We start from the raw sequence: 144,179 nt of genomic DNA on the forward strand, positions 1-144,179 counted from the left end.
AACAAGTATGGTAAGAAAGAGCAATGGGAACAAAAACACTCTTTAAAGTTTTTCATGTTAATAAGAAAAATGATTGCAAATAAGTCATTGATAGTGAAAATGGAAGTCTTAACATAGAGGAATGATTTTGAATCTGTTCCACCACTAGCTGAAGAGAGAAACATCCGTTTGTGGCCCAGATGGTTTATCTGGGTTCTCCGTCTTCACTGTTTAACTTCAGAAACCCACAGTCTGCAGAGTGAGCTCTCCCCCAGTTCATTATTCATCCCGGAACTTCTCCTGACTGTTGTTGTAAGTGAAGTCTTGATTCTAGCAAACTGCTCTTATTACCTCCCCTGATGCAGATCACCAACAAATGACCAGGGTGCCTGGAATCTTCCACCAGCAGCACATCATAAGAGGAAAAGAACAAGTAAGTAGTTTGGGTAGTCATTTAAATGTTTCTGTATAGAAAGCAGATCTAGAAATTTCAGGACTTGGTTTTAATGAGCTAAGAAATATCTCGAAATTGCAGGGGGTGGGGGCAGTGGTCATAAGGGTAAGGTCCTGAGAGAAAGGAAAAGTGATCATCCAACATCTCTCTTCCTTGTGAATTTATTCCTATGCATTTAAATATGTGTAGGGTAAGTCTGAGAAGTAATGGAAAAGGGATGGCATCTTGTGTGTATGAAACATCTTTGTTTACATTTTGGAAGGGGACATGGCATTGGCACTTTGATGACCTAGTCCATGTCAGGGAATCTGTTAGGTCTTTATACAGGCAAAATAGATCTTCTCATTCTCATATTTGCAACTGACAAGCCAACTTCATTGTTAAGTATTTGTCCCATTATTAGCCAGCTAATAACCTATTCCCAAAAGTCACACTGCCTTGGCAGTTTTGTCCATTTAAACCATGGAACTGATAAATTATTTTAAGTTTTCATTACTTTAAAATAATTTCAAACTTTGATCTTGTCTGCTTAGACTTGAGGACCACCAAAACTTTGAAACCAAGTCAGTAGTGTCATATTTGTTGTTCATAAGTCATATAAAACTATTTTGTTTCACACAAAAAGTATGTAAGCCCTACGTATTTTATATATATGTACTTTGCTAAAATGCATATTTCAGCACATTAATATTTAAATTATTATGCAAATTATGATTTTTAAAAATTACAATAAAATCTTATTTGAGAGTTGTAAATATGACTGTTTCAATAAAATTTTTTGTAAACAAAAATTCAGTTATTCTAAGAAGATTCCATAGTAGCAGAAGAAAAATTCTAAGCTATTGAGGCATTCATTATGGAGTAACTTCTCCCTCCGATGCAAACACTCAAACTCTGCTTCTGGCCACATGGGCAGGAGATACATGAAGAAAATGAAGACGGACCCTTCCAGAGAGGAAAGTCTGATCTGTTGATGCCTGGGTCTCATACTGTCTAATCAAAGGACATTTTTAAAAATTGTCAGATATGCATTAAGTACTTATTAACGCAGCAACGATTTTATGTAACATAACTGTATCTGCCCCTATGTAGAGTAAGGAGAAAGAGGTAAATATTGGCTTTTTGTTCTGGTTGTTTGACCTTAAGAATCTTAGCTTTATGTGGCTTTTTATCCTCCAGTTATAAAGCTGTCTGAAGCACACTGACTCACTTAAGTTTCCAGTAATGCAGGCAGTGTGACCTTCCGCATTTCACAGCTAGAGCTCGATGAGGCCAGGCGACACATGTGCACTCTCTCAGCGACTAAATCAAAGAGTGGCACTTAGACGCAGGAAGGTACTTTGCCAGGGCTGTCTTTCCGCTACAGAATCACTGCCATGTATATACCTGTACCTGAAAAACCTCAATGAGAACTAAACAGATACCCACCCTCAAACCGCAATTCTTCACCAAAGTGCAACACATCAGGCCAGGAAAATATTTAGATTATGGAAGAAGGAAAGAGTGCAGGTAATAGTACATTATATATTAATTCTTGCCCCAAAGCTGTTGACAGAGAATATTTTTTAATGTCTGATACACGTTCTTACGATAATTAACATGTAATTTACATTGTCTTTCTCTAGAGTATCTCAAATTGGATTTCTTTTTTTTAACTTTTTTTATTGACTTATAATCATTTTACAATGTTGTGTCAAATTCCAGAGTAGAGCACAATTTTTCAGTTATACATGAACATATATATATTCATTGTCATATTTTTTTCTCTGTGAGCTACCACAAGATCTTGTATATATTTCCCTGTGCTATAAAGTATAATCTTGTTTATCTATTCTACAATTTTGAAATCCCAGTCTATCTCTTCCCACCCCCACCCCCTTGGCAACCACCAGTTTATATTCTATGTCTGTGAGTCTATTTCTGTTTTGTATTTATGCTTTGTTTGCTTTTTTTTTTTAGATTCCACATATGAGCGCTCTCATATGGTATTTTTCTTTCTTTTTCTGGCTTACTTCACTTAGAATGACATTCTCCAGGAGCATCCATGTTACTTCAAATGGCGTTATGTTGTTGGTTTTTATGGCTGAGTAGTATTCCATTGTATAAATATACCACTTCTTCTTTATCCAGTCATCTGTTAATGGACATTTAGGATCTTTCCATGTCTTGGCTATTGTAAATAGTGCTGCTATGAACACTGGGGTGCAGGTGTCATTCTGAAGTAGGGTTCCTTCTGGATATATGCCCAGGAGTGGGATTCCTGGGTCATATGGTAAGTCTATTCCTAGTCTTTTGAGGAATCTCCACACTGTTTTCCATAGTGGCTGCATCAAACTGCATTCCTACCAGTAGTGTAGGAGGGTTCCCCTTTCTCCACAGCCTCTCCAGCATTTGTCATTTGTGGATTTTTGAATGATGGCCATTCTGACTGGTGTGAGGTGATATCTCATTGTAGTTTTGATTTGCATTTCTCTGATAATTAGTGATACTGAGCATTTTTTCATGTGTCTATTGATCATTTGTATGTCTTCCTTGGAGAATTGCTTGTTTAGGTCTTCTGCCCATTTTTGGATTGGGTTGTTTATTTTTTTCTTATTGAGTTGTATGAGCTACTTATATATTCTGGAGATCAAGCCTTTGTCGGTTTCATTTGCAAAAATTTTTTCCCATTCCGTATGTTGTCTTTTTGTTTTACTTACGGTTTCCTTTGCTGTGCAGAAGCTTGTATGTTTCCTTAGGTCCCATTTGTTTATTCTTGCTTTTATTTCTTCTAGGAGAAAATTTTTGAGATGTATGTCAGATAATGTTTTGCCTATATTTTCCTCTAGGAGGTTTATTGTATCTTGTCTTATGTTTAAGTCTTTGATCCATTTTGAGTTTATTTTTGTGTATGGTGTAAGGGAGTGTTCTAGCTTCATTGCTTTAAATGCTGCTGTGCAGTTTTCCCAACACCATTTGCTGAAGAGACTGTCTTTATTTCATTGTATATTCTTGCCTCCTTTGTCGAAGATGAGTTGACAAAAAGTTTGTGGGTTCATTTCTGGGCTCTCTATTCTGTTCCATTGGTCTATATGTCTTGTTTTTGTACCAATACCATGCTGTATTGATGACTGTAGCTCTGTAGAATTGTCTGAAGTCTGGGAGAGTTATTCCTTCAGCCTCTTTCTTTCTCTTCAGTAATGTTTTGGCAATTCTAGGTCTTTGATGGTTCCATATAAATTTTATTATGATTTGTTCTAGTTCTGTGAAATATGTTCTGAGTAATTTGATAGGGATTGCATTAAATCTGTAGATTGCCTTGGGTAGTGTGACCATTTTAACAATATTGATTCTTCCAATCCAAGAGCATGGGATATCTTTCCATTTTTTAAAGTCTTCTTTAATTTCCTTCATCAATGGTTTATAGTTTTCTGTGTATAATTCTTTCACCTCCTTGGTTAGATTTATTCTGAGGTATTTTATTATTTTGGGTGCTATTTTAAAGGGGATTGTTTCTTTATTTTCTTTTTCTGTTGATTCATCATTAGTGTAAAGAAATGCAACTGATTTTTGAATGTTAATCTTGTAACCTGCTACCTTGCTGAATTCTTCGATCAGCTCTAGTAGTTTCTGTGTGGACCTTTTAGGGTTTTCTATATATAGTAACATGTCATTGGCATATAGTGACACTTTTACCTCTTCTTTTCCAATTTGGATCCCTTTTATTTCTCTCTCTTGCCTGATTGCTGTGGCTAGGACTTCCAAGACTATGTTGAATAGGAGTGGTGATAGTGGGCATCCTTGTCTTGTCCCAGATTTTAGTGCGAAGATTTTGAGTTTTTCACCATTGAGTACTATGCTGGCTGTAGGTTTGTCATATATGGCTTTTATTATGTTGAGATATGTTCCCTCTATACCCACTTTGGTGAGTGTTTTTTATCATAAATGGGTGTTGAATTTTATCAAATGCTTTTTCTGCATCTATTGAGATGATCATGTGGTTTTTGTCCTTTCTCTTGTTGATGTGATGTATTACATTGATTGATTTGTATATGTTGAACCACCCTTGTGTCCCTAGGATTAACCCCACTTGGTCATGATGTATAATCTTTTTTATGTGTTGTTGGATTCTATTTGCTAATATTTTGGTGAGGATTTTGGCGTCTATGTTCATCAGTGATATTGGCCTATAATTCTCTTTTTTGGTAGTGTCTTTGCCTGGTTTTGGTATCAGGGTGATGGTGGCTTCATAGAATGAGTTTGGGAGTACTCCCTCCTTTTCAATCTTCTGGAAGAGTTTGAGAAGGACTGGTATGAGTTCTTCTTTGTATGTTTGGTAGAATTTCCCCAGTGAAGCCGTCCAGTCCTGGACTTTTATTTGTCGGGAGGTTTCAAATTGGACTTCTTGACAGTAGGAGGGACGATTTTTAACAGATCTGATGTGAACGTGTGTTCTGGGTGTATCCTGATCCTGCCTTTATTTAAAATGTATTTTTCAGGGGGCAGGGTACAGCTCAGTGGTAGAGTGTGTGCTAAGCATGCAGGAGGTCCTGGGATCAATTCCAAGTACCGCCATTAAAAATAAATAAATAAATAAAATTAATTTTGTTCATCATGAATTTTTGCATTAATTTTGATTAAAAGCATTGCATTAAAATATTTTTAATTTTGATTACTGAGTTTTTAGCCCTTCCTTAAATTTTATGCCAGAGGCTAACATGCCTTATGCTAAGTGCCACCCTGGTAAGTGAGTTTAGACATACGTGTTAATGGAATGAATGCTTGAATGCACAGTTACAACTTGTATATTCAGACAATATTACGTTTGTGATTTCGTTTCACTCATCTCAGTCTCTTCAATATGTTTGGGTCATGAAATGGAGTCTGGCAATATTTATTGCGGACTCGGTTTTAGGCTTGTAAATAATTGGCTGGGATGGGGAAACTCAATACGATTAATGTGCAGTTGCTGAACAGTTTCAATATACTCATTGTAATTTTGTAAAACTTTTGATTTAGGGGTTTTGGGTCCTTTAAGCATCTTGCGGTAAAACATGGAGTCGATGAATACAACCACCCTATCCAACGCTTCGAATAGAGACCCAGGCCACTGTGATGCGCACTGCCGGACAATTCTGATAACCGTCTATGGCGTGGTTTTGCTGGGAGGCACCGCTGGAGCTGTTACAATGTCATGTATGATGTTCAAAAGGAATAGCCAATCCGTGGTTGCCATGATCGTTCTCAACATCCTAGTGCTGCACTCGATCCTCCTGGTCAGCCTGCCCTTCCGCCTCAGCTATTACGTCTTAGTCGTCTGGGAGTTTGGAACCTTTACCTGCCGATTGGTTAGCAGCATAATATATGGTCATATGTACCTCACGTTTGTTTTCTATGTGGCCATCATCATACTCCGATTGCTCATCTATTTTAAAAAACTCCAAATGCAGCAGTTCCAAAAGCACCACGCGGTGGTTTTAAGCATTATTATTTGGATGGTGGGTAGCGTCATTTTTTTGCTCATTTTTTTTTTACAGTATGGCATCGACCCAAGTTACTCAGAACAGCAACGATGCTTTGAGTTCTACAAAGACCTCAATCGCAGGGAATTCATTACCTTGAACTACTCCATGATTGTCATTCTGATGACAACGGTTGTGACCCTCTTTCTGATACAGACGGGTGTCATCCTTCAGCTGGCAAAGGCTCTTTGGCCTGACCTGTGGGCCCACCAAGAGTACAGAGCTCAAATCAAGAGCTTCTTCTTCCTCCTAGTAATAGTTGTCTGTTTTGTACCCCACCATGCCTTCCGGGTACACTTCATTCAAAATTATTCACAGAGAGAAAAGTCTGAGTTAATTCTCTACAATGAAATTTTTGTTGCTTTAACTACTGTCTGTTGCCTGGATATGCTGTGTTTTGTAGGTGGAATTATCCATTAAATATTCCCATGCCACTTGCTTTGTGGTCAGTTTCCCACCGTTGTGATAAAAAAGTTTCAACTGAATGGGTGCTTCCATGACGTCAACATTTGAAAAATCCTCTGCTCTTACTCACCACCAGAATTGCTACCAGGAAAAGGTCGTGAAGAATGATTTTTCCTCCCTTCTCAGAAAACTGTTGTCAGTTCTTCATTAGCATAGAATATGCTCTATCATCCTAGCTCTGCACAAGCTGACCCCAACCATCCAGACTCAACTCCTACCTCTTTCTTCATGAGATGTTTTCTCCGCTAAGCATAGCTACTGGCTTTCCCCGTGCACTCTCCAGCCTGCCCTCTTCTCTGCATTTACTCTCACTGAGCATCCTAGGATGATCTTTCTCTCTACTTCTAAAGTATCTATTCTTCAAGGTCCAGAGAACCTGACGATAAGGACTCTACAGAAGCCTTAGCTTATTCAACTTATGCTCAACTTGAGACAGCTGCATCTTGAACAGCACTGATAGCCAGTAGAGCTACGGCTGCGGTATTTGGAGGAAAGGATTAGCTCAGATGGTCAAGAGACTTAGAGGAAGACCTTTCAGGATTGAAAGGGCATTGATGTGGTTTGATTCTGAATAAGACATACTAGTTCCTCAGGAAGCCGAGGTTACCTCCTAGACCTACCTCCCCAGACATGGATCCAAGAAGCAGGAAAAGAAATAGGAAAAGGTTGAAGCCAGCTGGACTTAGTCTAAGTGTGCTGACAGACAGACTGTATTAGAGCCCATGGCTTTGAGCTTGTTCAAGACACCCTATTGACCAAGTAGTGTTATTACATAATTAAATCAACACTGGTATCAGCTAAAGTCAATAAAAACACCAACATAACCAACTCCGATTCCACTTATCAGATATAGAAACTGACATGCCCTTATGCTTTGCTTATAATAATGCTATACCTTCGAGACTGAATTTAATGAATCAAATAACCCAATAATGCCCTTACTGGGTAAGAAGGCAACAGTTTATGCAAAGGAGTTTTTGAGTCATCTGGAGAACTGGATCCAAAAATGCTTAGTAATTATGGAATCTTGGGTGAGGTATTTATCATGTCTGAGCCATGGTTTCCTGTGTCACAGGGTTTGGTAAAGCTGAAACAAGATAACTGCATGTGTAAAACAGTGGCATCACGCCTGGCATGTGGTATTTAGGAAAATATTACTTCTTTCCCTAATTCAGTGACACCTTTTTGCAAGAAAATTTAAATGCAGGTCCAAAATGTTAATCCATATGGAATTATAGACCATATATTTTATATCTATATATTTTAGAGGCTTGACTGTTATTGATCAATATTAATCTCATGCTTAATGTCATTATTAAATCTATAACCAAATGGATAATTATTCCTCTTTTTGCCTGTAAGAACTTGCCATTATTATTGTTATGGTAATTATTAATTATACTCCAAAATACTACAGTAGAAACACTAAATCCTGCTGTCATAGAACAAGATAACTAGCAGTGTACCTAAATTACATGTAATCACTTTTTAGCGGGGTTTGGTATGTCTTAAGTAATAGTCACCTCAAGATGAATTATGATTCATTATAATCAGGATACAGTCAGTACTCAACTTACTAATGCATTGGGTTCTATGAGTTTGCTCACCATAAGCTGGAGACTGTACTAAGCATTTTATCTATTTTAAATCATTGAATCCACACAGAAGTCATTAAATAGACTCTGTTGTTGGCTCCAGTAACAACTACAGAGAGCTTAGGAAACTTGCCTAAGGTCAGAAAGACTACCCCTATCTAATATCGCTTCATGGGGATTTCATAGAAAATGTGTGTCTGTTGGGCAAGGGTTGGGGGGGGAAGAGAAGAGATTAGCTAGAAAAAGCCTTAATGTAATAATTTTATTTATTCACAAATTACTGACCACACAGAGCAAGGTCGATCCTACATGCCATTTCTCAAACCCAACACTACTGTGCACAAGGGCTTTTGCCCGATGATGTTTTTCCTGGGGATTCACCAATTCTGTGCATCATAAACTCCTAATTTAATTGTTAATAGTGGTAATGAGTCTTCTCTTATTTATTTAAAAAAAATTTTTGGCGAGGAAGGTAATTAGGTTTACTTATTTGTTTTATTTTTAGAGGAGGTACTGGGGATTGAACCTAGGACCTTGTATATGCTAAGCCTGCACTCTACCACTTGAGCTATAACATCCCCCATAAGTCTTCTCTTTCCTTCTTGCCACCCTAAAATCCCTGAGCTCATGATCTTCCCTCCAGGTCTGAACCTCCTTTCACACCCCACATTCATGTGAAAAGCATCATTCACTCACCCAAACTCCAAACTTGAATTTTCTTTAATTTTTCCCACTTGCTCCCCCTACAAAGAGTTACTCCCTGAGTCCCATTGATACAAACCCCCAAATATCACGAGAGTCTGTCTCTTTCGCTGTGTACCTCTGGTCTCTGCCTTCATTTAGGTCTTCAGCCCAGCTCTTCTGTGTTGCTGCAATAGATCTCAATTTGTTATCTCCTGTTTCACCTCCCCAACCACATGTGCTTCAATTGCCAGACTGATGGTCGCAGTGGTTTTCCTAGAACTGAAACATTTTTATGTCAACCATCTATTGTAAATCCTTCCACTTTAAACTTTGAGAAGCTTCACACTGTTTTCACATAGAGCCCACATAGAGCTTGTGGGACTTCCTGTGCTCCAGTCACAGTTGACCTTTCCAGACAACGCAACTCTACACAGATCTTTCATTTCAGACAGAGCATCACGTTCATAGTTCCCTCTCTATGTTAGACTCTTTCGTCCCCTACGGCTTGGCACATCCTGTTTTCTCCACCTTGAAGTCACCTTTCTCCCTTGTCCTCCCTTCATTCCCAACTGCCTCACTCTGCCCCCTGCTTAGCTCTACTTTACCTTTGGCTCTTGCCTCCAATCCTTTACAGAGAGTGGTGGGAGTAATTGATTACTCTTATTTGTCTTTTGCAAATGCTCACGTGCCAGATCTCATGGTGCCCCTTCCCTGTCTGCAGACTGAGTTAAGACCCTCCTCTTTAACCAGATCCCCTGTAATCCTATGTATAGCTCTATTCCAGCACCTAGCACGCTAAGACACAGTGCTAGAGTGAGAGAGAGCACATATAAGATACTAAAGGATATTTCTGTCTCTTCAGGGGTTAAAATATTACATGTTTTCATTATCCTCAAAGCCTTAATTTTGTATTAATTTTGTATTAAGAGAGTCTTAATATAAAATATAAAAGAGAGTCTTATTATTTGGATGATATTTAACTTGGAATTCAGAATCTGGAATTTTTGACCTAAAGGAGATAGGGAAAATGAACAAAAATTTGCATAAATTTCTCCTAGATCAACTAGTTTGTTTCTATCTCTCGCTAAAGTGATGAACTTAAAGTAAATCCCAAAACTATTTATTTTCTTCTGACTTACCTGGACCAGATTGAATTTAAAAATAGGAGATTTGTGTATCCTCATTAAGGAGTCTATAATTGTGTCAAGAATATCTGCTATTTCCGAATGCACTAATTTGCCAATAAATTTTTGAGCGTTTATGTGTAAGTGGTGATGCTAGGTGCCAGGGAGAACCACGAGAGGAAGTGAGTAAAGTGAAAATAATTAGTCAGGTCGGCAACCTAGTTTCTCCCCTCTGGGTTTTCACATATATTTAGAGATTCAGAGAACCTACTGGTGAAACAGTGAGGTGCTGATAAACCTATGACTCAAGGAAGAAATTGAGTATTATAGATAGCACTGCCTGAGGGCAAAAAAAAAAAAAAAAGAAAAAAAAAGGCAGGTCAGTGTAGGAATGAGCACCTTCCAAGAAACTTGAAAGATAATGTCAAGTATATGCAAGAAGCAAACCAAACCACCAGGATGTTCAGGAGTAACACCTCTCACAGGCTATTTGGCATTTATAACTTATGCTCTCGTATACTCACGTATAATACATTTTCTCTTAAATAACATTTGCAGAGTACACTTGTCCTTGAAGTCAGCACTGGGAGGACCCAGATCAAAACCTTCTTGAGTTGACATTTGAAAGCCTCAACAGTCAAACTTTTTGCCATGAGTAGGAATAACGCTTAAAAACCCACTTTCATCCATGTGTCTTGAACACTGGTAAATGTCTGTGCTCCTTTGAGAACAGATTGAAACTTCTTTTTGTAGCAGTGATGTTTTCCCTTAAATAGGAAAAGCATCATGTGAAGACTCTGTCCGACATACGTGCATGAACATTTGTGGCTAAATGCTTCCTGTAGGTGCTGCACAATAACTTCTTTTTGGGTTGACAAGAAAAGTGTCATTAAAAAGAGATTTCCAGCTGTTGCACATGGGTTGCGGCCCAGGAAGCAACTCTAGGGTTAAGGGATACAATGGACCTTCGTAGACAGGATTCTCTTTCCCACAGTGGACCAAATGGATGAACAGAATTACCTACAGGAGGATTTCTGAATAGGACCTTACTCTATATCAAGGATGCATATATAAAGGGCATGTATTGTCCCTGCACTTCACCATCGGGTGCTTTAGAAGGAGTATTATATATTTTCCATAACTATTTTGTATTATGTGTATTCCATATCTATTTCACCAGGGTTAGTTTGTCAGTAAATTGACTCTTGGGGTCAACCCAATAGGTGGCCTAGAGGAAGAGGCTCTTAAAGTGGAGAGCTGTGTCCCTGTGCTGTTGCCAACATGAGCCCAAATGAATACTTACATTCCCCAGAGATTTACCAGATGGCTTTCTTGGGGAACCTATGAGAAAAATGGGAATTGAAACACTAACACTTGTGAAATGGACTCCAGGTGACTAACTGTTAGCCTAAAATCAAGGAATAGTTTTGCATGTTGGAAAAAACAAACTGAATGGGGTGGTGCATGGTGGGAAGTGTGTTCCCAGGCTGCTCAGAATCGGAACGAACACCAGCAGGGAATGTCAGCAGTTATAGTTGTACTTGTCTTTCTTGCGCAAATCAGAGAAATAAGAAGTTTGTGAGAAAGACGCCACCTCAGAAGAACAGAGTGACCCATGTGAAACTCGCTAAAAGCTGGGAATTAAACTGGAAGTTATGCACACAAATTGGACCCCATGTATAGATCTTACTAGAGAATCCACCCCAATAAAAGTGCGCACAAAATAATTCCCAGGGCAAGCCAGCCACTGACTCTATCTACCAGGACAGAACAGGTCTCACACTGAGAAGGGGTGAGGAGGAAGAAGTCAACCTGGGGCAATGAAGAAAGTAAGTTAGACCACCAGAGACGTAGTAGCCAGGAAGACTCAGAAGCACCATCTCTTGAAAATTCTCTACTACAGGAAATTAAAGAAAACTTGAGGGAAGTTTGGTTTTTAAGAAAAGTTAAGAATCATAAAGTCATGGGGGGGGCAATAATCACAGGGGAGATGGCTGTGATGACAAGTCAGCAGGTTAATATCCAGCCAACATGGTTGAACGAGCTGGTGCCAGAAAGATGCCCAGCCTAGGTCTAACATGTGAAAATACTGAATAAAATAACTCAAATATTTAAAAAAAATTTTATACAATTTTTAATTTAGCTGGAAACTAAGAGAACGAAATATCTAGGACAGAGAAGCCGAAGAGGAAATTGAGGTTGTTGGGGTGAGCTGACTGAACCAGAAAGAATTCACTAGGGTGTTAGGATGGAGAACAAGCCTTAACAGATGGGGCTGGAATTCTGACATCTACTTCTGCATATGTTCACATACTAAAGAGCTGAGAGTCCAGAATTCATCATTAGCTGCAATTACTTGTACACTGCTAGAAATCAAGATGGGCTGTCCTTCTCCCCCCCCCCTTTTCCCTTTGGTAACCAGAAGTTTGTTTTCTATGTCTGTGGGTCTCTTTCTGTGTTGTAAATAAGTTCATTTGTGTCATTTTTTTTAGATTCCACATACAAGTGATATCATGTATTTGTCTTTATCTAACTCACTTCACTTAGTATGATTATCTCTAATTTCATCCATGTTGCTGCAAATGGCATTATTTCATTCTTTTTAATGGCAGAGTAGTATTCCATTCCATTCGACATCTTCTTTTTCATTCATCTGTCAATGGACAGTTAGGTTGTTTCCATGTCTTCGCTATTGTAAGTAGTGCTGCTATGAACATTGAGGTGCGTGTATCTTTTCAAATTGGAGTTTTCTCCAGATATATGCCCAGGAGTAGGATTGCTGGATCATATGGTAAATCTAGTATTAGTTTTTTAAGGACTTCCCATATTGTTTTCCATAATGGCTGCACCAAACTACATCAATGCAGTGCAGGAGGGTTCCCTTTTCTTCATACCCTCTCCAGTATTTTTTTTTTGATGGACTTTTTAATGATGGCCATTCTGATGGGTGTAAGTTTTGATTTGCATCTCTCTGATACTTAGTGATGTTGAGCATCTTTTCATGTGCCTGTTGGCCATCTGGGTGTCTTCGTTGGAGAGATGCCTTATTGAGGTCTTCTGCCCATTTTGATTGGGTTTTGTTGTTGTTATTGAGTTGTATGAGCTGTTTGTATATTCTGGAAGTCAAGCCCTTGTTAGTTGCTTCATTTGCTAATATTTCTCTGAGGGCTGTCCTGTTTCTGAAATGGGACTATAAACATTTCCCTCCAACTAGTTTAGTAATAGGAGCAAGGATGCTTGCCAGCCATGGGAATTCTATGTGGATAAAAAGTCACTGATGAGAAATTCAGGTCCCAAAATTGTGCTAGTCGTAGATAAGGATGTGGATTTTCAGCTAAGGGAAGTAGGAAATCTAAGCTGAGAAGTTACAACTCGTCTGGTACTCTAAACACTGATGGGGGCAGGCAAAGGCACATGGGGCATCATTGTGTCAGCATGTTTCCGTTGTCGGGTCAAAGGGGTTCATACCAAAAGCAATTCCTGCTAGAAATTAGTTCACAGAAAAAGTCACAAACACCCAAAACAAACAAAACACTACTCCCAAAATAAAACCCCCAAACACCATGAAAGATAGTCACCTGACCCAATACATCAGGTAGACTTGTATCCTAAGAAGAAGAGAAAACAGAGCAAGCTGAAAAAGATGTTAAATGTAAAAGAATTCATTTGGCACGAAAAGGAGAGTTTGTTTTTTAAAGTTACTCTAAAAATTCCGATATAAATTCTACAAATGACATAACGAAATAAATACACACACAGACACACATCAAGATTTTACAAGACGAAGAAAGATGGTCCAGAGCAACGGCCCCAGATCGGAGAAGAGCAAGGAGAGGACAGCGAAACGAACGCAGTGGTGAGACTCAGGATTGAATCCTGGATCGGAAGAAGGACATTCTTGAAAAAGGATGAAAGATTTGTGTGAGGCCTATAGTGTAGTTAACGCTGTACCAACATTAGCTTCCCGGTTTCGGTAAGTGTACTACGGCTAGGAGAATTGGGAGAGACTGACTGGAGCTGGACTTCTGAGAGTCCTCCGCTCCCACCCGAGGCGCGTGCGATTCGTACCGCGAATCATGACCAGCCCGCGGGAGGCGGCAGGCGGCAGGCGCAGCCGCCGACGGCACCTGCGCTGCGCAGGCGCACCTTGGAGGCGGAGGGGAGCTGCTGGGGGCACCCGGCGGCGAGGCGGCGGCAAGAGGCGGACGAACTTCGGGGCCGACTGCTCTCCTAACCGCTGCCCAGGTCTGCGCGCTGGGGTTGTGGCCCTCGAGCTGGGAGGACGGGGCTCGCGGGGAGCCAAACGGCTGGCAGGAAACGTTGGCTTCCTGGTCCTACAGCCGGACCAGCGCAGGCAGAGGCACAGCGGGAACCTGGCCACCCGCCCCAGACCTGCTCGGCGCCCCGGGTACTTGGGCTTGGCTGAACTCTTCCCGCAAAAACACACGCCTCTCGGTAAGGAAGCAGATTTAGATCCTGGGGGGTTGTCAGTTCTTTAAATGTCCCAATGTAGCAACTAGAGGGGGGTCCGTGATGTGTAAGGCATGTCAGAGAATCTCACACCCTTTGCTGGATGTAGTCTTGCTGTTTGTGGTCACTCCTTTGTTTCGCACTGGTGTCCGCGGTCACCCACACAGTCAGACCCACGTCTAAACGTGCCTGACACCAGCGAATAGGGCGTTTGGGCCTCGCTGATTTAACATCTGCGGAAAGTTTACGTTGTGCTCCAGAACGCACTGGTGGCCTCGTTTTAAAAATTAAATCTTGGAGAGGGACCCAAGGAAGATCCACGAACATGCTGTAGACGGTGAACATGTGTGCACATGGAAACAGAGTGAACAAACACTCTGTACTACTTCAGGAAAGCAAAATATTTTTGAGGAACTGTGACTCCTAACTTTCTTTCCTTTTTATTTTTTTGAAGAAGCTAATGCTTTACTGGGGGTTCAGTCACAGGAAATCTAAGGTGAAGGACAGTGGGTGCCTTGCAGAGCTGGCCATAGCTTTGCAAAATATACAACTACTTGCTGTCTTGCAGAACATTTAAAATTTTTTCATACAGTTTTTCAAGGTTACTTGCCATTTAGTTATTTCAAAATGTTGGCGATTGGCTACATTCTCCATGTTGTACATCATTGAGCCTGTCTTACACTCAGTAGTTTGTACCCCTCACTCCCCCACCCCCGAACCACCAGTTTGTTCTCCATACCTGTGAGTTTGCTTATTTCATGTCTTACTTTGCTTCCGAATTACTGGGAGAGTGAGATAGTGTGGCTACTGCAAGCATTGCAAGAGAGGGACATTATTTAAGTTTCCTTTTAAATGTATTCTATTTTTCTTCCCTTTTGTCACGTGATAGTGGCTGAATGGCAAGCAAAAAGCGAGAAATCCAGCTGCAGGTGGGCACGACACACCGACAGGTCTTGACTTGGTGCGTTGGCCCTGAAGGCCTTTGACAGAGCCCTCCTTTTTGCAGGCGGTCATCAATAATCAGAGCCTGTGGGATGAGATGTTGCAGAACAAAGGCCTAACAGGTACAGGAGCTCCCCAGTTGTTTGCTGTCTGGAGCTGAGCCCGGGGCACCTTGTGGCACCCCAACACCGAGCACTGCTCCCCACTTCCCAGAGTCAAAACCTGCTCCGTCTTTGCCCTGCTCCTGCCACAAGGCTGGGATAAGCTGCTATCATTCTAGGCTCTATGACTGTGTTCTTTCATAAATATTCTCATTTTCTAGTGATTGATGTTTACCAAGCCTGGTGTGGACCTTGCAAAGCAATGCAGACTTTATTCAGAAAATTGAAAAATGAAGTGAACGAAGATGAAATTCTGCATTTTGCCGTAGTAAGAATTTCATTTCCAGTAGACTATTGCTTTCTTGTTACTTTCAGGGTTGAAGTATTCTCTTTAAGGACTGTCTTAATTTAAGCGACCTGTCAACTCATCAAAATGGACAGTATTTACTCAGCAATTTTACTATATATTTAATTCTTCTGGCTCTGAGAATGAATGTGATTTTTATCCTATTCCTATAATGCTGCGGTTGTTTACCATGGTTGTGAACATTAGAAAAACATAAAGATGGGTATCTGTCTATTGCCATGTTTCTTTTCACCTGATCGTATGGTGTGTGCTCAGAATAAGGGCTGCAAATCCCATTTACTGGGTAGCATTGGATAAGACTCTGGGCCTTTATCCAGTTAACAATTTTAAATCGGTAGCGATTTCCCCCTCCCTTATCTGCCTCCCACATGTGACAGTGAATTAAAATATAACAGCCAAACTCATCAATTTATCTACATCAAATTATTAACTGCTTAGAGCTAATATCAACTGCTTCTTGTCTCATATGGTAGCCACTGGGCATAAGTGGCTTTTGAGCACTTGAAATACAGCTAGTGTCATTGAGGAGTTGAATTTTTAATTTTAATTAATTTAAATTTATATTTAAAAAGCTACTCAATTCAGTTATTGTAAAACTTAACTGAACTGAGCAACTTAGGTATGTGAATCTACCTTTTTGACTGTAAATTTTATTAAATCTAGTTAAAGGTCAGTTATTTATGATTAAAATTTAGCCCACAAATTGAGATGTACCCTAAGTATAAAACACACACTAGATTTTGAAGACTTACTGTGAAAAAGAGAATGTGAAATAGCTCATTAATAATTTTTGCATTGATTACATGTTAAAATGATCATTTGGGGATGTACTGGATTAAGTAAAATATATTATTAGATTATATTCACTTTTTTTGTAGTTTAAAAATGTGACTGTTAGGGAATTTAAAAGTATATATGTGATCACATTCTATCTATTGGACAGAAACACATCCAGACCAGCTGGACCTAAGATGCAGAAGCAGATAACTCATGTGTTACTTACTCACAATCCCTGATGCAAACATGAAACCTCAAGCCGCTGTATGTTATGTGCACAGGCCTCCATGACCCCTTTCAACCCAGACCTGGGTTGAAAGATGAATTTGCTTACTGACCTTAACCTGTGTTAGACTGTCCATTCCCTTTTGCAGACACATTGTCCATCAAGGTTACAAATAAGCAGTCTAAAGCTTAGAAATTTACCTATTACAATTTTGTCTCTTAAAGAGGGTAGGTTGCAAAGAAAAAAAACTAAGGAACCAACAAAGAGAAAAGGAAAAATAAAAAGACAAAGGGTAGGTGGTCATACACAATCATTAAATCATTTTGTCTATAGGTTGACTTTGTCTTCTGAAATAGGGCCCTGTGATTTTTTAAATAACTTGCTTAACTTTGAATCATCAGAACCGCCTGAGTAGAGCTGGACTGTGAGTCTAGATTTGGTGCTTGGTCTAACAGGGATTGCCACGTGCAACAGACAATGGGTTGGTATAAGAAGTTACAAGAAAATATCAGAATGATCTAACAGCTGGTGTATGGATTATGGAGAAACAAGGATAAGAAAATTCTCGTGAATCCTGGCAGTGGTAGCAGTACACATTCACGAGCAAGGGGTTGTGGGGAAACTCAAGGGTCTAAGAGGAAATTGGGTCAATGGGGAGAGACCGATAAGGCAGATCCCCTGCTACCAGTCAGGCTACCTGGAGGGGGACTAGGACATAGAAATGCAAGGCCAGAAGAAAGCGCACCCTGACGTTGTGTTCCCTGGTGGTCCAGAGTCCTTGAATCTCTCCTTGTTTATAGAGTCGGAGTAGGAACAAACCTGGAGTATGTGTGTGGGCTGGGCACCATGGTGCAGGCTGAGGAGTAGGTGCGGAAGGATCAGCCCACACGGTTTGCTGGGCTCCATTTCAGCACAGCTCAGAGCTGTGTGAGGATACAGGTCTTAACAGTGCCTCCTCCCACCCAGAGGCTTCAGACTGTGTCCTCCCTGCAAGAACCCAGCCAGACAGGATTCTTCAGCCTACCTCGCAAGGAGTCAGTTCCACCAACATGTCTGTCCCACTGGGAAGTGCTAATGCAGTCTTTCCAAAATATGTCCTATTCATAATGCCAGCATCTGTTGAATTTAACAGAAAAAAAGTGCACTGTCTCTGGTTTCTCTGTTATGTTTGAGTACATCTGACAACAGTACATTGACATAGATTGATGCTATTTTTCTGCGACGACCTGCTCATAGATGGTGAAAAAAAGGTCTCCAAACTTCCTTTGGAATCAATGGAGGGGCGCCCTCTGCTGGACATTTTGTTTCCTGCAGTTAACCAAGGAATGGGACCCTATCTGAACTTGTAAATTTAAGTCCAAAATGAAAACTTACAAGGTTGATTACCAGTTGAAATCATCCCAAGCTGAATGGTCAGTATAAAAATTTCTTCTATTATGTGCCCTTTTAAAAGACTTGAAGACTTGTACGAACATTGTGCCTATGCATATAAAAATTCAGTAAATATTACCAGTTTTTAAGCAATATTGTAATCAAATACTTTAATTGTGATATAAAATTGTGATACTTATGATATAAAAATGGCAATGATGATACCTAGACTACTTTTAAATATAATCTTTGACTACTGTCCTTTAATATTATAGATTAGTTCCTTTCAACCGCCCCGCCTCCCTTTTTTTTTTTTTAAAGCAGTAGGACCTAATTTTTTGACGAGGAAGAAAGAAAATGATGTAGAATCCAACATACTAAAAAACAATTACGACACAGCACTTCTGACTGACACAGGGCTGAGGGACCCTGGCTTGACTAGAAATCCCAGTTTGAAAACAAGTGCCTTTGGTTGAAAAAACAATTCTTACAGAAAATCCTACCAAACGATCCCATCCTGACAGCTGGCCCAAGGAGCGTTATGTTAATAGGCAGGAACGCACAGTTATTAATATATACTTATTTATATAATCAGTTTACGATAACTTGAAATTTGTGGGAAAATTTAAAATCCAAGACTGAAATTTGACGACCAATTTATTCAAGAAGCACTTAGTAAGCGTCTCTTTCTGTATGGCCCTGTGAGTGATGAGGGAGAGGGGTGACACGCGAGGGTGAACGTGAGACATCACCCCTCTCGTCTCCCAGAGGAGACGAGAGAGGTCTGTATAACGGTACTACAGTGTTGAAAGGGGCTACCGGTGCCCGAGAGAAGGGCAGTAAGATGCTGCATGGAGGGGAGATGGTTTGTAGTGGGAGAAAGCAGGGCAGACTTCTTGGAGGAAGGACACTTGAGCTGTGTTGGGAAAGGAAGTTCAGGAACAGGTAACAAGGGAGAAGAACGCAGGTGGTGTACATCAGACCACAGGAGATGAGTTTAGCTGCAGGTTGGGTACCATAAAAGTGAACGGTGAGAAAGACAGTTGAGACCAAATGATGCAAGGCTTGAATTACCAGTGGCTGCAGTTTGAGTCTAAGAACAACTATAACGTACTCAGAAAATGTTGTAGTAAACATAGAAAATTGTATATATCTGCATTTTTTGAATATAGTGTATCAAATGACTTGGGGATAGTATCCTTTATTATTATATGGAATATTTTTTTAAGGCAGAAGCTGACAGCATTGTGACTTTGCAGCCATTTAGAGATAAATGTGAACCTGTCTTTCTCTTCAGTATTGTAAGTATATTTATCATCTTAAATGTATTATCAGATTCCAATTTATAGCTAACAAGCAAGTAACACTGTAAAATTACTGGAACTGGTTTCTGCTGATGGTAATTGTAGACTTTTTTTTTGCCTTAAATTTTCTTTTTTATGAACATATTTTATAATTTGACCTGTAGGAGCTCATAATGGATTGAGATTAGACTAGCATACACTGAGTTGATCAGGGAAAAGAAAAATAAAATGGCATGTACCTCTCCTAAGGAAATAATCAGAGACCTGTATGATGAATTATGGTTTACAGGAGTGAAAAATTGGAAATTTATTAGGGACCCAGTAGAAGAGAATTGTTTATAAATATTCACATATACCAAGGCAAGGAGATATTTGTAAAATCATTATTTTGTTATAAAGACTGCTTTTATCTTTGTATTTACAAATGCATAGAAAGAAGTCAGGCAGTGTATTCACCAAAATGTTAACAGCTGTTTTTCCATGTATGGGGGAAGGATGCATAATGTAAATTTTCTTCTTATACTTTTCTATATTTTCCAAATTTTCCATGATAAACAACTTTAATGATCTGAAAAACATAATAAGTGCTCTTTTCTGAAAGCAGAGGTCTTCATCATTCTGTCCCTCTCAAATGTATCGAATATGGAGACCACGACCTCCTTTTTGGAACGTTTGCTTCTTTTTGGCTTTTGTGACTTGGTTTTCCTTTCGCTTCTTAGATCCTACTCCCCTCCTTCTCCTTTGAAGGTTCACCTTTCTTCATTCAGCCGCTCCATGTTGACTTCATCATGTTATAAACTCTCCTTAGAAAACTTCTTCCACACACAGTTTCAGTCGTCACCTCTTACATATCAGTAATTCAAGTGTCTATCTTCGCCTGAATCCTATACTTTGAGCTCCAGACTTGTGTATCCGACTGGTGCCTTTATCTCTCCTCTTGGTGTCTCAAGGGCATCTCACCATGAATTGGTCCAACATCACACCCCTCCCACACCAACCCTCATCGGAAACGGGACTGGCCGATAGCGTCTTAACTCACCCAGTTTCTCAAGCCAGAACCAGAAAGGTCGTCATAGTGACCTCTCTTTACCTCGCACCCCATCCACACCGATCTTGGTCCTGTCAGTTTCAGCATCACGCCTTTCTCACACTCATCTGCTGCTTCCCCCTCTTTCAATCCCTGGAGGCACTGCCGTAGACCGAGCAACCAGTTCTCCCCTCTTCGCCTCTAGAATAGCTTCTGATTGGTATACAGACATCTCCTGCTCCACCTCTAACCATTTCTCCATATGGTAGGTAAAATTATCTTTACCAATAGCAGTTCCAGTCATGATCCCTGCCTCTGTTTAAACGTTCCAGAGGCTTCCCACTGCACTCAGGATAAAGGCTGCACCCTCCCGTGACCCACAAAGCTCTGCACGGACAGCCTGGCTCCTCCACGCTGCTGGCTTCATCTCACACCAGGCAGCCCCTCACTCACTCGACTGGCTCCTCCTTCGCCAGATTCCCTTGGCTGTAGGGCTACTGCATCTCTATTCCTTTTATCTACAATGCTCTTTCTTCCCCTTTTTATTTCTCACCTATCCTTCACACTTCAAACCAAGAGTCACTTCCTGATATTGATAAGAACTTTCACTGACCTCCTTAATCAGAACCAGTTCTTACAGATGCTCCCAGCTCTCTGTACCAATCTAGGTGGTACCTATCATGGTTGTTATTTCACATGTGTTTGCGGGGTTTTTTGTTCTTTTGTTTTCTGTTTTGTAATTTAATTAGATTAGGGACCAGGACTATTATTCCATACCATCACCCCTGGTACAATCTAGTAAACAGGTGTTTTGTAAATATGTGTTGAAAGACAAACAAGAGGGACATAACATCAAAATTAGGGAAAGTAATGTTGGGAGGCGGGACAGAACCATTAAAATTTAATGCAGGGAGATAGACAAATTGGAGGTAGAACTCAGAGCTTGGTTTACTAAATGGAGACAAAGTTCGTTACCACTAATACTTATTTTGAAATGGCTGATTACAATAGCTAAAAGGGATTGGTGGGGGTGTGGGTCAGGGTGGGGTGACTTAGTCCAGTTGAAGAGTTAATTCTTGACTTATCCTGAAAGTGAAAGCTTTCCTTCATGCTTTTGTCTCCCCTTGTAGAATGGCAAAATTGTTGCAAAAATCAAGGGTGCAAATGCGCCACTTGTTAATCAAAAAATTATTACCTTGATCAATGAGGAGAGGAAAATTGCAGCAGGTGAAATGGTTCGCCCTCAGGTAATACTTTGGATTACTGACAATTTTATTTTTAAAAATTTATTTTAAAAAGACACATTATGTCTTTTTTGTTGTTGTTGTTTTCTTATAGCATTTTCCCTAATTTTATAATTACCTAGGTGTCTAAATAGTGCAGCCTTTCTGGGAAGTATTTTAGCAGTATGAATCAAAGGCCTTAAAAAAAATATGTATCCTTTGAGCAATTACACTCCAATAATTTTCCTTAAGAAGATAATGAGGCAAATGCAGCAAAGGATATTTATTTCAGTATTGTCTGTGTTATTACAAATCTGGGCTCAATGACTGTCTAGCCATAGTGACTAGATGACATAAAATGCCTGTAATTTGTGTCATAAATTGTATAAATTCATACAGTGTAATACTGTTTAGTGTGTTCTAGCTCTGTGTTTATTTTTTATAGTTGTTCATAATATTCCATGATCATTTTACTTACTTATTGAAAAAATGTTTGCTTATTTATTTTTTGAAGTATAGTCAACTGACAGTGTTGTGTTAATTTCTGGTGTACAGCATAGTGATTCAGTTATATATATATATTCACTTATATATGTATATATATATATCTTTTCATGTTCTTTTTCATTATAGGCCATTACAAGCTATTGAATATAGCTTCCTGTGCTCTACATTAGGACTTGGTTTATCTGTTTTATGTATAGTAGTTAGTGTCTACAAATCCTGAACTCCCCATTTATCCTCCCCACCCCCTTTCCCTACAGCTCTGTAGTTACCATGCTGTATGTCACACCCCGAGAACTTACTCAGCTTATAACTGGAAGTTGGTACCTTTAGACCTTCTTCACCCAATTCCCTACTCAGCCCCTCTGCCTCTGGCAACCACCATTGTGCCCTCTGTGTCTGTGAGTTCAGTTTTTCCAGATTCCACATATAAGAGCTATCATACAGTATTTGTCTTTCTCTGTCTGACTTATTTCACTTAGCGTAATGCCCTGGAGGTCCATCCATGTTATCACAAGTGGCAAGATTTCCTTCTTTTTAAAAGTTTTTGTTGGATACGTCTGTTATTTGGTTTTCTTATCTAATTACCTTGTCTAGTGCAATAATAGTCATAAAATATAAGCCACAATGTGAACCACGTACATAATTTAAAATATTCTACTAGTCACATTAAAAATAATTAAAGGGAGGAGGGTTGGGTATAGCTCAAGTGGTAGAGCACATGCTTAGCATGCATGAGGTCCTGGGTTCAATCCTCAGTACCTCCTCTAAAACAAACAAACCTAATTACCTCCCTCTCCTCCCCCCAAAATAATAAAATAAATTTTAAAAATAAATTAAAAATAATTTAAAAAGAAACAAGTGAAACTGATTTTTAAAACATCTTTTGTTACATCCAGTGTATTCAAAAGACTCCCATTTGAAGATGTACTCAATAAAAAAACAATAAAGTATTCCACATTTTTTTCAAATTAGGTCTTTGGAATGCACTGTGTATTTTTTACTCATAGCACATCTTCATTTAGGCAAACCTTATTTTAAGTGCTCAAATATGGCCTTATGTGGTTAGTGGCTGCCCTGTTGGCCAGCACAGGTCCAGCAAATACAAGTCGGGTCACTTTGAAGTCATAGCTGGCATAATTCTTATTCCTGATTATAATAGGAGTGAATGCCCTCAGTGTAGTTATTTCCAAACAATTTTGGGTCTGTATTCCATTGAGAATCTGAAATTATGCATTCTCTTGCCAAAAAAAGTATATATATAAATATATAAACCTTTCAGGTAATTCACAGAAACTCTTTCAGTGCTGCTCCAGAAATTAAGAATCTCCCTTCCTTCCTAGTGTTTTATTCTATCATAGGAAATTGGCTATTGTTTTGAGAAAGGCATTTTTAATAAGTTAAGGAGATATCTTTCTATTCCTGATTTACTAAGTGCAAAGGTCAGGAACGCATCTTGAAGCTTACAAATGCCCTTTCGATCTTTAACATAATAATTACGTGCTAATTGCGTTCTTACTTGTTAAGCTCTGCTTCTTTCTTATTTTATGCCTTGTGCTCGTCTGAAATTTTAAAGTTTTTTTGTTTTTAACTATTTTCCATACACCATATATGCATTATTTCTGAGTCACCCTGCCCCAAACTTTCAAATATTCCTTACTTTATTTCTGTAGAAAACTTAGGAAAAGTAGTGTTAGATAAATGCAGGCACATTTCCACCTTACTTTCTCTCCCTTGGACTATGCATCTTTCTTAGAAACAAAATTTCCGAAAACTCTTTCACTATCATATTAAAATAAAACTGTTTCATTAGCATTTCTTTCCCACAGTATCATGAAGTTGCATTTGCGGACTCAGACGCAGAAGATGCTGGGGAAGCAGCCTATGAAAGTGTTGGTAAGTAAATTTACCGGATGTTCATTACAGCATCACTTGCAGCAGAAAGCTGGAAACGACATCAACATTAATTCAGATGGGACTGGTGGGATCAATGATGATTTGTGTGATGCTAGACTCAGCTATGAAAAAGCAACCTCTTTTATTAAGAGGTACAAGCTATCAGGTATAACATAAGCTGCAAGGATGTACAACATGGGGAATAGAGCTAATATTTTATAATAACTATAAATGGAGTATACAAATTGTGAATGACTATTTGTATACCTGTAACATATATATTGTACATCAACTATACTTCAATTTAAAAATATGATATTATAAAATAGATACATAAATAAATTTAAAAAAAGAGCAAGTGGAAGTGGATCTGAGGCTTGTCTCCCACTCCCTTGCTCAGCTCCCTGAAATAAACCCTTAGTTTATTGCAAAATAAATAAATAAATAAATAAATAAATAAATAAATAAATAAATAAAATAAAGCAACCTCTTCACTTGCCTTCCCTTTGGTCTAAAGTACCTGCAGCAGCCTTTCAGAGGTTACCCTCGACCGGGGGATCCTGTCCCCTGTGAATGATCTGGACAGCAGTTTCCTCTTATTTCATCCTTTATCATCTGCCAAAAACTTGTAAGAAGAATTTCTTCCTTGCTGACCCACACTCCTGGTGTACTTAAGAGTTAACAGTTTCCTTCACTGGACTGTCTAAGTGGGTGTGTGAGTGTGTGTTCATACTCTGGAGGGAACAGAGGCAAAGAGTGAGCTCGGTGAGCTATTCTGCACTAAAAGCTCGGTGTAAGACTGTGTAGCCAAATGCAGATAAATTCATAGATGGTAAAGCATCAGTTTGTAATGTTTGCTTGCATTGAAATTCCAGTCACCAGTGATACTGAGTGGATGGATCATGGGTGTGACTCTCATGCGTGTGAATTCTATTAAAATAACTAGTGCCCACCTACTCTTTTTTTTTTTTGCCTATTGATTGCAAACTCTTGTGAATGTTTCTCCTGCTTGCAAATCCTGGAACTGTGCTTTGATTCTAAGTAAAAACTCTTTGATAGTTGCAAGGCCATAATAAGACCAAAGCTGTGGACCCAAATTCACCGAACATTAGTGGTTTGCATTTCTAATTGCCAAATCATTCATTATCTAGGCTTTGTGCCAAGAACGTGAAATTCTTCTATGTTTTCTTTCCTAGAACAAGTATATAGTATTGTCATTATCAAACCCGATGCTGTGGTTGCTAGCAAAGTTCTAGAAATTAAAGACAAAGTAAGTAATATTTCCCAACAATATTTTCACTACAAAATTAATGTAAAAATTAATTGCAAAATAATCCCTTAATTTTCAATTTGGAGATAAGCTTATCATTTAGAGTAAAATAGAACATAATGAACTTCTGGTGTGAAGTATCTCTAAAAGCTTTGACCGTTTTGTCTTATAATGGCTAGACCCATAGAACATCCTTATTTAAATAACTCTGCTCTACCAGCATCCAGTATAAATGATAAAAGCATAGCTCTTATATTAGATTTTAATGGATTTCTTTGCATTTCGTTATTAGCAATGCAAACTTGTTATAAGCTCACATTATCTTGCTCTATTGTCACAAATGCATGGTCTTTTTCAGATACATGATAACTTAAGGATGCATTTAAGTTTTTGCTTTAGAGCCAAAATAAAAAATTTTAGAGGAAAGTTGCATTCTAATCTAAAGGCCAGCAGATTTTGCCTATAAGCAGCCAGAGAGTAACTATTTTCAGGCTTGTGGGGGCATATGATCTCTGTGAGAACAGTTTAACTCTGCCACCATATGGAGAAAGCAACAATGAACAGCAAATAAGAAATGGACTGGCTGTGTTCCAATAAGCTTGATTTCCAAAAATGAGTGGTGGGCTAGATTTTGACTTCAGGCTATGGTTTGCTGATCACTAAACAATGATTTTGTGTTGAAACAACAACATTATATTGCAATTTGAAAGACTGGCATGTGCAGTAGAGGGGGGGTCACATAGGGAGCTATTGCAGGAGGGGTTGGATGTCTTTTGATGAACTTCCCATCATGCACTCCTTCTTTAGACAAAGCAGTGTTATCATTGATTAAACTCCAGTCAAGTAGATGGTCCATTGTACGCATGATATACTTGAGTGACATGCACACTGAATTTGTCATTAAATTAAAAAATTTCAAGACAAGTATAGCATGGCTAAATCTTAAATGATATCTTTTTCCCTAGAATTTGGATATTTTTATGGCTATATGAGTAAGATAGACTAGATTATGAGTTATAGCCTTTCCAAAGGAAAGTCGTAAAAAAAGAAAATTAAAACAATTTTGAGAATAAATGTTTAAGAAGTACTTGTCAATGTATGTCTTCTTGGATGATTCAGAAAGCTATGGTATCTTTTCTTGGAATTCAGTTAGTTTTTTTTTTTTTTCATTTTGAGACAATTCACTTAAATAATAGAAATACTGTGGAGTCTCTAGTTCAAGCCTTGAAAACGTAAACAGTAAGGGGAATGAAAAGGATCTTCTTTGCATATTTTTGAGCCGCCTCCAGCCTAGCACCCTGTGGCTTGTGCTGAGGCAGAAGAATGAAATGCATTCAAATCTGGATGGTTCGTTAAGCCTAGGAAACAAATGTGCTTGGCTTGTTTTACCTGTCGTCCCTCAACACGTCTGGAACTGACCTTACTCTCTAATTGAAGATTATCAATGCACAATTTGTCATCGAAGCAGAGGATAAGAGACTGCTCACTGAAGAACAAGTCAAGTACTTCTATAGTCAATTAGCAGACCAGGTAAGAAAGCTTAAAAAGAAAAAAAAAAAAAGAAGCTATTGTGTTGTCAAATACAGTGGATTCCTGTAAATTTAAGTTCCTCATTATGGAAAAGTAAATGAATAACTCTGGCCAACCAGATAAGCTCCAGGTGTCCCTGAGGGTGTCCATATCATGGTTAACCCAAAGATGGCGACCCTGGAGAAATCCCCAGTAGACACAGTGGCAGCCTAGCAAAAGTGGATGGTCTGACCGTGTTTTGTGGGAGCAAAGGTCTCTCTACGATACGTTCTCTGAGACTCCTTGCATCAGCCCTTAGGAAGTGAATATCTAAGCCTTTCCTATAGATTCTTATCCCAGGCTGAAGGCTCCTTGTCATAAACTTCACAGGAAAGCTTTAATCTTTTCTTTACCTAAAAGCCTTTCTGTCAAGCTATTTTAAAAAATTCTTTTGCCTGGGGGTGGGGGCGGTTATAATAAAGGCAGTGCTGTGTGTTGGAAAGCGCCCTGGCTTGAGGGTGTTGGTCAGGAGACAGATCTTCTAGAAATGTAGTGTTCAGTAAGGCAGCCATTAGATACGTGTGGCTGTTGGAATTTAAATTCATTAAAATGAAATAAAATGAGAAAGTCAGGGTCTCAGTTGCACCGGCCACACTCCAAGGGCTCGGCAGCCTGTGCTGGAGAGCACAGAACGTGTCTGTTATCACAGAAAGTTCTACCGGATAGCACCTTGTAAACTAGCTGTGCCACCCACACCATCTCTCTTGGCCCCGGGAAAGGGTTGGACCGGCTACATCAGCATCCCCTGGGAACTTTTGAGAAAATCCAATTCCTGGGCCCCACCCCAAACCTACTGATCATAAACTCTGGGACCGGACTCCAGAAATCTGTGTTTTAACAAGCCTTCCAGATGATTTGGAAGCATGGTGCAGTTTGAGAATAGTTATTAGACTGTGTTTGAGATCAGCCCCTGCTAGCTGTGAACTTCTGTCCCTCACAAATGTGCTTGATAACGAGAGGCTTATAAGTAACTCTTGCCCAGTGATCATGATGGGGAGGAGGTCTTGACTTGGGTAGGGGCCACCATTGTAGTTGATGGATCTGTTTCAGGAGCCTGAGATAAACACATTATCATTTTATTTTGTAGCCTGACTTTGAAGATTTTGTTTCTTTTATGACAAGTGGCTTAAGCTATATTCTAGTTATATCTCAAGGAAAGGAACAACAGCCTCCCTGGGATAAAAGTGACCCTAATTCTGAGGCAGAACCTAAAGAACCATGGGACGACCAGCAGGAGACGGCCAGGGCCACGGGGATGAAGCAGAAGCTGGAAAGGTAGCCCCGACCAGGACACATGTCCAGTACAATGTGTTAAGCACAATTTAAGCACTTGGCAGGATGGGGGTAGAGTGAGATGTGTTAACGTTATTTTGCAAGGTCTGCAGTATTTTCCTCTTAAACTGAGAGATTCCATTTTCCTTTGGCTTGTGTTTATTCAGAGCACTGGCCACAAGCAGGCAGGATGAAGTGGTGAGGAGCCTGTTTTCCTGGGAATCTGTTTTCAGAGCTCTTGTTCTGCAGACAGGACCTAGCAGGTTCTGTGCACTTTCATTTGCCATTGAAAAAAAATTTATTTGTACTTGTACTTAAGTTTTTCTTTAAGATTTTTAAATTGAAATACGCATTGATTTACAATGTTGTGTTAGTTTCCGACATGCAGCATGGTGATTCAGTTTCCATGTTTTTAAGTAGATCCAGAATCTAAAGAAAGTATCAAGGACACAAACTCTCACGAGTAATTTACACATTTGTCCAGTTTTGTTCTTTATTGCCACTCCTCCCCTGCTCAAGGTGGCCTCACCTTCCTCTCTGGGTGGTGGAGGACAGGGCTGAGGAAGAAGGGATATTAAAAGTAGAGCAGTTGGACTGGGGGTGATAGGTGGCCGCTTTTGTGAACAGGAGCTCCATGTGGGGTAGTAGTCTTTGTCAGGTTGGTTATCCTTGCAGAGAGAAACACTCACAGTTTCTGAACCCACATAATGTGGGAAAACATTCTGCATGCCAGTGATGGCCCACCTGATGCTATGGCTGGCTGGGAGAAGGGGGGTGAACCAGAAAAACAGGACACAGGCCCCCATGCTTTCCATCCAGACTCCAGATTCCTTCTTGATGGTCTTTAATCACATTATTTATATTATCTATTTACATGTCTGTCTTCTTAATCAGCCTGTGTGTTGAGAACTCAAAAGACAATGACCTTGGGAGGAAACTATAGCTCAGCGGTAACAGTATATGCTTAATATGCACAAGGTCCTGGGTTCAATCGCTGGTACCTCTGCTAAAAATAATAAATCTAATTACCTCCCACCAAAAATCAATAAATCAATAAATCACATAAAATAATAATAATAATAATAATAATAATAATATAATAATAATAATAATAGAACAACAGACAATGACCTTTCTCTTTGTTCTCTAGTCATTCTATAGAAGAGGAAGGTGTTCCGTTAGCTACATTCCATACGGGGTCATATATATAAGTAGTTCCCGGTAGTCTTCACTCATTTGTTCGTTCGTTCATTCATTCTGTTATGCATCCTTTCATTCACCTAGTGTTTATTAAAACCCTTACTATACGCCAAGTCCTGGGGATACAAAGGTGGGGAAAAATCAGAGGATCTCTAAGGTCCTTTTCAGCCTTAAACCCTGTGACTGAGTGAAGAAGAGTGCCACCTCCTGGAACATGCTGTATTTCTCTGTCCATAGCAAGTGTCTGTTCTAGTCTTGGTAACCTGTTTATCCCTGTATGTGGCATAGCTATAGACCGCTACTGTTTTCTTTTATGAAATTCTCATTTAAATTAAAGGTAATAGGTACAATCCTAAAGGATTCTTTAAAGGTGTTTCTGGGATCAGAACAGTCTGAATTCTACACCTTTACTCTCTGTGCCCATCTCCAGACCTTTCTTGCTTCTCCAGAATCAAAGGGAACCTTCCTAACAAGCAGCTGGCCACAGGTGAGGCCGAGGCTCTGTTTGTGTCCCCAGCAGGAGAGAAGGGGAAGGTAGTGTGATGCTTTCTCCACCGAGAGCGTTGAGAGTGCCTGAGCTCAGATTCAGAAAGCAGAACCTGGAGACAACATCAGACCTTGCAAAGAACAAGCAGAGACCTGTGATTCCCAAGGGCAAGGCAGATATTGGCCTTCACTGGGCCTTCCTGACTCCTGGAAGTCCAAAATGCAGCTGAGCAGCGTTACTAAATTCCCTGCCCTTGAAGCCCATCTCTCTGAGGGATCTTTCCAAATGTTCCTACAGGGAAGGATGGCCTGCTGGCTTCTACAGCATGGACTTGTAGCTTAGAGACTGCCTTGCTTTCCAGCTACAAGGCTTCCAACATTTAACACACCAAAATCCAGACATAAACCCCAATGAGCCAGCAAAGAAAAATGATTCCACACCTAAGGGATCCTAGCAGCCAGAGAAGGGAAGATCTCAAATATCAAAAAACAAGCCCAGTGAAAAAGGACTGCTAGGGACAGGACAACCCTTCAATAAAATAACAGGACTGACATAACAAAAGTGCCTGAGCTCCAAGTGCTACATACACATAGACAAAAGCCTTTCCAATTTGAATTATAAAAAAATCATAATTTGACCTATACTCAATGGAGAATTACAGGGTGTGATAGTCACTCGAGATGCCAATGAATGACTTGGAAAATCAGATGCAAGAAATAGCTCAAAGTACAAGAAAAAAGAAAGAAAGAAAGAAAGAAACAGGCATCCTCAGAGCAGACATAAGGAATCTGGAGAATAAACTGCGGAGATCAACACACTGAGAAGAGAAATTCCATGCAGAGAAGCAAGAACAGATGGGGAAGGTGTAATCCAACACAGAATAGGGAAAAATAATTCCCTGGAATGAAGAAACACATGTGTCTGCCAATTGAAAGGGCTTACAGTGGTCCAAACTGGACTGATGTGAAAAACCACGAATATGGAAACATCCTGGGAAAAAACACTGTACGCCGTCTCCAGGGAGAGAGAACAGGCAGTGGTGTGCTTAGTATGTCCAACACCTGCAGCAGGTCAGTTTCGTAATGCCCTCTCCTCTATATGACAAAATTATTTTAAGAACTCATTATTGAATGACCCAAACAATAATGACCAAAAAGAGAAACATAAACAGTGAAAATTATCTTGTATAAATTTGGTGCCTGTATGAATATATAAGCAAAAGATAAAAATAAATATGACAATATCAAAAATGAAACAACAGGTTAATACTGTATAACTATATTAATGCATTATTTAAAAAAGGAAAAACATGTATATTCATTAGTCTATCACAGAAATGAAGTACTGTTTTCATTTGTAAGCCTTAACTTTGGAAGATTTGTCAATGACCTTCTCAGAACTGGTCTTTGCTATACACTCCTGTTTTATACACAGAGATACATAAAACTCCTGTTTCACAGTGAGTTCCAGAAATTGCAACATTGCCAATAGCTCCGTTATTTTAGGATAGATTCCTCCATGCAGAGTACAGTGTACACTGTTTATTAAAGATAAATAATAAAAATGTGCTAACTTGAAGCTTACATATATATTATTGAAATTCAAACACTAACCACAGGAGCTATTTAGAAGGTTGATGAACGAAAGACTGGTTTTGAGGAGTATTTTATCACTAACATTGTTTAGAACTGCTCCTACGTGTGTTGCTGAAAAGCTGCCTTACTTGGTTTTATTATTGGTTCAAATGTCTCTACAGACAATGTGCCCCTAGTGACTTGACTTCAGGAGGATCCCTTCCACCAACTTTACATTTGCAGCAACCGAGGACAAGTTACTCATAAAGGAAAAAAGTCTCTGACTGGCAGAGGACTTGTCATCAGACTGAGAGAGAAATACTGCAACCCCTGCATTCTTAATGAGGCCAAGGTATCATTTACCTGGTGAAGCAAAGGAAGATGTCAAGGACGTGCTTAGGAATATGTCACCTATGTACCCCTTCTATGGAAAATTTTTGGAAGAAGACAGAACCAAATAAAAAAATGAAAGACACCTCAATATAGGGGGGAAAAGAGAAGAGAAACAGTTATCAGTGAACCTTGGAATTTGTGAGTACACATACACACATTTATATAGTTCTGGGTTATAACAGCTGATGGAAGACTCTTGAAATAGAAGATAATTCTGATAGATTCTAAATTATCTCAACAAAACCTAGGAGTTACTGAGTCTGTACGGCAAAATGGTTCAAAAGTTTCAAAGAGGAAAGATGAGTGCAGAAGGCAACTAAAATTATTTTAAGATTCTTATTTGAGTTTTCAGAAGAGGCGGGAATGGATGGAGGGTTAAAATTGGGAAACAGCATGCCAGAATGCAGGAAATATTTGGAACATACGTGTTTGATTACAGAAGCAGGTGAAAGATGGTAAACATCAGTGCAGTGGATAAGTATAACAGAACTTCCACAGTAACAGGGGGAAAGCCAGAATGAATAGCAACATGCTCAGACCAGCCAAATAAGGGAAAGAAAAAAGAAGAAAATACAGTGTAAAATAGTATACATAAAGTGAGGTGGAAGGAATATAGTCAGGTGTATGGCTATTAAACTAAATATAAAAAGGTTAACTATCCCATTAAATACAGAGATTACCAAATTAAGATTTTAAAAAGCCAATCTACATACACCAGAAATTGACACAACATTGTAAACTGACTATACTTCAATAAAAATATTTTTAAAATAAAAATAAAAAAAGCCAAACTAAATTAAAAACCATGTAATAATAATTGATGCAGCAAGAATCAGCAATGGGTGGTAAGTCCATTGCATGAATAATATGCACATTTCCAAATAGTGTCCTCATAGACTGCTTATTACTCACAAAGTGGAAATGGTAGCTTTTCAGTGGAGAAGGCTGGGGGATACCACTTTGACCACATCAGTATCATCAGTAATGGGAAAAACTGACATTATGTACCTCCTATTGTGATGGCCAAGATGTTCAGAGAACTCAAGAGGAATATAGATGCACAGAGTGAAGTTTTTAGCAAAGAGTTGGAAAATATAAAGAATACCCAAACAGAGTTGAAGAATAAAATCAGTGAAATGAGTAACACACTAGAAGGAATCAAGGATAGACTAAATTAGGCAGAAGAATGGATCAGTGAACTAGAAGACAGATTAGTGGAAATCACTACCACAGAACAGAAAAAAGAAAAAACAGTGAAAAGAAATGAGGATAGTTTAAGAGAACTCTGAGAAAACAAGAAATACACTAACATTCATATTATAGGGGTCTCAGAAAGAGAAGAGAGAGAAAGGACCTGAGAAAATATTCGAAGAGATAATAGCTGAAAATTTCCCTAACTTGGGAAAGGAAACAGTCACTCAAGTTCAGGAAGCACAGAGAGTTCCACACAGGATCAACCCAAAGAGGAACACACTGAGGCACATAACAATCAAACTGACAAAAATTAAGGATAAGGAGAAAATATTGAAATTAGCAAGAGAAAAGCAACAAATAACATAAAAGGAAACTACCATAAGGTGATTAGCTGAGTTTTCAGCAGAAGCTCTATAGGTTAGAGGGGAATGGAATGATATATTTAAAGTGATGAAAGGGGAAAACTTACAATCAAGAATACTCTACCTAGCACTCTTGTTTAGATTTGATGGAGAAATCAAAAGCTTCACAGATAAACCTTAATTCGAAAAGATACACACACCCCAATGTTCATAGCAGCACTATTTACAATAGCCAAGACATGGAAGCAACCAACCTAAATGTCCATTGACAGATGACTGGATGAAGAGGCTGTCATATATTTGTGCAGTGGAATGCTACTCAGCCTTAAAAAATGATAAAATAATGCCATTTGTTGCAACATGGATGGCCCTGGAGAATGTTATTCTAAGTGAAGTAAGCCAGAAAAAAAGAAAAATACCATATGATATCACTCTTATGTAGAATATATATATAAAAAAAAGACAAATGAACTTACGTAAAACAGAAACAGACTCACAGACATAGAATACAGACTTGTGGTAGCCAGAGGGTAGGGAGGTGGGAAAGGATAAACTGGGAGTTCAAGATATGCAGATATTGACTGGTATATATAAAATAGATAAACAAGTTTATACTGTATAGCACAGGGATATACATTCAAAATCTTGTAGTAGCTTACAGTGAAAAATATGAAAATGAATATATGTATATTCGTGTATGACTAAAGCATTGTGCTATATACCAGAAATTGACACAACATTGTAAACTGACTATATATACCTCAATTAAAAAAAATTGTAATGTCAATAGAAAAAAAAAGCTTCACAGATAAACAAAAGCTAAAAGAATTCAGCACCACCAAACCAACTTTACAACAATGTTAAAGGAACTTCTCTAGTCATCAAATCACAAGAAAAGAGAACAAAAAAAAAAAGAAAGAAAAAAATATTATGAGTCTTTCCATTAAAAAATTTTGCACATATCAATCCATTTGTTTTTGATGCAATTGGATATTCAATTGTAAAGAAAAGTTAGATGTTAACCTCATACTATACTCAAAAATAAATTTCAGATGGAAGAGAGAGGTAAATATAAAAGTGAAGTAATATGAGTTTATATTTCTTACTAGAATATTTCTTAGGTATCTTATTTTTGTTCTATTGTCTGTGGACAATATTTTCTATATTATTTTATTATATAAACTTTTCTATTTTATAGTTGATCATTGCTGGTTTATTAGAGATCTATTATTAGTGTTTGTATTTTGATCTTTTCTTGGCCCCTTACAGAACTCTTATAAGTGCTAGTTATTTCTCAGTTGATCTTCTGAGAATCAATGATTTCCTCCATAAATAATGATGTTTCTTTAAAAAAAACTCATTAAGTCAAATGTATACGATTTCATGAAATCAATTTTTGGATTGGTTCAATGAAAGTTGAATTAAATACATAGCCTTTGATGTGAGAGAGTGATACACCTTGTCTTTATGCGAAATTCAATTTGTATTTGTTTTACTAAACTCTAAATCTTTCAGCATGATTGTTAAACGTCAGTTTCTAATTATATTTTGGATTTCAACAGTTTACAAGAATATCTGGAAAGACAAAATATATCTCAGTTTTGTGATGTTGAAGAGAATATAACTAATACTAAGTTCATTGACGTCTTCTTCCCTGATCTTAAAAGAATGAAAAGCATAAAAGTAGAAAAGATACTGGCATTACTTCGACCAGCCCTCTTTCATGAAAGGAAAGGTAAGAGAGAAAGTATAAATTATTTAGCTATTTTGCACATGGGATTTGAATAAACCCTAGTATAATTATATTAAAAGATACTACTTTAAAAGTTAAATATTTAGGGAAAAAGCACTTGATTCAAGACATTTAGTTAATATTAATTTACTAATTTCTCAATAAAAAGAATGAAACTCTTTTGTAGTTAAAGAGTTGAGAAAGTGTCTAACCTATATTCTTGTGATACATTTTTTATAATTAATGAGCCAACATAAATGCATTGTTATTAACTAAAGTCCATAGTTTACATTAAGGTTTGCTCTTTGTCTTGCACATTCATTGGGTTTTGAAAAATTGTATCTTTTTTACAGCATCATATATGGTAGAATCACTGCCCTAGAAATCCCTTGTGCTGCTCCTGTTCATCCCCCTTTCCTCCCTTCCAGCCCCTGGCGATCTCTGATCTTACTGGTGTCTCTGTAGTTTCACGTTTTCCTGACTACCCTGTAGTTGGAATCATGCAGTATGCAGCCTTTTCAGGTGGATTTCTTTCACTTAATAATATACGCTTAAGGTTCCTTCCTGTCTTCCTATGGCTTAATAGCTCATTTCTTTTCATAGCTGAATAACATAATATACCAAAGTTTGTCCAGTTACCCGTTAAAGGCCGTCTTAGTTGCTTCCAGTTTGGGCCATTATAAATAAAGCTGCAATAGGCAGCTCTGTTGTGAACAGGTAACATTGCTGATAAGTATCTCTCTGATGTGTTAAGCCACTCGTGTTTTGGGTTTAATTTTCTACACAGCATAATCTATCCTGACTAGTACAACAATCTGCTGCAAAATACATCTAAGTAATCGGTAATAACAGCTGGGTGTAGAAAGCAGTATTGTAAGAGATGGCTCACGGGGTAAGCAAACAGGTGGGATGTGCAGCCCATATTTGAGTGGAAGGATAATGATGGAGACACCAAGCGGGGACAGTTACGTAAAGCTTCCTGGAGGAAGCACTGTTTGTGCAAAGACTAAAAAAGTCAAGTTCAAGTTAGCCAGGAGGGGAATCTTGAGTAGTTTCAGTGGAGTGCTTGCAAAATTGGGGTGAGAGATTATATACAGTGAACTCAGAACAACCCAGAATTGAAGTAATTTTTGAAAAGAATTTAGATGTTTTTTTATTTGAGGTTGGAAAAATCTGATTGTAGATAAATACTCAAGGGAAGGAACCAACCAGTAGAAAAGGGACAGTTGAAGATACAAGAAAGGGAGTGAAGATTAGGACAGGCCAAGGTCATTGAGAGTCGGGAGGAAGTAATTTCTGTAGCAGGTGTGGAGAACTGGGCTTAGAAGAGATTTGTCTTTTAAAGAGCAAGAGGGAAAGAGGGCTGGATAGACACAGATCCAGTTCCGGGGTGGTGGCAGGAGGTTGCAGGATGTGCCTTCCGCTGCCTGGTTTCTCCGTAAATAAGAAGCAGCATTATTGGCTGAGAGGAGGGGAGGCAACCCTGTAGTGTACATGATCCATCAGAGGCCAGGCCCTTTTCTTGGTCCGCGTGTGCCATTTCTACCTGCTCCCCCAAGGACTTCACATTTGCAAATGCCCCTTCTTTTCTTATACTTTCTCTCATGCCACTTGCTTTTTCCTATTAGCAGAGAAACATACTCCAACATAGTAATAAACATAATTTAATGAAATAAGAACAAAACCAAAACAGCTTCACTGGATCTCATACTCCCTTCTCTGATACCTTGTTTCTCCGCTCCTTTGCAGCGGGCAACTTCTCAAGGAGTTATCTATGCTCAGTGAGTTGGCTCCTTGACCTTCACTCACTCCGGAACCCTCTCTAACTTAGCTTCTGCCAGAACTATTCTAGTCAAGTTCACCACCGACCTCCAAATTGCCAAAATCCAACTTTTGAACAGCTTATCCTCCATTCACAGCTCTTGGCAGTGTTTAGCCCAGTTGCTGCTTCCATATTGGTCACCTTGATGTGGATTGCTGCTGAAACCCTGACTCCTGTCCCTGGTAGACAAATATATTTGTTCAGTTTTTCTAAGCCAGGCAAATCCACCCTCACCCAAGTTGCAAAGATCTCACCTTCTACTGCTAACAATTTGTTGAAATAATTTTTCCCAAACACAGTATTCTCCTCTGAAGAATTTTGGTGATAGCTGTTAGCGTAATACCATATTACTGTGATAGACAACCTGTATTGATACTTGAGGATGCCATAAAAGTGTTAATTAAAAAGGGGGAAAACAAACTTTGAAGTTGGTTATTCTGTGTCTCCCTCCCACTGATCTACTGTTCGACTCTAGCTTTAGTTTTTTTTTTATCATTTCAGGTTTACTATGTTTGCCATTTGGTAGTAAGTGGTAACACATCACTCATCTTTTTCAATAAATGTTGACTATTATTGACATTTAACTCTTCTGGATCACTTCAGAAAATCCCAAAGTCTATGTAGATAGTTTAACTTGAGGAAAAGTGACATCTTCATTATAGTCTCATTTATTTTCAAGGAATACACTGTACTTCTGTTCAACTCATCTACTCCATCTTTTATTCAAATATAATAAATTTTATTCATTATAGCCGTTACCTTATTTTTCAATTAAATGTGGTAATACATGTTCCCAAATAAAAATTGTCACTTGCCATCTGCCTCTACAAGGATTAGGTCACTAGGCACGGCAGTAGCTGACCTCAGCTCACCCTGAAAGGAGTTCAGGGCCATGATCAGGAATGAGGCACACCATGCTTTGGGAAAAACTGGCAGTACAGGCCTTCAGATGGTTAGATATTTTCAGGAGAAGATTTTATGAGCCCTAGTTCTTGCGTCTTCTCATATCTGAAAAAGCACTAAAATCATTAATGGAGACATCTGCTCCTCGTGACTAGCAGCAACCTTATGCCAAAATGTGTGCTTGACTGCACATATCCCCCCAAATCATATATATATATGATTATATATATATATATACACACACATATACATACATATACATATATATATATATATATATGTACTGACATTCCCCTCTGCTGCTTCAGAGCAGTTCCCCAGGGCTGTCTGAAAGGCTGCCTCCCAGGCTATAGTCCTCATTTTGCCTCAAAGGAAAGTTAACTCACAACTGTCATGTAGTGCATTTGTTTTTTCAGTTGACAATGTAAAGTTCTTTGCTTCAAACTATTCATTTAATAAAGGTCAGCTGTTTATAGTTGTTGCTGTTTCAGTGCCAGATACGTCTTTTTAGGATCATTCTTAGCTTTCTCCCCCATAGTGAGTGACATCTTTTCCCCTCTAAATTTATTTTCTATATAAGATAGTGGCTTTTGTATATTTTTCCCTGCTGACCATCTTACTGAATTATGTTATCTAATAATAAATATTTACCTTTTAAAATAGACTCTTGAATTTTCCAAACAGCTTATACTCAATGTTTTCCATTTTGTTCAAATATCTTGTCTTTATGGATTGCTTAGTACTTCTAGAGAAATGTTAAGTAATTAAAGGCAGTTATGGTAAGAGGCTGCCTTTGTTTTACCCTCGACTGCTCTTAATGCCTCCAGTGTTTTCAATTATGATGTTGACTTTGGATTTTAGGCAAAATCCTTCTATTCCAAAGTATTTCTATTTGCTATGCGATACAAAAAGACTTTGGATGTAATGCAATGCTTTTTTGTTATTTACTGAGATGAACATAAAATATTCTTTCCCCTTCGACCTGCTGGGCTATCGATGTAATTAGAATACATTTTCAAATGTTCAGCCTTCCTTGGGTTCCTCAGATAAACTTTCATAGCTCATAATGTACACCATCCTATTGGATTTTCTTTGGTAATATTTATTTTAGTTCAAATGTTCTTCTTTAATCTTTCCCAAGTATTGTCAGGATTATTCTGACTTTTCTTTGTTAAGCACACTGGGGGAGTTTTAAAAGCCCAATAACCTAAAATTTATTAATAAAGCTACCAAAGATGATCCTTCATTTTGGAGGAAAAAGTAGGCTTTTAGACAACTTTCAAAATTTCTTCCATAGTTCCTTATCTGTTCCACTTTTTAAAGATTCTTTGGGTCATTGTGTGGCAATTTATACTTCCTTTGAGATTCATTTCTTTACTTTCAAATGTACTGGCATTGGGCATCCTACCAAAATAGTTTTAATATCATGGAGAATAGCTGCACTTATTTCTCATTCATAATGTACTTTGTGTGTTTTCAGTTTTTGCTTGATTAGGTTTATTATAAGGTCACTTTCTTAAAAAAATAGCATTACAATTTCTTTCAAAAAGCAGCTCAATAGTTTTTCTTAACTTATCTGTAACAATTCATTTGCATTCATTTTGATGTCTTAGGTGTCTATTTTTGCTCCTTTTCTAACTCCAGATTTGAATTTTCTTCTTTTTATTATAATTCTTTAGTGCTTGGTAATTAAAACATTCCTGCTTTAGCTTTGTTTCCTAATTTTTAGTATTCACTGTTCTGAATTTGGAAATGGTTTGGCCGTAATCAGAGACTATTAGTAGAGGATTTTAATTCATACAAATTTTATAATTGTGACTGTTTATTATTTCTGTTTTCTGTGCTTCCTTGCTATCATTTTTGGTTTTTGTATTTTGCTATAAGCACCTTTTGCGATTACTTTTTCTAGGATTTTGGAAGATAAGTAATTTTTAAAAATTATAATTATGTTGTTTTTACCCTTTTGAAGTATGTTTAAACTCGCACTTGATTACTTTGCAAAATCAAGAGGGAATAATTGTTTTGAGTCTAGTAAAGCTTTATTCCTCTCCCTGTTCTCAACCCACCCACTTCCAGGTTCTGTGTTCCTAGCTTTTGTTAATATTGTTTGAGGTTTTAGTACATAGATGGTGGTTATTTTTATATACATGTCTTGCCTTTTGATGGTATTTTGCAATTTACTTTTTGTTTATAATCAGGTTTATAACAGATTTATTTAAACTTTTCTTATATAAACTAGTTTTCAAACATCCCACAGTCTTTAGGTATATTAATTTCCCATTTTTTTTAATTTCCCATTTTTAATCACTTAATTATATTTCATCTCTCAGTTATCTAGAGCCTATAGGTAAACACACTGAAAAAAGATTAAATAATATTTTTTAAAAAATTTAAAGATACAAAGTTATTTTCTTTCCTGAGCCCTAGCATATCTGAGAATGTCATTAAATTAACTTTATATACGAAATAAAATTAACCTGATTATATAATTTTTTGGTGTAAATTCCTTATCCTCAAACCTATAGATTTTGGTCCACTGAAAAATTGGAAATGGCATCATAATTATGTTAAGAATATTGTTCATCTTAAATTAAAATTCAATAAGCTATTTTTGTAAACTTAAATTTCATATGAGAATGAAATGCATTCTATGTCCTCATGACAATACATTCTGTATTGTGTATATAACCAATAACCCAGCAGTTTGAAACTGATTGTGTGGGCTTTCTATTTAGAGGCCGTTTTGAACATCATTGAAGATGAAGGCTTTAAAATACTGATGCAAAGACAAATAGTATTATCAAGAGAAGAAGCAGAAACACTGTGCAAGGAACATGAAAATAAAGATTATTTTGAAAGTCTTATAGAAAACATGACCAGGTAAAACAGATTTCAGGTTTAGAAAGCACAGTCTGATTTATTTTAGAATCATTTAAACCTTCTCTTAACCCTGCTTTGTGTTCAAGTCACCAGACCTCTCAATTCTGTAAACTTGGGCTGAGCCTACTTCTCTGCCAGTCTCCCCTCCATCTCGAATCTCTGCTCAACTGTCTGTCTTCTCTAGCCCTCCTGGAATGTTATTAGAGCAATGCAAAGGTCCCAGGTGAAGTTTCTGGGGCCCAGCTGAGTTGAATGCCAGGATCCAGGGTGTGTGGCACCATCAAGTCCAAGTAGAGAACCGTGATGGACTCTCAAGGGCTTTGGTAATCCTAAAGATCACTAGTCCTAGGAGAGGAAAGGGATGCTAGAAATCTATTAGGTTTCTAGAAAAGTAAGTGAAATGGCAGCAGGGGCAGAAGGCCAGAAAGGGTACATAAATCAGCAGCAGCATGGGGACCATGTAGGAAACATTCTGTCAGAACCAAAGCCCTTCTCTTCCCTTCCTTTCTCTGCTCCCATCCTTTTATGAATATGCTCTTGAGGGTACACCAACAGAAGTTAATTTCAGATGCTTGATGGAAGGGTTATTTTACTTTTTTAGTCTATTTAACAAATACACTTGTATTACCTGTTTGTAATTAGCTATGAGCCATACTTTTATTAACTTCATTTTTTTTTCTTTTCTAATAGTGGTCCGTCTCTAGCCCTTGTTTTATTAAGGGAAAATGGTTTAAGACACTGGAGACAGTTAATTGGACCAAGCACTGTCAAAGAAGCTGAAGAATATTTTCCACAGAGGTATGATTTGTGTCAGGGGTTCCCCACTTTTTTCATGGAGCCGTTTTGGTTTCTTTTTGGATATGGGGCACAGGAACCACAGCTCCAGTCCAAGGGACGATCTCAGGAAAGCTACTTTTGCTGGATAAGGAGTGGACTGCTTATGATTGGAAGCCTAGCCTAGTGGCAACCTGATATGGCCATGGCTTTGCAAGAGAAGGATGTGGGCTGCTTGGTTTGGGGTGGAAAGTAAGTGGTAGATACCCTGCTGAAAGGCCGTATCTTGGCAGAAGTATCTGCCCCATGCACTGCTTAGGAGAAATTGTTTTAAGAAGAGTGTGATAGTAGCTGCAGGTTCTTTAGTTGATCATACGAGTTTCAAGACAGTGGTGACTGACTCAATATGTAGTCTCCAATTTGGTGGGAACATTTACTAAGTGAGTTTCCCAATGAGTTGTCAAAGGCAGCTAATCTTTGTAATCAGCCCAACACCTGGCCTGTCCCTGGCGCAGAGTAGGGCACTATTTAAATATTTTTTGATCTTAACTGCCAGGCTTGGTACCAGCTGGAGGCTGGGGATAGTATCTCATGCATCTCCTTTCTTGGCATGTAGCTGATGGCAACAAACTGAGCTGCAATTTGCTCGAATTCTTTGTGCCAATTTCAGAGTAGGATTGGATTCAGGGGAAGAAAGGCCCTTCCTTCAAGTGAGCAACAACCAAGATGCTCTGTCAGGCACAGCAAACTTGACATACATGTGGACACAGTAAATAACTGTACTCATGAAACATCACTCATGCAGAAGTTGAAGTGTTTTCTTTTGGGTCGGAGATCTTGAATCTGAGTTGTCCTGAATGGATGTATTTTACCCCAACTCTTAGCCTTACTCACTTATGTCATTGCTCCTGTGCCAGACAGTTACTATAAAGGATAACATGTGTTGGGCATTCTTTACGTGGTATGAGCAGGACGCCGTAGAAGCTCTTAATGAAATTTGCATAGAATGTAATACATGGCATCAGAGAGAGGAATTCCTATTGACACAAGACCTATCCCTGTGTGCACATCTGTCTAGAAATTGTGGTCCCCAGTGTGGAGGCTGTGTACCAGCACAGCAATATTTTCTCCAGGTGAAGGTACCCAGCGACTGCCCCTCTCCACCCTATGATTACACTGAGAATTCCCATCCCAAGCCCTTATGATCCCTAACATTGCCACAAGTTCATAATTACTCTTAGGCATTATTTTTGATTGGTTCTCACCTTTCTAGTTTCCTTGGCTCCTCCTAACTCTTTCAGGTTGCTTTAGAAATAGCTCTTCCAGCAGAGTTCTGCCCTTTCCTGCACTTGGGTATCAGATTCCACACTCTCCATTTCTTAATCTGAAATATGGTCACTTGCATACAGGAGAAACATAGCAACCCCTCTATCCCATCCTTACACACACACATGCAGAGCCTTTTCCCAATAACAGCATAACAGAGGGGCTGATTGTAGTTCTCTGCAGTGAATGGAGTAGGTGCCGGTGATGGCTTAGCCTGTTTTTATTATTCATTGTGCAAATCCCTCATCCCTGGCAATCACAGGCTCCAAGGCTCTTAGTCTCCAAGTATCTTCAAATCAGAGGTGTGAGAACAGCCAAAGGCTGAGTAGAAAGGTCAAGTTGGATAAGGAAAAAAGGAAATCTGAAATGGTCACTGAAGCCAGAGAGAGAAGAAGAGGATCTTAAAGCTGAGGACAGAAAGCCAAGTTTCCAGTGACGTCAGTCTATTAACTGGAAGGGACATTATTCACCATGGCTGGATTTTGCGGGTTGCTTGCTTAGGACTGTGTATAAAGGGCAGAAAAATGTAATGAGCAGTGAGTATCTTCTCTACTGAAATAGATAGAAAGACAGAAAAGGGGGCAACCAAAAAGCATCAAGGAACAACTGATTTTGGAGACACGTACTCATCTCTCATACAGAAACAGAACCCGACACAACTGTCCTTTACCATCAATGTCACTCCTGCCTCTTTACACAAAGCCATCCTGTATGCTCCTCTTTTCTTGCTGCATTTGCTCACCTGGAGGGTTCTACTGTGGCATCTCCTGGATTCAGTGTTTATAATTTGGTATCTTTGCTACAGGGTCAAATGCCAGCTCGCCTGCTTGATAATATTTAGTGATGAAAGGGGAAGGAATTGATGGCTTAATATGTACCATATATTTCAAATCCATCATCTGATTATATCCTCAAAATCTCCTTCCCAAACAGGGTTTGTTATCATTTTTATACTTGAGACAACTAAAGCACAGAAAAGTAACTGGCCAGTATCACACAGCTAGCAAGTCATGACACCAGGATTCTACAGTCTGCGTTTTCACTGCACCTGGGTGTTCACACCTCCTTTCACAGTTGTCAGCATCCATTATCATGACGACTGAAATGTTCATGTCTTCTCTTCCTAATGACTGTTACCTCCTTGGAAGGAGGCAGCATACCCCAAGCCATCCCGCGATTACTTTCTTTTGCACAATGCAAATATGAATAGTTTTACGCTGTGTTATGTTAAATTATATGTTACAACCGTTTTTAACTTGACTTCTTTTTCAAAGTTTATGCGTGCAATTTGCAATGGAAGGTTTGCCTGTCAACCAGCTGCACGGAAGTGATTCATTAGAAGCTGCTAGAAGAGAAATAAAGTATTTCTTTCCTCCACAAAACACGATAGCACTGATTAAACCTCATGTAACACAAGAACAAAGAGGTAAATATGTAAAAATGAGGCCAATGTGTACGTTTTCCTTCAAATTCTGTGAAATTTTTCAAACTCCAGGAAAGTTAAAAGAATAAAGCAATGAGCACCTTCATTGCCAGGAGGAGCTCTCGCAAGTTTAGGCTGTTGGGGAGATTTTCACAAGATTGACTTTATTTGGTTCCCTTAATGGTGCCCAGCTAGTTCTGGGGGAAGAGTTCAGTTGGTTCTCCCCTTGAATCCATTTCTAGCAAGAAGCTCCTTGGCATTTCATCCTTGGAGATGAAAACACGTCTTCACTTTTAGCACAGGAGCAGACCTCTTCCTCTCCCCCTTTTATTAAGTTCACTGGATGTTTCAGGTGGCTTCTGGAAAGATGGATCTCAGAAGTTGAACATCTATATTAACATATTAAAATTCCTCTGAATGTCCATCTGGTGCTTCTCAAGTTCAATTTAGTTCAGCATGGTTTTGGTTTTTTAAACCATTGTATGCAAGTAACACTATTACTTTCCTTGGTTATTTCAATCTCCTTGAATATGGAGCAAAAGTGGAGGCAATCTGCAGGATTACCAAATGTTTGTTTTCCCTAGAGGATATCCTGAAGCTTATCAAGGAGGCTGGATTTGATATATCACAGATGAAAGAGATGCTTCTAACTGAAGAGCAAGCAGAAAAAGTTTATTTTAAAATAAAAGGAAAAGACTTTTATAAAGATGTATTGGAAATTTTATCTGAGTAAGTTTCTGATATGTAGTTCTTTGCATTATAAAACTAGTCATTGTTTATTGTAGAAACTTCAAAAAATACAAAAGTTCATTAAAACGTTCCATCTAATCTACTTCATGGAAAGACAGCCTGGTACTATTTGGAGGGTTCTTTTTTTCCCCTCTAATTCCTCCTCTCCTGGTCTTTTACTGTCTTCTTCATTCCTTTCTCTGTTTCTTTTGCTTTTAATTAATTTTTTTTAATGGAGGTACTGGGGATTGAACCTAGGACCTTGTGCATGCTAAGCATGCGCTCTACCACTGAGGGACACCCTCCCCCCAAGGTCTTCACCTTAGACAGAAACGATCTGCTTTTACATCCCTGCTTTGTCAGCCTACTTGATCTTTGCCTTAGTTTCCTTATCCATAAAATGGGGATAGTCATAGTACCTATCTTATAGGTACTCTTCTGAGGGTTACATAACTGATACATTGAACATACTTGGAATAGTGCCTGGCATGTATCCCTAGAATTAAAATACAGCACTCTTCTAGTACCAAAACCTGTTGGAAGAAGGAGACTTTTTTTTTTTAAGAAGAAAAAGAAAGCACACTATCACACTGATAAGGACAAAGAATAAACACGAGTTCTCTGGATGATGCTGTGGCATCATCTTTAGCTGTGTCTGCCATCCCTACAGCTGTCGATAGCCCAGGTCTTCTGAAAGCATTGTTGTTTGCAGGGGTCCATCTCTGATCATGATTCTGACCAAGTGGAATGCTGTTTCAGACTGGAGACGATTGATGGGTCCCATAGACCCAGAGGAAGCGAAACTACTGTCCCCAGACTCTATCCGAGCCCGATTTGGAAGAAGTATTTTGAAAAATGCTGTCCACGGAGCATCTAATGTCCAAGAGGCAATGGACACAATTAATAGAATGTTTGAGGAGTTTGTTGCTGAGAACACTGAGGAAAACTAGAGTAAAGTACCTCTTTAATTATTATTTTATCTTCTTTGCTCATTACAGTGGCTGGGCCGAGGACAAGGCTATTCCGCAAAGACCAGAACTTCCCCCACATTCCTGAATCAAATTTGTTTCCTGCCAGACACACTAGGCTCCCCCATACCAGCCTGGAAGCCCCAAAGCCAAGCTCTGTAGATGCCAAGGACCTGGGAGACAGTGGGACCAGTGAGACACCCGTGGGTTTGCAAGTCTTGGTCTCAAGCTGGTTGTGCCCTTCTGCCACGACTCAGTCTCATGTAGTCTCTCCCCTTAATTCCCTCCCACTTCTTCACTCTGAATGGCTGAAATCTCAGTCAGCAGCCTCAACTTGATTCTGTAAGCTTCTGGGGACTTGGAACCTATTAATGACCTGTGGGTGCTATGTGATAATGTAATAGGATGGTAGCAATCATAGAGTAAAAGGCAGTCATTTCTTTTCCTTGCCACTTTTCCTTGCCAAAGAGGTGCTTACTGGGGAGAGGTAGCGACGTGGTACATCTGTGGATTGAGTCTGCCTGGTTTACTGATGGAAAACTTAAAAACTTTTCTATCCTGGACAGTGTGAGAGATAAGAGTATGAGTAGATGACTTTTCCCATCAAACCCACTTTCCTTCTTTGTTTTCAGGGAGCAGGCTCACAGAGGTACACCGGCTTGGCTCTGGCTGCTGACCTGAACTTGACCACACAGCTTCTTCATACGTGGATGTTGTCCCAGCTGGATGAGCCAGACCGAGACTCAGCCTCCAGAGCATAAGGAGGATGCGATGTGAAAAGAAGAAACCCCTCCACAACCACCGTAGTTCCTCACGAAAAGAAGAGTACGTTGTTCCCTAATCTTATCATTTAGGCTATGATTTCTCCAGGTATAAGAACATTGTACCAAAATGTTAGATGCATAAAATAAAAGTACATTCTGGTATACTGCTGTGCATTCCAATAGTCTGACTCAGTTACAGACCAAGGCATGATGACACAACCATTAAATGTCTATGTAGGGGAAATACATATTGTGTGTCTGCTTGAACTGCGGGTTCTTGGTTAATACAAAACTATGGGTTCTTGGTTAATACATGATAATGAAGATCGTTACCTTTGGGGAAATTCAAATTAAATGGCGAGACAAAATTCACAGAAATAATACCTAATTATAACCACCATCAGACAGGACCTTATTAAGCATGTTGGTGATGAGCAACGGGGTGGGGGTGGTGAGTGGAACTGCATTCTGTTTATAAAATCTATTACAAATATGGTGGAGCTCTCTCCTAACACCTACACATCCCTCCCTTTTGTGATGAGGGGAACATTATGAATAATATTGGGGATTTTGAATTAGTGTATATTTCAGTGCTGAACTGACGGGTATATGTTTGATGGAGCTGAAGAAGGTAGGGGATGAAGTAGATCTTGAAAAATGGGTAGGATTTTCAAAATCAGAGGTAAGGGAGCAAGAAAGAGAATTCAGTTTTAAAAGTTATATATATTCACATTGTGCTGGTTTCTGTCTTGTGCCACTATCCTCTGTCATAACACTCTGAGGGGACTATTGTTATAGGTATGTTTCAGACATTCAAGAATCATTTGTTCAGCTCTTGCTGGACACTGTTGCAGGCCTGAATATACACAATCCTTGTCCTAAAGGAGCTTAAGATTCTAGCGGCTGGACATAGAATATTAACATGTGTTCTAGGGCTCTTAGAGGTAAGCACAAAGTGCTTTGAGCAGATGCATATAGGAAATGGAGAGGGAAAATGAGATGTAAGCTATCTAGACAGGAGACATTGCAAAGTGAAAAATGACAGCAACTGAAAATAATGTAGAAATGTGAGTCAGTGATAAATGGAATGATCAGGGAATACTTAGAAGGCTGCATTGTGTCTTCAGGACTTGATAATTGACTACCATTCTACTAAATAGGTGGGAAAAGATACAACTGGTGTACTATACACAAAAAATCAACCAAATACAAAAAGAGGCAGTAATGGAGGAGTTGAGGAACAGAAGCATGTAGGACACAGAAAACAAATAGGTAAATGGCAGATAAGTCCTTCCTAAGCAGTAACTGCTTTAAATATACATGGAGTAAATTCTCCAATTTAAAGGTGGAGATTGGTAGAATGGATTAAGACATGTGATCCATCTATATGGTGTCTATAAGAGATTCACTTTAGATCCAAAGACACAAAAAGCTTGAAAGTAAAAGGATGAAAGAGTATATTTCATGCAAATAGTAACTAAAAGAAAGCTACAGGGGCTATATTATTATCAGAAAAATATATTTTGCATCAAAGAAGTTTGTATGAGAGATAAAAATGAACATTATATATTGAAAAAGTTGCAATTTGTCAAGATATAACAATTATAAACACATACACACATAACAGAACCCCAAAATATATGAAGCAAACTTTAACAGAATTGAAGGAAGAAATAGTTCCACAATAATAGTTGGAAACTTCAACGGCTCTCTTTCAATAACAGATAGAACAAGACAGAAAATCAATAAGGAAATGGAGGACTTCAGCAATACTACAGTCCAATTAGACATAAATTATATATACAGAACGTTCTACCAGTCAACAGTAGAATACACATTCTTCTCAAGTGCACATGGCACACTGTCTAAGTAAACCACATGTTAGTCCACCAAAAAGTCTTAATAAATTTTTAAAATATTGAAATCATATGAGGTATATTTTCTGCCTATAATGGAATGATACTATAAATAACAGAAGGAAAAGTAGAAAGCTTATAAATATGTAGAAATTAGACAACACACCTTTAGAACCAATGGATCATAGAAGAAATCACAAGAGAAATTAGAAGATATCTTAAGATGAATAAAAATGAGAACACAACATACCAAAACTTATGGAATGCAGCAGAAACAGAGGAAAATCTGAGCTAAAATTAATACATTAATAAGAAGACTCTCAAATCAATAAATGTATGTTAAATGTACACTGTAAGAAACTAGAAAAAGAAGGGCATATTCAAACCCAAATTTAGCAGAAGAAAGGAAATATTAAGGATTTGAGTGTAAGTTAATGAAATTGGGAATATAAAATCAATAGAAAAAACCAATGGAACCAAAAGGTTGTTCTCTGAAAAGGTTAAAAAAAACCTCAACAAACCTTGAGCTAGGTTGATAGGAGAGACAGAGAGAGAGAGACAGAGAGAGAAGATGCAAACTACTAAAATCAAAAGTGAAAGAAGGGAAATCAATACTCCATTTACAAAAAAAGAAAAAAAAGGGTTACAACAGAATACTATGAAGAGCTGTATGCAAACAAATCGGATAAACTAAATGAAATGCACAAATTTCTAGGAAGACACAAACTACCAAACCTGACTCAAGAAGAAATAGAAAATATGAATAGATCTATAAAAGGAGATTAAGTCAGTGATTAAGAACTTTCCAACAAAGAAAAGCCCAAACTAGAAAGGAAAAAAATAAAGCTATCTCAATGAGCAGATAACATGCTCTTATATATAGTAAACCCTGAAGAATCTCACAAACACACACTGTTGTTAGAGCTAATTCAGCAAAGGTATGGGATACAAAATCAACACACAAAATCATGTATGTCTTTTCACTAGCAATGAAAAATCCAAAAAAAGGAAATTAAGTAAACAATTTACTACAGCATCAAAAGAGTAAAATTCTTAGGAATAAACTTAGTCAGTGTACAAGTGCAAGACTTTTACATGAAAAATATAAAACAATGCTGAAAGAAACTAAAGAAGAAACAAGTAAGTAGAAAGACATACTGTGTTCATGGATTGGAAAACTTAATATTGTTAAATTGACAATGCTAAGTAATACACAGATTCAATGCAATCCCTAAAAAATCCCAATGGCTTTTTTTTTCAGAAATGGATAAACCCATATGAAAATTCATATCAAATTCCAATGGATTCAGAATAGCTAAGGCGATCTTGAAAAAGAACAAAGTGGATTACACCCACTCCTTGCTTTCAAAACTCATTACAAAGTGACACTAGTCAAAACAGTGTGGTAGTGGCATCGGACAGACATATAGACAAATGGAATAGAACTGAGAACCTATAAATTTTCATATCCATGGTCAGTTGGTGTTTGATAAGAGTGCCAAGATCAGTCAGGGAGAAGGGAACAGTCTCTTCAATAAATAGTACTAGGAAAACTGATTAGCCTTTAAAATAATGAAGTTGGACCATTAACTTTACACTATATTCAAAAAATTAATTCAGAACGAATCAAAGACTGAAAATGTAACAGCTAAAACTAAAACTCTTAGTAGAAAAAATAGGGGAAATTCTGCAAGACCTTGGATTAGGCAATAGTTTCTTAAATATGACCCCAAGAGCATAGACAATAAGAGAAAAAAATAAATTGGTCTTCATAAAAATGAAAAGCTTCATGGAAATAGGCTCCTTTGTTTTGGAATGAGCTGTACGGCTGCTACCAGGGAGCCATATCTTGGCAGAGTGGTGTGACCCCCAGGTACCCACGTCTGTTACTCAGTCTCTGCCTATACAGCCCAGACACAAGGATGGGGACCTGGGCCCCTTGGATGCTGAGAGCTGCATTGTGTGTGCGGTGCAGTTTGCAACCCTGTGCCTGGCCTCAGGCATCCATGCCCTCCTGGCAAGGGCCTACCCCCACCCACCTAGGCAACTGCCTTGATGAGCAGGTCCCCACACTTTGCCCCTTATGTGGAGGCTGGATACATTGTTTGAGCAAGACCCCATATAGCCTTGCTGCCCATGTGGGATGCACAGCCTTTCTCCAAATCTTTGCTTTTTCATCTGCTCTCTCTGCACTGGGCAAAAGAGGGAGCTGTGATGTCTGACATCCTAAGTGGCCACCTCTGTTCTCTGCAGGCTGTTAGACTGTGGTGGGTCCATCCAGTTCCAAGATTGATGAGACAGAGCTTAATCCTCTAGGATCCCTGTCAAGAAAGCTGGGGCACTGGGCATGTGAACCTTTGCTCCCCTGGGAGAAGCCAAGAGTTAGGGGGTCTCTTGCTGATTGTATGGTGCTGTCCTTGGGGCAGAGACTCCAGCCAGATGGGATCCCAAATTCTCCCTACCAGATCCAGTGAGTCTGGTTTCACATTCACCTAGAGTACAGGGGTTTTTCACTTAGTTTCTGGATTTCTCACAAGGGAATCTGTCCACGAATTGCTGCTGAGCTGGTGAGTTTACGCGGGGAAGGATGGTCCAGGGCTTCCTACTCTGTCATCTCGCTGACCCCACCTCTTGACCATTTGGTGTTAGTAATAAGTTATTCACCTCCAAACTCTAGTGTTCCAGAACTGTTTGAGAAGCACACCTGTGAACATTCATCTGTATTGTTATTTTATGCAAAATATAGTTACATATGAATTATCAATAATATATTTCTTGATGGCTTCAAGGGGACTTCTACCAAACGCCTATCCTTCTAAAACTTTTCCAAAAAACTGCAGAGGAAGGAACATTTCTGAACTCATTCTATGAGGCCACCATCACCCTAATTCCAAATCAGACAAAGATATCACAAAAAAAGAAAATTACAGGCCAAAATCTCTTATAAATACAGATGCAGAAATCTTCAACAAAATACTAGGAAATTGATTCCAACAACGCATTAAAAGGATCATATACCATGATCTTATCCCAAGGATGCACGGGTTTTTCAATATCTGCAAATTAATCAATGCAACACACCACATTAACAAACTGAAGAATAAAAACTATATGATCATCTCAATAGATGCAGAAAAAGCTTTTGATAAAACTCAACATCTATTTATGATGAAAACCCTCCAGAAAGTGGGCATAGAGGGAACATATCTCAACATAATAAAGGCCATATATGACAAACCCACAGCTAACATCATACTCAATGGTAAAAAGCTGAAAGCATTTCCTCTAAGATCAGGAGCAAGACAAGGATGCACACTCTCACCACTTTTATTCAACATAGTTTTGGAAGTCCTAGCTGCAGTAATTAGAGAAGAAAAAAGAAATAAAAAGAATTCATATTGGAAAAGAAGAAGTAAAACTGTCATTCTTTGCAGATGACATGATACTTTATATAGAAAATCCAAATGATGCTACAAGAAAATTACTAGAGTTCATTAATTAATTAGGTAAAGATGCAGGATACAAAGTTAATATACAGAAATCAGTATACACATGAAAAGATGCCCAATATCACTAATTATTAGAGAAATGCAAATCAAAACTACAATGAGGCATCACCTTACACAAGTCAGAATGGCCATCATTAAAATGTCTACAAATAATAAATACTGGAGAGAGTTTGGAGAAAAAGGAACCCTCCTACACTATTGGTGGGAATGTAAATTGGTGCAGCCATTATGGAGAACAGTATAGAGTTTCCCTAAAAGACTAAAAATAGACTTACCATATGATCCAACAATCATCTTCCTGGGCAGACATCTGGAGAAAACCATAATTTGAAAAGACACATGCACCCCAATGTCCACAGCAGCACTATTTACAGTAGCCAAGAATGGAAACTTAATGTCCACCGACAGATGAATGGATAAAGAAGATGTGTGTATGTGTGTACACACAAACACAATGGAATATTATTCAGCCATAAAAATAATGAAATAATACCATTTGCAGCAACATGGATGGACCTGGAGATTATCATATTAAGTGAAGTAAGTCAGAGAAAGATAAATATCATATGATATCACTTATATGTGGAATCTAAAAAAAAAATGAGACAAATGAACGTACTTACAAACCAGAAATAGATTCACACAGAAAACAAACTATGGTTACCAAAGGGAAAAGGGGGAGGGAGGGATAAATTAGGAGTTTGGGATTAACAGATACACACTACTATATATAAAATAGATAAACAACAAGGACTTACTGTATAGCACATGGAATTATTACAATTTCTTGTAATAAGCTATAACGGAGAAGAATCTGAAAAAAAAGTATATGCAAGTATATGTATAACTGAACTGCTTTGATGTACACCTGAAACTAACATTGCAATTCAACTACACTTCAATAAAAAAAAAGAATATTTCTCAATTTGTTTTTAGAATACATTTAAGAAAAAAAACTAGGGTAAATTAATTATTGGCTTTCTTTGGATTGTGCAGAGAAATTAGTAAAAATCTTCACCTTCTTCACTTCTTCAAACTGAATATTATCTGATGCTTTACATACTTGATTGTATTCTATTATTCTATCATGCCTGGGCGTTTGTAATATGATCCTGTTATGTGGCAGGTTGTTATTGCCTCAGGAGTGGTCCAGGACTTCAAAGGCATTAAAATATTCAACTCTCTTAGTAACCAGCAGATGGCAGGCTTCACTCACTTGTCTATGAGTGCACAGCTGAACCAAGATTTTAAAAGCAAGATACAGAGAAAGGCTATTTCTTTCCATTTGTAGACTTGACTTTGAGGTAAGTAGTCAGAAATCTAATAATCAGTGTTCCAAGAGATATATTCAATTAAACTCTAGTTTGTTGGTGTTGGTCTCAAAAGGATTGAACTTAGTGGGTGGGGCAAAGCCGCCTGAGGCAGGCAATTGGGGGCTGGGGTTGGTAGTAGCTGGGAATATCTTCTTGCCCCTGAGAAAGAAAGTTTAGGAAAGGTTGGAAGGTTGTCAGGGCTTTCAACTGGGGTGACCTTGAACCTTAGCTGAGGTTTAGGCAGAAGACACATGTCCTGGGCCAGTGTGACAGAGGCAATTGAGGGCTGCAAAATCAGCGGGCGTACCTTGGAGCACTGGGCTGAGATTAGTAAACATGATAAGTGATGGAGTGTGGGTCCAATACAGGGCCTGGCTTCAAAGTTTGGAGATGGTGTGCCTGAGAAGGCAGGAAACACCTCTATCCCAACAGCCAAACAGAGCTGGGGACAATGGGGTCTGTGTCTTCCTGAATTCCACCATACAGAACAGTCCCCACCCTTGAACACTGGCTCAGTCATGCACCTTGACCCTGAGCCAGAGTTTCTTTGATTGCTCTACTTAGCCCTGCTAGCCCACTTCCAAGACTGGAGACCTGGCATCCTTTTTTTTTTTTTATAATTGAAGTATAGTTGATTTACAATATTGTGTTTATTTCGGGTGTACAGCAGAGTGATTCAGTTATGCACTCCAGTGTTCACAGCAGCACTATTTACAATAGCCAAGACATGGAAGCAACCTTAATGTCCACTGATAGATGACTGGATAAACAAGATGTGGTGTATATATACAATGGAATATTACTCAGCCATAAAAAGAACAAAATAATTCCATTTGCAGCAACATGGATGAACCTACAGATTATCATACTAAGTGAAAAAGTCAGATAGAGAAAAACTTGTATGTGGAAGCATTCTTGATTACAGCCTAATACTTTCCAGCATCCCCTCTCTGGATCCTGTTCCTGGTAAGCAGGTGCTCTGTAGAAAATGGACAGACTTAAAAATACACTGTGCTCTATTTTATGGCTTCTTCCTGGTGTCTCTTGGTGATTTTTCTTTTCACTGGAGTGGATGTGCTACTGCTGATGCTTGCCTGAACAGTGTCTGAATTTGCTCACCCCTTGGAAGCTACTTTGAACGACCTCCAAAGCCAGGTTTGTTTTTTTTTTTAATGCTTTTAAGAAAGGAAGAAATATTTTACCAAGCAATTGTTTGGGTGATTTTCAGCTGCTGAAATATTTCAATGACATAATAAATATTTGAAATATTAGATAACGAAAAATGTTAATGGATTTTAAAAAATCCATCTGTTTGATTCAACAATAGCATTTTAGATGTCCCTTGATACCATGATGGAATTTTATTCATAATACCATTTTTTTTTGCCTAACCTCAGTTTTTTATACCTCATTATTTTATTCGTGTTATTATAATTTTGTGAGACTTGGAATCAGCCCCCTGGTTATGCCTTCTCTATTGTCTAATTTAATTGCTAGTAAAGTATATTCTTTTTTGTTTCCAAAATACATCACTCAGGTGATCCAAACTTGCCATTACAAAGTGGTTCTCATCTAGATATTACAGCTACATGTTTTAGAATTATCTAGTTATAAGACTATTCTCATACAAATATTGCAACTAGATATATTACACTTATTTATGCTACCTGAAATTGTAAAGGCAAAATCATACATCACAGAGTTTCTTACTGTTATTGATTTTCTTTCTTTTTTTAATTAAGATTAGTTCAGTACCACACTGGTCTTGTTTTGGATTCTTCTTCTCTTTTTGGTGGTGGTGGGGTAATTAGACTTATTTATTTAATTTCTTTTTAGTGGAGGTAGTGGGGATTGAACCCAGGACCTCGTGCATGCTAAGCATGTGCTCTGCCACTAAGCTATACACTACCCCCCAACCCTGCTTCATGTTGATTTCCTTTTCAAAAAGATTTCCTCACATTCTAGTAGGAACAGCCCTCTCTTAGGTAGAAGAGTGAATATTGGAAGAGCTGGGAGATGAGGGACTCCCTGACGGCTGGTTTGGCTCAAGGCTCCCCAACAACCATGTCAAAGTTTCCTTAGACATTGAGGCAGTCTGAGGGCTTCGATCCAACCTTCCATCCCTCTTCTCTCTCTCTGATGGCTCTCCCAGCCCTAGTCAGCTCCCGCCTCAGTCTCTCCCACAGGTATTTCCCCTAATAGAATCCATATTTAATTTAATTCCATTTTGGTGTCTGCTTCTCTGAGGACCCAGACTCACACACATGTAATCAGTAAAACAGTTTTCATATCTACATGGATTAAATCCATTTCTCTCTCTCTCTGATAATACATTTGTAACATCCTCTAGTTATAAAAGTAACACACAATCATTAGGCAAAATACCAAAAAGCATTTATGGCTTGCACTCTTTTGTGCCCCATATTTTCCCCCTGGTCCTGAGAATTCAGTAACACTGAAAAGTTAATTGTGTCATGAAACTCTGCCCTCCCCTGGCATGCCTTGGGAACCAGACCTGAAAGTCCATTCTCACAAGTTATTGACAAAATAAACTAGTCACATGCTTTCCCCAGCTATCTGGTATATTGAGAATGTTGTCAGCAGATGGCTCACAGGTGAGGAGAGGAGCTCACCCAAGGTGACGTCGAGTACCCGGCTAAAATTTATAAAAACTACAGGGAAGGAGAAGACAGTCTTAGTGAGGAATTGGAAAGTCCACACTTTGATACACCTGTGATCTAATGACCTTTCCTTGCTGGGCACTCTAGTCCTCCCTGTAATGCTCTTAAACAGACTCATCTCCCCAAAATTAATTAAGGATGTGCACACATATTAGCGATTAAGATGTTTATTCAGTTTTCAGTATATTCAGTTAAGAAATAACCTAAATCCCTAATAACACAAGGGTTTGTTGAGTCACGCACACCACGGAATAGCTCACAGCCGTTCTAAATGAGCTGGCCTGGGCTTTGCTGACTTTGAGAACTAATTCAAATAAAGGGCCGAGTGAAGAAGGCAGGTTATGAAACTACGCATAATAGGCTCCTAGTTTTTTCCCCCCAAACCATTATATAAATGCATGGGAAACACATGGAAAATTATATACCAAAATACAAAGTGATTACCTCCGCATTGTGGTGAGTGGGATTCGGTAGGATTTTAACTCCATTATTTTAAATTTATGCATTTATTGAATGCTTTTTAGAAAATACATATTTACTGTATTATTGAAAGACCAACACAAATATTTAAAAAGTCTCTCTAGTTGTCCTGGATTATGAAATGTGTTGATGAACATATTGCAAAATGAAGTTATTTTTTTCTGATTAAAATAACCCAACTCTCCAATAACTCCTGTTTCAGAGATAGAACCTCAGCTTCATTTCTATATATTTATATTTACCTCCTTGCATATGTATTCAGGTGGGGAAAATATTTAAGTGAGAAAAATTGTGGTTCTCACAGAAGGGCCACTTCCACATTTGTTAACATTACTCTCCATGTGGGCTGATGCTCATTTTCACATTTTTTTTTTTTATAATAAAGAACCAAACAGTGGCCTGGTTTATCTTTTAAAAATTAAACTTATAAATGTGCCCAATTAAGTTTTTGTGTGATATGCAGTATATGATTCCAGTTAAATATTCAAAGGAAACAGTGTTTACATTTGTTATGTCCTCTCCAAACTCGTGTTTACAATGTTTTGCACTTAAGAAACAAGGTTTTACGTAAGCGTTTTTTTCCTCACTTCCTGGAGAGTTCTATTTCAAACTCCCCTCCCTCAAAGAATTCCTACTACCGATGCTTTAATGGCCTTTCCTAGGTTTCTTTAGTTTAGATACTATGCTAAACAGCTGTCTCCTGTCTCCCTTTCCTTAAGGGCCAAAGAAGTTTGGCTTTTATACAGAAACACATGCTGAATATTTTATTAATACCCTGTGTGGGTGTATCTATTGAATTCCTTCAACTCTCCTGCCCTGAGGAAGCAATGCAGGTGAAGTTATACTTTCAGGAGGAGCTGGGTGCCCAGCCAGCGTCCTCATCAACCTTGCCTGTTTCTCCACTCTCTCTGGCTTACCCCACACACCTCACTTCTGTGTCCCAGTGACTAGAGATGAAATTATATTACTTGCTTAATTATCTTGTATGAATGCAACATGAAACTTACTTCTTGTCTGAGAAGCAGGGACATTGGTACATCTAAAGGCGGTTTTACTCAAGCTTTCAGGTTGTTCCTCTATATCCTTGAATGGTGGATGGACACGTGACCGCGGTTGCCTTTTCCAGTGCAGAGCTGGTGTGTGGCAACAGACACATAGCCGGCTGAGGACCAGGGGCTTTGGATCCTGACCCTCCTACCGCAGGTCCAGGGCACCCTTGGGAGCACCAGCAATCAGCAGAGACACTGGGCATCAAGTTGCCTCAGGTGCTCTAGAAGTGGGAGGAGCACCACACCCACAGGTGTAACATGCTTGGCGCTGACTAATTGGTACCTCAATCAAAAGCGGGAAAACACATTTTGTTTCTGGTGCTCCTTAAAGGGAATTGAGCAGAAGCATCATGCGTGTAAAATCAGAGCATCTCCACCATGGCATGGGAACCAGAAAACGAGGATCCAGACTTTGTCTATCTGCCTTGCCTTTTATTTATTCATCATTATTTTAGTTTTTAGAGTTTCTAGCTAAAAACAGAGCAGAAAGGCTTCTTTGTAAAAAAACAAAAAACAAAAAAACTTCCCCTTTCATCACCAAGTTTCTTCTGCCAACAGTAAACACATAGAGATCTTTTAGGCATTCGTTCTTCTGGCTTTCCTCCTTTGAAGCTTTATATTTTCAATCACATTTTTGCAAATCATTAACACTCTAGCAACAGAAGGCAAACCGAAATAAAATGCATTGTTAAAAAAAATGAGGTGTTTCGTTTGTCATATGGCATTTATTTTACAATGCACATATTAGGTCAGATTGTAAGGGCAAAAGCATCTTTCCCTGCATGGACCTCTCCTAGAGCATGCACATGGTTTACTCGGAACAAGAGCTTTTTCCACCAGCTTTCGCAGCCCTTCCCTACCAAAGGACATAACTACCACTGTGGCTTCTAGTGGCTTAAAAAGAAAAATGGAAGCATATCAGTAAGAAAAATGCTGCAGGGTGTGTCTACGACGAGCACTGCGGGTGTTAAGGCAATGGGCGTGTGGCCTTCTACAGGCGGTCTGGGTGGTGCCCGGCCTCAGCCCGAGAGGAAGTCCCCATTCTGGAAAGCAGGTAGCTCACACTCGTTTCGGGTTTGTTCGCTTTGGAGCACTCCTAGCTTTAATGTTCTTCTTGGGGCTGGCTGGTTTGGGAGCCGGCGGCTTCCCCTTGGGTTTCGGGGGGTTACTACGACTGGTGCGCCCCGCTGTTCGCTTCTTGTCCTGGATTGTCCTCCGCTGTTCCTGCAGCCTCTCTTCCCACTGCTGGGAGGCAACGTGGACACGTCACTGTCACGTACATCTCACCCTTTTCTGCTGTTAGATTAATGTCCAAATGCATGCAGGTTTTCATTGTAATACAGTAATCACACATCGATAATGATAATAGCTCTCCATTGTTGTTGAGCATGTATCGTGTACCAGATACTTTGGAAAGTGCTATCTGGTGATGTCTTGACATGCATTCATTTCATGGAAACAACAGCCCTTCTACATGGACACCGCTGTCATGACCAGGAAACAAGCACACTGATGTTACTTGCAGAAAGTCACACTGCCGACGAATGTCAGAGCTGGAATTCAAATCCAGCAGTCCAGACTCATATTGACCGACGCCAGAGCCCAAGGCCCTGACCCATGCATTTTCCCCATAATGGAACGTTCCTATACAGCAAAGCCTTCCCAAAAGGCTTTTATATGGCTAAAAACTGATGTTTATCCAGCCTCACTAGGAAATTGAGGTCTCTTACCACACTTAGGAATTCACCTAATTCTCTTACATCCAAAGGAAGGTAGAAGCCCCATCCACATCCAGTAATCCACTCAAGTGTAAGCTACCCACAACTGCTGAGAAACGAGTCATTTGAGATAATTGTTTCCTTGATAGAAAAGGATTTACTCTTTAAATATGAAAATATGTAAGAAAAACATGAAAAAGTGAGTCCACTTGAATAGACACTGCTTTCCATTATAACACGTATGTCCCTACGTTGTTAGAGTATTTCAATCAGCAAAAAATTTGAGCACAACTGGAGGCCAGGCACTAGAAACACAATGAAATGAAAAACACTGTCCGCCCACTTCTAGGGCACAACTCTAATCTGTTCTAAAATAATAAACTTGTTACTGGGCATTGTTATTACATGGCGATATTTTCATTTCCTTATATTGGAATATTTGCTGCCAAAGTGAATGACCCAAACAACTATGATTCTCGAAAGCTTTCTTTCCTCTCAACAATTTCAGGTCCTTATGGTGGACTTATCTTCTAGATTGATTCTTCTAATCTCCCGCAGTCTTGGAAACCAGATAACCATCCTTCTAGAATTTTCTGTCCAGTAAGGCCCAGGGTGCTCCTGAGTAGCACATGAGTACTTAGCGCAGATGCAACAGCAGTGTTTGGGTCTGTTACTCAGAAATGCAGAGGGGGAGAGGCTGTGTTGAAACTACCTGCTCCATAAATCAGTATTAACGTACTCTCCCCTTGCCCAAGACGTTGTATTCACGCAAACTAAGAGAACACAAGCAGGAGCAGTATCTTTTGTGAATCTGGAAACACAAATTCTCCTGAATGTATCGTAACATATTTTCAGGGAAAGGGGTGCTTTAAAAATTCCAAGCCAATGAACTGATCTCTTTAGTTCTAGAATAATTTCACATCTCCGGGCAAAAAAATTTATTCTAACTCCTCTAACTGAATTACCAACATTTCTATGATGTTACCAGTATAATTATGGATTTGGCCACAAAAGAATTACTTTTCGTGTATGATTTGAGAAAAGTCTTTAAATTATTTTAAATATAGGGAAAGGGTCTGCTTTGTACAGTGACAGTGTGATTTTTAAAACTAGGTATTCACACCCCTACATGTATATGACTGTTTTAATCCCTATGGATGTTAATTCTGTTCGAGAACCTGCTAAAACAAGGAAATGTAATACAATAAAGAAACAAAAAAATTAATTTAACTTGGAAATAGCCAGTAGATCAGTATTGAATTCAACTAAACTGCTTTTGGAGCTAAAGAGAGATTTGTGATAAAAACTCCCAGGGACAATAGCTATTCTCTTAATTACCTATTCAAAAGACATACCGCTGCTGTTGCTGGCTCCTGTGATAGCCTAGAGAGGAACGAATGTGAAGAATCCCCAAGTTCTCTGGGTTGTCTTTATATGCACTTAAACCCATATTCATAGTGTTGCTAATTATACGTACCACGGATCTCTTACTAAGTTGATCTCTCCATTTTTCAACTAAGCAATTTTCAAGAAGCATCATCCTGAAAAAAAGTCATTATCTTAATAAGCAACTTCGGATTATGAAAGTGAACAGTTTAAAAATACAAAAAATATGAAAACCAAAATTCTTTAGTAACTGCTAACCTCACAACCCCCATTTATGTTTTATTGATATTTCATTTCATTCTTCCTTGTACCTATATATATTTTTAGATCACACTGTATATTTAGATCATATCATATATTTCCTTTTATCATTGTATTGTATGTATTTTCTGATATAATTGAAAATTCAAAATATAGCTTTCATAACTATATAAATTACAACTATAGATAGCCATAATATATATAACTGTTTCTTTACTGTTGAATCTCCTCTTTTGCTTAGCTATTATTACTGGCGTTGCACTGAATATCTTTGCATATGTATTAGTGTGCACTGGTTGGTTATTTCCTTAAGAGAGATTTCTGAAAGTAGAAATCTGGGTCAAAGACTGTGTATTTTTTTTTTGTAGGTTTTAAATACTTAATGCTAAATTTTTTCAAAGTGGGTGAACTTTCATTTAATTAACCAACATTAAGACTAGGTAAAAATGGAATCTTGTGTTTACTTGGTTTTACTTGGGCTTACTAAGGAGGTAAATATCTTAATGTTTATTTATTATTTGTATTTCTTCCTCTGGAACTTTTAAATAGATTTATGCACATCAATTTCTATATGGCAGTCTTAATGCTTTAAACATTAATTTATATGAACTCTTTATAAAGTAAGATTACTATTCTTCTGTCATACCTGTTGCAAGAATTTTTTGTCTTTTTTAATTTTTGATTTTTATGTATACAGTATTACATTATAAAATTTGTATTGACATTTTCTCTTGTAATTTCTTTTTTTCACCTTAAATTTACAAAATTTGGATATATATTTATTACTTATAGTTTTTGGTGGGCATGTTCCTATGTCACTTGGTAATCTTGGAAAGCATGTGGTTTTTTTTATTTTAATTTTTATTGAAGTGTAGTTGATTTATGATTTTAGTTTCAGGCTACCTTGTAATTTCTTACATTACTTTTAGGTTTACAAAATATTTTGCCTTTCAGATAGCACAAATTTATTCACTGAACTTTATCCTTTTTGATTCAGTTTTAAAAATATTTACCTCTTTAACCCATTTGAAATTTATTTTCAAGTACAGCAGAAAGTGAAAACATATACTATTTTCCAGATAAAACTTTTTGCAACATTTACTAAATAATAGTTTCATTTTTATTTATTTGCCTTATTTTCTTTATAATGTAAGTTCTTTTGTGCATTATCATCTATTTCAAGACTTTTTCCTCTGTTCCATTTATCTACATGTCTACTCTTGCACCACATGGTTTTAACAAGTGTAGCTTTACACTAGTTTTGCTTGTCTCATAAAGCACATTTCCCCTCATCCCTCTTATTTTCAAACTCCTCCTTACAACACCAGTGTAGTCTTCCAAATGATCATTAGCGTTATTTGTGAAGACATAGATCCCAATCATCCAAAAAATTGTTACCAGGATTTGGATCAGAATTACATGAATTCTATACACTAACTTGGGAAAATGACACAAACACTGCTATTTAACTTGTTTGTAACCTATTCATCTGTGCAAATAGAAATTAACGATGAGCCACCCGGTGCATCCAAAGTACTGCTTCTAGTACCGGGAGGATACTAGCACCGTGCCTGAGACGAGCCCAGAAACATTCATTCGACATTTATTCATTCAGCTCCTTTACAAAGACAAGAAATCAGCAAAGCCAAGAACACAGGAAGTATGAGGAGGGGAGTGAAGTCTGTTTCTAAAGGTGTTTTTTGCTTTTTTTCAGAAATAGAGTCTTGATCTATATCTACCCAGAAGAAACAGATGAGTATTATTAATGGCAGAGAATCAAAGGGAAGACTTTCTATAAAAAAGAGTAATTTTGCTGGAGAAATATATTGCAGCAAGTTATGGGGCTTATTCTGGAACCCACACTGAAGTGTTTGATTTTTATATTTTAAGGAATTTTTACATTATAAGAATATACAAAAAGTTTCTAAGGAAAGATGTGTGGGGAGACACACCCACCTAGCTAGAGATATAGTATAATATATGTGTGTGTGTGTGTGTGTGTGTGTAATACTCTAGCAAACAAATGTTGTAAATTAAATGTAAAGAAAATGTGTGGAACTATAGTCTCAAATGGCCATCTTTACTTGATTTGTAAGTTATTAAAGAGACCTTAAAAAAATTCAGCATTTGCCACACTAAGGTTGATTTGAGTAATTTGAAAAGTTAGTTTTACTCAAAGTAATTTATTTGCCTATAAGTTTTTGAAATCAGGTAATGAATTCGGAAATTGAGTTTTAAAGAGTCCACTCAAATACTCACCTTTCCATTTTTCTTTAATTCTGTGAAGAATTAATTGATGGTTAGAATGCACGCTATCCCAACCAAGGCATCTACTGAAACTGATTTTTCAAAAAGCTGGTGCTGTTTTTTAAACCATGACTGCTAAGTGGGATTCATGTTTTCCTAAGCAGTGTGCAATTTGGGGGGGCCCCTCTGTGCCTACCGTGAGCGCCATTCATAGCACATGATGAGAACGTCTTGATGGGGCAGGATGTGAGGACACTGGCAGGATGAATTCGTAATGAGTGGGACTTGAGTTCGAGGGATGGGTGATGAGGACTTGAAGATCTCTTTCACGTCCACCACTGTCGTCACCTCATTACAGCCACTCCTCTGCACGGCTTTTATTTTGGCATGGATGACTGCAATTGAAAAATAGATATACGTGTTGTTGAAGCTCTGGAGAAAAATAAGGATGGTGTATTCATGCCAACTTCTGAGCCTCTCTTAAAGAATCACTCCTGTAATTATGGTCATGTCCAAGCTGCCCGAATGCAGGCAAAAAAGCCCACACAATCATATGCTAAATGTAAGCCTCCCATATTGTCAACAATGTCTTAAAAGTCCCGAATCACGCTGGAAGATGGAAAAGTAAATTGACAAGCAGGCTCAGTCTGGGTTCTGCCTTTGGCTCAGTGACCAGGCCTCGTTGGGCTACAGATAGGGTTTGAACAGAGAATCTCATAGATCCTTCTCAGCCCTAAAATTCGGTAATTGTAAAATTGGGGAAGGAGGAGTTGACCAAAAACATATCAGGGCATTTAGTTCCTTAGAATGTCGAGAAAATTTTATAGAAACAATATTTGTTTCTGCTCTGCCTTGTAATGAATTTAAGTGAGCATCATATATTGTCAGATTCAGAAGCCACCTTAGAGTTTGTGTGGTTCAATCACCCACGTGCTGTTGGAACTCGCTCTGGTCCAGAGGAAGTTATTCCAGGCATAACATTTTCGAACTGGAGGGAGTTCTCAATCCTTTAATTTCCCAAACTGCCAAAACAGGGTCTGTGGTGGGCAGAGGGAGAACTCTTATTACAGATGGCTGTTAATGTCACGGTGTCTGATCCTGCTTTCAATTCTGACTCTTTTGGTCCCTTGCAATTACCGCCTGCCGGGGAGTTGTAACCAGCCTAGGATGGCTCTGTCTTGGATTCCATCCTAGGAAGCTGGTTTCTGAAGGAGCCAAAGAATTTAAATAGAAAATGGTTTCATCATCAAAGTGGTTATGAGGCAATGACCCCCCAGAGAATAGCATGACAGCAAAACTAATTAGCTGGATAGTGTCAGATGAGGGATTTAGTAGATCAGATTAAGACAATATCTACGTAGAACAGATTTAAAATAACAACAACAACAAAGCTACTAGAAAAGATGGTGGGGTTTTTTTTTTTTTTGGTTGAATTACCCACTCTGGCTGTGTATGATTCTCAAATCTGAGAACTTAAATAAGAGGTTATTTTTTCAGACTGCTATAGTGCCCTGATCTTCTTGCTTTCATGTGGGTTGTATAATATAAAGGTTCTTATGATATAAAATTTCAGTTTGAAATATGGAAAACTAAATTAGCAAATAAAACAAACATTTCCCCCCAGTTTCTGTTATTTCAGCAGAAATGATTTTAAAAATGCAAATAATTATAAAATAGCCCCAAAAGATATTTTTAAAATATTTTAAAATTACATTTACTTTCAAACGATAAAAGCAGAATTAAATTTACTTAAAACACTCAAAATCTCATGATTGACGTGTCCTCTGAAGAAAATGCTGACTGGGTCTTTCAAATAAAAGAAGAGAGAGTTTAAGCTACTTATAGGGTCTTGTGATTAACATATTCCCACAATTTCTTTAAGGTGTTTCATATTCGTAGCTATTTGTAAGTAAAAAGATACATGTTCAGATCTTAATCCCTGGGTCTCTGAGTCTCAGATTAAATCCATGAATCTCTCACCCATCCTTCCTGCAGCAATGAAATCTTGGGAAGAGAAAAGCGAGGTGCTGTCCTGGCTGACAGCACCTCTCACCAAGACAAGTAGGATTGTGGTGCCAAACTTGCAATCTGAGCCATATTGCTGTTCTCACCTGAGTAATTTACTTTGTTTTCACCTGATTTACTCAGAAAAGCAAGAAGTTTTTATAGCTGTTATTGTGCCATCTGGAACCACATGATTCACTAGAAAAAAATCACCAACCCTCTTCTTCACTTTATGACTAGCAGGTCTGGCTTTGTCATGTGCCAAGTCCCCAAGCCAATGGTTTCAACAGATGATTTACCATAACTGTAGTTTTTGCTCAGATACGTTGCCAGGGTTGGCTTCACCTTTTTGCACTTGCACCGATCTGGAGAAGACAAAAGAGAGACAAAGGTGGAAGTAGGTTCTGAAATCACCCTGGGAAGGAAAAAAGAGAAGAAGCCTAGAGAATCACGAACTCACCAGGGCTTAGGCGTTTACAGTCAACGTCAAGAGGCCTTTCCTGTACCATCATGTCTGGCGTGATGTCTATCCACTTAACATCTGAAACACACACAGGGCCACATGGGTGTGGTCAGTGATTCAGTCTGTTCTCCCAGCTGAAGTAAGAAACCGTCTGGAGACATTAACTAACACAGCATCACACACACACAAAAATCCCCCAAAATGGTATGTGGTTGTCAACTACTTCTTTCACACAGACATCCCTAGGCTTAGGAAAGAAAACTTTCAGGTGAGACCTCTTATCCAGAACGAATAGATGTGAACGCATATCCATTTAAACTACCTGATACATACAGCCATCTATTTTAAAATGTTGACTTCCCAAGTTGAAAGTTGACACTACTCAAAAAACCCAGAATATTTCCAAATCCTCACCTCATATTTTGCAGAAACCGTCAGTCATCCCAAACAAGCACAACCCTCCATCACTTATACAATTTAAGCAATAAATGTGTTTTTCCTAAAACTCTGAATTAGAGAGGAGTTTCTATTTACCCCCTTCATTTCACTTCTCCTCCTTCACATTTTGGGCAATGCTCTGAGGTCTAACTTCAGAAACTACACTCAAGCAACACCATAATTTCTTTAAATGTGCAGCAACCTAGGTCCAGGACAAAAGGATGCAAAAATATTCTTAGATTTTTATTTCAAGAAGTGGATTTAAACCGGCTCCTTCTTCCTAGAAAAGCAGCAAAAAGACCAAAGAGAAAAGAAGGAAGTGGTGGTTGAGATCCGGTTAACTCAGATGCCACAGAGGCTGGCTCTCAGTCAAAGACCATGAAACAGACATCACAATTTTCCAGGGCAACTACATTTACCAACTGCACTCCTGGTGGGGAGTGACAACTGGTATTGCTTTTTCGGAAAGAGTTTTCAAGAGCTAACATTCAATGGAGAATCCTGGTGGGAACGTTTTAAGGCTCAAATGATACAAGTAAAGTGCTTACAGCTGGCTCAGACCCACCTTACACATTATATACTTGTTTACTGTTGCTGCTATTACTGTAATCCATTACTGTAAAGGAAAATGTCCCCGATGGCCCCTCTTTGGAAGGAAAATCTCTCCCCTCCCTCTGTGGGCTGTGGCGTTCTTTAGCTCCCGAAATTCTTGTAGAGAAACCAGACTTCTCCCTAAGTCAAGTCACCAGCCACCTCCTCTAACCCTCCTCAGTGGGATGAGGGGGCTGCCCGACCACCCGCTGGCAGCTGTAGGTGTGCCCGCCCTGTTCTCAAGCAGCAGCGGCAGCCCAGGACGCCTCCTCACCCCCTCTCCGTCCTTCCCCAGGCCTCACCCTCCGGGAGGTCAGTGACGATGGCTTCGGGCGAGATGCACACGCCCCGGTCATAGACGGGCAGCTCATCGCAGGCCAGGCTCTCGGGCCAGCTGTGGTTGTACATCTTCATGAGGGGCTCGCAGTCGTCGCGCGCGCGCTGGCACACCGACTTGCATGGCTTGATGGGGTCGTGCAGGAACTCCAGGGTGCAGATGGGCGCATACATGGCGCAGAGGAAGAAGCGCAGCACGGCGCTGCAGTTCACGTCCACCAACTCCTCGTACTGCTCGATGGCCAGGATGGCGTTCTCCTGCGTGCTGTGGTGCAGGTGGTTAGGCATCCGCGTGATGTTCCAGGGCATGTGCCGGCACATGGGGATGCGCACCGCCTCGCAGGGCGCGCCGCGCACGCCCAGCGCCAGGCGCAGCCACAGGCACAGCGCGGTCAGGATGGAGAGGAACATGGCACTGCCCTCCCGCTCCGCCACCCCGACAGGCAGAATGGGCCCTTCTCTTCCCGCCCCTCTAGTCTTTTCCCCTCCCTTCCCGAAGGAGGAAGTCCTTTAGGGCACAGGGGATGCGGTCTTCCCAAACTCCCGTGGCCAGCGATGCGGGGCCGCTGGGGCCGGCCGTGGGTATCTGCCGTCCGGTGCAAGGAGCGCGAGCAGCGCCAGCCCTCAGCCTCCGGGGCGCTAACCCGCCCTGGCAGCTCCAGTCCCAGGCCCGGCCGTTCCGAGCGCAGCCAGCCCCGGCCATTGCGGGACCCTATTTATCCCGCCACCTCCCCTGACGTGGGCCCGGAACGCTCCCTTGGCAGCTGCAGGCGCGGCGCGGGCTCCCCCTCGGCAGCCCCACCCCCAGCCCTCTCTGTGCAGAAGAAGTGACATCATCTCCTCCGGGCCGCAGCCCAGGGCTGGAATCCTGCATTCCCCCAAAGTCCCTCCTTTTTAGTCTGGCCAGTCCTTTTTCTTGAGACCAAGAAAAGGAACCTCTGGCAGTCGTTTCGGACACCGGATCCAATAGGGTGCAAGAGAGGATTTCAAGAGAAGGACAGACGGCCTTTTGAGTCAAAGCCGAACTTCGAGCCTTCTTTGTGAATTCCGCAAGTGTAGAGTTGGAGGCAATTGTGAACTTCCAACTCTGAAACATACTTGCTTTCTCCGGTAGGGGGCGTGAGAATCGCCGAGCAGTGAGGCTTGTGTGGAACTGGGAAGAGTGCAGTCCTGGTTGCAGCAGGGTGGACGCGTTATACAAACAAACCACCCCTACCCCGCCGGGAGTTACATGGCGTTTGTTTTTGTTGTTATCGTTGTGGCTAGTAGACATTCATTTGGGCTCAAGTTTTTCCAGGATGGCATTTGATCTGTACCTGTTCCAGGAATCGAACTGCCTGAAGGTGTAAAATCATCTTCTAGTTTGAGAAATGTCTTCCATCTACCAACAGGCCCCTTCCTTCTCCTAATTCCCTACTCCACTCCCCAACACAAATGAAACCCAGCAGAAAATAAAGACAACTTTGGACACCACAATCTGAAAGATTTTTTTCCTCCTTCATGCCAAGAGATTTTCAACCTGGCAATCTAAAATCTTGGTATTTGAATTGCTTGGAAACTGTTATTTAAGTGAGAAAGCTGTGTACCATGGAGAGCGATGATGTACATTTTTTCTCTTTTCTCTTATTTTTATTAGGAAGAGGTAGTAGAATCAACTGCTGGCTCAGTTATCCACAGAAAAGGGAGGCTTTACTGTAATAAGTGGACATCAATCTTCGGGCAGTAAGATTTCTGGTATATGATATTTTCTTAGGGTATCAGAATATGTAAACATGTTATCTGAATGTTAATTTTTAAAACCATAATTTAATTGGAAATCTGAACTTAAGGCAGACAGGTTTTTTTTTTTTCCCCTCTGCAGAGCTTACATTCACAAAGTTAGTTCAGTTTTGATCCTGATCAGGACTGAGGGTTAAAATAGCCCAAGGAACTTTAATACAGCTGACATTTATTGAGCCTGTGCAAGGGGCTAGGGTTGCTGCTAAGAGCTTTAAATGCATTCTTATTTTGGGGGAAGAACATGAATCAAACACAGTAGGTTGAAAGGGTAAATGAGACAAATACATCTCAGGATTCACTGGAGGAATCTGATTCTATTTATGGGAAGCCCTGGGTGTCCAAATACAGCCAGGCCAATCTAGACAGGTATCACAGTTTTCTGTAGAACAGATATCAAGCTTCAAAGATGCCAATGAAAGCTGGCGAAATATCAAGCAAAGGGGGATAGGTCCGATGAGATCTCAAGCCATTTCCAGCAGTAAAGTCCAATGGGTCTACACTCCTGGCTTAGTGAAAAGATTTTCAGCCCAAGTTCCTACCAGGGAAGAAGACAGAATTCTGAGAAAGAGCTAAACTCCCAGCCCTTTTCCTAGGAGTTAGATGAGGAAGGCCATCTTGAGGAGGGCTCAGATGTCTGCAGCCAGTTTGAACTTGCTTCACAGTTTAGCTATGCAAGTACCAAACCACATTTCAGGTGCTTCCCTGATGTTCTCAGATGGTGTGTCCTTCAAGAAAGGGTGAGAAGTTAACAGCCCTTCTCCATTGTCCATCAACAGATGACTGGATAAGGAAAATGTATTACACACACACACACACACACACACACACACACACAATGGAATACTACTCAGCCATAAAAAAGAATGAAATAATGCCATTTGCAGCAACATGGATGCACCTGGAAATTGTCATACTAAGTGAAATAAGTCAGACAGAAAGGCAAATATCATATGATATCACTTATATGTGGACTCTCAAAGAATGATACAAATGAACTTAACTACCAAACAGAAAGAGACTCACAGACAGAAAACAAACTTATGGTTACCAGGGAGAAAGAGGTTGGGAGGGATAAATTAGGAGTCTGGGGTTAGCAGGCACAAACTACCATATATAAAATAGCAAAACAGCAAGGTCCTACTGTATAGCACAGGGAACTACATTCAGTAGCTTGTAATACACATGAAAAAGAATATGAAAAAAATATATTTGTAGCTGAATCCCTATACTGTACACCAGGAACACAACATTGTAAATCAACTATACTTCAATTAAAAAAATAAAGTTGAAAAAAAAAAGAATCCTTTCTCCATGTAGCTCTTTGCTTATCCCATTGGATCTGTCAGTAGTTTATCCTTAGTGTTTGGGTGGGGCTGGCAGCTGCAAGGGATTCATCTGGAAAGTCTGTCAGCCAGCCTCCCTCTTCTTGCCCTGCATTAGCACTCAGTCCATTACTTGATACTGAGTTGCCAAAAGCTTGTGTAACTGGGGAAGCTCCCCTGTCAGTGGCTTCTCTTTGGTGGCTCCTGTACAGTCTCCTCAAGGGCCTGCTTCTCTGCCCGTCCTTCGCACATCTGGGGTTCTCTAGGGCTCCGTCCTCAGCCTTCTTCCCACTCTGTGCTGTTCCGGGGTTTCTCAGCCTCTGCATTACTGACAGTGGGGCTGGAAAATTCTTCATTGGGAGAGTGGTGGGGGGCTGTCCTGAACACTGTGGGGAGTATAGTAGTATCGCTGGTCTCCTCCCACTAGATGCCAGTGGCAGCTTACCCCCTCACTCCACTGTGATCATCAAAAATGTCTAGATATTACCCACTGTCCCCTGGGGCACAAAGTCACCCTGGGTGGAAAATCACTGTTCTCCTCTCCTCTCTGGCTTCAGTCAATGGCTTCCAAATTCAGAACCCTAGCCCTGCTGCTCTCTGGAAGTGTTATCCAACTGTCTCCTGGGTATTTCCATCTGTATATCCCAGAGTCAGCTCAAAACCAGCCAATCCGAAACTGAGTTTGTCTTCTTCTCTCACTTGGGACTGAACTCCCAGGGGCCAAACCAGAAACCTCTTCCTCTGAGTCTAAATCCTTCTCTCTAGTTCCCAGGTCTTCTACCCTCTGCATCTCCTCAACCACAGCCTTAGCTCAGACAGTATCTCTTGCCTGGGTCATGCTCTCTGCCTGGTCCTGCCATTCTCCCTAATCTGGGTGAGCTTCCTAGACCTGATGATGCCCCTACCTGGCTTTACATTTATGGATGGCTCCAACAACACTCCATATTAGTAACAAGTCCATAAAACGGTGTTCAAGGCCCTGAGTGATCTCGCTCCAGACCACCCTCTGCCTCATACCTGAACCCCAGCATCACACTCATTTTCTCCTGTCCACACATTTGTCTCTCATCCAGGAATGCCCTCTCCTCCTTTCACCTCCCTCACTCTTCCTCACCCTTGACATGCAGATCAAGTAAAGAGATGCTATAAACTTGGAAACCAAGGGTCTTAAAAAAAAAGTTGCTTCTTTTTTTTCTTGATTTCATATTACAGATCCTAACATTGCACAAACATATACCATATACCCAATGAACCTTGTTCTTGATCCTAAACTCCCAGACACACAGACCTCTCGGCCTGTGGTACTGTCAGGTGATGGGTGAGGAGAGCAGTCTCACTGCAAATGTGGCCTCGAGGAAAGTCCCTGAGACCTCAGCTCAAACGCAAGGGTCTATTTTCTAGTCCCGCAGGCTCAGTACTGGGATTGCGGGCTGCCAAACGGCCACGAGGAATGGCTGGTGTCGTTTCTTCAGGAAGGGATCCTTCTATTTTTAATTTGGAGTTATAAGGTGGCAATTTTGACAAAGGGACAAGGTCTGTGGGGCATAGCATGTGCAGCAGCCTTGCTTTACCGACCTTGACCTTGAGTTTGTCCCACCTGCTGAACACTCAAGTTAGCCAAGAAACAAATCTCTTCACATCGTACCACCACCCTTCCCCCCTTTTAAAACGCGGATGCCCTTCAGGATGCTAGTGGCACCACTGCCACTGCATTTCCTGTTGGCAGCAGAGAGCAAGTGAAAACAAGCTGCAGCAGGCAGCGGCCCAGGCAGAAACGGCTCCCGCACGATTCATCGGAGCTTTCCCGAGGCCACGATACCAGCTCCCTGGCCTAGAGCGTCCGGATTCCGACAGCGGTAAAGGCCGCCGCCGGACCGGCGGCGACTTGGCCGAGACCGCACTCCGGCAACAGGACGAGGGAGCCCCGCGCCGCCGCCCGCGCCCAGACCGCGCTGCGCCAAGGCTGCTCAGCGCCCCCTTTGGTTCGGGCTGGGCCTCGGGGGCGGCGGGCGCGGCGGACCGCGATGCCGGGGCGCGCTCCTCTCCGCGTGGCCCGAGGGGCCCTGGGCGCCTGGCTGCTGGGCAGCCTCTGGGTCTGGGCGCTGGGCAGTCTCGACGGCCCGGGGGCGACGGCACTGGGGGCCGGGGCCTCCCGGGGGGCTCAGGGCCCGTGCCAGGCGCCACAGCAGTGGGAGGGGCGCCAGGTGCTGTACCGGCAGAGCACCGGGCGCAACAGCCGCGCCCTGCTCTCCTACGACGGGCTTAACCAGCGCGTGCGAGTGCTGGACGAGAAGAAGGCGCTGATCCCCTGCAAGAGGTACGCGGGGCGCGGGGGGCGCGGCGGGGGCGGCCCGGGGAGGGCGAGGTCGCGGGGGCTGCGCGGGGGCGCGGGGTTTCCAGCCGCTCGAGGCACCTCCCTCCCATCATATTGAAACTTCGCCAGAGGATCGCTGGGGGACAGCACAGTCGGGGGCTGGGTGGTGCGCTGGGCCCACCGAAGGCGGCCTGCCGAGGACACTCAGTGATACCCAGCCAGGCGGTGGCCGGCAAAAAAACAAAACAACAACAACAACAAACCGTCCGGGCGCCCCCAGGCCCGCGTTCGCCCGCGTTCGCCCTCATTCGAATGCTGCTGAGTCAGCCTCGTGGCTCTTGGCGTCCCCTTCAGCCTAGGGAGTGCCTTCTCCAATACCTCTTCCAGGAGCCATCTGCGAGGGAGGCACGCAGAGTATATATATTTTCAAGAATTGTTTCTATTATTTTACATTTTAAAGAAATGTCACAACGCTGCAAAAGGTATATGGAATCAAAGAAAATAAACTCATCACCCTGTCACAACCGTTAAAATTTTGGTTTACTCCCTTCAGTTTTCTTTTAAGCAAGTTTTACATACTGTCAAAAAGCCTGTATTATCTGTATCATTTTTATATAACATGATCTCGTATGTATTATTTGCCATTTTATTAGTTGGCCCCTATTTTTAATGGCTGCACAATATTCCACAGAGGGGTTATGCCACAATGTTTTTTTTACCCACTAGTCATAATTCACCTTTCCACATCTGTTGTGACAAAGGACAGCCTCTTTCTGAGACCTCCTTTTGCTTCTGACCCCTCTCAAGACCTGATTTCTATTTTGGGATTGCCACCTGTCAACTCCCTGTTCCTGTTTCTCCCTGTGTTTTCCTCCCAGGGTTATGCTGGCCTCCCAGGAAGTGGCATGTGAATGTCCAAGGTTTAAGGCTCTCGTGGGCAGTAATATGGGGGCAAATTTCATATCATTTCACCTAAAAGCCTCTGCTGAAGGATTAGGTATCTCGAAGGCAGCACAAAAGTGCTAGGACCTTTCAAAGCTGTATATTCAGGAGTGCCAGATAGTGTGTTATGTGATGTAAACTGAGTGCTGAGGAGGCCTGGAGCAGCCGAGTCATCATGGGGGACTGGGAACATCTGTGAGGCCTTTCAAGGACACAAATGTTTTCGGTTAGGGCTCCAAGGACTTTGTAATAATAATAGCAAAAAACAAGATGCGAGTACTGATTTTGTACCAGGCATGGTGTTGAGGATGGTCCACATAAAATAGGATTTAGTTTGAATCTCACAACAACGTGACAATGCAGGTTTTATGATCTCCATTTTACAGACAGAGCATCTGAGGTCCAAGGAGATGAAACAACTTCCTCAAGATCACAGAGCTGGGACTTGAGGAAGTTGAGTGGATTCTGACATCTGCGATGTACCAGGCTCTTGTTCGTTTGTTCATTCATTCAACATGTGTTTTTTTCATTTCAGGCATTGTGTATAATCAGAGTAGGTCCTGGGCTTCAGGGAGGTCATAGTTCGGGGGTGGAGTCAGGTAAAGAAAAGTTCCATCTGGTGGGGTGAGGGATGAACTTGGTGTGTGAGAGCATCTCAGGCGGGCATCTGACCCAGGCTTCTTGGAGGAGGTGAAACATTAGCGAGTCCCTGAGCCTTCATACGAGCTGACTAGAGATGGTGTGGAGGGAAGACTGGTCCAGGGGGATGTGGGTGTATTCCAGGACATCCTGCCGCAGACAAGGCTGAGTCTATTCCAAGAACTGCAGGCCAACCACTGTTAGACGGAAGCATGGAGTATGGTGGGATGTTGGGGGTCTATGGGAGGATATTTGAACAGTGGACTGCCATGATTGGGCTTTATAAAGAGCACAGGATGTATCATTGAGAATAAAGAAGAACAAGAGAAGAAGCCAAAACATCTACAGAGATATCCAGGTGAAAATGGGGAGTGGAAATGGTGATGGGGAGAAGTGGCCGGGATGCATTAGGGAAGTATTGAGGATACTGAAGAGGGTTATTGGAGGAGGTGCAAAGGATTAGATGGTATGTTGCAGGGTGCTGAGGGGGAGGGAAGAGTCATTTTTGGCTTTTGAAGCTAACGGTGCTGATGGCATGGAGTAGATGGCGATACTGTCCCCTGAGATGGGGTTTGGCTTTCTGCACTTCTGATTAAGAGTCAAGTGCTGCTCTCTGTGTGCATTGCCGTGAAGCCTTGTGCAGTAGTGGCATACTGATAAACACTCGTGTCGAAGATGGACTGGAATGGCCCAAAGCACACTGCTGACACAGAGGAGAGTGGCCAGGAGAAGGACAGTGTTCATCCCTGCCACCCCAAGGTAGTATTTTCATAATTTAATGGGGTTAGGCTTTTGAGTCAGACAAATCTGTGTCTGAATCCAGATTCCTAATCTGGGTCTTTGGGTAATCAATGAGAATACTACTAATGCCTAAGTTATTGCATTGTTACGGGGATGAAATGAGTTTAAGTATGTAAAGCACACAGTATGGGCAAAAGGTACTCAGCATGTGGCCCCAGTGGTCCTCGGCCCCACCATCATCGCCATCCCGGTGAACTTGCCTTGGCACAGAGCCATGCTGCCTGCCCTGCAGGCTCAGAAACTTGATCCGGCAGCACATTCAAGGGAGCTGAGGAGGAGTAAGCGAGCTCAGATGCTACGCTATCTATTTCAGTGAGTGCTATAGCTGGCAAGGGGGCCAGAATTCTCAAATCGACTAGGTCATTCTCTCCCTGTAGGCAGAACTCTGCGGAGAGCCAAATTATAATCAGGTTGCAGGCAGGTTCATGAGGTCTAATGATTGCCTGCTCTAGGCCAGGCTGTACACTCAATGTTGTGCTCTCCATCATGCATAAGACAGGCCAGCCCAGGGTAATCAGGTGAAGATAAAGTGATGCACTCATTTCACCACAGAGATGCCTTGTCGCTGACTTTATGCTTCCACAATGCTGCTGGTCCAGGCTCCCTCCACTCTGCATGGAGTCTTGGAGGGTATTGCTCAGGTTGTCTTAGCCACCTTTCTTCTTCTATGACTCCATGATCGATTAGTTTAGTCTTTAGATTAGTTTAGTCTTTAGATGTTGTCACAGTGTCTTGCATCTTTAGTAGAGTCACAGCCAAATCTTGCTGGCCTGGAAGCTTTTTTGTCCCTATGTGGTGATTTCTCATTTCTCTGTCCTGATGTATCATGTTGATTTCACAGTTTAGCTCTGAGAAGACAATTTTATTCCCTTCTTTTCAATTTCCTGGCAAGGTTCTGCCTCCCAGTCCCATTTTTGGCCCTAAGTCAGATGGTGAAAAGAATGTTTAGTGCATAAACACATTTTTAAGCTCTTGAAATGTAGATTTGTTGGAACAAACTCAGAAACTTTTTCAGGTATTAGCAGGCTGGCCAAGATACCAGATGTTATTTGAAGAAAATATGGATGTGTTGTCTCTTCATATTTATTAGTAAGTGGAGAAGTAAGTTTTAGAATTGGATCAACTTCTTAAGATTTTTATTTTACATCCAGATAGTTATGGAAAATCCCACTGATAGTTGACTAGGATTTTCCAGGCTTTCTTCTCCCTGAGATGATGGAAAAGATTAACTAACTTTACAAGCTTCAGATAAGACAAGCCTTAGCAGAGAATGGGAAATATTAGTAATTGATACTGTTTTGTTTTCTGGTTCCAACCGTCTTTCCTGTAAACTTGTAAATATTACATTTGGAAGACCAAAGGGAAAACAAGATTATTTTACATTTCAGTAACACAGTGAACTTTATGGGAGAAGCAATGTAGATACTGAATGAATTTTGTTAGGTTACCAGTAATTTACTGCTCCCATTTACAAACTAGTGGATTAGGAGTTGGAATTAATGAAGTTGCTGATGCAAAGAGAAGAGAGGCTTAAAAGAATATATAATTGGTAAGTTAGGGATATATCTTAGAAGATTATTCAACTGCCAATCAGTCCTACATGTGTGGGTTTTTTTTGTTGTTGTTGTTTTTTTTTTTGGTAAAAGATGAAAAGAAAACTATGTTTTAAATGGAGTGGCAAGTGGATTCTTATTCTGGTATGATCAGCTCATCTGTCTCAGTTTTCCCAGAGCATCCTATGTCTTGGAGAACAGAGAAATGTCTCTTCTCTATTCTTAGAGAAAACCACCCAGGGTAGTGGAGAGAGCACGGGCAGCCATTTAGACATCGTGGGCTGCCAAACATGGCTTCTAATCCTGGCTTCACCACAAGGTCCTTCACTTCTCGGAACGTCAGTGTTTTTCATTTTTAAATTTGATTTTAATGATATCTACAGTGTTTATACTAAATAATATTTAGGGCTTCTTCCTTAAAAACTAGATACAGATAAGATTAAATGATACCGTAAGAGCATTCATTGCACCTTGCTTATAATTTAGGCTGATTCCTGTTTCTACTAAGATGCAATGAAACTTGACATAGATTCTAAATTTTTTCTCAACTTGTCCCTTTGTGTAGATAAATTCAGAGTTCTTTTTCTTCCTTCTCCTTTCTTTCTTCTAAGTCTGTGTTCATGTGTAGAGAAGAAAAGGGCTGCCTTGAAATGCTTTGGCTCCAAACTCAGAAGGCTCTTCTCTCGGTGGACACCCCCGTAATACGAAGGGGTTGAATCGGACTGTTTGCAGAAGTGCCCCTCCAAGGATCTGCTGTGGAAGATTAACTCCAATGGACGTTGTCACAGTAGGCAACTTCAAGGCCCACGTGTTTGAGAATCAGGATAAGGGTTTTTTTCCTCTCCAAATATATAATTTTATTTTGAAACTATCTTACACTTACAGAAAACTTTCAATTACAGTCCATAGACATTTTTCCCCCCTGAACCTTTGAGAGTGAGTTGCCAACTTGATACTTCAGTAGGTATTTCCTATGAACAGGGAAGTTCTCCTGTGTTAACTGCAACACAACCATAAAAATCAGGAAATTAACATGTGCTCATTTCTGCCATCTGAAATTCAGGTTTCATTCAGATTTTGCTAGTTGTGCTTTTTATGTTCTTTGTAGCAGAAGGACCCAGTTTATAGTCAAGCATTGCATTTAGGTGTCATGTCTTTTGAATCTCTTTCTGTTTGGAACAGTCCCTCGTTCTTTCTTGTACTTCAATACTTTTGAAGATGACAGGCCAGTTATTTGGTAGGATTCCTTGATTTGGGTTTGTCTGATGTTTCCTCATAATTAGATTTAGGTGATTCACCTGTGGTTGGAACATCACAGGGTAAGGCTGTTCTTACTGCATCTGGATGCTTACTTTGATCACTTGATTATCTGAATTAAGTCTGCAAAAATTCTTCAGTGTGAAGTGGCACTTTGAAACTTTGTAATTAGTAAGTATTTTAGAAGGAGATATTTTAAGAACTGTACATAGCCATTCTTCATTAAAGTTTCACTGTATTCACTTATTTATATCAGCACAGACTCAAGGATTCTCATTGGATCACATTTGCTCTCATTGTTTGTTTGACATTCCCATTGTCCCAGATCTGGCCAGTGGGAACCTCTTCAAGTTGGCTTCTATGTTCTTTTGACATGTCTTTCTTATTCTTTGAGCACTTTCTTGCTTTCTGGCAAGATATTCCAACATCATCTGTACTTTCCCTGCCAGAGTCTTGGAATAAGCCATTTCTCAAGAGGCTCTGGTTACTTTTCCTGGAGAATAATATTTGGAAGCCAAGGTCCCTGCTCTAGTTGTGCCCATGTCTATTGGGTCGTGCTGCTTCCAGACCTTCTCACTGGACAAAGCAAGAAGATATAGGTTTGAATACACACACACACACACACACATGCAGTCACTCACTCATTCACACACACACACATACATACATTTACATCTGCATTTATTTTTAAGCTTCCAGTTCTAATACATAGAGATGTTTCTATCAATACCTCTAATTCGAATCCACCATCACATGAATCATTCTAGTTTTCTCCCGTTCTTTTTTTTTTAAACTGAAGTATAGTCAGTTACAATGTGTCAATTTCTGTTGTACAGCACAATGTCCCAGTTATGTATATACATACATATATTCCTTTTCATAAAAACATATTACAAGATATTGAATATATTTCCCTGTGCTATACAGAAGAAATTTGTTTTTAATCTATTTTTATATAAGATGGCTAACATTTGGAAATCTCAAACTCCCAAATTTATCCCTTCCGACCCCCTTACCCCCGGTAAACATGAGATTGTTTTATATGTCTGCGAGTCTGTTTCTGTTTTGTAGGTGACTTCGTTAGTGTCCTCTTTTTTTTTTTCTTTTTCTCCTGTTCATTTTTGCAACTCCTTTTTCAGAAGTGAGAAAACTGGCTCCCGTTATTCAATTACAGTTGGTAACCAATCAGGCGTTGCTATGATACCCTCTCCCCGCATGGATGCCTTCCTGTGGGGCTCTGCCCTTCCACTTGGGCTCTGCACCCCAGGCCAGGCCATGCAGACACCTACCTTGCTTGGCCCTGCCTAACGCCTTGAGACTAAATTGTTTAATGAGGGGGAAAGGAAGGTCAGGTTACATTTTTTCCTTTTTTCTCTTATTTCTCAGGGTAACATCATTGACAATCTTCGGAATGTGTCTGTGCAGCTGGGGAGGTAAATTAGTATGAAATATTCAACAAATTTATTTGATCTCAAGCCCTGTTTTGCATGGGGCTTTCATTTTAAGAAATTATGACTTTCAGAATTTCAGGAGAATTATTCCTTTGCCCTTATCCCCTCCTCTTGATCTTGGATGGCTGGAGCCAGTATTTTCTTTTTATTAGCTCAGGAAGTCTGACTGCTTTGTGGCATTTTGATCCTCGAAAAAAAAAAAAAACCATGCTGATTTGCAATACTGAGTTTTTCTTCAAGAAAGAGGTTTTCTTGGAAGCAGATAAAGTTTGCTTTAAGAGTCTTAATTCTGTGGGTCTACTGACCCTGGATTTCAAAGGGTTGATGCTGGGATGTGGAAGAAGTAAGAAGTGAAGAAAAAGAAGTCCCAAGGAAGATAAGCCCAGGAGAGTAAAAGGACTGGTGAGATATAAGACTAACTCATAAATAGAAGCCAGAGGTGGTCACCATACTGCTTTGAAAACATCTTTCTTCTCTCCATTAACCTTGAACTGTTTCTTCCTGATTCTGACCTCAAAGATGATGGTCAGGGGCAAAGTGCCCAAAGATCTGAAAATATTCCACCAATTAGTGGTTTGTTTTTCCTGGAATAAATGCGATAGGCTTATATTTCCCCAATTCCAGTAAAAAATCTTCTATTTTCCCCCTTTATAATTTATTTTATTTTACCCAGCTTTAAAGAAAAAAAAATTCTTCTCTTGATCTTACTAACTGAAACCCCATTCTCCCCTTCTATTTAAAGCATAGCTCTCACTAACTCCAATTTCTGTCCTCCCATGCTCTCTTGGACCCCATCCAATCAGACTTTCACCATCACAACTCTACTGAAACGGCTCTGGTCAAGAGCAGGACGTGCTACATTGTTAATCAAGTGATCCTCTATCAGTCCTCATTTTACTGTTGGTCATTTCCTCCATCTTGATGTACTTTCTTCACGTGGCTTTCAGGACACCACACTCTCCTAGTTTCCCTCCTTCCCCCTCATTTTCTTTCCTTCTCTGTCTCCTTTGCTCTTCCTCCTCTTCTCCTGGATCATTAATGGTGGAATGTTCCAGGGCTCAGGCTCTCCATCCCTTTATTCTTCCGTCTAGACCCCTCTTTTGGCAATCTCATCTAGATCATGGCTTCCAAAGCCATCTTTCCATGAAGGACTCCCGCACATCCATCTCCAGCCTAGGGCTCTATCCTGAACTCTGCACCCATATATCCCAGTGCTTGGCTGAGTTCTTCATTTGGATCTCTAATAGTGACTTCAAACTCAGCATGTCTAAAACGAATGCCTCCCCCGCACATAAACAAAGGTATTCCTCTTGAAGTTTAAAATTGAAGTATAGCTGGTTTACAATGTTGTGTTAGTTTCTGGTGTACAGCATAGTGATTCAGATATATATATATATTCCTTTCCATATTCTTTTTCATTATAGGTGATCACAAAGTACTCAGTGTAGTTCCCTGTGCTATACATTAGGACCTTGCTATTTATTTTGTATATAGTAGTGTACATCTGCAAATCCTGAACTCTGGATTTATCCCTCCACCTCACCTTTTGCCCCCTGATAACCATGTCCTATGTCTTTATCTCCTATGTCTGCAAGTCTGTTTCTGTTTTGTAAATAAGTTCATTTTTCTCATTTTTTTAAATTTTAGATTCCACATATAAGTGATATCATATGGTATTTTTCTTTCTCTTTCTGGCTTCTCTTAGTATGACAATCTCCAGGTCCACTCATGTTGCTGCAAATGGCATTATTTTATTCTTTTTTATGGCTGAGTAGTATTCCTATATCTTCTTTACCCAGTCATCCGTTGATAGACATTTAGGTTGTTTCCATGCCTTGGCTATTGGAAATAGTGCAGCTGTGAACACTGGGGTGCATGTATCTTTTTGAATTAGCATTTCCTCCAGATATGTGCCCAGGAATGGGATTCCTCTTGCAGTTTTCTTTATCTCAGCTAACAGCAACTCCAGTTGGTCAGAATGTACCCTTAAGAGTCATTCTTGGTTTCTTTTTCTCCCACTGACAGCAAGTAATCCATACACAAACCCTATTGATTCTAATTTTGATAGAGGTCCAGACTAGTAGACCAGAATCTGACCTCACCTTTGCTGTCATACTGGTTCAGACCTTCATCATTCTTGCCTGCAGTTTTTGAAGTGGCCTCCTGACATGTCCCTCTACTTCTGCCCTTGCTCCCTTTGGTCTGTTCTCAACATAGCAGTCCAAGTGATTCTGCTAAAAATTGTTGCAAGTGTCAGTTGTCTGCTCAGAACCCTCCCATGCCTTTCTGTCTCTCAGAGTAAATTTTTGCCAGGACCTGACCACCCTGTGGGACCTGCTCCCCCATCCCCCCCACACCTTGTCTCTGGCCTCTTCACTTCATCATCCATCTGTCATCACCTCATCGCCAGCTCACTCACTCCAGCTCACAGCCTCAGCATGCGTACCCCTTTGGCACTTGCGTTGTTATTTTCTCTGCCGCGAAAGTCTTTTCCCTACAAAGCTGCATGGCCCACTCCCAAATTAGAGTGTCCCTCCTCTCCACATCTGCATACACCCCACTTCACTGCCTTTTATGTTCAAGATACTTACCTACTATTTAATATTTTACTAATATTTTATTAACATACTATTTAATTTAGTTTACAGATTTAAAGTCTATTCCCTCATCTCCTCTGCCTCCTTTCACCCAAAGTAAAACTCCATAGGGTCAGGGATTTTTCTCTGGTTGTTGCTCTATTTCCATCACCATAGAACAGGTCTGACTTAATTTTTTTGAATAAGGGAATGAGTAACAATGATAACACATATTCATTATCAAAGGGTATCTAAAATACAGATATGCAAAGAGAAAAAAAGTTAAAATTATCCATAATTGCCAAACCACTATGACTATGCGTAACATCATCTAAATATCTTAGGCGATTTCTAGATGCACAATTTATATCCTGCTGCTCATACTGTTTCATAATGGGCTTTTTTTCAATTTAACAATATTGTGTAAGCTCATCCGTACTGACTAAGTTTATCATCTTTCTATAGTCTTTGAACTGCTGGCTTCTCCTCATTCAGATCTCAGCTCATCACCTCCTCAGAGGGGCCTTCTGTGACTGTCCAACAAGGCCCACCCTACAGGCCACCCTCCATCACCTCTCATTCTGTTTTCCTCAGGACACTGTCACTGAGTGACACTGTCTTGTTCATCTATCTGATGTTTGGCTGTTTCTCTTGCCTGGAGTGACAGGAGAACTTGATCCATCTGGTTTACTATCAAAAGCCCAGCTCCTAGAAGTGCTTGCCACATAGTAAGTCTCAGTAATGTATGTTAAATGAATAAATACCATTTTTATGGCGTTTGGATGACTAGCATTATACATGTTCATGGTGGGATATCTAGATAACAGAGAAGAGCAAAATAGAGAGAGGAAAGATCTCTCATAATCTTATTGTCCAGGATTAATGACCCTGATAGGGTGCTTCTGGATTTTTATTTCTATTTCTGTATATACAATTCTAAAATTAAAATGGAAACATGCAATGTGATTTTTAAAATTTAACAAAATGTTGTGCTTATATCTCATGCCACTAAGTAATCTTTACCAGAATCATTTTTCATGACTGCATGGCACTCTGGCTAATGGAAGAACAGAGTTTCTGTAAGCAGTCCTTTATTATGGGACAGTTATGTTTCTTTCTCCTCTATTTTTCACTAGTATAAATAACTACATGTATAACCTTGTATGTTGTATGCAATTATATGTGTACCACTTTAAAAATATTTTGGACAAATTCCTGGATACGACAATGATAGAAAAGGGATTTGCACATTAATAAATTTTTGATAACTTTGCTTTTCAGGAAGGTTTTTCCAACTGATATTTCAGCTGGCAGAATATGAAGACTCATGTTTCCCACACTCACACCTATAAGGAGTCTAATTATTTTTAGTGATTTCAAATATAAACAAGAAACTGAAGGGCAAAATGACATACATGCAGTGATGTCACAGCCCCTTGTCATGACTCTCACTCTAATGTAAATGCCTGTAGTTTGTCACAGTTAAGTCTCCAACAGGCTGCTGGTTTAACAAAAATACTCTACCATGTTCATTAAATATTTTTCTGACCTATATTATAAAGAATTTATTCTGTTCATGATGGATCTTAAACTTCCCCAACCTAGTGATTTGTACTAATAGACTGCCTGATATTAAACCATCTTTGCATTCCTGAAATAATTTCTAATTTATTATTATGTATTATTCTTTGAACAGTCTGCTTGATTTGATATGCTACTATTTTACTTATTATTTGTTTTTAATTCACAATCATAATTTAGCTTGATCTGTAGCTTATGTTTTTATGCTTTCTATTTCTTAATGTCAGAGTTTTCATAGCTTTGTAACAGAATTGGCAAGCTTTCTATATTTCTGTATGCTCTACAGCCTTGAGGTTGGAAAAAACTGATTCATGAAACCATTTGGACTCAATTCCTTTTGAAGAAGTAACTCTTTGGTCTCTTTTTAAGATCAAAGATCTAAGATCTCACTAGGTCACTGTAAGGATTTTTCCTCTGGTTATTGACCCACTTAACTTTCTGCTTAATTCTGAGACAGTTTTGGTTATTTATTTTCCCTAGAGAGTATTTTAATTCATCAAGATTAGATTTATCATCATAGTAAGTTTGATATGACATTCTCTTAACTCTTGAACAACTTCACCTTATCTATTGATATCCCCTTTTCTTCCCAATAATTTATATTTGTATTGTCCATCTTTTTTTCCTAGGAATTACATTTTTAACAGTAAATTAATGGATTTGTGTAATGGTTTTATGGTTTATTATTCATGTACATTTTACATCATATATCTTCTTTGGTAGGAATAACTTCTGAGAATTACATTACACTGCCTACCCATATTTTGAAAAGTTTTTAAGTGGGGTTGTAGTGGAGTGTACACTCCAGTACAGGTAGGAGGGCATACCATGACCAAAGGGCCCCCCATGTTCCTTTCATCCATGAGCTACTCCCAGCTCTTCTCTCATCAAACACTGTCTTTTCAGTGTTTCTCCTGCCTCAGTCTTGGGTTTGGAGAATTTCTCTCAATTTGGGCATTGGAAGTTTCCCCAGCACCAGTGGTTCCCTTCAGAAGCAGTGCCTCTTGAATGGAGAGGCCATCTGAAGAATCATACCCCTGGCAGGGTGCCTACACTGCCCGCAGACTTTCCAAAGAAAGGAGAAACTCCTGGGACAAGTGGCCTCCAAGCAGAAGAAGCAGGTTCCCTGGACAGAAGGCTGCAGTGCCTTGGATGACCCCTGCCCCTTCACAGAAGGTGCTTTTGTTGTGGCTAGAGTTAGGTCTACTGGGAAAGGTCCAGAGGGTGAGCTCTGCCCCTGAGCGACAGCCACCCTGGAAGAGACACCAAAGTAACCCAAGCTCTCCCAGTGTCTTAGACTGTATGGTCTGCTGTGACAAATACCAGAGACTCGGTGGGTTATAAACAACAGAAATTCATCTCTCATAGTCTGGACGTGGGGAGACTGAAATCAGGGTGTCAGCATGGTTAGATGAGGATTCTTTTCTGGGTTTCAGACTTCTCATTTTATCTTCACATGGTGGAAGGGGCCAGCCAGCTCTCTGGGGTCTCTTTTATAAGGGCACTAATCCCATTCATGAAGGCTCCATCCTCATGACCTAATCACTTGCCAAAAGCATCACTCCTAATGCTTACCTTGGGCATTAGGTTTTCAGCGTGAATTGTGGGGAGATAAAAACATTCAGATCATAGAACCCACAGAATCTCCTGCTCTGGAGCATCTCAGAAGTTGCCAAGAAAGATGTTGGCAGATGGGAGAATGGTGGTACAGGGCCAAAGGGTCTATCAGTTCCTAGGTCTGATGTAGCCTAGTCAGCCACAGGTGAGATGTAACTTATGAAGACTATATGAGGCATCATGAACCACTAGACTAGTTGGCATGGCATCCAAGAGCAGCCATGTTAGATCCAAGACTTCTGAGGTTCCTTGGTAATACTTGCAGGGAAGACTGTGGTGAGCAAGACTATCTGCATCAATCCCAAAGGCACTAAAACATTCCCCGCAGTCCCTTACTGAGACACCTTAGTGTACATCCTCTAAAATCATAAGGCCTATTATTCAGTGTCTCACCAAGAAGCCGATGGCCCAGGATTCCAGGCTGGGAAAGGCAGACATTCCTTTAAGGAAGATGCCCGGAGCACCATGAAGCTATCTGAGCTGGTTAAAGTCAAGTGGGAACAGCACCTGCTTCAGAATTCACAGGACAACTCTTGGCTGAGGAGCCCTGGTGGCAATAGGAAGGCAGAGGCAATAAAGGTAGAGAAAGCCCAGGGAGATAGAAGCTCTCATCTTAGGAGAAACAGGGCAGTGGACCAGTGGAAATGCTACCAGCTCACACTTCTGGGAGCAAAGGATGCTGGGAAGAAAATCAACCTCAGATTTAATATTTGCTGAGCTGCCACATGGGGTGCTGTGTTCAGATGTGATTTACAAGTTTCTTTTGGATGTGGGAGTCCTCTGTTTCTGAATCGAGCCCTCTACTGTCCCCTTTGTCACACACACACAGACACACACACACACACACACACTCTGTATTTTGGACAGTGATTCTCCTTATAGCCCAGCCCCAGGTGTTGTCCAGTTAACCCCTGGGGCCCCAGAGAAGCCACCCTCATGAAGACTCAGTCCTCCTTAAGGAGTTGGAGAATGAAGTCTGGGATCCACTTTTCTGGTGCCAGAACACAGATTCTTTTGTAAAGTTCAAGTATTTACTTAGGTCCCACTCGGTATGTGGAAAAGAATTTAAAGTGTTTGGATGGTTTCTCGTCTTTCGTTCCTTCACCATGCTGAGTCAAGCCTCTAAAAGGTCAGCTCCTTCACTCGTTAAAACATGGAGGAATTTTTATAATGTGTGTTTGTACAACTGCTAAGTAGCTTTGCCACAAGGTCCTCTGTTAAAAAAGAAGCATAAATTATTTCACTCCTTTTATTATCCACTGTAATTTCTTTTATGTTTATATTCATATGCACCTGAATCCTTTTTTTGATTCATATTTCAGTCAGCTAGAGAATATATTCAATTAATTTTCCTCAGAGAGGGCGCTGCTGTGGTGGTATACCTGCAGAGATTTTGAATGTGGGAGAACTTTTACTTATTGCTGTTTTACGTGATGATAATTTTCAAGTGTGTACAATTCATTGGATAATACCAGCATTTTTGCTTAAATTTTTAAATGGCATTTAGAACTCTAGAAGAGAAGTCTGATACCAAAGTAATTTTGGTTTAGTTATAACAATTTTTTTTTCTGCCCAAGTCTTTGTAGGTTGTTTTCATTATCCTGGAACTTTAGTGACATCTGGTTAATGCTCAGCTGTAGGGAAATTTCTGGAGGTTTGGTACTCTGTCTTATCTCTGTTCCTTGTAGAATATCTCTCTGCTTACATGTTCTGGTTCTCTTACATCTGTCCTCCACATTTCTTATCTTTTCATCACTATTTTTTTCCCTTGAGCTCTGGCATCATACCTTTAAACTCACTGTTTCTGTTCTTTGTTTCCCCATAGTTGGTCTTCTCTGCACTGCCTCTGCTGCATTTTTTTTAACATTTTTTTATTGAGTTACAGTCATTTTACAATGTTGTGTCAAATTCCAGTGTAGAGCACAATTTTTCAGTTATACATGAACATACATATATTCATTGTCATATTTTTTTTGCTGTGAGCTACCATGAGATCTTGTATATATTTCCCTGTGCTATAAAGTATAATCTTGTTTATCTATTCTGCATATACCGGTCAGTATCTACAAATTTTGAACTCCCAGTCCATCCCTTCTCACCCCCTCCCCCTTGGCAACCACAAGTTTGTATTCTATGTCTATAAGTCTGTTTCTATTTTGTATTTATGTTCTTTAAAAGATTTTTTTTTTTAGATTCCACATATGAGCGCTCTCATATGGTATTTTTCTTTCTCTTTCTGGCTTACTTCACTTGGAATGACAATCTCCACGGACATCCATGTTGCTGCAAATGGCGTTACGTTGTCGGTTTTTATGGCTGAGTAGTATTCCATTGTATAAATATACCACTTCTTCTTTATCCAGTCATCCATTGATGGACATTTAGGCTGTCTCCATGTCTTGGCTATTGTAAATAATGCTGCTATGAACATTGGGGTGCAGGTGTTATCCTGAAGTAGGGTCCCTTCTGGATATATGCCCAGGAGTGGGATTCCTGAGTCATACAGTAAGTCTATTCCTAGTCTTTTGAGGAATCTCCATACTGTTTTCCACAGTGGCTGCACCAAACTGCATTCCCACCAGCAGTGTAGGAAGGTTCCTTTTTCTCCACAGCCTCTCCAGCATCTGTCATTTGTGGACTTTTGAATGATAGTCATTCTGACTGGTGTGAGGTGATACCTCATCGTAGTTTTGATTTGCATTTCTCTGATAATTAGTGATATTGAGCATTTTTTTCACGTGCCTATTGATCATTTATTTTTCTTCCTTGGAGAATTGCTTGTTTAGGTCTTCTGCCCATTTTTGGATTGGGTTGTTTATTTTTATCTTATTATGTCATATGAGTTGCTTATATATTCTGGAGATCAAGCCTTTGTCGGTTTCATCATTTGGAAAAATTTTCTTCCGTTCTGTAGGTTGTCATTTTGTTTTATTTATGGTTTCCTTTGCTGTGCAGAAGCTTGTAAGTTTCATTAGGTCCCATTTGTTTATTCTTGCTTTTATTTCTATTGCTTGGGTAGACTGCCCTAGGAGAACATTTTTGAGATGTATGTAAGATAATGTTTTGCCTATATTTTCTTCTAGGAGGTCTATTGTATCTTGTCTTATGTTTAAGTCTTTGATCTATTTTGAGTTTATTTTTGTGTATGGTGTAAGGGAGTGTTATAGCTTCACTGATTTACATGCTGCTGTCCAGTTTTCCAAACCTTTGGCCAAACTCATAAAGAAGAAAAAAGAGAGAGCACAAATAAGCAAAATAAGAAAGGAAAATAGAGAAATCACAACAAATAACATAGGAATACAGAATATCACACAAGAATATTATGAAAAACTATATGGAACCAAATTGGATATAACCTAGAGGAAATGGACAAGTTTCTGGAATCATACAGTCCACCAAGACTGATCAAGAAGAAACTGACCACTTGAATAAACCGATCACTAGAAATGAAATCAAATTAGCAATAAAAAAACCTCCCTACAAATAAAAGTCCAGGACCAGATGGCTTCACCAGGGAATTCTACCAAACATACAGAGAAGAACTCATACCAGTCCTTCTCTGCTGCATTTTTAATTTTGATGATCATGTTTTTCATTGGAAAGTGATCCTTGTAGTCATACATTAATTCTGTTTTTCTTAAATGCAGTATCCTCCTAAATCCCAGTGAAAGTAAAAATAAGATTTATATTTTTGTTTTGTTAACTCTTAGCTGGAAGGGTGTGTGTGTTTATATGTCATCATGGGGGGGACTGATACATTTCTGTGGAAGGCATAGTGCTGACTGTGTGAACCTGACCCTCCCTGTCCCCTCCTAGCCTCCTTAATACCTCCTGATAGGAATTTCTAGAAATCACTGCCAACAAGGTATCTCAGTCCTAATGAGGTTGTTTCTTTTAGTGGTGATGGGGGGGGGGGAAAGCCAGCTTGAACTACTGCCTCATGAGAAGTTTTTTTTATTATCTTCCATCAGATGAAAGAATATATGCCCACACATTGCCAATATTCATCCAGATACATTTTTTTGGGAAAAAAAATTCTCTTCAATTTCGTGAGCACCCTTTTCTTCTTTTGAACTAGAATCCAAGTAGTGGAGGCCCATCACCTTACAGCTTCTTAAATTGCACACACAATTATTTTTTGATTTTACTTTTCCTCAGGCTGCATTCTCAAGTAATTTAATTTTCCTTTTGTTGTATGTGGTTGGCATCAGTCTGCATGATGAGTTGGTGTCTAACATGACAATTTTGAAATAGTGTTTTTCTTTTATGTCTCATGATTACTGTAGGGTGTAACTCAATCTTGGTATACTCCAGAATGTCAAGTGGCCGCAGCTCAATTCTTCCTGCTAAGAGTCAGAGAGCTGGCATGCATTACTAATCTATTATATTGCATATTAAACAAATCCAAAATTTGTCCAATTTCTTCCATAAAAGCCAGAGCACTTTTGTAATCACAATATATTTGTCCACTCCCTTTTCTGTAATTTAATATATCTTAGATGGCCAAGTAGTTCTACGTGGATGGGAAGAATCACGCCTTTCCCCTGTGGAAGGAGGCAAAGAGCGTGGTATTGGCGAATTAGAGTAAGTCTGGTTGGAGATCACACATTGGGTCTGATCCTCGCACCATTATTTACTACTCATTTATGCTCTGAGCCTCATATTTTCTCATCTGTTAAAAAAAAAAGAAAAAACCTAATAACATGTCAGCTGGCTGAATTTGCCAGTCTGTAACCTCTGCCTTAGACTGTTTTTCCCCACCCCGGCTACCCCAATTCAGGACAGAAAAAAATTGCCTCTTGGCTGTAAAGGCAATAGCTGTTTGGGTTCATCTATGCCCAGGCCAGACTCTGGTACTTCGGGTTCTAGGATTAACCAAATCCTTGGACCCTGCTTGTTCTGGAAGAGAAGGTTCTCATAGACTTGTTATAAGGAATCCAATAGGTAATACCTATAAAGTGTTGGTTTTTACTTATTTCACTTAGGGTGCTTGCTGCTGCAGAAAATTTGACCATCAGAGGTTTAAATTACAAGGATGTTTGTTGTTTACCTCAGAATTCTGATGATACGTGTTCCTAGGTTTGACTCAATAGTTTCCTCAGGGCTCCCGGTTCCTCTCCATCCATCTACTCTGCCATTCTTAGAATGATGGCTCATAATTGCAAGAGGGCATGCTGACTTGTTGCCTCATGGCTTCAAGATGGCTGCCTCCACTCCAAGCATTATGTTCTCACCCAGCCATGTTCAAAGACAGGAAATGAAGGAAGTGGAGTGGAACAGAGGTGCTCTTCTTTTTTTAAAAGAAAATACCAGAAGATTCTCTCTCCCCACATTCTCTTTAGGTCTCCAAGGCCAGAACCAATGATACCCCTGGCTTCAAAGAAGACTAAGAAAATGAGTGGATGAATATACTTTTTCAACCTCTATATTAGAGGCAGATGAGAGAGGAGGAGCAGGAATGCCTGCTGGGTCTTCTAAAAAGGGGTCCACTTTAGCACTCAGGAATGTTCTCTCCTTCATCTTTTCATCTCATCTGAATGAATTAACCCTTCTTTGTTACATAGTAGATCACGTCTTAACATGTACAAGTTAAATGAGTAGTTTACTTGTTAAACATTAACTGATTATAGTAAACACAACTGTAATCAGACTTTCCCTCAAAGCTATAAATCCTTGTATTTATATAACAATTTCATATCCATTATCTCAAGGCATCTTCATAATAATCTGTGTGTTTCAAAATTTTAATCTCTCTTTATGTGAAAGAAGCAGGGAGATTAAAATTACGATCACACAGCTTGCCAGTGGTAGACTGGGAACCTTGATTCCTTGACCTTAGTTCCTCTACAATGCTTTTCACACCACCTGGAAACCTTATCCTGAGGCAGGAAAACTAGACAGAAAATTTTTTTCCTGTTTTCTTGTAGTAGGGCAAACTTTTAGTACCTTTTCTAATGTGAAGAAATTAATGAAGCTATACACTCAGTTAAAAATTCCACTGTTCCTTTTTGGGAAGCAGTAGTACCTCATAAAATATAAAACAGGAATTTCCTTTGATCCAACAATTCTAGGCTATAAATTTTTCATAGGGGTATAAACACAGAAGGGCAAAAGAGTTTATCTCAATTTGTATTCAGCACTGTTAATCCTAACAAACTGTGGAAATCATCTAAGTGGTCAAGAGTAGGGAACTACTGAAGCAAATTATGGTATAGATATATACAAGAGAAATATGTATCTGTTAAATTATTGCTAAGCAATGTCATTTGTGAAAATTGATACAGTCATTGATTAGAGATTCCCAAATAGCAGACTGAACCCAACAGCACATTAAAAAAATGAATACATTATGATCGAGTGAGGTTTATTCCAGGAATGCAAGGATGATTCAATTTTAGAGGATCCATAAATATCTATGAAAGGCAGACGATAAAATTCAATAAACATTCCTGATACAAAGCATTCAATAAGAACTGATGGATGCTTCCTTAACATGATGAAATCTGTATAGTTCTTAATTCTGCTTAATATTGAAAGGATAGCCCCTTTCCCACTAAACTCGAAGGCAGAGATGTCCATTATCTTCATTTTATTTACTATTGTGTTGGATTTATTGGCCTGTATAATCAGAAAGATAAAATATTCAGAGGCACAAGAATTAGAAAAGAAGAGATAAAAACTATCTCTGGCAATTATATGGATGCAGTGTACATGGAATACATAAAAGGCCTAAAAAATAAAACTAATTCAAACAGTAAGAGAATTCAGGAAGGTAGCTGGATATAAAATTAACATGAAAAATCAACAGTCTTTCAGAATACAAACTTGTGGTTGCCGGGGAAGAGAGGGGTGGGAAGGGACAGACTGGGAGTTCGAGATTTGTAGATACTGACAGGTATACATAGAATAGATAAACAAGTTTATACTGTATAGGACAGGGAAATATATTCAAGATCTTGTAGTAGCTCATGGTGAAACGAATATGAAAATGAATATATGTATATTCATGTATGACTGAAAAATTGTGCTGTACACCAGAAATTGATGCAACATTGTAAACTGACTATAACTCAATTAAAAAATCCATAGTCTTAATATATACAAACAATAATCTGCTAGCAATAACTGAACAGAAGTTCTCATTTAAAACAGCAACAGAAAAAACAACAAAAGACAAACTACCTAGGAATAAATTCAAAGAAAATGTGTAAAATCTATATAGGAAAAATTTTAAACACTCCTCAAATATTCAAAAAGACAAAATGATATTTGAAAAAAATGTAACGACTTTTGGGGGCGGATAGGATGACATCATCATACAGGTACCAGTTCTTCCTACGTTGATATTTAATTTTAACTCAGTCTCCCCCAAGTGCCAAAAAGGTTGTTTTCATTGAAGCTAAATAAGTTAATTCTAAATTTCATATGGAAAAATTTAAAAATCCAAATATATAGGAAAACCCTGGAAAAGGCGGACTCAATGGGAGGTTTAGTAAATTCTATGAGATTATGAAGCAACACTATTAAGTCTGCAATTAAAGCAGTGTGACACAAGTGCATGGATCGATAGACAGCCCAATGGAATAGACTGCTGAAGTAAGCCCACATATATCTGGAGCTGGCGTATGATAATGGTGGCATCTCACATCACTGGGGGAAGATTAAATCAACTGAGGACTTTAAAATCACCTGTGTTAGAACAACTGGGAAAAGATAAAACTGCACCCATACCTCACATCTCAACACATACTACACAAAAATAAATTCCAAATGAGTTAAAGATTTAAATGTTAACATAATAAAATCACAAAGGGATCACAGAAATCATGGGTGAATTCTTATAACCTGGGAGCAGGGAAAGGTTTTCTAAGTATGACCAAATCCAAAAGCAATAAAAGGAATCTGATTTAAAATATATAAAATCCTTTGCATTGTAAAAAAAATAGTAAATCATGTCAACAAATGGCAGAGAAAAATATCTGCAACTTATATTAGACACACAAGGCTGAATCACTAGCTATAGAAAACTGAGAAAGTCCTGTCGTCCTTAAACATATGAAAAGATGTTCAACTGACTATAATGGGTGAAGGCTAATTAAAATACACTATTCCTTGTGGAAGGGAAGTGACTGGGAAGGGCTGAAGGAGAGTTCTGGGGTGCCATAACTTGATCTTGGTGGAGACTACCCAATTCTTCACTTTGTAAAATTTCTCAAGCTCTACACTTTAGATTTATGCAGTTTATTGCATGTATATTAAGCTTATCAAAAGAGGAAACTGTTCTAAAAAAAAAACCTGACAGATAATGTTTCTTACTTATCAGATTGGCACAAATCCAAGTTTGGCAACATGCTCTTTTTGGCAAGACTATAAAGAAAACAGGTGCTCTCACATATTGCTGATAGGAGTGCAAAATTGCACAACTCTTTGAAAAGAAAATTGGTAATATTTAACAAAATACCTTTGACCAAGTAGTGTTCCATACCTATTAATTTAGCCTAAATATATACTTCCAAAACAGCATGAAGTTATTAACTGTGGTGTTTGGGGCACTATCATAGGAATGGAAACAACCCAATGTTCATCAGTAGGAGACTGACTAAATAAATGAGGTACTTACACACAATAAACTATTATATGGCCATAAAAAAAAGAATAATGACAACCTCTATGTATTAATAGAGAGTGGAAAACACAAGGTGCAGAAAAGTATATATAGTATGCTGCCTTTCTTGTAAAGAAGAGAGGGAATTAAGAATGCGTCGTGTGTTTGCTTATTTTTTTGTCCAAAGAAATGAAGGAAAATAACCTGGAAGCCAATGAAAAGTGTTGTCTGTAGGGAGAATGGGGGATGGGCAGGGATTGGGATGGGAGTGAAACTTCTCTGAATGTGGTTTTTGATATTGTTCTGAGTCCTGAAACATGAAAAGTTTTACATTTATATAATAAAACTAAATCAAAGAGGAAAACTGTGACACTCCTGAATTGAGAACAAACAAATGAACCTAACAACAGATCAATCTGGAAACATAGCCACTCAAGGAATAGGCTTAATCCAAGTGAATTTTTAATGCAGTATTGATCTAAATCCTAATGAGTTATATTCTAAAGACAAAAAGAACTGCAGTGATATTTTAAACTTCCCTGGGCAGTTCTATTTTTTGACAACAGTTTTGAAATTACGATTTCAAAGCTATTATAGGATAAAGCAAATAAGTAAATTTGCTAAAGTAAGTTTACTAATGTTTTTAGGAAGCATGATTTTATTCTAAGAGAAAATGTATGCAAACATAAAAACAAAAATGATAGGGGAGAACCTATAATGTTAAATTTAGAATGGAAATATCAGTATAAATTCATGGTTTTTAAAAAAATATAAGCTCTAACCACTAAAAGGTCCTCAAGCAATGACACCTCAATGACAATGAGCACATCTGGGGCCCTAATGTTGGTTTCTAAGTTGTTTCCCAGTAAGTTCTAGGGTTCCTGAGAGAAATGGCTGATTTTAGATTTGGTGCAAGGAAAGTCCAAGGTGAGCCTGGGACACTTGTGTTACAGAAAGCCAGGAATTACTCAAAGACTAATGGAGTCATGTCAAAAGTCACAAATAGCAGATGGAGAGAGCTCCTGCTGACCAAACTTGGGATAATTTGAGCATCAAATGGAATAATGACTTTGATTATCTGTCATATGTTAAATAAATAAAAACCTGAGTGCAGAATGATACTAGATAGATCGATGGAGAGACAGATGCCATTTGCTATACCATCGGCAGCATTATACCAGCCTCCCGTGAAGTAACTGATTCAGGAAATGGTTTTACCTGAAACGATTAGGTGACAGTTACAGGGTAAGAGGCTATTCCCAGCATCACAAAATATTCCCCACCTATTAATTGGTTATTATGAAAGGAAATGCCTTTATGATGGAGGTATCTGGAGGAACCACCTGACTTGATGACCAAAGTCGGTAGCGTTAATAGTGGAATGGGACATCACTGTCTTCTGATGTGATGGGATATGAGGTACAAAGACTTGTTTTTAAGAGATATTTAGAAAATATGGCAAAATGTAATGATCGTTGAATCTAGATGGCAGTATAAAGGTGATCACTGTACCAGTCCTTCAACCCTTCTGCATTTTTAAACTATTTCATGGTAAATTAGGGAAGAATGATTCCATGGCTATGTATTTTTTGGAAATACTTGGAAGGATACCAAGGACAAATTGTCGAATTTAAAATACAGGTTAGAAAATAAATAATTATTTATGTTTGTAAAATGTGTATAATACACATACTGAAAAATTAATATATTTGCACACCTATGTTCATAGCAGCACTGTTCATGATAGCCAAAAGGTAGAAACAACCCAAGTGTCCATCCATGGATGAATGGATAAACAAAATATGGTATGTACATGCAATGGAATATTAGTTAGCTTTACAAAGGAAGGGAATTCTGACACATGCTACACCATGGATGAATCTTGAGGACATTATGTTAAGGGAAATAGCCCAGGTACAAAAAGATAAATACTGTATGATTCCACTTAGGTGAGGTCCCTAAAGTAGTCAAGCTCATAGAGACAGAAAGCAGAACAGTGGCTGCCAGCAGCCGAGGGAGGGAGAAATGCGGAGCTGTTTAATGGGTAGAGAGTTTCAGTTTTGCAAGATGAGAGTTACGGAGATTGTTTGTGGAAAAATGTGAACATACTTAACACTATTACTGCATGCTTAAAAATGGTTAAGATGGTAGATTTTATGTTATGTATACTTTACCACAAATAAGAATAAAAATGAAAATGAAAAAATCAATCAACATTCACAGAGTTGTTATTTTTCTAAATTAGAGTTTCCAGTTTTAGGAAAACAGATTTTTAGGAAACAAGAGAAAATGTCCACGCAGCCTGAGAATTTTGTCAAAAGTCACAAAAATCCTTTGTCCCACGAGGTGAGAGGCAAAATGGCGTGCAGGCACCTCCTCTGCATCGGGGTTGCCATGGTGAGCTTGGCCTGCTGACCCTTGGCCCCACCCTGAGACTGGGCGGCGGGGGCCTCCCAGGGATGATGCTTTGCTTGGTGTCTGGCCAGCAAGGAGGCGAAGTTTGCAGGCTCTTGTTGACCCAGAGCTGGCCTGCCTGCCTCGTCCGTCACACCCATTCCAACCCCTCACCTTGCCTGCCTGCACCCCAGGGGTGAGGTTTGTGACTCCTGTCCTCACAGCTTCCTCCACTTCAGAGCCAGGCTTTGATCTCGCCTCCCAGGATCCGGTTTCTGTTGAAGTGCATCAGTCCTTTGGGTCTACGGGTTATTACCCGCACAGCATCCCAGGCAGATGACTCATTTCAACCCTGGCCGATCTCTGCGTTTTGACCTTCTGGCTCCTGGGGCTCTAGGCCCTTTATCCTAGTTGTGATGGAGAACCTAAATCTTGACCATGAATGTGTTTGCATAAACACATAAGCCACTACAGTGTCATGAAAATCTTTACCAAAACTTCGAATGGAGCAGTATTAGCATTTGTATCCATATGGGATTTTGAAAAAAATGATTTATGTAGTTCTATTTTGTTTCCCATTTATTTCTGTGTTACTTAAGGCACTGTCAACATAACCTCAGTATCAGACGATGCTCTCTCTTTTTTTCAAATTAAATATTTTGCAAACTTAGAAAAGTACAGAGAGCACCGTAACAGACACCTGTGTTCAGACCACCCAGAACTGACCAATGTTAACACTTTTTGGTGATTGTTTCAAGTCTAGAATTCTCATTTTGAAATTAAAACTTTGTTCTCTGTGTGGACAGAGCTGGCCTCAGGAAAACAGTGAGGTTGGCTGAGCTCCTTTCCTGCTGTCCCCTTCCCTTCCCGGGCAGGTGACCGACCAGGCATCGGTGGCCCTTGGTTCTGCAGTGGGCCACGTGGTGCCTCTCCCAGGACAGCTGAGGTGACAGCTGTTCCCTGGGGCCCTATATGGAACAGTGGAGTCCTCAACTGTATTAGAAACAAGTCCTGGTTATGAGTCACACAAAAAGTTCCAAGCAGAAAAAGGAAAGTTTGTCAGAATAAAGGAAACTTATCATAACTCTGCAGGTGGATGTGTGGGCACCGGGCCTCAGAGAGGCAATGCATCCAGGAAATGAACAGCTGCTGGAATCATGGCTTGCTGCTTCTCTCTGCTTCATTCTTTACTCGTATTCAGTTCACATGTTGGAAATTAGCCTCCCACGGCTTCTGCATTTACATATGACATGTCCAGCCACAGGAAGTGACTGACTAGCAGATCTTCAGTGGCAATTCCACATGTCTGAGTCAGAGACTCTGACTGCTCCCCTACCCCGGGTCAGATGTCCCCTTCTGGTCCAGAAAGCTCTGCAGCGCTGCCAAGAGTGGCCAGGTCAAGGACGTGAACACAGCTGCCAGGCGCTCACTTCTGTGATCCTGTGGATTTGAGGGCTGAGTTTCAAGAAGGAAACCTCCCTGTCCTGCACATGGTGGCATATCTTCCAGGGGACAATCACTGCAGTTTGAGAAGCACACACCTGGAGTATCAGCCAAAGCTGGGAATGACTCTCTAGGCTAACCACCTTGAACTCGGGAGGCAGGAGAGGATGATGCCAGTGATGGGGAGGGTGAGGGAAGGCAACCACTCCTGTGGGCACACAGTGTAGGTGTTTTGCGGGGAGCGGGGTTGCTCTCACTAAAAGGAGCAGGATTTGTGTATGGACAAAGAATCCCGTATTCACGGCGGGACTATACTCTAAAGTTGATGCTAGTGTTTCTGTTCCCCTTCCATGAATGTTTAGACTGATGTGCCACGGCATGTGTCCCTGAGGCTAAAAGATAGGTCAGAAACCAGCTGTTAACCCAGGGCCTCGCCTTCCTCATGTTTGTATCCTAGGCACAGATTCTGTCATCTAATAGGTATTGGATAAGTAATTTGTCTCATGAATATTCAGTTTTGACCTCTGACCTTTATTTTATATTCAGGTTGTTCATGGTCCTAGTGTTTGTAAATAAGTAAATGATTGTCAAGCAAGTAAAACAATTATTTTTTTTCATTTTAAGAGTAATTTATATCAAAGTCCTTTGGCTTTTATGCTGATAAAAGGCATGGTGATGGTAACATCAAGTCCTGAATTATTCTCTTTTAATCTGTCTTCCAGATTATTTGAATATATTTTGCTCTATAAGGAGGGAGTGATGTTTCAGATCGAACAAGTCACCAAGCAGTGCTCCAAGATCATCCTGACAGAGCCCTGGGATCCTCTAGACATTCCTCAGAACTCCACCTTTGAGGACCAGTACTCCATAGGGGGGCCCCAGGAGCAGATCACCGTCCAGGAGTGGTCCGACAGAAAGTCAGCGCGATCGTGTAAGGGGTCAAAAAATATTCAAGTGTTGCATCTCAGGAAGCATGATGGAGAAATAATGTTAAAGTCCATTAAGGAAGGTAGTTGTTAAGGAAATTTGTAAGTGTAATCTAATTGTTTAACTCCCTCTGAAGTCCCCACACGTTCTCTGCAAGTTGGGTAGGGCCAGGATCTAAGCCTCACATTTGAAACACCTCAGCCTTCTAGCACCACCTGTTAACTTTGTGCCATGTTGAATGTCGTGGCTTGGCCTTGGCTCTGATGTTTAACAATGCCCCCAAGGTCTGTGACACGGAAGGTGGCAGTCGTCTAAGGCACACATTAGAGTTGGGTGCCTCCTTTTCCTTCCCCCACAACACTAACGAAGTTGCAGTGACCAGACCTACTCCCACTACCGTGTCTACTTTTATATGTAGAGGTGAAGCTCTTCTCGGCAATGCTGCCAGCACACCTCCCGCAAAACTGTTTGAAAAAACACAGACCTTTATGCTCTGGAGAACAGTATGGTGGTCCCCTACCCCTGACCCAAATTAAGCCTAGAATTACCATATGACCCAGCAATTCCACTTCTTGGCACATACCCCAAAGAACTGAAAGCGAGGACTCAGATATTTGTAATCCATGTTCATGGTAGCATTATTCTTAATAGCCAGAAGTGGAAACAGCCCAAATGTCCATCAGGAGACAGTCAGGTACACAAAAGGTGGTTGGTGTATAGATGGGATATTACCAAACCTTCAAAAGGAAGCAAATTCTGACACACGCTACAACGTAGATGAACCATAGGATGTTATGCTACGTGAAATAAGCCAGTCACTAAAGGACAAATACTGTATAATTTCACTTATGTGAGGTGCCTAGAGTAGTCAAAATCAGAGACAGAAAGTAGAATGGTGGTTTCCAGGGGGTAGGGGTAGGGTGTAATGGGGGGTATAATGGGTACAGAGTTTCAACTGAGGAAGATGAAAAAGTTCTGGAGATGGATGATGGTGATGCTTTCATAACAATGTGAATGTACTTAATGCCACCTAACTGTATTTAAAAATGGTAAATTTTATGTCTTTTACTACAATAGAAAATATATGCCTTTTGCTTGTCTTCTGTATTAAAAACTTAGCTTCCCTTCCTCTTACAGATGAAACCTGGATTGGCATTTATACGGTCAAGGATTGCTATCCTGTTCAGGAAACCTTCACCAAAAATTACAGTGTGATATTGTCCACACGGTTTTTCGACATAGAGCTGGGCATTAAAGACCCCTCAGTGTTTACCCCACCAAGCACGTGCCAGACAGCCCAGCCGGAAAGGATGAGCGAGGACTGCTCCTGGTAAGCCTGTGGATGTGGAAGTGACAGCACTGGACATCAGCGGCCCCATCTGGAACCGGATTTGAGACTTGAGAGATGAGAATCTTCATTGCAGATAAATATAATTTTAGGAAGATAAACACTGATGTGGCTTTTTTTTTGTACTACTTGGACTAGGTTTACAAAAAGGAATGGAATGGAGAATAGGTGATAATAAGAGCTGAAGAGATGGCTAACACGGGGACCTCAGATGTTTCCAAAGCCTGCCTAGGCTCTGCGCCTTCTGGGTGTCCAGGTGTACAGAGGCGCAGTGGCACACACTGGGGCGGGGGTCAGCAGGAGCGGTTTGCCTTGACAGGGGTGAATGTGTTGTTGCTGACATTACTGAGAAGGGCTGGACTGCTGGCATGTAGTGGTCATAAAAAGCAGAATGACTTTGATCAGTTTTAGCAGTAATTTTAAGCTCTCTATAGATGATGATCCCGTTATTGCCTGCGCCAGGGTCGTAAACGCTCCCACTGCTCCGTCCTTCCAGCACCTCACCCCCTCACCCTGTGCTCCCTTGGCCACTGACACAGGGATCCCTAAAAATCCCTTCCAGATTTAAGAGCTTTATGGCATGACCCAATGGATGTAAATATTTGGGAGGAAATGAAAGGCTGTAACACAAGGTAATTATTCCTCTAAAGATAGATTTTGCACAGAAGAGTTTGGAAAACCTTAATGTCTATATATGGGTAAGCATGAGCCACGTATGCTCCTTTTGTTCTATGCAAGAGTATTAATATATGTGCTGAGTCATCACCTATTTGTCAGTAGACCTAGAAAGACAGGTGGCATTCTAAAAATAGCACTGAACTGGGAGGCAGGAGACCACTGTTTCTGAAACCCAGGACGAGAAGTCCCCTGCACGGGAACTCCTTTGCTTCACTAGACACACTATGCTTCTCCTCACCCGCATCTCTGGGGCACTGCTTCACAACCTCTCGGTCTATCTGACTTCTGCTCATCCTTCTCAGGTCAGCTCACACATGGCTTCAGAGAGCTGCTCCCAAGCCTGGATTGGGTGCACCTTGCAGCTGGAATATGCTATTCTGACAATACTTACTAGGCTGTGTCTAAATTTCCTGCTTCCCAGACACCCTCACTCACTAGCCTGGCTGTGAGCTCCGTGAATACGGGTACCGTGTTTTGTTTACCTCTATATGCCCAGCACCAAGTGCCTGGCACGTGGTCAGTGCCCTAAACATTTGTCGAGTGGAGAACGCTAGTCTCTCTGGTCCTTGCTTCCTCACCTGTTAAATGGGATTGGGTTTGCTGATATCTAGAGAGACTTCTAGTGACAAAATTTACTATTCTAGATTCCTTCTACTATTGTGTTTTATTTGGCTATCTATCTATCCATCATCTAGTACCAGGAGAAATGTGTGGCACCTATATGACGCTGAAAACAATCTGTATTACTCACAGTTTATCTATAGTGCTTCAATAAACAAATTTAATTGCATTTCTAAGTGTTCTTTGATATATTTGTTCTTATAATAAATATGGATTATTTTGGCTGTAAGGGACTTAAAACTCTACTCTAGTGAAAAAATAAAGTGCTTCATGGGATCTACACCAAATTCATTATCCTTTTCTCAAAAGCTTGTTCTTCCTTTTAAAGTCCAGTTACCTGGGTCAAAAGCCTCAGAGTCATTCTTGACCCACTTCTTTTCCTTCAGTCCTCACAGGCAATCAGTGCCCTGAGTCCCATCAGAATAGTTCTTAAAGGCACTGCCTCTTGTCTATTCCCTCAGCCACCACCCAGCTCCAGGCTTTTAACAATGCTGGTCTCTGCAGGATTTTTATCCCCTGTCTTCGTCCTTTTTCTAGAACCATCCTCTGTTGCTTCACTCATTCATTCAGTCAAAAGCCAGCCCTGAACCCCTGTTGTCTGCAAGGCCCACGCCTGGAGCCACAGAGTAGAGTGAAGCCTGGCGAAGGAGGCATCTGGAATACACTGACTGGGGAGACATTCACAGCTGCCTTCGAGGTGGTCCAGCCTGATAAAGCCTTTGTGACAGTGTTTGCCCCACTTCCTCTCTCGTTCCACCCACAGGGTGGCCCCTACTCCTTTCCAAACTGCCCATCCCCCTTAGCCCTGGACCTTTGCCTTTGCCCCGCCTCCAGCCTGCACCCCCACTCAAAGGAGACGGGGGGAACTCCTATTGTTTTATTCAGGACAGGTGAAGTGGGTGACTTCATTTTTCAGTTGGTCCATTTAGGGCGTTAAGCCACTTCCCAGTTAACTCAAGTCTCCCCTCCAGAAGGATTTTATGTCTGGTGGGACCTCGGTACACACCTGATGGTGCCCCGCTTCTGTGGTTCTCCACTGTCTACAGGTAGGTCGACGCTGCTTATCCTGGGGTCCCAGGGCATTTTGATGAGGCCCTGACTCGCTCTCCATCCTCGGCCCTCAGCACTGCTCTCTCTTTCCCAATGGCAATGGAGCATTGTTAACATAGTGTGAAGTTTCCCAAAGAGAGAAAAGGGTCCTGAGGACTGTGGTTTTCAGGCTGAAGAAGCAGCGTCACCTGACCAAATGATCGGGATCCCACGTATTCATCAAGCTTTACTGAGATGCTCTTATGTGTGACACTCTTCTGGACACTGGGACACAGTGAAGGACAAGACAGGCCAGGTCCTACCCTCAGAGATCTTCCATTCTGGTGATGGTCAGCAACACATAACAGACAGACCATTAAAAAAGCCAGAGAGTGACAAGAACTACACAGAGAATAAAGAGGGTGATGGAGGAGAGTGAATAAATAGCCACTTCAGATGGAGATGGTTAGGGAAGCCCTCTTCTGAGGAGGTGCCCTTGACCTAGAGATCTTAATGTCAGGAAGCAGCTAGTCATGAAAAGGTCCAGCCTCAGTATGCAATGGGCTCATCTTGTTTGAGGAAAGATACAGGCCTGAGTGGATGGAGCTTTGTAGGCAAGACCTTCAAAGAGAGCGATTCTAGAAGACAGGCGAGGGCCAGATCCCACATGTTAGGGGGCTGGAGCAAGGAGTCTGGACCATATCCTCAGGACAATGGAAGGGAGCTGATGGAAAGTTTCCAGCAAAGACGTCATAAAATCTGACTTGTATTTTTAAAAGATCCTTGTGTCTGCTGTATGGAAAGGGATGGTAGGGGAGTGGGAGGGAAAGCAAGAGAACAGTGGAGGCTACTGCAGTCACCTGGGGAGAGAGGACATGGCTTGCGTGAGGGTGGCAGAGGTGGGCTGGGGAGAAGGGACAGTGTCAGGATTTATCTGGAAGTGCAGTCAGCAGGATGGGTTGATGGATCAGATGTAGAAGGTGAGGAGGAAGTGTAATAGGGAAGAACAAATCTGACTTCAAATTAGATCTGTTTTTTTGGCTTTAACCCTGTGCTCTGTTTCCTGTGCTTGGTCTTGCTGGTTTTGTACCTTTTAAAAAAGAATGTTGCCTAGAGCCTGAAATACACAGGATAACCCATTCTCAAGTCTTTAAGCTTTAAGGGTATACCGCTTTTCCATTCATACAGAGATAAAAAGTTTCCTGAATTCCTCATAACTATTTGCAAAAGTAAATGATGAATACAGATTTGCTAACTGAACTGAATTCATCAGACAAGGAACTCTGAGAAGAGCCTATAGAAAGTTCTGGGCCCACAACCACGGCTACAATTTAGGATGCATTGCTGAGGCCCTTTAAGGCTTGTCACAAAATCCTTGTCTTTCCCTTATCCCAGTTGTAGCTGAGGATCAGCTGAATAAATTTTGAGGCTGAAGCTTTTAATGACTGTAAAGTTCCTCTAAAATTCTTCCTCTGAAATTCTCTGGATGAGCCTATTTCAGGATGCCAATAATAATGGCAGATAATCATGGGACTAAGACGGTAGAATTCAGCTCATCCAGATCCTCAATGAAGCTGCAGGGAAATGACAGGGGGTGTGAGAGACGTAAATAAAGGAATTAGCTCTTACTGGAAAACAATTTTTAAAACCCAGCATTTCTCATGTATCTGCTTTGGAGGTTGGTTTCTTTCTTTCTTTCTTTTTTTTTTTTAAGGGAAGATTTCTTGGAATGAGCTGTTGAGGTTGGGTATTGAATGTTCTTTGTCTTTTTCTTTTTTGTGTGTATATTTATTTGGTTATGTATGTATATACTTTCAGCCCAGAGACCTTGAGCAAGATCCTATTTTGCTCTGATGATACTGGGACTTTTCTATCTTTCCAGTTATAATAACAGTAATGGCTAACTTGCTTATAACACTTACTAATCACCTGGCACTGTCCTAAGTAAATTACAAGCACAAAGTCATTTTACTCACAGTGGTCCTACTAGCTGACTGTTTTTATTATCCATTTTTTAGGTAAGGAATCACAGCAACGTTAAGTAGCTTGTCTAGGGTCACAGGGCCATGTAGTGATAGCTTAGGGATTCACACACGTCAGGATCTAACTGCAAAGGCGTATAGGGAACCCGGGGGCTTTTGAGTAAAACTACCCATATGAAATTCTGATCCAATCTATAGACCCCTCTGGGATGCATTTTTCCACTGTGGCAAAAATGAGAATCATAGGTTTACTTCATAGGTTTAATAAATTAAAAGATAATTTATGAGCAAACAACCACACAAGGCCCCTAAGCAGGGTGGGGACTCAGCATTATGTGAGATTCTGTCTTTAATGGGAAGAAATTCTCAGAACAGAGTCTGCTTTGTCTGGTACCCTTGTATTAGGGGTCCTGTCCTCATCCTCAGAGGCCCAGGGTCAGAAGATGAGCACGGCATGAATGTGACCTTAACTCTCATGTCCCACAGTCTGCATGTTTAGAAGAACTGTCCCTCACACCTACATGTATTTTGACCGACTCTCTAAAATTGCATACCAAGGAGACAAGAGCGAAGCTCTCCAGGGAACTGAATTTCCTGGGAGTTTTCTACATTGATGAAGCAGGGTGATATTTTTAAGTATTACCGCTCCCAGGCCTCACCAAAGCAAAATCAAAAAATCTTGTAGGCTTTTAAAAAGCAGCACAACAAAGAAATACATGGCATAAAGATTCAGATGCAGGCTTCTGGGGTGAGTCCCCGACATCTCACAGTAACCTCTGAAAAAGAGAAGCCTTGGTGGGCTCCAGGCTGAGATGGAGTGCAGGCCTCCCAGGGCCACTGGCCAGCAGTTCACTGCTGAATGCCCAGTGCCCTGGACTCTACCTGCTGCCCCTCCCTGATGTAGCACCTGGACAGCCTGCCTTCCACAGACTTGGAGACTTGCAGACCTTGTCTACGGGCAGTGAAAAAGCTTGCTCTAGGACAGAGGTGCAATAGGACAAGCCCGGTGGAAACTTATGTGTGATTTGGGGGGCTTTGGGCAAAGCATCACTACAGTACTTGCCCCAGAGAAGCAGTTCTCAAGAGACCGCTGGAATGAAAGGCTTGTTTGAGCACTGCACCTGACAGTAACACATCCCACCAGTCATATTACTCTTATAAAAGCTGATGCTTCCAATATTCTATTCTAAGAATATTGCATGAAATGATCAATTTACTCTTCACAGTGGCCCTTATTGTCTCTTACCATGAGGCAACAGAGACTCAGAGAGACTGACTTGCTGGGTTCCCACAGCCAGCAGCCCTCTCTCCCGTGCCTCCTCCTCTGTTGTCAATCTTTATTGACCTCCCTCTGCTCTTGGCGGGAAACCCAGTCTCCGTCACACAGCTGCTGACAAGGTCTTTCACGACCTAGCTCCCATGCAGCCCTCTGATGTCATTATTTTTGACTTAATTAATCTGTTGTTGCCTCTATCCTTGCCAGGCAAAAGCAAAAATTCTCCCCTTTCCTTTGCACACTCAGGTTGTAATGAATTGGCTTCAAGTCTTCTAAGGTATCTTCTGTTGCCTCAGGACATTTGCACATGTTTTCTCTGCCTAAACCCACCGCTCTCTCACTGCCTAAGCCAGAATAATCACTCCTACGACTTTCAGGTAAACTTAGACCCATTAGTTACTCCTACTATTTGCTGCATAGTGTACTTTTCACTTATCACACACATTTTACTTTCTTGTACTGACTGATGTAAGTGTTGGTTTCCCCTCTAGACTCCAGGCTTTATGTGGCCAGACTTTGTCCACAGAACATGGAGCCTGCCATCGAGTAGGTAATCAAAAGATACTTTTTGATGAATAAGAGGTTGACTTTGCTTTGCTGTCTCATCCACACTACTGTTCCACCCCTAAAATTTTTAATTTAAAATGCCTGTTGATAATTATCATCATCAGTTTGACTTAATTAATCCTTTGTTGCCTCTATCCTTGTCAAACAAAAGCAAAAATCCTTCTATGCCAAAATCCTTAGTTCAAAAGAAGTTATAATGCTAAACAATGAAGGAAAGCAGTTAAAAGAAATGGCCTTTAACTTTTTTTTAAAAAGCTGTTCTCCTGTTTCCCTCGAAGCCACTGACACATGCATAACCCTGGTCTCTCTGTAACCTCACAGCCCCGGAAACCACACATCATGTGCTTTGGGCTCACATATCACTCATGCTCAGAGGCAGGGTAAGAATGGAAAAAGCTTTGGTTTCAGGGTAAAACAAACTCAGGCCATATTCCCAGCACAGCCACTCTCTAGATATGTGATTTTGTGCATGAAGTTAAATCTCTCAGGGTCTCGATTTCCTCCTCTCTGAAGTGGCGATGCTGACATCTACTTCCTGGAGTAGATTTTGAGGATTCAAGGAAATAATTAATGTCAAGTGTCTAGCGAAGGGCCAAACACGTAGCAGTTACTGATGCCAATTTTCTCCTCTCTCTTCTTTCTTTGCTTTATTCCATGGGATTTCGGTCCAGGAATTTTATAGCGTCTGTGCAGGAATTATTAATCTGGGCTTCAGTGGATCTGTGAACACACTGAAATTACATGTAGAGTCAAGTACGTCCAAAAAGGCTTTTATTTCTAGAGAGAGTATCTGTATCAGTCTCTTGAGGTGGCCTTAAGAAACTTCCACAAAACTTGGTGGCTTAAACAATAGACATTTATGGCCTCACAAATCTGAAGGATAGAAGTCAGAAATCAAGGTTTCAGCAGGGTTGATTTCTTCAGCAGTCTGGGAGGGAGAATCTGTTCCAAGCCTCCTTCCTAGCTTCTGGTGGTGTCAGGCATTCCTTGGCTTTAGATGGCATACTCATTATGTGTCTTCTTCATATTGCCTTCCTCATACATGTCTCTGTGTCTCAGTTTCCTTTTGTATAAGGACATTAATTATATTCTCGTCTTGAACTCAATCATCGGCAAAGACCCAACTGCCAAATAAGATCATATTCCCCAGGTTCTAGGGGTTAAGATTCCAGTATATCTTTTTGGACGGGACACAGTTCAATCCATTACAATATCCACAGTTTCTACTGGATTCTTATGGGAGTCTAAGGACCTTCCAAACATTAAGAATTATGTCAACCTAACTAGTAATTTTATAGGCTTGATTTGTGCCAAGGTGTGTCTTGAGTTCCAAATTACAGAGAAACACCAAGGTGATTTTGATTTTGATGGGGTTGTGCAGGCATGTACTGATGCACAGAGAGTACAGAAAGTCTCCTTCCACCCCAGACTTGATTCTGGTTGGCAACCATTGCTCTTTGGTTAAAATCCTAATGGCTGCGTTATGAATTCCTTGAGTCCCACTCATATAGTTTACATTCCGGTGGGTGAGACATTATTATCAAATAACACAAATGAACATATAATTATAAATTGAGATGAGTGCTAGGATAGAAGGAAACATGATTCTATAAAAGCACATAATTAAGGAATTTGACTTGGCCTGAATTGGTTAGGGAAGGCTTCACTGAGGAAATATTGCTTTATCTCAGATTGGAGAGACAAATTAAAGTGCACCTAAGGGGAAGAGTATTCCAGCCAGAGGAACAGCATATACAAAGGCCCTATGGTAGAAGGCAACATGGTACAGTAGAGGGACTAAGAGAAAGTCAGTGAGGCTGGAACAGAGATTTGGAAGTGGGAAGTGAGAGAATGGTATGAAGTGAACCTGAAGGCCATTTGGGCATTGTGAAGAATTTGGGATCTCATCCTAGGAGAAGTAGGAAACCATTGAAAGGTAACCTGAATTTCACCTCATGCTCTTAGTCCTACCCCTCTTGACTTCTTCAAATTCTTATCCCTGATTCTTTAGAGATACCATTTTATTCTGGTATCTTCCTATTACTCCATTTATGCCTTTTCAGTGTCATTTTTTTTTTCTGCTTGCTCCTTAAGTGCTGCTTTCCAGTCTCTTCCTGAGTGACATCATCCCATTGCATGGTTTCAGCTACCACCCTTCTGCAGACACCTCCAATGTTTTTTTTCTGGACTGCAGTTGCTTTTCCCAATCTGCTTATGAAACAAATACTGCACAATTTTGATCACATGAATATCAATATGATCTCCTGGTACCCTGTTTTGGAACTCTATGGGTAATTTGTTTTTAGAGGATGTTACCAAATCCGTATCATTTGGACTGTTAACACAGATCTGCCATAGGGCAAAGGAGAGTGAATCACCTTCAGGGAGGCTTGAACAGGGATGGCTGGGGTGCTGGGCATTGTGAAGAATTTGGGATCTCATCCTAGGAGAAATGGGAAACCATTAAAAGGCCCCCTCATCTTAACCTGTATTTCAAGCAAGGCCTCCCCAGTCAGCAGTGGAGAGAGTTGACAGATAATTTGCCCTTGTGCTCTCTCTGGATATATGAAACACATGCTTTGAGTTTGCTGAGGTTTCTGCTCATCTTCCTGAGGGACCCTGACTCAGGGTTACAATCACCCTCTGCTTACGTCCATGTGGGCATAGAGCATCACCCTAGCTGAGATGATGTGGGAGGAAGCCAGCAAATTCATGCATTTGAAGGTCACTGTGGCAAGGTCTACGTGAGTACTGAAAGTTAGACTTAACTAGAAGCCCTGGTAGGTCTGATGCTCAGGGAGTGATGCTTCTAAGGTACCCACTGTGGAACAGAAACAGGAGGAATAGGGGAAGAAAGGGAGAGAAAGAGGGAAGAAAAGATAGAGGGAGGAAAAGACTCAACCTAGTATTCACTAAATGCTGCACGATGCACTTTCACGGATATACTTTACCCTCACAAACAGCCTAGCAAGGTGGGTATTTTGGTCTGGGACTCAATCAGTTTTGTTTTGTTTTGTAGTTAACGTGCTTTCAACTACACCACAAAGCCTAGATCATGGATCTGGTAAATTAATCAGAACCTCTGAGTCATACTGGTTTCTCTCACTCCCATGGAGACTCAGCTACCATTGAGTTTGCTGAGCTCTTTCCTTGAGACATCCTGTCCTGAACCTATACATTTAAGTTAAACCCAGTCAGCCAGAAACCCAAACCACATGGCTGACAGCAAGTACTGGCAAGCCAGGGACCCAGCAATCCAACTGAGACCGCCACCTCTGTTCTACCCCCTAAACCTCTCCTATTTGATGGCGGTTCTTCCTGGCTGCTGCTGTAGGTTTTTCCTTCTGATTTGGCTCAGTTTATACTCTGACACTTGAACTTGTTTTTCACTGGCTTTAACTCAGTACTTAAGGATTTGTCCCCTGGGTCCCTCACTGGTCATACTGGACTTATTTTAGGCCATTGAATACTGCATGATTCTACCTGAATGTAAGATTCTCCTACTGGTCTACCCTCTGATACTCCACATGATCTAGAGCTGAACCCTCTAGGGCAGAACTCAGAGAAGACTATATAGGGAAGAATCAATTATAAGAAGGGACTTTGGGCACTTCCAACAACACCCTCCTTAAATAGGTTGTACTGGTCCCCCCTCCCCCACCCACAGTGGAAATGTTAAATTAAGGATTTGAAGGGAAGTTTGTCCAGCAAGAATTATCTGCTCTAGTCATCATTAATGGAACATATTGGGCCAAGTGCTCATTCATCCAAACCCCAGGACATTGGGCAAATCCCTTTCCGTTCAGTTCAACTTGTCATTCTATTCTTGGGGAAGCCAAAAGGTTTTGTACAAACCTCGATTAGCTTATACAGTAATCACTCCCCAACAGAGAGGTCCTGTGTTGGGTATTCCCAATATATGTGTCTCTAGTTCTGGAGTTTTTTTTCCCCTCGACACTCAGAATCTTGCAGCTAATACCTGTGCACTGTGAATTCTTGGAGGGCTTTACATTCTCACAGTCACCTCCAGCCACGACGTCCAGACACTGCTCCACACTTGCTGCTATTCCTTATTATCCACATCTTGGCATTGGCTGAGGCACAGATCCAACCCCTTTCCATTATTTCCACAAGCAAACCAACAAGGAAATTATTCAAGGTAACTGCAGTTTTAGGCAGACAGGAGTTTACAGATAGCAGAGGATACATCCTAAGACTGCACAGGAAAAACTCCTCAATAACTTCTTGGAAATTGCCCCACGTTGCTTGGCCATCTCTTTCGACGCCAATTCTCTCTCCCTTCTTTTCCCCTCTCCCCAGTTCCCACATCCATGTCCTTTACTAATTGAGAGGAGATGAGCTTTTTCTTTTACTTCCTTTCCTTTCCTTACCAAGGCTGTCAGTGACTCAGCTATTCCAAGTGGTTTGCCCAGGTATTTTGCTAAATTAAGGCAGCTGTTTCCATAGAAGCCTGCAACTAAGACGATAATTTTTTGAACAGAACATAAACACAGAGCATTTCTTGTTACTAGAGGAGTCGTACACCCACATGGATATAAACATAAAACTACCAAATGGCAGCTCTCTTTTACCCAACTCTGCAGGCGTTTTTGCCCTTTTTAAAAAAATAGATATATTCCAGCCTGGGCATTCACAGTCTCCTCAGCAGAAGCATATCTAAATCACTCCATATCTATCTCTAGCAGCACAAGAAGGAGCGGAATGGTGCAAATGCGTAGCCCCAGGACACTTCCTGATACAGACTCCGGGATGCCGCCTGCATGAGATTCTCACATCTTCTGAGTTCCAGCGATGAATTGGAAAATGCCCTGATTGTCAAAACTTTAGTGCCATCTTGCACCCTAAAAATTGGGCAGGGAGGTCTATGAATCCCTTTGTCTGACAGGCCAAACCTAGTCAACCAGTTATTAAGATGATCTGTTTTGTTCACTCTCTACATCAACCAACATTCAAGCGACTTTGTGTCTCTGGAAACTCAGTGGAATCTAGTTAGAGGGAGTATGAACTTGGAGTCTGTAAGCTGGAAAAGCAGCGGACATTTTATTTTGGTCACTGTAAGTACTAAGAATATACAGGTTTTAGTAGCCTTACATGTTACTTCAGATACCTACCTGGTTTGTGCCTAGCAGAGCTAAACTTTAAATTTTTCTCTCCTGAGTGTTTTAAGATATTTATCTTTTATGATTCATGAAGGACTGTTGTATCTTTCTAAACTGTGATTATTTCCAAGTCTACCGTATTCTGTACTCTAAGCTCCTTTAAGTGTTAATAAACGTAGATTGAATGAATGATTGAGTAAACAAATTGAACATGAGAAAGAGAAGGAAAAAGGGTGGGGAGAAGAAGAGGCAGAAAGAGACAAGGGATACAGGCAGGAGAGAGAGCTGATTTGAGTAATTCTTTTTACTTAAAACAACATTGTCTAGAATAGTCAGTATCATCCAACAGAAATGTGTTAAGGGGAACACTCAACCCATCAGTAATGAAAACCAGCTATTATATTCAGGAAAAGACATATTATAAGCTAGCTTGGCATACTTTATTAGGATCATTTGATTAATAACAGAAGCAGCTTTTCTGGTGAAGTCTTGGGAAAAAGTATGAGACACTCTTTTAAAAACAAATATCAATATTAACTGTTTATTTAAGACCTGTGCCTATATTTTTTAAAACATTTTTTATTGAGTTATAGTCATTTTACAATGTTGTGTCAAATTCCGGTGCAGAGCACAATTTTTCAGTTAGACATGAACATACGTATATTCATTGTCGCATTCTTTTTTGCTGTGAGCTACCACAAGACCTTGTATATATTTCCCTGTGCTATACAGTATAATCTATTGTTTATCTATTCTGCATATGCCTGTCAGTATCTACAAATTTTGAACTCCCAGTCTATCCCTTCCCACTCCCCTCCCCCTTGGCAACCACAAGTTTATATTCTATGTCTATGAGTCTGTTTCTGTATGTATGCTTTAATTTTTGCAGGAAATGGAAAAATGATTCTGGATTATGTCCCTTCCTGTTTCCATGACAACACCAATTCAAAGTTCTCACAGTACAGTGATATTGTTTTAAACACTTACTGATCAAATACTGTTTTATCTAAAACTAAACTAGAAAATATTTAAGAAGAAAAAAGCCGACTGGTGGTTTTATCCTCCTCATTTTATTTTCCCCTCCTTTCTTCAAAACTACCAATCAGCATAAGTATAAAAGAACCACCACCTAACCGCAGGGTTTAATTCAAGGAAGACAGAAATTTCAGCTCTTAAACCCCAAAGTGATGAAGCCAGTGATTCAATAAAGAAAAAGAAAATAACATTTTCATGGAGAAAAAAGTTACCTTCTTCTGCGGAATTACAGTTTTCAATTTCAGCTGCTCAGAAGTCTTGGTAGTAGCCAAGAGGACTGATTTCCCAGGCAGCTTCTAGAAGAGCAGTTGCTAAGCAGTTTCTCATTCCTCCCTGCTCTGAAGCTGCGTCTGGTGTGATCACACAGGGAGTGAGGCCTATGACTTGCCCTGAACTGTGTGAGCTTAGCCCTGATGGAGCTGAGACATGAACCGAGAGGCCTGGCCGGGGGCCTCAAGGTTCAGGTCACGGCAGTGGTTATCGTCACGTGCGGGGCTCTCTCTTCGGCTCTACCTTATGCACATATGAGGACAGATAAGAAGCAATATTTAGGATGACAGAGGAGGACTAAGGGATCCCGTTTGTCAACTCTCTTTGAGGCATATCACTAAATTTTCATTTCTGAACGGTGGCAATAGCAACAGTTTCTACAGTAAGTTCCATTGCTGGAGGTTTTACTCCGACTCAGATGTTTTGCCAAGAGTTTTATGTGCATCATTATATCCAATGATCCTCATTGCATAAGGAAAGCACTATTTTGTTGTTGTTCTTTTTAAATTAAAAAAAAACTTTAAAAAATTTGCAGTATGGCTGACTTTCAATATTATATTAGTTTCAGGTATACAACATAATGACTCCATATTTATATAGATTATGCACCATACAAAGTTATAATATTATTGACTATATTCCCTGCACTGTACATTACATCCCTGTGACTTATTTATTTCATAACTGGTAGTTTGTACCTCTTAATCCCCCTCACCTATTTTGACCATTCCCCCTCCCCTCTGGCAACCACTATTCTGTTCTCTGTATATGTGAGACTATTTCTGTTTTGTTACATTTGTTTGTTCTATTGTTTTCTTCCGATTCCACATACAAGTGAAAACATATAGTACTTGCCTTTCTCTATCTGACTTACTTCATTTAGCATAATACCCTCCAAGTCCATCCATGTTGTTACAGATAGCAATAGTCCATTCCCTTTTCATGACTGAGTAATATTGCATTGTATATACATAACACATTCTTTATTCATTCATCTGCCAATGGACAGTTAGGTTGGAAAGCACTATTATTATCACAATATGTTATACAGAAGAGGAACCTGAGGCTCACACAGGTAAATCAATGTACACAAGTTCAACAGGGAACAGCCATGGCAGAGCTGTGGTATAGAGTCAGACTGTCTACTTTAAAAGCCTGCATTTTTAACTGCTACATAATATTATATATTTATTAAAGAACAATATTTCTTAAAAATCAAGTATGAACATAAATTTGTGATTTACAACATTTAAAGTTTTGCCCATTGCTTATTTTATTGAAGTATAGTTGATTTACAATGTTGTGTTAATTTCTGATGTACAGCACAGTGATTCAGTTATACATGAATATATTTACACACACACACACATTCCTTTTCATATTCTTTTTCATTACAGGCTATACAAGGTATTAAATATAGTTCCCTGTGCTATACTGTAGGATCTTGTTGTTTATCTATTTCATATATAGTAGTTAGTATCTGCAAGTTCCAAACCCCCAATTTATCCCTCCCCATCCCCTCTCCCCCTTGGTAACCATAAGTTTGTTCTCTATGTCTATAAGTCTGTCTCTGTTTTGTAAATAAGCTCATTTGTGTCTTTTTTAGATTCATATGGTATTTTTCTTACTCTTTCTGAATTACTTCACTTAGTATGATGATGTCCAGGTTCATCTATGTTGCTGCAAATGGTATTATTTTATTCTTTTTTATGGCTGAGTAGTATTCCATTGTGTGTGTGTGTGTGTGTGTGTGTGTGTATATATATATTCACACACACACACATATATATATATATATATATATATACCACATCTTTATCCAGTCATTTGTTGATGGACATTTAGGTTGCCTTCATGTCTTGGCTCTTGTAAATAGTGCTGCTGTGAACACTGGGGTACATGTATCTTTTCAAGTTAGTTTCCTCCAGATACACGCCCAGGAGTGGAATTGCTGGATCATAGGGTCCCATTGCTTTTTGAGTTGTGCTCTGGCTTAGAATCACCAACAGTGATTGCCAAGGATGGCCCTCCAGCTACGTTTTCAGTCCATGCTTTAATACAATCACTCTCAACTGTTCCTATTCTCAGAATATAGTTTGTGCCTTTGTCTAAATTGCACTATCCACCTTAAATGTCCTTCTTCTGCTTTTTCAGCAACCAAAATCCTGCTCACTCCTCAGAGTATAGCTCAACAGTCACCTCCACTCAGTAACTGGGAAAAAGCATGAGGTTGAAGTATGGTTGTTGAATTGCACGGTGAGCCTACCACGTGTTTTGGTCAAACCGATACTACTGGAGTGACGTTGTTGGTTTAGGGAGTCCTAGTGTTTGCGCAGTGAGGGCAGGCAATTCACATTTTCTACACCCACCATGATTCTCCATGAATAGAAGAGGATTTCTGTAACAGGGAGGGAGAGGCAGGGCTATAAAAGCTGCAGTGCAATTCCTTTATATTCAAGAGAAGATGTAACCACAAGGGAGGCTGACATGTTCTTACATATAAATGGGAAAAGTAGCATGTCTAACAGGTCTTTGATCCCTCATGGAATTGTTTATCCTCTGCCCCTCATTTTGTAGTTTAGGTTTATTAGAATTACCTCACTGGTGGTATATTAAGTTTCCATGCCTTTTGCAAGAAAAAGTAATAAGCATATATATGCATTTTTGAAAAAATTACTGTTGGTTATCACATGGGCACCTTCTGTGCAGTAATAAAGCATCTTTCAAATCCCAAGGATTTAAACAAAGAACATGTACTGGCCACTCACATTTACATATTAGCAGCTGTTCATCATCTAGGCCGTTCTGCTCCATCAGTCCCTCATCCTGGCAATTAGGCTGAAAGGTAAGTCCTTACTGCTCTTGCAGCAGAAGGGAAGGAGCAAGTGAACAGTAAAAACAATCAGTGGCTCTTTAAACTTCTCCTTGGGAGAGGGGTATGCCACACACATATGCCACACACACTCATCTACCACTGACCCTATCAAGTCATGTGGCTGTGCCCCATGGCTATAGAGCATGAATGCGTATCCCTCCCATGGAGGCAATGCCCATCAAAATTGTAGAGGGTGGAGATGTACAATTTTCTTAAAAAAAAAAGGGCAAGTGAGTAGTTGAGAAGGGTTAAACAGTCTGCCAAAGCTACTAAGACATTACTCATATCTATTGCTAATTGTTACATACCGAGTTAAGTCCCCTCAAAATTCATATGCTGGAGCCCTAACCCCCAGTATATTATTTATGACTGTGATGTATTTGAAGAGAGGGTCTTCAAAGAGGTAATTCAGGCTAAGTGAATTCATTGGGGTAGGCTCTAATCCAGTATCTCTGCTGTCCTTGTAAGATGAGGGGATTAGGACACAGACACACAGAAGGAAGACCGGGTGAAGACATGGAGAAGACAGCCATCTACAAGCCAAAGAGGGAGTCCTAAGAATGAAACCAGCCTTTCCAACACTGATCTTGGATATCTAGCCCCTAGAATTGTGAGAAAATAAATTTCTGTTGTTTAAGCCACCTACATTGTGGTACTTTATTATAGCATCCCTAGCAAACTAATACACTGATGAACAGAGTTTCTGATTGGCCGCGTTTATGACATTGGTATTTCCACTCTTTATTTTATTCAACTAATGCCTGTAATAAAAATAATCCCTAACAATTATGAAGCATTTATTATATGTTAAGTACAGAATTAAGGATTCTACATACATTGTCTATCTTATTCTTTCAGGTATGATGCAGATACTAACATTGACCACATGTTGTATATAAGAAAATGTTTATGTATGGTTTGGAGGGTTTGAAAAACTCATGCCAGTCCATTCTTAATTGGAGAGTCAGTATCCGATCCTAGGTCATCTGAGCACAGAATCAGCTTCTTGCTATTGCCATCAAGGGATGTTAGGACCTCTCATAGTATTTATTGTCTCAAGAAAGTTAAAGGAATATGAAAAAATGAGTGAGCCATGGTGCCTCTCTTGAGAAGTTTGCAATCCAGTTAACAAAACAAGTGAAGGAATAACCATAATCCTAAAGAGGATAAGATAAAGGTCCTGTCATTAAAGGTCCCGTCCAGAACTGTTATTTATAACTTGGATGAAGAAATTGATGGCACAATAATACATGCTCCTGATGATGCAGCTGGAAGAGGCAATATATCCTTGGATAATGAACTCAAACTTTTAAAAATAAGATAAAAGAAAACCATCTTTTCAGGTTGGAACAATCGGCTGAATCTGAAGAAATGATGCACAATGAATAAATAAAATGAACTTCTCCCAAGTTCAAAAAAATAGCTGGATCAGAACAACAAAAAATGAATGTAGACTGTTATGTGAACAAAGTGTATTTTAGTTTTATTAGTCAGCTCACTGTGGACAGGTCATTCAGCAAACATTTACAGATGCCTCCTCTGCATCAGGCATTGTGCTTGGAGCCAGAGATAGAAATATGACCAGCTAGAAGTCAATACTCTCAGTATACCCTCAGCCCAGTAGAGAGAGAGACTTAACTATATCACTCTAAAAGAACTCTACAGATGCCTTAAATGAGTCTGAATGAAGCACTTCTGGTATACAGAAGACCTTTCACTTGGTCAGGGGAGAAAGGTAGAGAAGACACTTGAAGTTGCAATGGGAAGAAGGAGCTTGCAGTGAAGGGAGTTCATGACGATCTAAGAGAAAGGACCAGTAAGTAAAAATTAAACAGTATGAAAAATATCAGGTCTGTTTGGCATTGTGGAAATATCAGTTTAATTATGAGCAGAGGTATAAAACGAGGCTGAAAAATTGGGCTGCGGCTGGGTTTTGAAGGACAGTGCAGTCAATGCTATAAAGTTTGACCTTCCTCTTGTATGTTACAACAAGGTAATGAAAATTTCTAGAGTAGCAATATGACAACATTTGATTTTTTGGAAGGTGATTATTGTAGGCAATGTAGAAAAAAGACTGGCGAGTAGAGAGAATAGGCTCAGAGATATCAGTTAAGTGGTGGCTGCAATTCTCCAAGTAAGAAAAGTTGGAAGACTAACCTAAGCATGTTCTACTAATGTTCATGCTAATGTAACAAGAGTGGGTCTCTCCATTGTCTGGGCTTAAAATGAAGATTTGAGCTTTTTTTCCCCAATACAATCCAAGTTCAGGTGCTGGTTCCTTCTATACCACCACACTCCCTTCAGCTATCTAGGGCTCTGTCTTCTTTTAAGGGGTCTTTAAAAGTTCTAGGCTATTAAACAGAATTACAGTAGAGTTAAAAATGAGCTGAGTAAAATCTCAGGATATACATGGGATATTCCTATGGGAATGTACTTTGGTTAGGGGTGAGATGCCAACAGCTCTCAGAGGAAGACCTTCACTGGAAGAGAATCATAAGCAATGCTCCGGGCAGGATGACATGCAGTGCTCTGTTGAATGGTGTTGGACAGCTCTCAGCATAGGCCTGGCTCCGTCGCCTTTCCCTGGATTGGCCATAATCGTCTTTCTTTGGGCAGAGATTGGTTCTTTCTAAAAATGATCTCTGCTTTTCTCCAAGTGATCCCTCCAGGTTGTCTAGAAGGTCACCCTGACCTCCATACTTGTTCTCTATCTTCCTATCAATTCCCTGGAAAACACTAGTCTTATTTTATTATTGGTAGGCTGATTTTATACATTGATCTTTCAAATCTTTGCCTTTTGGCTTCAAAAATTATTATCTCAAAAAACTTGGTTCTTATAAAATAAGAGCTTTCAATACTATCACCTTTTATATGGACTTCAAAATACTGACTGCTTTTCTTTGTGTTTATGCTAAATCAATCTTCAACTCCCTTCCTCCTATTCTGCCCAAACTAAAGGATATCTCTAACGGTTTGCATCCTTATATAGGGACATACATGTTCAGGCAAGTGTGGGGAAAAAAGCATATTAACTGACTTTTCTAAAATATAATTTTATTAAAATAAATGTTTTAAAATCTAGCTAACATGTATGATATCCTAGGGGGAAAAGAGTTCCTAAAGTTGGCTCAAGAAGAAACAGAAAATAGCATAGGCTAGTAACTGTAGAAAACAAATTGCAAAAGATGTCAAAGTACTAAACTAGCTCACAAGTAGGATGCCAAGTTATATGTGATGCCTGGAAGGATCATATATAGTTCCTATAATTTAAAAAATACCCCTAAATATTGGTTTTCAAAATATCAACGTACAAGAATCACTTGAGGAGTTCAGTAAATACGTAGACTCTTGTCTCCCCACCCTTATCTTCTTTTTAAACTTCAACACAACAGTTGTGAGATGGGACACAGGAATCTGAATTTTAAGCAAACAGATGTTTGGAGAATCATGCTATCCTTTGAGAAATCTGTTTAAAGCCATGGTCTTTAATATGAAATTTGCATGAAAAATCCGACAAGGTGAGGGGAAAAAAGTAGAATTTTTATTTATGTTTATTTTTCCCAAGTGAAGAAAGACATTTTACCTTAAAGTTTTTTTTTTTTAACTGATTGATCTAGTCCCCTCTCTGAGTCTGTATGTCAGGTGGTCAAGCTGAACACAGCCCAGCAGAGAAAGGTCTTGGGGAAAAAGTATGGGTGCCACCTGGTCCTCTCACGGTCACTCCTACCCTTACACACTGCATTGTAATTTTCCTGGGTTACATCTTATAGTTGTCACTAAATGAATCCCTACAAAATGGACAAGTGGTATGATTATATTCTTGAATAGAAGCAACAGATTGGAGAGAGCACGCCTAACAAGATAATAATTTTCCTGTTCATACTTCAAAGAAAAAACTACATCAATCACATTATGAGGCAAAAACAAAGATGATTCGAATCAGACATGAAAAACATCAGCCCAAATAATGTTAAGTGATCAAAAATGTTACTGGAGACTAGCGACCTACACATGGTATCAACAACAACAAACTTATTCTAAGTGTATGTTGTGCCTTGTGTATTAACTAATAAAAGGATGAGATCATCATGCTCAATGGCATTTAAAACCTAAGCATCCAGAATAGTATTAATAATTTTAGTTATAGATATAATTTGTAAATAAATAAAAATACATATACTAGAATACAAATACTGGAAAACAGTATGGAGTTTTCTCAAAAAGACAAAAATAGAACTACCATATGATCCAGCAATTCCACTCCTGAGTTTTATATCAGAAAAAGACAAAAACACTAATTCAAAAAGATACATGCACTCCAATGTTCATAGCAGCATTATTTATAACTGCCAAGATATGGAAGCAACCTAGGTGTCAATCAACAGATGAATGGAGAAAGAAGATGTGTTGTATATATACACAATGGGATACTACTCAGACATAAAAAGAATGAACTATTATTATTTGCAACAACATGCATGGACTTGGAGGGTGTTATGCTAAGTGAAGTTAGTCAAAGAAAGAAAGACAAATACTCTATGATATCACTTACATATGGAATCTAAAAAATATAACAAACTAGTGAATATAACAAAAAAGCAGCAGACACAGATATAGAGAACAAACTAGTGGTTACAAGTGGAGAGAGGGAAGGGGAAAGGGGCAACAGAGGGGTAGGGAATTAAAAGGTGTAAACTATTATGTATAAAATAAGCTACAAGGATATATCATATAACATAGGGAATATAGCCAATATTTTATAATAATTGTTAATGGAGTATAACCTTTATAATTGTGAGTCACTATATTGTCATCTGTAACTTATATATCAACTATACTTCAATAAAAAATAAGCTCTTAAATTTAAAAAATACATATATTGTGATTCTATTCTAACATTATCTTTTTCTGCTGATAGGTGGCATCATCGGAAATATTAGACCTTCTCTTCAAGCATGTTCCGTGGACAGATGCCAATTGTATCCTATTTGTTGCAGGTCCATGATAAACACAGCAATTGACGGTCAGTATTCTAAAACTTGTACAGTAATTTAACAGTTACTTTATATCTCTTAAATCTAATAACAAAGAAATTGAACTTGTTTTTTGATTTTTTAATTTTGTTTTTCTCTTAATTCCTTTTTACTTTGCTTTAACAAAAGTAGCAATAAATGATGAGTTGGAAACAAAGGTTAAAAAAAAGGCCTCTAATCGCAGATCATTTGAAAATAAACAGTCTTTCTAGAGCATAGAAGAACATGTAAACTGTCTTAACTTATTCTATAAAGTCCTGGTACTAAAATCTTACAAATATCCCTCAAAAGTAAGTCTACAAAGTAATCCCAATTATGTTATGTGTAAAATATTAGCAAATTAATCCAGCCTCAAATTAAAATAATACGTCCTGACCAAGTAGAATTTTAATTTCTCCCTTTAGCTTTTGAACTATATAGTTCAATATTAGAAAATCTATTAATATGTATTATTATGCTAATAGTTTTAAAAGATAATAACATAATTATCTCGGTAAATATTCAGAAAAATTATTTCATTAACAAACAGGTTATTAGAGCTTCCAGCTTGATGAATATGTGGAAATTTGGAGAAAGGGCTTAGCTACATGGAAATCCATACAGCTGGTAAAGTATGCCAAAATACTCACACCAGCTATCTCTGGTGATTATTTCTTTTTTGCAACTTTCTGATTCTCCACATTTTCCCTAATAGGCATAATTATCCTTTTTAAACTGTTATGAAAGGGTGAAAAGCAGAACATTAATGTATGAGGGAGGTGCTTATGATTTTTGGGAGGTGAGCAGAGATTCAAAGAGAACAGAGACATCACTCTGGTTGCCTCTAAAGCGACGCCCATGGACTAGATGAACAGCTTTCCAATTTTCTGCAGAAATGAGGAACAAGACAACATATCTTTGCCCCTTTTTCAGGCCTTCAGATTTACTCTGTATCTAGGCTTGAGCCACCGATTACGTTTCTTAGTTGAGTTTAAAAGACCTAATGGTGGAAATCTTCCCTAGTTTTGGCACCAGGCTGGCTGCCATTCTTGATTTTTACAGTAGTGATGTACACTGTCACCCTGGCCTGGCCTGCATCTTCCTGCGTGTTTTAATGGGAAGCTGGGTGAGGCTCTATTAGGGACTAATTTGCCATCTCTTACACCAGAAACTCATTGATATTTTAAAATTTACTTGCTTGTTAAAATAGTTACAAGTAAATCTCTCTCCTCAGAAGTTGAGGTCCTTGACATTTGCCTTCAGAGTGTCCTCAGTCACTGATTCTTGTCTTATTAACAATTTTGCCTGCTCTTTTTTAAAAGTGCAAATCAAGATCATTGTTCCAAAAAGGAATTTCAAAGATAATACATTGTTATGAAGGGATTGGTACTAATTCCAAAATATTTTCACCCTGTTAGACCTTGTAATATTAGCTCATATGTACTTTTAATTTGATCCATGATAGATGGGTGGTGAACGGGGAATTTCAGGGCAGCATTTTAAACCGAGTTCCTCTGAACAATTTACCCTCATCTTTCTGTTGAAATCTTTATTGAGATCATAAATCTCAGCTCTCAGGACAAGATGTGGGAATTAGATCATATGACTATTAACACACAGCACGGAGCTCAGCTGTGTGGATGCAGAGGCGGTAACTCTGCGTGGGGTGCGAGGTGGGATGTGTGTTTGGAACCCTGAGTGTGGTGAGCTGAAGATTTAAGAGCCAACAGCAGCTGTGGAAGCCAAGTCCAGAGTTTTACATTAGAAGAAAGGATGGGGCGTGAATATTTCTCTTGTGGTGGAAATAACACTTAACTTAACAATATGTATTTGTATTGTGTCACCCTTCCTTTATGAAATGCCGACACTCACTGATGAGTATCTTTTATCACGGAACGCTTTCCTAATGGATTTCTCACATAATAAGCCTTCTTTATAAATGTATCTATTATTTGTATTCATACATGACTGTAAATTCTTAAAAGGATAGCACAGATATTTTAATATTAGTTTATATATGGAAAACAAAGATAAAATAGATAAAGAGTATTGTATGAGGACTGCGTCAAATTGCAGAGACATAACTGAACTTTGGGTGATGTTAATGGAGATATTTACAAGTCAACTGAAGGGAACTATTTGCAGCTAGACATTCCTTTTCATGAAACAATGTCTGTGGCTTAAATGGGCTGAAATTGGGAGGTGATCACTGCAGTTATTGTGTGTGAAAAGCTAATGATATGCTTAGAAGCAGATTTTTAATATCTCATGAGGAAGAACTCAGAGAACAGCACGATCAGTACCCTACTAGGCAATGATTAGAGTTGTTTTGGAAGATGATAAGTGACAGATGGGGAGTTTTCCTTAAGGAAACAGTCCTCATTGCCTGGAACTCTTGGCAGTCAGGTAAGCTTAAATTGGTAACTTTGAGAAAATCAGTAAGTCTCATTTATCAGATCTGTGCAACGAAAATAGTACCTACATTATAGGTGGTGGGATTTAAATAAGAAAATACACACACACATACACACACATCCTGGACATAGTACAAATTTAAAACATTATAGTTTATTGTCAGGTCCCGTAGAGATGATGTCTATGGCAAAAGGGTCACCAAAGCCAGTCCTTTAAAATTACAAGACAATCTCAACTTTGGGGACAACATGTGAGTCCAAGCACTTATAGTATCTGTGAACCTGTCTTCTCTCCCGTCTTCGGGGACAAAACTGGGATTCTGTTATGACTGAAGGACCTCTCTCCACACCTGCAACCTGAGATGTTCTGGGACACCTGCATGGAAGCTGCAGATTCTGTCCAGCGCTGATAGGATAAAAGACTGTAGTTAACTTCCGCCTTTTCACAGCCAGAATGAAGGCCTGACCTCAGGCTTTTTGTTGGAGGCGGGTAAAGAGGTGGTGATCCTCATCTGGAGAGGAGTCTATATAAGTCACAGAAGACCTTGCCAGTTTGGGCCGGGGAGAGCCGCAGGCCCCACATGGCTGGTCGGGGAGTCAGTCACTGGCTCTGCCTCAGCCCACCAGGCGTCTGGCGGTGAAGAGGACCACTGGTGAGCTGACAGAGAACTGCTGGAGGGGAGGATCAAGTCAGCCGCTTCCAGACTCATTACAGTCCCCCAAAGCATTAATGACCTTTTTGTTTAATACTGATACAGGGAAAGTTTTAGTTCATTGACCCAACTAATAATTACAGCTCTTTGGCAAGCTTTTGTTCATGGAAACTGGCAGCACTTCCAAACACTTTAATGATGTTTATTATCTTAACCAGCACCTGTCCTTTACCCTGTCTGCATACTCCAGAAAAAGTTAACTAAAAGAGAGAATGATTCATTTCATACCCTGATGTTTTCACATGACCACAGCTGTGGCCAGTGCAGTGTCCAGCAAAGTATTTCTTTGGCAACTGACCCAGGGAGGGGCGGAAAGTGGAGTGGAAGAGGAGAGGCCTCTGGAAAGTCTAACGCTGGGGCATATTCTCTCCTATTTGACTCCAAGAAATTCCCACTCATGGAATCTGGCCTATCATAAATAACTTTTCTTTTCTGTACTTGATTCAACTTAATAAATCACATCAACCAACTATGGTGAATGATGACTGTTTTTCACCCTACAGAACAATAGCCTTCCTAGTTGAAGTTCTGGAAGGGTAGGAATCTCTCAGGTCCAGTTTCCTCCTGCTGAGCAGTCTTCTATCTCAGCTGGCTGACTCTTCTTGTTCATAGCTCCCCCCTTAGAATGAGCGTTCTTCCTTCTTTCTGACCTCTAGGACACCCTGACATGCATTCCTCCTCTAACTGCCTCTGTCTGCCATAATTCTGAGATAACAGCTCTTTAAGATGCAGAAAGGTAGCATTTGTCATCAAAGAGGCAAATCCTCAATGAAGACTTCTTTTTAAAAAACTTATCTTAAAGAAAAAGAATCATGGCTAAACCAGACATATTTAGAAAATCCAGAAGCTCTTCTACTTTTTTAAAAAGGTAGACTTTAAAAATAAGTTTGCCCCATTAAATAAATGATAACTGGTGTACGAAATGGTATGGGAATGAGAAGTATTCCTTTCACTTGTACCAACAATGCAGGCCTGGCCTCCCAATTGTATCACAACTTGTCAGATTTTGATGCATTGTCACATCTGATATTCCTCATATCTGAATCTTTCCTAAATAATTATACTGCTTCCAAAGCACACAACTCTTTTTCTAAGCCAAACCTCTCTTGGCGTCTGTCTCCACGCCAAGGTCTTCTTTCCAATTTTCCTTTTCTAATAACTCTATGCTTATTTTTGATTGCTGCTAAACACACCTGCCATCATCTCCAGCCTCATTCTTCACAACCACTCAATCATGGTCCTTATAGTTTTGCCACATTTCATGTCCACCCTTTGGTTTCCTTTCCCAGTACCACTGCCCCAGCTCAGATACGCAGGCAGTCCTTGCCTTGTGTAACAGTGAGAGGCTATAAAAATGACCGTGCAGACACCATGTAAAGCAACCTTATCACTCACAGGAGGGAAATAACAACTGTTCTGGGACCCTCAAAAAATTTTTGTCAACACATTAAAAATCTTTTACTATAGGTTATAAACATATAGGGAAATTCAAAAATTACAGAACTCATAGTTATTTAGTATACTGTAATATGATACATTCGAAGCACTGAACAGTAAAGTGTTTTTTTTTCCTCTGCAGAAACCTTATCAAGCGCAGTTTGAACAGGGCTTGCCCTCTCCTCATTGTATTACATACAGTGTGGAGTGAGCATCTTTGTTCTGCTTTGGTGAATTGGCAGCCTCCTTTCTAAATCTGCGTTGGCTTCTGACTATATCCTTTGTGCTTTCAATGTCATGAAACACCTCTGACAGTTACTTTAATGTGCCTTCTTCGGAGACATCTTCATCAGTTTCACCACAACTGTCTTCCTCATTTGTGTCACTAAGTTTGCCTTCACAGAGTTCCTTTGGCTGCACACTAGTCTCTCAAACAGTGACAGTGTCAACATTCCCACAGACCGCTATTTCTTCTCTAACTCCATTTATGTTCAATTTGAATTTCACTTGCAGCTTTATTCATTGCACTTCATCTCTTAGCCAATTTCCTTTTCAATCATCTATCTTTCAAACGTGCTACAGGTTTACCACTGGAAGACAAGGAGGCAACTACATGCTCTCCTGTCTGTGTGTGTACTGAGTAACGGTTGTGTGGTGGCCAAGCACCAACAGACTTTGAAGAAAGCGACGTGACTGGTCAATGATTATGATGATGTGCATCTGTTATTCAAGTAGTGATTCATGAATTCACAATCTAGCAGTGAAATTTCTACCTTATGCAATTATTCACAACTAATACATTGTGGTAACTAAAATCAGAGCTGTGTTGTTAAGGAAATGGTGTTATTTACCTAAGCTGTGGTAACTGCAATCTGTATATTTTTGTAACAGCAGAAAGCGAGGATGGCTTCATTGTGACTAGGATAATTTTCTAGCTTCTCTTTTTACCTTTAGTGTCTCTAATTCATCTGACATTCACTAGTCCATGTTTTCCTCTGGGATTACTACTACCTTACTCATCATTTAACCACTCAAGGACCTCACAGAATCTTACGTGTGATCTTCACCCCAACCCAGTTGCAACATAATTATAACCATCTTCCTAGCTGCCCTAAGCACCTGTACTTACTGTAGTGTCATCTCTATTAAGCCCCTGGGGGTAACAGGTATTCCTGAACCCTGCTGCAGGATTAGGAAACTGAGGCTGCTTTGTTCTTGCTGCTACTGCTGCTGTTGTTCATAACTCCGATAGCAAGTTAGATCTATAGGCAGACTCAGGTCCCCTGTTAAAACTGGACTTTCTGGGTGTCATGTCTGAACGACACCCCAGTAGGGTGCATCTGAAGAGCTGTCCCCTTCGTTTCCCTGGGCTTCTCTGAAAGACTTGCTGTCCAGATACACCCAGCCTGTGAGAGTAACTGCTCAACTTTTAAGTGAGAAACACGTGGTTAGACTTCTTAAACTTGTTGTTTTGCAGGTGACACATCTGCCTGATGTTTTATCTGCTGTCTCCCAAATCAGAGTCTGAGAAGGGTCATCTTGCCTTGGCTCTTTACGCAGGGCCATCCCGCTCCTGGCCACTGCTAGAGCGAGAAGTCAACGCTTCCTTCACAGCCTCTCTTTTGGTTTCTAGGAAATAGGACAATATCCCTGAATTTTTATTTGTGTTTACTATAAAACAACCTCTAATGCGAGGTGAATTAGAAAGAGGCCTCTGTCTTCTTATTCTGAGCCCCCAAAGGAAAACCTATAGAGTCAAACTGGGAAGACTTCTGTGACTGTCTCGGCCAACAGAGTATGTAACAGAAGCAATGCCACAGGCTTTCTGAGGCTATAATTAATACTATTGCCTTGCCCTTTTAGGACACATTCGCAGAACTCAGCTACTGTGTATGCTGTAAGAATGCCCAAACTAACCCAGATTCAGAGGCCATGAACAGGCAATTTGGCTAGTAGCCCAGCCAATAACTAGCGTCAACTGCCAGACATGTGAGTGAAGATGCATTCAGATGATTCCTGGCCTCATGCCAGTCTTTGAGTCTCCCCAGCTAATGCCCCATGCATGTTAAAACAGACATAAGCAGTCTTCCCTGAGTCCAGACTAAATTCCTGATGCACAAAATCTGTGAATACAATTATTTCTATTTTTATAAATTGTATGCCACTGAGTTTAGGGTGGTTTACTATGCAGCAATACTAACTGGAACAGAAATGCTTGACTCTTAAAATTGAACGGTGAGCTAAGTAAATCTATCCTTTCTTGTCTATACTTCTTTCTAATCTTTATACAATGCATACGGGTAACTTGTGTGGTCTATAAGGACATGGTGAAGTGGATGATTAGGAGGGGGATGGGTCTGAGATGCCATCCAGATTTCATGTCCTTGGACGCTAGTGAGAAGAGGTTGTTATGCATTAATTGTTCTCCTTATCTCATGCACATAAAGAACGCGAGCAGCACATTACTTCTTGTTAAAGTGTTGCATTAAGCAACCTCTTTAGAAGTAGCCCCCAAACTGTAATAAAATGTGGTATGATAATTTTCCATCCTTACCAAATACTGCAGAGATTCAGAAATCGCCCTATCCTTTGTTGCTAAATGGTTACTTCTGGGAGAGGCCCATCTAAATTCTACATAGCCCACTAGATGGTCTAACTGTGGACTACCTTTCATTTCTCCCCATTTTATCTCCTAGTTTTGTGCGTGAACTAATACACTTCAAGATTTATGATCTTACTGACACAATTGAAATGAGTCAGCCAGATGGTTGCAGTCCTCAAGAGGATAAGAGACAGTCTTAATATGAAGCAAGGATCCCTTTGACCACCAGTACACCAAACAAAGTCAAAATATTACCATCAAGGGAAAAAAAGCCAATTGATCACATAAGTGCAAGTGCCAAGAGCTGCTTGTTTCAACTAATTGAATTCAGTAAATCATTGCAACTAGACAATTCTAAGTAGTTTATTTTTCCTTAGCAAGTGAGTGTTACTTACTTTTCCATTATCTGGGGGGTAGGGGGTGGGGAGAAGCATTTACCATGTCTGGAATGGAGTGAGCTGGTTTAGAAGGGGGCCCCCATAGCATCAGCAGAAAGAAAATTCTATAGACAAGTCTCTCAACCACATTAGAACTTTAAGATTGCATTCTGGTTATATTCTGTAAAAAAAAAGAAGTAAAGTTTCACCTGCGCTAAATTAGAGGCCAATTTGTTTCTTCCAATCTTCTTGTAATTTTAAAGGAGATAGTCTGTGAAAATCTAAAAAATTTCTATCTTGAGCATTTTGGCATAGAATAGTTGAAGATTAAAGGGAGAACAGCAAGGCCTTTGGGAAGATAAAAAATGAAAATAACCAAAATTATATCTTTGTTATATGAGTGGCCAAAGTAGAAAGCTTCGTACAAGGTTTTTTTGTCTTGGCAGCAAGTATTGCCCTTACACCATTGAATGTCATTGCGATCATATGGTATCAATAAGAAATGAATTATGGCCGGAATGTCTAAGGTCTGCTCTTGCACGCTTTAGATCTGAATTCTTCTCACAAATTTCAAAGGCATGTTCATCCTGAACTCTGGCCAGTTTTTTGACCTTTCTGCTGAACTGAAAGGGTTATGTAGCTAGGGTAAGACTCAGACTAGTGCCTGGAACATCCCTCAGATTGGCCAAATACTTTCTTTATGACTGTGAAGCAATTTCCAAGTCACATTGCTTTCTGTTGCAGAGCTTTCTAGACTACTGAGTTATACAGTATATCCCAGTATAATTATTTCCAATTTCTGTTTCAAGGCTTGGGTTAGGCTCTTTCAAGAAGGCCTAAACACTCTATCAGTTGGTAGCTTTCTGCTGGGCCTTCTGAATTAGATTTTGGTCCCAGAGGCCAGACATGGGAGCTTATGTCTATTTTCTACACTATTTTAATTGGTCTTTGTGGGCAGCATGGTCAAGACATAAAAGCTTTAATTAAGGTGGCAGGAATGGACTAAAGAAAATAATAAGAGAACCTGATGACATTCTGAATGTGGGTTGTAGGGGGAAAGGAAACAAAGTTGACTAAGGCTTCTGGGTAACTGGGCTAATAATAAGATACCTGACGCAATGTGGATGATTTAGTTTTGGATGGTCTCATGCTAAGCTAAGAAATAATCTATTGTTAACATGCTTCAGCCAGGTCTTGGCTTTATTTTCTTTCAAATCCTTCATATAGTGAAACTGTTGTTAAGCACTGTTGTAATTTAAACACTCTCTTCCTAAACAGAAATGTTAAATTGTACAGAGGGTATACATTCCAGAATCATTTCCTGCGGGATCTCAAAACTAAAACATACTGAAATTAGGTCACTCACCAAGCATTCTAAAACTCACAGCCAATGAAAGTGTTCTCACTTTCAAGTTTTTTAAGGTTTCTCTTATTTAGCAACCTCAAATGTAAGAAATTCTCCTGTTATTAGTAAAGACAAACCATTTTTTGTTTGTATTAAAAAATATTGTATTAAAATGAGACTAAACTTTTAAAAACTTTATCTTAATTTGGTTTTAAAACTGATTAAAAGCCTACTTTAAACATCATACTAAATGGTGAATTACTAAAGGAACTCCCAATGGTAAGAGAAAAAGTATGACTATCTTCACTGTTATCCAATATTGTTCTCATTTTATTCCCAATGCAATATGACAAGAAAAATTAAAGTATATTGTATATTGGACCTGAGCATAAATTATTTGCCACTGATATGATTTTCAGAAATGAAAAAATAATAAGCTAAGAGGACAGATAAAAGATAACACAAAACTCAGCTCTCATTATAAGGAAAAAACTTTGTAACTATCTGTAGTGATGAATATTAACTAAACTTACTGTTGTAATAATTTTAGAATATATATATATATAATATTATGCTGTATTTTATAAGTATATTCATTAGTTGTACACCCAAAACTAACACGTTGTAAATTATATCTCATTTTTTAAAATTATTAAGTGAAAATTTGCTCAACTTCCCCAACAAAGACATAAAAAAAGAAAATTAGGGTTTTATCTTTTTTTTAACATTTTTTATTGATTTATAATCATTTTACAATGTTGTGTCAAATTCCAGTGTTCAGCACAATTTTTCAGTCATTCATGGTTATCTTTTGTTATGATTTTTTATTCTTTTTGATTTCTTTTTAATATAAGAGGTTTGGTAAATTGATATCCAATGTATTTAAGGAGGAAATGTTACTCATAATATAAGTGGTAATATAATTGCATTTGGAAGAATAGTTTAAAATGTTCTTAATTTTTGACCCAAAAATTCTACTTGTAATTTTTTTCTACAAAATAGACACATAAAAATATATGGCAAGATGTGGTATATTTATACAATGGAATACTACTCAGCCATAAAAACCGACAACATAATGCCATTTGCAGCAACATGGATGCTCCTAGAGAATGTCATTCTAAGTGAAGTAAGCCAGAAAGAGAAAGAAAAATACCATATGAGATCGCTCATATGTGGAATCTAAAAAACAAAAACAAAAACAAACAAACAAACAAAAACAAAGCATAAATACAGGACAGAAATAGACTCATGGACAGAGAATACAGACTTGTGGTTACCAGGGGGGTAGAGGGTGGGAAGGGATAGACTGGGATTTCAAAATTGTAGAATAGGTAAACAAGATTACACTGTATAGCACAGGGAAATATACACAAAATGTTATGATAAATCACAGAGAAAAAAATATGACAATGAGTGTGTATATGTCCATGAATGACTGAAAAATTGTGCTGAACACTGGAATTTGACACAACATTGTAAAATGATTATAAATCAATAAAAAATGTTAAAAAAATATGGTAAGATGTTCCCTGCCATATGGTGTGTAATAACAAAATTTGGAAACAGCTTGTGTTAGTTATAATTCACTTCAGTTATGGTGGCAGGAAAACAATTGTACCTCAAATAAGATGGATACTCATATCTTTTTCATGTATAAATCCAGGCAGTCAGTCCAGAATAAGTATAAGACTTGATCAATCAGGGCCTAGGCTCCTTATGTCTTTTGGTTTCACTGTGTGGGCCTCAACCCCAAGATATAGGATGGCAGCATGGGTTTATAGGCAGCTGGATGGAGGAAGGGAGGTAAAAATGCAGAGGATATAGTCATCCTGTCTTTTAGGAAGAATCCTGGAATCTGCTATATGATACTCTACCTACATTCTATTGTCCAGATCTTAGTCATATGGCTACACTTGACTGCAAGGGAGATTGGAAAATATAGACTTAATTCTGGGAAGCCACGTGCCTAGCTAAAAATATGGAGGTACTATTACCATAGAAGAAATGGAGAATGGATTTCAGGGAACATTCATTAGTCTCTGCCACATGACTGACTGATCAACAACAGGAAAACACCTTAAAGAACATCGTATCATTGAACACTATGTGATTATAACAAAATAAGGCAGCTTTTATGGAAGGTTGTTACAGAACATGATGTATATTCAGCAGTTTCTAAAAAGCGTGTGTGAGAAATGCCTGAATATGTTCATCAAAAGACATGTTAAAATTTTCATTTCTGCATTATTTAAAATAGCCTCAGGCTGAAAATCCCACAAATATCCACTCACTGTAGAATGAATAAGTAAAGAGTGGCATATTTACCTAGTGAAATTCTATAGGTAATGGGAATGAACACTGTCGCCATATGCAATGATATGGATGATTCTTGAGCAAAAGAAGCCAGGCACAGAACATATAATGTATATTCCAGTTTATATGAGTTAAAGAATAGACAAGACTCCCTATAGGGTTAGAAAGCAGGATAAAATTACCTTTAAGGATGGTAGTTACAGGAAAGGAGCATGAGGGAGACTTTTGAGATTCTGGTAATGTTCTCTTCCTTGAACTGGGTGCTGATTATTTGGGGATATGCACTTTGTAAAAATTCATTAGGCTGTACAATTACATTTGTGTAATTTTGTATGCATGTAACATGTCAGTAAGATTTTTAAAAGCATATGTGTATTTTTACATATGAAGAAAATCTGGAAGTGTATATGTATATTATATTAGGAGTCAGTAAACTTTTTCTATAAAGAGCCAGATAGTAAATATTTTAGGCTTTGCTTGCCACATAATTTCTGCCACAACTACTCAATTTTACTGTTATAGTGTAAAATCAGTCCTAGACAATACATAAATGAATGAGTATAGCTCTGTTCCAATAAAATTTATTTACAAAAAAAGGTGACAGGCTATAGTCTGTCAATCCCTGTACTAAATTTTTCAGAGTCATTACCTCTGGGGCTAGCATTAAGTAGAAGGAGGCTTTTTATTCTTTACATGGTTCTATAATATCTAATATTTTACAATTAGCATTTTATTTAAAGCATTTGCTTTTATTAAAAGTGCAAATGTTTCCCTGAAACAAAAAACTGGATCCAAGTGCAACTAGTGGACACCTCAAAGTAGCAACACAAATCTGATGTGAGTCAGGTGGCAAAGTATTCAGCACATTTTCTGTCTCCTAAAATGCTTACAAGAATGTAGGAAATTTTATTGCTAATTACTAAGACAGGATTAACATCTGCTAACAATAAAAAAATCTATTTATCAAGATTCTTTATCTACACTTGTAACTTAATACAGATATTAGCCATGATGCTGCCAGAGTGTCAGCTTTCCATGCTATAACAAGAAAATCATTGCTTTTAGTCTGTGTTTTGATCAAGGCAGAAGCATGTCAGTAGCATAAATGTGCATATGCAAAGAAAAATTATCATTAATGTGCTAGAAAAGTATTCACAAACAAGCTGAAATATGCTTTGGAAATTTGTTAGAATAAATTTCAACTGTTTTGCTTTAATAATAGGTAAACAAATATAAGCCAGAGTCCGTGGCTTCCAAGGATTTAAAATCCACTTGTAGACCCAAGATATACACAGACAGTAGGTAATTAATCTTTGACAGTCTGTGCCTCTTATTTTGGCAGGTATGTTTCTGTGCTATAAAAAAAATGAGAAAGAAAAATTATTATGACCCAATGTACAGGACACCAACTTTTCAAGGAAGCAGAATGGATAAGATTTGGAGAAAGGCAAAGGAAAACCAGACTTTCTGAGCTGGGGGAAACAGCAGGAGAAACAGAGAATAAAGTTCCAAATGAGAATGACCTCCTCAAAGGACAGTGAAACCAGTTTACTTTGCAGGAAAGCCAGTTGAAAGCATCAGGTTTTCTCCCAAGTTCAATGCCAAGTCAGTGGGAGATTGAGCAAGGAATTAATGAGTCCTTAAGAAGACTAAGTTTGAGACTATGTGTACAGCTCATGACCTTCTCCCTTACTCCCTTCCAAATACCCAGCCCTACAATTGCAAAAATTCAGGCTGGAATCCTAAGACACTACAGGAGCCTTAAGGCTCCAATCAGGGAAATGTTGGTACAAATGGCTATAAACGGCCAGTTTACCTTCCACATTTGCATGACTGATGCTTTTAGCAAAACTTGTTGAACAGTCCATGCTAATGCTGTTTTGTTGTTGTTGTTGTTGTTATTAGCTTCGACATTAGTTTTTTGTCTCTATGATTTCTACCAACATCTCTGACAAAATTTCATTTAAACTCAAATCTTAAGAATTTCTAACAGGTGGTCAGATCTCTAGCAAAAGCATTTCTGAAGTAAACCATGGTTCCTCGGTAGTTGCCCATTCTTTCATCCTTCATTAAACCTAGACTCCGTGTCTCCAGGCTTCTGGGCCTTGCGGAGAACGTCAGAACTAGACATATTCTTGCTGAGGCTTCTCTCCTCCTCCCCAGGAGGCTTGTTTTGTGTTTTGTTTCTAACGCTTTCAGAGATAGAGGAGGAGGTTAACCCAGCTGCTACCTACACTGATCTTCTATTCTGAACTACTTAAAATGCTCATCATTCCTAACATGTGACTCAGGCAAGACCTTTGTGGGGAGGAAGAGGAGGCCAGAAAAGGATACCATCCTCTCGCATTAATTCATAGTAGCCTTTCTCCTTGGAAGATAGAGGTGTAAATATGAAGGTGAAAAACACTAAGGAGAATGAACTCAGAGCATGGCAACATTAAACTTCAGAAAAGAGGTGGCATCTGCAGAGGGAGGCCATATAAAAATGAAATGCTTTTGTAGTAAACAATCTTATGGTTACTGGGAGAAAGGCGGTGGGAAGGGATAAATTTGGAATTTGAGATTTACAAATGTTAGCTACTATGTATGAAAATAGATTTAAAAAACTCAATAAATTTCTTCTGTATAGTATAGGGAACTATATTCAATATCTTGTAATAACCTTTAATGAAAACGAATATGAAAACGAATATATGTATGTATATGCATCACTAGGAAATTGTGCTGTACACTGGTGTACAGCACAATTGTAACTGACAGTTACCACATTGTAACTGACTGTACTTAATTGAAACAAAAAGGAAATGCCTTTGGCAAACAGACATAATAGGCTCTAGGATGGCTGGGGTAAAGGAATCTGGGTGTAGCAGCATTTTCCAGTGGATATATGTACTAGTTTTAAAAATGTCAAAAAAAGGATGTTTAATTCTCAAGGAGGAAGTCTTTTGGAAACACGAAGTGGTGGGAGTGAGTCCAAATTGGTTTACCCTATTGGGAGACCATGGCCAAACCATCTGAGTCAGCCAGCTTCCAGTCTCACATGACCATGTATTGGGAGCAAAAGGGGATGGGTTCACAATTACATGGGATCCCAGCATCCATCATGGCCCTCACTAACCCCTCAACATCTGAAGTGCCTGCCAGCTCCATCTTCTTATTCCCAGGCATCTGGAAGGCTATCGTTCACTAGCTATAATACCTTCCTATTAAAAATAGGATTGTTTGGTAATTTTATTGATGGTAATTTGATGGGATTGCACTGAATCTGTATATTGCCTTGGGTAGTATGGTCATTTTAACAATATTGATTTTTCCAATCCAAGAACACAGTGTATCTTTCATTTACATTTAATATAATGATGGTATTTTTGAATTTAGGTCTCCCATTTATTTGTTTATTATTTATTTATTTTGTTTGTTACCTCTGTTTTTTTCCAAATTATTATTTCCTCTTGTCTACTTTCTTTGGGGTTATGTGAATTTTTTTTTTTTTTGGTATTAAATTTTACCTGTTGTGCTTTCTACTATGTCTCTGCATAGAATTTTTTATTGGCTAACCTAGGAATTATAGTATACATACTTAACTCTTCAGTCTACTTAAAATCAGTATTTTACCGTATCAAGTGGAAAATAGAAACAGTATTATAATATAGGTTTTACCCTCCTCCTTTTATGTCATAGTTGTCTCATGTATTGCATCTACATACACTGAGAACTCCATCAGACAATATTATAATTTTGCTCTCAACCATATGCTAATGAATTCAAAGGGAGAGAAACAGCCTATCAGAAGCACCCAGATATTTATCATTTCTGTTGCTCTTCTTTCATTTCTGAACTTGCAAGTCTCCTTCTGGTATTTTCATTCTTTCTGAAGAACTTGAGCAGTTCTTTTAGTGCAGGTCTGCTGGGAAGAATTTTCTTAGTTTTCTTTCAGCAGAGATATCTTAACTTCATTTCTGTTCCCAAAAGATTTTTTTACATATAGAATTCCAGATTGACTTTTTTTCTTTCAGTACTTGAAAAATTTGGTGCCATTTTCCTTTCTGGTTTCTCTGTGGTTTCTGATGAGAAATCCAGTTATTCAATTGTTGTTTCTTTGTATATGATGAACTATTTGTCTCTGGCTATTTTCAAGGTATTTTCTCTGCCTTTAGTTTATAGAAATTTGATTAAGTTGTGCCTGAGTGTGGATTTCTGGGTTTATCCTATTTGTAGTTTGCTTATTAGTTTCTTGAACTTGTATGTTTGTTTTTCACCAAGTAGGGAAAGTTTTCCCCAAATACATTTTCTTCAGAAACTTTTTTTTGTACTGCATTTTTTTCTCCACTTTTTCTAATTCTTCAATAACACAAATGTTAGAACTTTCAGTATTGTCACTCGAGTCCCTGAGGCTCTGCAAATCTTTTCTTTTCAATTTTTTTCTCTTTGTTATCCCATCTGGATAATTCCATTTTTGTATTTTCATGTTCATTGTCTCTTTGCTCTCTCATCTCCATTTGACTTCTGATTTCATCCAGTGAGTTTTTAAAAATTTTAAATATTTTTAGTTATAAAATTTCCATTTGATTTTCTTTTATATTTTCTATTTAATTTCTGAGATTTTCTATCTTTCCATTCATTCTAACAGCATTTGTCCTTACTTTCTGGAGCATTTTTATAATATCTAAATTAAACTCTTTGTCAGATAGTCCCAACATTTGTGTCATCTCAGCACTGGCATGTGTTACTTATCTTTTCCCATGTGAGCTGAGATTTTCTGACTTCACATACCGAATAATTTTGGAACATATCCCAAACATTTGCAAAATTATATTATAAAAGTCTGAGTCTTACTTAAGTTTCATGGAGAATGTTGATATTTTGTTTTATTAGAGACTGATCAGTTGGATTCATGTTGCAAGGTCCAACTAGTCTTCTGTAGGTGATGGTTTTAATGTCAGTTCCATTTTTAAAGACTTTGCAAAGCTATTTAGATCCATCTTGAATGTGTGCCACCCAGTGGCCCATCTAGGACCTGGGCATTGGTCTACCTCTTTAATTAGTTCTTAACTGAACAACTGCTGGAATGCTATTTAAGATCATACTCATGTATGTGCAGCTTGGGAGTGAGCCCAGAAGTCCATAAACAAAGTACAGGAGTCACTTAACCAAGCACCTCCTTCTTCATAATCTGTTTGTTACTTTTCAGTCCCTGTGGCTCACTTTCAGTCCTCTGGACAGAAGTCCAGGTTTTTATCTATCCTACTCTGCTGCACACTTTCCACAGCTATATCCCTATTTCAGCTAAGAGGTAAGAAAACAGAGAATAACAAAGCAATGAGAGTTACCCCACTCTCTTGAAATCACAAGTCCTCTAATTGGAAACATTTCCTTCCCTCAGTATTTAAGTCACCTGCAGGTATCTGCTGTTGCTGCTTTGGGTTTCAGGCTGTCTTGAGTCCAGACTGGAAGATACTGGAGTCAAAAAATGTTAAACTCATTACTGGTTCTGTAGTATTTCAAATTCTGGTCTTCTCCAATCTGTCTGCTAGTTTTTTTACTTTCGGAATCTTCAAATAGCTGCTCCAGACATTCTGTAAAGTTTTTATGGGTGCAGTCAGCTGGAGAGATAGGTCGGAATGTGCTTACTTTGTCCAATAATTTAAAAATAAATAACATGACAGCATAAAAACAAGAATGAGTGAACGAGGCTGCATGTCAAATTTAGTTGCAAGTAAAACGTTGATATTTTAGTTCTGGGTGCTAAAACTATTTGAATGTCTTTTCTTCTGCATGGTTAGTGGTGACAAGCGCCAGATCTGGATTCCCTAGTTTCACAGAGCAGTAGAATACCCAACAGAAGCCAGCATTCATTACTCAAGCTAAATTCTTAGCGTATCTTCTTAGCTTTCCTGAGCAATTTAGTCTTGCTTTGGATCTTCTCTCTGCTGGGCATGTTTACATACCAGAAATCACTTAATAATCACAACTTCCTGGTTACATGGTGGGAATTATCTTCAGATTTAGTGACTTGCTTATTGAGTGACAATAAGTGACAAATGTTGCCAGATGGATGGGGGGATGTGATTGGCCTATTGAGTGGAAATCTGCCGGGAACTAATGGGAATAGGAGGTTAACTAAGCATTTTTTCTCATTCACTGAATAAAGCTGGCATTTATTTTCTACAGTCATGGGCTGCTGATATACTACAAGCAGTACAAATGAATGGAGAACTAACCACCTCTACTTAGATCAATGCTGACCGACCCTGCTTACTATCCTACCTTTTCCTGAGCTTTCCTGACTTCTTCCCAGAGTTTAACTCTAGATTTCTGCTAGCTTCTCTCTACCTTAGCTCATTCTGCCCTTCTAGATGGTATACTTCTCCGGAATTAAATGTTACTCAGAACTTAGTATTTTTTCATATTCATTTGTGGTTAGGGTTTAACAAAGGGGAAAAAAAACTACTCTAGGTTAGAATCAGGGGCTTACAAAGCCTTTGAAAGCCTAAAGTAGCAAAAGGCACTTGTTTTAGGTTTAGTGCTCCAGAGAGAGCTGCAGTCACTCAGAGTCAGCAATCTGCGGAAGTGTGTTGCAGATTTCAGAACTCCTTCATGGCATCCAGGAAGGTGAATGGCAGCAGAACTCAGATTCTGCTGCAAAAACTCATGTCTGGGAAATCTACACCTCACCCACTGTCATAGGAAAAAGAATATGGCTTCTGCTGCTTCTGCCTTGTTAGAGCGTATGTGACTGGTGGAACCCTGAACAAATTCAAAACCCTGTTGGCAAAGGAGTCTAGAAAGTATAGCTCCTTCCTAGGACTTCTAGCCCTGGCCATACAAGAAGAGGACTGAAGCGGGTATGGAGAATATTGAGTGCCACCAGTTACTATTAGCAAACTGATTATGTTTAATTCCAATGTCAAAAAACTAAGCAAAACATGTTTTTCACCTGGCAAGTCAGACCTTGGTTGGTGCTGACCCTTGTTAAAGAGGATTTCATTAGTCATAAGGCATTCGGTAAATATACAGATGCAGCGTTAAGTTTTGCACACGGTCTGAGGCTAGTGAAAATAATAGTATAAAGCATGTAATGACCCAATACTGAGATGTTTTGATTATCAGAAAGGAATGTCTCATTCTGTTGTTGACATTGAATGATCTGTTTGCTACAAACTGTGATGAGGAAAACCCCAAAGACACAAGGAGCCTATAATTGGAATGAAATATTTCGAAAACATTAGGAAACATCTGAACTCACTGTAAATTGAGTTTAAGTGAGTATTTGTGATAAGTAGTCTTATTTAAAATTGGTTAAGGAATAGAATGTACCCAGAATTCACAGTAAAATATGCTTATTGTAGAATTACCATAAAGAAAGCAAATATGTTTTTTTCTTCAGTGAATAAAGGCAGTATTTTTTTTTTCATTAAAAAAAATCTGAGCAAAAGTAAAGAAAAAGTATTTTAACTTGTGGGTACTTTATTCCTATAGATGTGCAAATTCCAATGGCTTTGTTTTGGGTAACATTCATTTCATCACATTTGAAGGTGGAATACCTTCATATAGTATCGGAAATTCTTCTATATGGGAGACTTGACTTTCATCCCACACTTCTTGGTTTATTCAATCATGTATCTGTATCATGATACAATGGATATTTGTTTTATACTTTGGATGATAATAAAATACTATTTTATTAATTTTGTTGCTCAGATTATTCTAGCTTTGGCCACTGGGAGCTCTTTCAATTGGCTCCTGGGTACCTTTGACATGGCTCCATCAAAGTCTGTGAGTTTTAGTGGGGTTTTATCTTTTCTTTTCTTTTTTTTGAGCATTTCCTTACTTTCTGCCTCTATGAAATGCTTTGGGCTCATCTTGTATATTTCCTGTCCCAGTCCAAGGATCAATCATTTCTCTAAGGAGTCCTGGTTCCTTTTGTTGGAGAATGGTATTAGAAAACAAGATCTGGGCACTAGGTGTACTGTGCTAGTGGATTATCATTTCTTTGGGGGCCTCTCAGCTGAAAGAGCACAGAAATATATGTGTGCATATTAACCTGTGTATATACACATATATGTGTTTCTATACGTAAATATCCATGTTTATACTAAGTTAAACATGAGTTTATTCTGCTATCTCCAGTTCTAATCTATTATCACATGGATCATCTGGGCCTCTTCCAGTTACTCATTTGTAAACTCTCATTCCAGTAGTGACAAAGCTGTCTCCCACTGTCTGCTGTCCACTTACTCAATTGCTCAATTCCACTACACATGGATAGCAGCAGAATTATTACCTCATAACCCCTGGCAAACAGCTTTATCAACTAGAATATAGTTCTTAATGTGCAGTTCCTTTTGCCTTTACTCTTACAGAGTCCATATATTACCAGAGTTACTTAGATCAGCATTTTCCCCCTCAATCCCTGCAAAGAGGTTAGTTTCATATGTTTTAACATAGTTAGATGCTCGTGTTAACAGTCTGAATGCCTTCTTGGCACCCCTAAACTTCCTAAGTGATTGTTTTAAATATTGTATATATTAACGTTCACTCTGTGCTATAAAGTTCCATTGATTTTGACAAATGCATAGTCATGTGTCACCATTACCATATAATACAAAAGAGTTTTACCTTTTTAAAAATCCCTTGTGCCTCATCCTATCCTACAACCCTTGGCAACTACTGCTCATTTTACTGCCTCTACAGTTTTGCCTTTTCCAGAATGTTATATAATTGGATCATACAATCTCCCTGTCTTTCTTGTGGCTTGGTAGCTCACTTTGTTTTATTGCTGAATAATATTCCATTGTTACAAATGTACCACAGTTTACTTATCCATTCACTTGTTGAAGGATTTCTTCACTTTTTGTGTGATTATGAATAGGCTGCTATAAACATAAGCATGCAGGTTTCTAAGTTTTCAACTCAACTGGGTATAACCCAGGTAAATACCTAGGAGTGTGACTGCTGAACTGGATTGTAAGGCTAAGTTTAGGATTGTATGAAACTGCCAAACAGATCTTCCAAAGCATCTGTACAATTTTCCATTCCCAACAAAAAGGAATGAGAATTCCTTTTGCTTTGCATTCTCACCAGAATTGTCAGCATTTGACATTGTCCATTTGTTTAAATTTTAGCTTCTAGTAAGTGTGTAGTGGTATCTCATTGTCATTTTAATTTGAAGTTCCATGATCACACATGATGTTGAACATCTTTTCATAAATTCTTTCCATTTGTATGTCTTCTTTGGTGAGTTGTTTGTTCAGATCCTTTTGCCTATTTCTTAATTGGGTTGTTTGTTTGCTTATTGTTGAGTTTTAAGAGTTCTTTGCCTATTTTGGAAACAAATTCTTTATCAGATCTATGTTTTACAAATATTTTCTCCTAATCTGTGGCTTGTCTTTTGATTCTCTTAAAAGTGTCTTTCACAGAGCAGAAGTTTTAAATTTCAAAAAGACAATATTTTCTTTCATAGATTGTGGTTTTTTATGCTGTATCTAAAACCTCATCATCAAACTCAAGGTCTCTGAGGTTTCCTCCTATGTCTTCTACTAGAAGTTTTATAATATTGTAATTTACATTTGTATCTACAATACATTTTTAGTTTATTTTTTGTAAAAGGTATAAGATCTGTGTCTAGATTTATTTATTTGTGCTTATGGATGTTCAATTGTTTCAGCACATTTTGTTGAAAGATTATCCTTTCTCCACTGAACTGCCTTTGCTCTTGTGTCAAAGATCAGTTGACTGCACCTGTGTGGGTCTAATTTACGTGTCTGTTCTTTCATCAGTACAATTGTGACTTAGTTAATTAAGCTTTGTAATAAGTCTTAGAGTTGGGGAGTGTCAGTCCTCTGACTTTGTTCTTCCATATTGTGTTGTCTATTCTGAGTCTTTTGGTTACTTTTCCATACAGACTTTAGAATCAGTTTATCGACATCCACAATCTAGCTTGATGGAATTTTAGCCATTACAATGAATATACAGACTGAGCTGGGAAGAACTGACATCTTTACAATATTGGGTCTTCCAGTCCATGATTATCTTTACATTTATTTAGATCTTCTTTAATTTCTTTCATTAGACTTTTATACTTTTGTGCATAGGGATTCTGTACATATTTTCTTATGTTTCTATGAAAGTTTTATTTTTGGGGGGTGCTGTCATAAGTGGTATTGTGTTTTTAATTTCAAATTCCAATTCTTCATTGCTGGTATATAAGAAAACAATTGACTTTTGTATATTAACTTGTATCCTGCAACCTTGCTATAATTAGCCCTTAGTTCCAAGACTTTTTGGGGGGGCATTTTCTACAGAGAAAATTATGTCATCTATGAACAAAGACTTTTATTTCTTCCTTCTCAATATGTATACTTTTTATTTCTATCTTTATCTTATTGAACTACCTAGGACTTCAAGTACAATGTTGAATAGAAGTGGTAAGAGAGGACATTTTTACCTTTTTCCTGATTAGGAAGAAAACATCTAATTTCTCACCATTAAATACGATGTTAGCTGTAGCTTTTTTGGTAGTTGCTCATTATCAAGTTGAGAAAGTTCCTGTCTATTCTTAGCTTCCTGAGTTTTCTTTTTTAAATGAATAAATGGATGCTGATTTTGTCAAATGCTTTTTCTTCATCTATTAACATGATTATATAAGTTTTCTCTTTGTACAATTTTTATGTGAAATTTGGGGGAATCCTGGAGTTAAAATTCATGAAAGTGTGAGGGCAGCCACCAAGACAGTACCCCCAAGATTTTTCAGTTCTCAAGCTGGTCCACACTCAGTTTCCAGCAATTCATTAAAATTAACATTTTAGTCTTCCAACCAGTACACAGCTTTAGCAGTTTCTGCTGGTCTCAGCTCTGATTCTTTGTATTCACCTTTCTGTCCAGTTTTTCAGGTGGCAGTTTGCTCTGTGACCTCAGTCCTCTGATGAGTCTAACAAAAGTCACCAATCTTAGTTTATTTGGATTTTTTTCCTTGTTCTGAAGAGGAGAGTGGTGACTTCCATGCTCTTTACAGGTCAAAGCTAAAACTGAAAGTTGACCTAATGAATTTCCTTTTTATGTGCACAGCCAAACAACAAGGTTTCAAAACTTTTAGTCCAGTCCCAACTGTCTAGCTAATGACTTGTATGTCTTCCTATTCCCACTTCTTTGCTCTAACATTCTCTGCAGGTTTGTTGCCATTGCTGTTCTATCTTTTAAGATGTTTCGAATTATGACCACATTACAGACTTAGGAGGACCCTTCAGAGGTTTGAGTCTGAGAAAATTTATGTTCCTTGATTCTTCAGTGTTTTCCTGACTGTTCATTACCAACAGTTTAATTTTCCTGTTCTAGAGATCACGAAACATCACAATAACATCCCCAGATCATGATGATCAGCTGTGGTAAGTGAGATGGGGCAAGTTATGTTTTATCTTTTAATGTTTTTGTTACTCAGGAGGCTTTCCCTGTCTATCTCTACCCCGATTAGGACAGACTTGTAGGTATTATATTTCTTAGATCAGTAAACTAGCACCAGCACACCAAATTACCATCAATATTGTTACTTTCTGAGAGATAGCCTCTAGCTAAACAAGTTCTGGTTTGACTGGAATGGGAGAGCCTCACAGTGCTGTTCTGGTGAGGTAACTGCTTATGTCTAAGTCAGTAGTATCTCCTTATCTATTTGCTAGAAATTGTATTCTTTCTCTCATAGCATATATCGGTACAATAAATAATTGCACTTTGTCATCTTCTCTGCCCATATGCTCTCTTTCCATCAGGCTTGAAATTGATGAAAACATTTCTCATGTTTGGGAAATAGGTAAGATGGACACAGAAAGTCAAGGAAAATTAAGAAACAGAAAGAATACATTCTAAACAAAAGAATAAAATAAAACTCCAGAAACAGATCTTAATGAAACAAATATAAGTAGTTTACCTGATAAAGAGTTCAAAATAATGGTCATACAGATGTTCACCACAGCCAGAAGAACAATGCATGTGAGAGCAAAGAGCAAAGTGAGAATTTCAACAAAGAGATAAAAAAATAAGTACCAAAGAGAAATCATAAAGCTGAAGAATATAACAACTGAACTGAAAGAGTCAATTGAGGAACTCAGCATCAAACTAGATCAAGCAGAAGAAAGGATCAGTGAACTTAAAGACAGGGTGGTGGAATTTATCCAATCAAAAGAGGAAAAAGAAAAAAAGAATAAAAAAGAGTGAAGACAGATTAAGGGACTCATGGGATAGCATCAAGCAACCCAATTTATGTATTATAGGGGTCTCAGAAGGAGGAGACAGAGAGAAAGGGACAGAAAGCTTATTCAAAGAAATATGGATGAAAATTTCCTTAATCAGGGGAGTGAAACAGAGATATCCAGATTCAGGAAACCTAGAGGGTTTCAAATAAGAAGAATCCAAAGTGGCCCACATTGAGACACATTATAATTAAACTTTCAGAAGTTAGATAAAGGAGAGAATCTTAAAAGCATCAAGAGAAAAACAACTTGTTATGTACAAGAGAACTTCTACAGGACTGTCAGCAGATTTTTTCAGCAGAAACTTTTCAAGCCACAAGGGAGAGGCATAATATACTCAAATACTGAAAGGAAAAAAAGTTTCCAACACGAAATTCTCTACTTGGCAAAGCTGTCTGTCCATCAGAATTGAAGGAGAGAGAAGTTTGCCAAACAAGCAGAAGCTAAAGGAATTCATCACCACTAGACATGCTTTACAAGAAATGTTAAAGAAAATTCTTCTAGCTGAAAAGAAAGGACATTAATTAAAAACAAGAAAACATATGAAAGTATAAATCTCAGTGGTAAAAGTAAAAATATAGCTAAATTCAGAATACTGTAATATTGTAATGGTGAGTAAACCATTTATAAATCTAGTATAAAGGTTCAGCAACAAAAGTATTTTTACTTTACTTTTAACTATAACTTCAATAATTTGTTAATGGATACACAATGTAAAAAGATGTAAATTGTGAC

General features: G+C 39.4%; 4 protein-coding genes across 8 annotated transcripts; 3 read left to right on the plus strand and 1 right to left on the minus strand.

The window, feature by feature from the left end:
• Positions 1-295: 295 nt before the first annotated feature.
• Positions 296-6,354, plus strand: LOC102537017 (probable G-protein coupled receptor 141). The gene is made up of 2 exons (XM_006198578.3): positions 296-412; positions 5,432-6,354. Exon 2 carries the CDS (start codon positions 5,467-5,469, stop codon positions 6,352-6,354), a length of 888 nt encoding a protein of 295 aa, XP_006198640.1. The 5' UTR covers positions 296-412; positions 5,432-5,466.
• A 7,609-nt stretch (positions 6,355-13,963) lies between these two features.
• On the plus strand, positions 13,964-46,816 carry NME8 (NME/NM23 family member 8). 5 transcript variants are annotated; one of them, XR_012074591.1, is made up of 17 exons: positions 13,964-14,257; positions 15,162-15,201; positions 15,279-15,336; positions 15,537-15,643; positions 19,286-19,357; positions 21,518-21,634; positions 23,944-24,010; positions 25,207-25,280; positions 26,718-26,810; positions 27,937-28,124; positions 34,894-35,066; positions 40,524-40,668; positions 41,359-41,466; positions 44,043-44,194; positions 44,776-44,920; positions 45,680-45,871; positions 46,521-46,816. XR_012074591.1 is itself a non-coding variant. In XM_072965225.1 (17 exons), the coding sequence occupies exons 2-16, from the start codon at positions 15,169-15,171 to the stop codon at positions 45,868-45,870; spliced, it is 1,770 nt and encodes a 589-aa protein (XP_072821326.1). In that variant the 5' UTR covers positions 13,964-14,257; positions 15,162-15,168; the 3' UTR covers position 45,871; positions 46,521-46,816. The 5 variants fall into 5 exon arrangements, 4 of the variants coding, with proteins under 4 accessions (XP_072821326.1, XP_072821329.1, XP_072821330.1 ...); XM_072965225.1 differs by having other exon boundaries at positions 45,633-45,871; XM_072965227.1 differs by lacking the exons at positions 13,964-14,257; positions 15,162-15,201; positions 15,279-15,336 and adding an exon at positions 17,922-18,097 and having other exon boundaries at positions 15,555-15,643; positions 45,633-45,871.
• An 11,433-nt stretch (positions 46,817-58,249) lies between these two features.
• Positions 58,250-67,765, minus strand: SFRP4 (secreted frizzled related protein 4). The gene is made up of 6 exons (XM_006198525.4): positions 66,951-67,765; positions 65,617-65,697; positions 65,456-65,521; positions 63,349-63,547; positions 60,736-60,799; positions 58,250-58,785 (listed from the first exon to the last, which is right to left on the minus strand). The coding sequence occupies exons 1-6, from the start codon at positions 67,393-67,395 to the stop codon at positions 58,600-58,602; spliced, it is 1,041 nt and encodes a 346-aa protein (XP_006198587.1). The 5' UTR covers positions 67,396-67,765; the 3' UTR covers positions 58,250-58,599.
• A 3,994-nt stretch (positions 67,766-71,759) lies between these two features.
• On the plus strand, positions 71,760-101,002 carry EPDR1 (ependymin related 1). The gene is given in 4 exon segments (XM_072965230.1): positions 71,760-71,952; positions 71,955-72,402; positions 97,981-98,189; positions 99,323-101,002. Coding segments are annotated over 4 exon segments (1,047 nt in total). The 3' UTR covers positions 99,520-101,002.
• Positions 101,003-144,179: the final 43,177 nt, after the last annotated feature.

The sequence above is a fragment of the Vicugna pacos genome, chromosome 7 (assembly GCF_048564905.1).
Source record: "Vicugna pacos chromosome 7, VicPac4, whole genome shotgun sequence".
In the NCBI taxonomy this organism is placed as follows: Eukaryota; Metazoa; Chordata; class Mammalia; order Artiodactyla; family Camelidae; genus Vicugna; species Vicugna pacos.

What these genes read in the sequence shown, in the direction of transcription:
- LOC102537017 (XM_006198578.3), top strand. Translation starts at nt 5,467, where the DNA reads ATGGAGTCGATGAATACAACCACCCTATCCAACGCTTCGAATAGAGAC.
- NME8 (XM_072965225.1), top strand. Translation starts at nt 15,169, where the DNA reads ATGGCAAGCAAAAAGCGAGAAATCCAGCTGCAG. An exon ending in AGCGAGAAATCCAGCTGCAG is followed by an intron (nt 15,202 to 15,278) that starts GTGGGCACGACA and finishes TCCTTTTTGCAG; the next exon opens with GCGGTCATCAATAATCAGAG. An exon ending in GAAGAATATTTTCCACAGAG is followed by an intron (nt 41,467 to 44,042) that starts GTATGATTTGTG and finishes TCTTTTTCAAAG; the next exon opens with TTTATGCGTGCAATTTGCAA.
- SFRP4 (XM_006198525.4), bottom strand. Translation starts at nt 67,395, where the DNA reads ATGTTCCTCTCCATCCTGACCGCGCTGTGCCTGTGGCTGCGCCTGGCG. An exon ending in GAGCAAAAACTACAGTTATG is followed by an intron (nt 63,548 to 65,455) that starts GTAAATCATCTG and finishes TTTCAATTGCAG; the next exon opens with TCATCCATGCCAAAATAAAA. An exon ending in TGCTATGAATGGCGCTCACG is followed by an intron (nt 60,800 to 63,348) that starts GTAGGCACAGAG and finishes ACTTTTTTTCAG; the next exon opens with GATGATGCTTCTTGAAAATT.